The sequence below is a fragment of the Lutra lutra genome, chromosome 12 (assembly GCF_902655055.1).
Source record: "Lutra lutra chromosome 12, mLutLut1.2, whole genome shotgun sequence".
Classification (NCBI taxonomy): Eukaryota; Metazoa; Chordata; class Mammalia; order Carnivora; family Mustelidae; genus Lutra; species Lutra lutra.
The window spans coordinates 76,712,263-76,856,441 of record NC_062289.1 but is presented as its reverse complement, the minus strand read 5'-3'; the positions used below and the strand labels follow the sequence as shown (position 1 = coordinate 76,856,441).

The 144,179-nt window shown below is 46.3% G+C and overlaps 1 protein-coding gene across 3 annotated transcripts; it reads left to right on the top strand.

Annotated features, from left to right (window-relative positions):
• The first annotated feature begins 48,327 nt into the window (after window positions 1-48,327).
• SGSM1 (small G protein signaling modulator 1) lies at window positions 48,328-143,391 on the top strand. 3 transcript variants are annotated; one of them, XM_047697827.1, is made up of 26 exons: window positions 48,328-48,425; window positions 48,535-48,578; window positions 85,013-85,088; window positions 88,213-88,375; window positions 89,945-90,097; window positions 93,208-93,275; window positions 93,547-93,692; window positions 93,827-93,958; window positions 97,851-97,975; window positions 101,054-101,121; window positions 102,195-102,358; window positions 102,759-102,891; window positions 106,548-106,712; window positions 108,988-109,126; window positions 111,443-111,507; window positions 113,465-113,610; window positions 117,163-117,291; window positions 121,227-121,409; window positions 122,751-122,819; window positions 124,154-124,744; window positions 126,700-126,824; window positions 128,720-128,802; window positions 133,226-133,335; window positions 135,302-135,398; window positions 136,502-136,669; window positions 140,262-143,391. In XM_047697827.1, exons 1-26 carry the CDS (start codon window positions 48,407-48,409, stop codon window positions 140,348-140,350), a joined length of 3,450 nt encoding a protein of 1,149 aa, XP_047553783.1. In that variant the 5' UTR covers window positions 48,328-48,406; the 3' UTR covers window positions 140,351-143,391. The 3 variants fall into 3 exon arrangements, with proteins under 3 accessions (XP_047553783.1, XP_047553779.1, XP_047553782.1); XM_047697823.1 differs by lacking the exon at window positions 106,548-106,712 and having other exon boundaries at window positions 140,262-143,388; XM_047697826.1 differs by lacking the exons at window positions 106,548-106,712; window positions 135,302-135,398; window positions 136,502-136,669 and having other exon boundaries at window positions 140,262-143,390.
• The last annotated feature ends 788 nt before the right edge of the window (window positions 143,392-144,179 follow it).

The following is a 144,179-nucleotide window of genomic DNA, read 5'->3' as shown; positions in this document are numbered from 1 at the left end:
CGCTCCTGCTAAGTAGGCCCTTACAGTAATCACTGTCCAAACCTAGGCTCCTCCATCATGGTCTTCTTGGCCTAGATCCCTACAAGTGGATTTGCAGTAAAGTGAAAATTTGTAAGTATGGGGAGTCATTTTTTTAAAAATGGTATTTGTTATGTCTGTCTTTTTTTGTTGATTGTTTCCAAGTTTCTATCATTCTTTGATTTTGCTACTAAAATCATTTTTAGGGGGGCCTGGTTTGTTCCATCAGTTGAGGGACTGTCTTTGGCTCAGGTCTTAATCTTGGGGTCCTGGGATTGAGCCCCTCATCAGACTCCCTGCTCAGTGGACAGATTGCTTTTCCCTCTCCTTCTCCCTCTCCCTGTGAGGACTGCCTGCTTGTGCTCCCTCTCTCTCTGTCAAATAAATAAATAAAATATTTTTAAAATATTTTTAAAGCACTCAAGATGACGGAGAAGTAGCAGGCTGAGACTACTTCGGGTAGCAGGAGATCAGCTAAATAGCTTATCTAAAGATTGCAAACACCTACAAATCCAACAAGAGATTGAAGAGAAGAAGAACAGCAATTCTAGAAACAGAAAATCAACCACTATCTGAAAGGTAGGACTGGCGGAGAAGTGAATCCAAAGCGACGGGAAGATAGACCGCGGGGGGAGGGGCCGGCTCCCGGCGAGCGGCGGAGCAACGGAGCACAAAATCAGGACTTTTAAAAGTCTGTTCCGCTGAGGGACATCGCTCCAGAGGCTTAACTGGGGTGAAGCCCAGGCGGGGTCAGCGCGGCCTCAGGTCCCGCAGGGTCGCAGAAGGATCGGGGGTGTCTCAGTGTCGCAGAGCATACTGATATTAGAACGGGGAAGCCGGCTACAGAGACAGAGCCGAGGAGTGACTCTCAGCTCGGGGTTGCCTTGAACCGGTCACAGGCTCGGTCAGCTCGGAGCGCGGCCAGAGGCCAGGGTGACGGGAGTCATTGGGCGCTGTTCTCTGAGGGCGCACTGAGGAGTGGGGCCCCGGCCTCTCGGCTCCTCAGGGCCAGAGACCGGGAGGCCGCCATCTTCATTCCCATCCTCCGGACTCTACGGAAAGCGCTCAGGGAACAAAAGCTCCCGAAAGCAAACCCGAGCGGATGACTCAGCGCGGCCCCGGGTAAGGGCGGTGCAACTCCACCTGGGGCAAAGACGCTTGAGAATCACTACAACAGGCCCCTCCCCCAGAAGGTCAACGGTAAACCCAGCCAGGACCAAGTTCACCTACCAAGGAGTGCAGTTTCAATACCAAGGAGAGCGGCGGAATTCCAAGGAGAAGAAAGCAAAGCACGGAACTCATGGCTTTCTCCCCATGATTTTTTTTTTTTAATTTTTTTTTATTTTTTTCAGCATAACAGTATTCATTATTTTTGCACCACACCCAGTGCTCCATGCAATCCGTGCCCTCTACAATACCCACCACCTGGTGCCCCCAACCTCCCACCCCCACCCCTTCAAAATTCTCAGATCGTTTTTCAGAGTCCATAGTCTCTCATGGTTCACCTCCCCTTCCAATTTCCCTCAACTCCCTTCTCCTCTCCATCTCCCCTTGTCCTCCATGCTATTTGTTATGCTCCACAAATAAGTGAAACCATATGATAATTGACTCTCTCTGCTTGACTTATTTCACTCAGCATAATCTCTTCCAGTCCCGTCCATGTTGCTACAAAACTTGGGGATTCATCCTTTCTTTCTTTTTTTTTTTTTTTTTTTTTTACAACTTTATAAACATATATTTTTATCCCCAGGGGTACAGGTCTGCGAATCGCCAGGTTTACACATTCACAACACTCACCATAGCACATACCTTCCCCGATATCCATAACCCCACCCCCTCTCCCAACCCCCTCCCCCCATCAACCCTCAGTTTGTTTTGTGAGATTAAGAGTCACTTATGGTTTGTCTCCCTCCCAATCCCATCTTGTTTCATTTACTCTTCTCCTACCCCCTCAACCCCCCATGTTGCATCTCCTCTCCCTCATATCAGGGAGATCATATGATAGTTGTCTTTCTCCGATTGACTTATTTCGCTAAGCATGATACCCTCTAGTTCCATCCACGTCGTCGCAAATGGCAAGATTTCATTTCTTTTGATGGCTGCATAGTATTCCATTGTGTATATATACCACATCTTCTTTATCCATTCGTCTGTAGATGGACATCTAGGTTCTTTCCATAGTTTGGCTATTGTAGACATTGCTGCTATAAACATTCGGGTGCACGTGCCCCTTCGGATCACTATGTTTGTATCTTTAGGGTAAATACCCAGCAGTGCAATTGCTGGGTCATAGGGTAGTTCTATTTTCAACATTTTGAGGAACCTCCATGCTGTTTTCCAGAGTGGTTGCACCAGCTTGCATTCCCACCAACAGTGTAGGAGGGTTCCCCTTTCTCCGCATCCTCGCCAGCATCTGTCATTTCCTGACTTGTTAATTTTAGCCATTCTGACTGGTGTGAGGTGATATCTCATTGTGGTTTTGATTTGTATTTCCCTGATGCCGAGTGATATGGAGCACTTTTTCATGTGTCTGATGGCCATCTGGATGTCTTCTTTGCAGAAATGTCTGTTCATGTCCTCTGCCCACTTCTTGATTGGATTCTTTGTTCTTTGGGTGTTGAGTTTGCTAAGTTCTTTATAGATTTTGGACACTAGCCCTTTATCTGATATGTCATTTGCAAATATCTTCTCCCATTCTGTCAGTTGTCTTTTGGTTTTGTTAACTGTTTCCTTTGCTGTGCAAAAGCTTTTGATCTTGATAAAATCCCAAAAGTTCATTTTTGCCCTTGCTTCCCTTGCCTTTGGGGATGTTCCTAGGAAGATGTTGCTGCGGCTGACGTCGAAGAGGTTGCTGCCTGTGTTTTCCTCGAGGATTTTGATGGATTCCTTTCTCACATTGAGATCCTTCATCCATTTTGAGTCTATTTTCGTGTGTGGTGTAAGGAAATGATCCAATTTCATTTTTCTGCATGTGGCTGTCCAATTTTCCCAACACCATTTATTGAAGAGGCTGTCTTTGTTCCATTGGACATTCTTTCTTGCTTTGTCGAAGATGAGTTGACCATAGAGTTGAGGGTCCATTTCTGGGCTCTCTATTCTGTTCCATTGATCTATGTGTCTGTTTTTGTGCCAGTACCATGCTGTCTTGATGATGACAGCTTTGTAATAGAGCTTGAAGCCCGGAATTGTGATGCCACCAACTTTGGCTTTCTTTTTCAATATTCCTTTGGCTATTCGAGGTCTTTTCTGGTTCCATATAAATTTGAGGATTATTTGTTCCATTTCTTTGAAAAAAATGGATGGTACTTTGATAGGAATTGCATTAAATGTGTAGATTGCTTTAGGTAGCATAGACATTTTCACAATATTTATTCTTCCAATCCAGGAGCATGGAACATTTTTCCATTTCTTTGTGTCTTCCTCAATTTCTTTCATGAGTACTTTATAGTTTTCTGAGTATAGATTCTTAGTCTCTTTGGTTAGGTTTATTCCTAGGTATCTTATTGTTTTGGGTGCAATTGTAAATGGGATGGACTCCTTAATTTCTCTTTCTTCTGTCTTGTTGTTGGTGTAGAGAAATGCAACTGATTTCTGTGCATTGATTTTATATCCTGACACTTTACTGAATTCCTGTACAAGTTCTAGCAGTTTTGGAGTGGAGTCTTTTGGGTTTTCCACATAGAGTATCATATCATCTGCAAAGAGTGATAGTTTGACTTCTTCTTTGCCGATTTGGATGCCTTTAATTTCCTTTTGTTGTCTGATTGCTGAGGCTAGGACTTCTAGTACTATGTTGAATAGCAGTGGTGATAACGGACATCCCTGCCGTGTTCCTGACCTTAGTGGAAAAGCTTTCAGTTTTTCTCCATTGAGAATGATATTTGCAGTGGGTTTTTCATAGATGGCTTTGTTAATATTGAGGTATGTGCCGTCTATCCCTACACTTTGAAGAGTTTTGATCAGGAAGGGATGCTGTACTTTGTCAAATGCTTTTTCAGCATCTATGGAGAGTATCATATGGTTCTTGTTCTTTCTTTTATTAATGTGTTGTATCACATTGATTGATTTGCGGATGTTGAACCAGCCTTGCAGCCCTGGAATAAATCCCACTTGGTCGTGGTGAATAATCCTTTTAACGTACTGTTGAATCCTATTGGCTAGTATTTTGGCGAGAATTTTTGCATCTGTGTTCATCAAGGATATTGGTCTGTAGTTCTCTTTTTTGTTGGTATCCTTGTCTGGTTTTGGGATCAAGGTGATGCTGGCCTCATAAAATGAGTTTGGAAGTTTTCCTTCTATTGCTATTTTTTGGAACAGTTTCAGGAGAATAGGAATTAGTTCTTCTTTAAATGTTTGGTAGAATTCCCCCGGGAAGCTGTCTGGCCCTGGGCTTTTGTTTGTTTGGAGATTTTTGATGACTGTTTCAATCTCCTTACTGGTTATGGGTCTGTTCAGGCTTTCTATTTCTTCCTGGTTCAGTTGTGGTAGTTTATATGTCTCTAGGAATGCATCCATTTCTTCCAGATTGTCAAATTTGTTGGCGTAGAGTTGCTCATAGTATGTTCTTTTAATTGTCTGTATTTCTTTGGTGTTCGTTGTGATCTCTCCTCTTTCATTCATGATTTTATTTATTTGGGTCCTTTCTCTTTTCTTTTTGATAAGTCTGGCCAGGGGTTTATCAATCTTATTAATTCTTTCAAAGAACCAGCTCCTAGTTTCGTTCATTTGTTCTATTGTTTTTTTGGTTTCTATTTCATTGATTTCTGCTCTGATCTTTATGATTTCTCTTCTCCTGCTGGGTTTAGGGTTTCTTTCTTGTTCTTTCTCCAGCTCCTTTAGGTGTAGGGTTACGTTGTGTACCTGAGACCTTTCTTGTTTTTTGAGAAAGGCTTGTACCGCTATATATTTTCCTCTCAGGACTGCCTTTGTTGTGTCCCACAGATTCTGAACCGTTGTGTTTTCATTATCATTTGTTTCCATGAATTTTTTCAATTCTTCTTTAATTTCCTGGTTGACCCATTCATTCTTTAGAAGGATGCTGTTTAGTCTCCATGTATTTGGGTTCTTTCCAAATTTCCTCTTGTTATTGAGTTCTAGCTTCAGAGCATTGTGGTCTGAAAATATGCAGGGAATGATCCCAATCTTTTGATACCGGTTGAGACTTGATTTAGGACCAAGAATGTGATCTATTCTGGAGAATGTTCCATGTGCACTAGAGAAGAATGTGTATTCTGTTGCTTTGGGATGAAATGTTCTGAATATATCTGTGATGTCCATCTGGTCCAGTGTGTCATTTAAGGCCTTGATTTCCTTGTTGATCTTTTGCTTGGATGATCTGTCCATTTCAGTGAGGGGAGTGTTAAAATGCCCCTACTATGATTGTATTCTTGTCGATGTGTTTCTTTGATTTTGTTATTAATTGGTTTATATAGTTGGCTGCTCCCACGTTAGGGGCATAGATATTTAAAATTGTTAGATCTTCTTGTTGGACAGTTCCTTTGAGTATGATATAGTGTCCTTCCTCATCTCTTATTATAGTCTTTGGCTTAAAATCTAATTGATCTGCTATAAGGATTGCCACTCCTGCTTTCTTCTGATGTCCATTAGCATGGTAAATTCTTTTCCACCCCCTCACTTTAAACCTGGAGGTGTCTTCGGGTGTAAGATGAGTTTCTTGTAGGCAACATATAGATGGGGTTTTTTTTTTTTTATCCATTCTGATACCCTGTGTCTTTTGATTGGGGCATTTAGCCCATTAACATTCAGGGTAAGTATTGAGAGATATGAGTTTAGTGCCATTGTATTGCCTGTAAGGTGACTGTTATTGTATATTGTCTCTGTTTCTTTCTGATCTACTACTTTGAGGGTCTCTCTTTGCTTAGAGGACCCCTTTCAATATTTCCTGTAGAGCTGGTTTGGTATTTGCAAATTCTTTCAGTTTTTGTTTGTCCTGGAAGCTTTTAATCTCTCCGTCTATTTTCAATGATAGCCTAGCTGGATATAGTATTCTTGGCTGCATGTTTTTCTCATTTAGTACTCTGAATATATCATGCCAGCTCTTTCTGGCCTGCCAGGTCTCTGTGGATAAGTCTGCTGCCAATCTAATATTTTTACCATTGTACGTTACAGACTTCTTTTCCCGGGCTGCTTTCAGGATCTTTTCTTTGTCACTAAGACTTGTCAATTTTACTATTAGGTGACAGGGTGTGGACCTATTCTTATTGATTTTGAGGGGGGTTCTCTGAACCTCCTGGATTTTGATGCTTGTTCCCTTTGCCATATTGGGGAAATTCTCTCCAATAATTCTCTCCAATATACCTTCTGCTCCCCTCTCTGTTTCCTCTTCTTCTGGAATCCCAATTATTCTAATGTTGTTTCGTCTTATGGTGTCACTTATCTCTCGAATTCTCCCCTCGTGGTCCAGTAGCTGTTTGTCCCTCTTTTGCTCAGCTTCTTTATTCTCTGTCATTTGGTCTTCTATATCGCTAATTCTTTCTTCTGCCTCATTTATCCTAGCAGTGAGAGCCTCCATTTTTGATTGCACCTCATTAATAGCTTTTTTGATTTCAACTTGGTTAGATTTTAGTTCTTTTATTTCTCCAGAAAGGGCTTTTATATCTCCCAAGAGGGTTGCTTTAATATCTTCCATGCCTTTTTCAAACCCGGCTAGAACCTTGAGAATCGTCATTCTGAACTCTATATCTGACATATTACCAATGTCTGTATTGATTAGGTCCCTAGCCTTTGTACTGCCTCTTGTTCTTTTTTTTGTTGTGAATTTTTCCGCCTTGTCATTTTGTCCAGATAAGAGTTTATGAAGGAGCAAGTAAAATACTAAAAGGGTGGCAACAACCCCAGGAAAATATGCTTTAGCCAAGTCAGAAGAGATCCTGAATTGTGAAGGGGGAGAAAGGGGATAAAAAGGGGCTCAGAAAGAAAGAGAAAAAAAAAAACTATTAAAAAAAAGAAAGCCGATAAAGAAATAAATATAAAAAGAGGAAAAAATATATATATATTAGATAAACTATTTAAAAAACGTTAAAAAAAAGAAAATGGTAAAAGTTAAAAAAAATTTAGCAGAAGAAGAGAAAAAGAAAAAAAAATTGAAAAAGAAAAAAAAATTAAATTAACTGCAAGGCTAAAAAATCATGGGGAGAAAGCCATGAGTTCCGTGCTTTGCTTTCTTCTCCTTGGAATTCCGCCGCTCTCCTTGGTAGGTGAACTTGGTCCTGGCTGGGTTTCCCGTAGATCTTCTGGGGGAGGGGCCTGTTGTAGTGATTCTCAAGCGTCTTTGCCCCAGGCGGAGTTGCACCGCCCTTACCCGGGGCCGCGCTGAGTCATCCGCTCGGGTTTGCTTTCGGGAGCTTTTGTTCCCTGAGCGCTTTCCGTAGAGTCTGGAGGACGGGAATAAAGATGGCGGCCTCCCGGTCTCCGGCCCGGAGGAGCCGAGAGCCCGGGGCCCCACTCCTCAGTGCGCCCTCAGAGAACAGCGCCAAATGACTCTCGTCACCCTGGCCTCTGGCCGCGCTCCGAGCTGACCGAGCCTGCGACCGGTTCAAGGCAACCCTGAGCTGAGAGTCACTCCTCGGCTCTGTCTCTGTAGCCGGCTTCCCCGTTCTAATACCGGTAAGCTCTGCGACACTCAGACACCCCCGATCCTTCTGCGACCCTGCGGGACCTGAGGCTGCGCTGACCCTGCCCGGGCTTCACCCCAGTTAAGCCTCTGGAGCGATGTCCCTCAGCGGAACAGACTTTTAAAAGTCCTGATTTTGTGCTCCGTTGCTCTGCTGCTCGCCAGGAGCCGGCCCCTACCCCCACGGTCTATCTTCCCGTCGCTTTGGATTCACTTCTCCACCAGTCCTACCTTTTAGAAAGTGGTTGATTTTCTGTTTCTAGAATTGCTGTTCTTCTTCTCTTCAATCTCCGTTGGATTTGTAGGTGTTTGCAATCTTTAGATAAGCTATTTAGCTGATCTCCCGCTACCCGAAGTAGTCTCAGCCTGCTACTTCTCCGCCATCTTGACTCCTCTCCCCATGATTTTTTAACCTGGCAGTTAATTTAATTTTTTTTTCGTTTTCAATTTTTTTCTTTTTCTCTTCTTCTGCTAAATTTTTTTACCTTATACCGTTTTCTTTTTTAACGTTTTTTAAATAGTTTATCTAATATATATATATTTTTTTTTCCTCTTTTTATATTTTTTCTTTATCGGCTTTCTTTTTTTAAATAGTTTCTTTCTTTCTTTTTTTTTTTTCTTTTTGAACCCCTTTTTATCCCCTTTCTCCCCCCTCACAATTTGGGATCTCTTCTGATTTGGCTAAAGCATATTTTCCTGGGGTTGTTGCCACCCTTTTAGTATTTTACTTGCTCCTTCATAAACTCTTATCTGGACAAAATGACAAGGCGGAAAAATTCACAACAAAAAAAAGAACAAGAGGCAGTACCAAAGGCTAGGGACCTAATCAATACAGACATTGGTAATATGTCAGATATAGAGTTCAGAATGACGATTCTCAAGGTTCTAGCCGGGTTTGAAAAAGGCATGGAAGATATTAAAGCAACCCTCTCGGGAGATATAAAAGCCCTTTCTGGAGAAATAAAAGAACTAAAATCTAACCAAGTTGAAATCAAAAAAGCTATTAATGAGGTGCAATCAAAAATGGAGGCTCTCACTGCTAGGATAAATGAGGCAGAAGAAAGAATTAGCGATATAGAAGACCAAATGACAGAGAATAAAGAAGCTGAGCAAAAGAGGGACAAACAGCTACTGGACCACGAGGGGAGAATTCGAGAGATAAGTGACACCATAAGACGAAACAACATTAGAATAATTGGGATTCCAGAAGAAGAGGAAACAGAGAGGGGAGCAGAAGGTATATTGGAGAGAATTATTGGAGAGAATTTCCCCAATATGGCAAAGGGAACAAGCATCAAAATCCAGGAGGTTCAGAGAACCCCCCTCAAAATCAATAAGAATAGGTCCACACCCTGTCACCTAATAGTAAAATTGACAAGTCTTAGTGACAAAGAAAAGATCCTGAAAGCAGCCCGGGAAAAGAAGTCTGTAACGTACAATGGTAAAAATATTAGATTGGCAGCAGACTTATCCACAGAGACCTGGCAGGCCAGAAAGAGCTGGCATGATATATTCAGAGTACTAAATGAGAAAAACATGCAGCCAAGAATACTATATCCAGCTAGGCTATCATTGAAAATAGACGGAGAGATTAAAAGCTTCCAGGACAAACAAAAACTGAAAGAATTTGCAAATACCAAACCAGCTCTACAGGAAATATTGAAAGGGGTCCTCTAAGCAAAGAGAGACCCTCAAAGTAGTAGATCAGAAAGAAACAGAGACAATATACAATAACAGTCACCTTACAGGCAATACAATGGCACTAAACTCATATCTCTCAATACTTACCCTGAATGTTAATGGGCTAAATGCCCCAATCAAAAGACACAGGGTATCAGAATGGATAAAAAAAAAAAAACCCCATCTATATGTTGCCTACAAGAAACTCATCTTACACCCGAAGACACCTCCAGGTTTAAAGTGAGGGGGTGGAAAAGAATTTACCATGCTAATGGACATCAGAAGAAAGCAGGAGTGGCAATCCTTATAGCAGATCAATTAGATTTTAAGCCAAAGACTATAATAAGAGATGAGGAAGGACACTATATCATACTCAAAGGAACTGTCCAACAAGAAGATCTAACAATTTTAAATATCTATGCCCCTAACGTGGGAGCAGCCAACTATATAAACCAATTAATAACAAAATCAAAGAAACACATCGACAAGAATACAATCATAGTAGGGGCATTTTAACACTCCCCTCACTGAAATGGACAGATCATCCAAGCAAAAGATCAACAAGGAAATCAAGGCCTTAAATGACACACTGGACCAGATGGACATCACAGATATATTCAGAACATTTCATCCCAAAGCAACAGAATACACATTCTTCTCTAGTGCACATGGAACATTCTCCAGAATAGATCACATTCTTGGTCCTAAATCAAGTCTCAACCGGTATCAAAAGATTGGGATCATTCCCTGCATATTTTCAGACCACAATGCTCTGAAGCTAGAACTCAATAACAAGAGGAAATTTGGAAAGAACCCAAATACATGGAGACTAAACAGCATCCTTCTAAAGAATGAATGGGTCAACCAGGAAATTAAAGAAGAATTGAAAAAATTCATGGAAACAAATGATAATGAAAACACAACGGTTCAGAATCTGTGGGACACAACAAAGGCAGTCCTGAGAGGAAAATATATAGCGGTACAAGCCTTTCTCAAAAAACAAGAAAGGTCTCAGGTACACAACGTAACCCTACACCTAAAGGAGCTGGAGAAAGAACAAGAAAGAAACCCTAAACCCAGCAGGAGAAGAGAAATCATAAAGATCAGAGCAGAAATCAATGAAATAGAAACCAAAAAAACAATAGAACAAATGAACGAAACTAGGAGCTGGTTCTTTGAAAGAATTAATAAGATTGATAAACCCCTGGCCAGACTTATCAAAAAGAAAAGAGAAAGGACCCAAATAAATAAAATCATGAATGAAAGAGGAGAGATCACAACGAACACCAAAGAAATACAGACAATTAAAAGAACATACTATGAGCAACTCTACGCCAACAAATTTGACAATCTGGAAGAAATGGATGCATTCCTAGAGACATATAAACTACCACAACTGAACCAGGAAGAAATGGAAAGCCTGAACAGACCCATAACCAGTAAGGAGATTGAAACAGTCATCAAAAATCTCCAAACAAACAAAAGCCCAGGGCCAGACAGCTTCCCGGGGGAATTCTACCAAACATTTAAAGAAGAACTAATTCCTATTCTCCTGAAACTGTTCCAAAAAATAGCAATAGAAGGAAAACTTCCAAACTCATTTTATGAGGCCAGCATCACCTTGATCCCAAAACCAGACAAGGATCCCATCAAAAAAGAGAACTACAGACCAATATCCTTGATGAACACAGATGCAAAAATTCTCGCCAAAATACTAGCCAGTAGGATTCAGCAGTACGTTAAAAGGATTATTCACCACGACCAAGTGGGATTTATTCCAGGGCTGCAAGGTTGGTTCAACATCCGCAAATCAATCAATGTGATACAACACATTAATAAAAGAAAGAACAAGAACCATATGATACTCTCCATAGATGCTGAAAAAGCATTTGACAAAGTACAGCATCCCTTCCTGATCAAAACTCTTCAAAGTGTAGGGATAGAGGGCACATACCTCAATATTATCAAAGCCATCTATGAAAAACCCACCGCAAATATCATTCTCAATGGAGAAAAACTGAAAGGTTTTCCGCTAAGGTCAGGAACACGGCAGGGATGTCCATTATCACCACTGCTATTCAACATAGTACTAGAAGTCCTAGCCTCAGCAATCAGACAACAAAAGGAAATTAAAGGCATCCAAATGGGCAAAGAAGAAGTCAAACTATCACTCTTCGCAGATGATATGATTCTATATGTGGAAAACCCAAAAGACTCCACTCCAAAACTGCTAGAACTTGTACAGGAATTCAGTAAAGTGTCAGGATATAAAATCAATGCACAGAAATCAGTGGCATTTCTCTACACCAACAACAAGACAGAAGAAAGAGAAATTAAGGAGTCCATCCCATTTACAATTGCACCCAAAACTATAAGATACCTAGGAATAAACCTAACCAAAGAGACTAAGAATCTATACTCAGAAAACTATAAAGTACTCATGAAAGAAATTGAGGAAGACACAAAGAAATGGAAAAATGTTCCATGCTCCTGGATTGGAAGAATAAATATTGTGAAAATGTCTATGCTACCTAAAGCAATCTACACATTTAATGCAATTCCTATCAAAGTACCATCCATTTTTTTCAAAGAAATGGAACAAATAATCCTAAAATTCATATGGAACCAGAAAAGGCCTCGAATAGCCAAAGGAATATTGAAAAAGAAAGCCAAAGTTGGTGGCATCACAATTCCGGACTTCAAGCTCTATTACAAAGCTGTCATCATCAAGACAGCATGGTACTGGCACAAAAACAGACACATAGATCAATGGAACAGAATAGAGAGCCCAGAAATGGACCCTCAACTCTATGGTCAACTCATCTTCGACAAAGCAGGAAAGAATGTCCAATGGAAAAAAGACAGCCTCTTCAATAAATGGTGTTGGGAAAATTGGACAGCCACATGCAGAAAAATGAAATTGGATCATTTCCTTACACCACACACGAAAATAGACTCAAAATGGATGAAGGATCTCAATGTGAGAAAGGAATCCATCAAAATCCTCGAGGAGAACACAGGCAGCAACCTCTTCGACCTCAGCCGCAGCAACATCTTCCTAGGAACATCACCAAAGGCAAGGGAAGCAAGGGCAAAAATGAACTTTTGGGATTTTATCAAGATCAAAAGCTTTTGCACAGCAAAGGAAACAGTGAACAAAACCAAAAGACAACTGACAGAATGGGAGAAGATATTTGCAAATGACCTATCAGATAAAGGGCTAGTGTCCAAAATCTATAAAGAACTTAGCAAACTCAACACCCAAAGAACAAATAATCCAATCAAGAAATGGGCAGAGGACATGAACAGACATTTCTGCAAAGACGACATCCAGATGGCCAACAGACACATGAAAAAGTGCTCCATATCACTCGGCATCAGGGAAATACAAATCAAAACCACAATGAGATATCACCTCACACCAGTCAGAATGGCTAAAATTAACAAGTCAGGAAATGACAGATGCTGGCGAGGATGCGGAGAAAGGGGAACCCTCCTACACTGTTGGTGGGAATGCAAGCTGGTGCAACCACTCTGGAAAACAGCATGGAGGTTCCTCAAAATGTTGAAAATAGAACTACCCTATGACCCAGCAATTGCACTGCTGGGTATTTACCCTAAAGATACAAACGTAGTGATCCGAAGGGGTTCGTGCACCCGAATGTTTATAGCAGCAATGTCTACAATAGCCAAACTATGGAAAGAACCTAGATGTCCATCTACAGACGAATGGATAAAGAAGATGTGGTCTATATACACCATGGAATACTATGCAGCCATCAAAAGAAATGAAATCTTGCCATTTGCGACGACGTGGATGGAACTAGAGGGTATCATGCTTAGCGAAATAAGTCAATCGGAGAAAGACAACTATCATATGATCTCCCTGATATGAGGGAGAGGAGATGCAACATGGGGGGTCGAGGGGGTAGGAGAAGAGTAAATGAAACAAGATGGGATTGGGAGGGAGACAAACCATAAGTGACTCTTAATCTCACAAAACAAACTGAGGGTTGGTGGGGGGAGGGGGTTGGGAGAGGGGTGTGGGGTTATGATATTGGGGAGGGTATGTGCTATGGTGAGTGCTGTGAAGTGTGTAAACCTGGCGATTCACAGACCTGTACCCCTGGGGATAAAAATATATGTTTATAAAGCTGAAAAAAAAACAAAAAAGAAAGGATGAATCCCCAAGTTTTGTAGCAACATGGACGGGACTGGAAGAGATTATGCTGAGTGAAATAAGTCAAGCAGAGAGAGTCAATTCTCATATGGTTTCACTTATTTGTGGAGCATAACAAATAGCATGGAGGACAAGGGGAGATGGAGAGGAGAAGGGAGTTGAGGGAAATTGGAAGGGGAGGTGAACCATGAGAGACTATGGACTCTGAAAAACGATCTGAGAATTTTGAAGGGGTGGGGGTGGGAGGTTGGGGGCACCAGGTGGTGGGTATTGTAGAGGGCACGGATTGCATGGAGCACTGGGTGTGGTGCAAAAATAATGAATACTGTTATGCTGAAAAAATAAAAAAATAAAAAAATATATTTTTAAAGCACTCAAAAAGAGCAAAGGATCGCGGGGGGAAATTGTAGGAATTGGGGCAGTTAGGGACAGGGGCTTAAGGCCCCTGGACCCAGGACTGCCTCCCCTGGCGCTGAGCCAGAGAGAGTGCAGCAGAGAAACAAGGTCTTGGTCCCTGAGCTGCCAGCGTGCCCAAGAACGCATGGGGTCCGGCTCCCATGAGGGGCTAGGAGCCTCACCAGACGGCAGACCCAGACTCGCTATCAGAGCCTGAGACGCGCGCACCCGACACCGTCCCCTGAGAGAGGTGTGCACAGGCGCTAGCCTGGTGCTCTTAGACCAGAGACATACTATCAGAGCCTGAGACGCACGCGTCCCACACCCTCCCCTGAGAGAGGTGTGCGAAGGCGCCAGCCTGGTGCTCTCAACCCGGAAAGACCAGGCACTCCCAGCCCGGGCCAATGGGAAAATCTCAGTGTGTGATCATTGCTTGGAACCTCTCTGGCACTCTGGAGCTGCCCAGAGAGCCGCCGCTTGCGTGGTTTTGGGTACAAGCAGGAGATCCTGCATCCCCAGGGACCGCGACTCAGCACCTGCTCTGCCAGCGGCTGAGGGGGAACTTAATGTGCTCTGGAGACCCAGAAGGGAACAGACTGAGGCTTCTCTCTGAGAGGGAGGTCGGGGTGCAGTTTGCTTTCCTCTAAACCTCCAAAAACCATCAAAAGCGGTCAAGGCAAGAGAAAACAAATGAACAAACATAAAAACCTCCAGAGAACAAAAGCCTGAAAAACCGGTTTCCTCAGAGCCCACCCCCTTGAGGGGGGCAGGAGAACTTAACTCAGGGAACATCATTGACTGAAAACCCACATGGCAGGCCCCTCCCCCCAAAAACCAACCAGGAAAGAAAAAAAAAAAAAGATGACAAGAGAACAACCACCACTACTTCATAGATATAACTTTTACTTTTAACTCATTCCCACTATTTTGGTTCTTTTTTTTTTTGTAGATAATTTAGATAATTTAGATAATTTTTTAACCTATTTACCATCACAGTGAGATGTCCAGTACATCAAATTCCATAATAATCTTCTAACCTGAACTTTTTGATACATACACCCGTGTTTTTCTTTTGCTTTTCTATTTTTTTAATATTTCTTAAATTTTAGTTTCATTTAGTCTAGTTTATTCTTTTTTTATTTTTATTTTCTAATATTCATATAGAGTTAAAATTCAAGGTAATCCCCCTTCTGCAATCAATGCTACCCCTATAGGTAAACCAGTTTTTAATCCCCATTTATCTTAGGAAAGTTGAGTCCTTTAACAAAAATATCAAGATACATCCAGGAATAATCAAAATAACCTTCCTCGCCCACACTGAGAATTTATAACCACTCTCCCATCTTTTTCTTCTGCCAGTGTTTCTGTGTTATTTGTGTTTGTCCTGATAGTATATAACTCTTATACTTGGGATTCCTTTTGACGAGGTTCTTCCTTTTTTTGCTTTTATATATATTTTTTTTTCTTTTGTCATATACTTTTATCAGTCTTTTTGTTTGTCTGTTTTTGTTTGTATACTTCATGAATCTTACCTTGGGGCCCATTTGGGCTGAACCTTCTCTTTTATCTTACCTTTTTTTCCTGTCTCTCTCTCTTTTTCTTCTTTTTCTTTTCTTTTTTCTCTCATTTGGGTGGGGACTCTTGATTGCTCAGAAGCATTCCAGGATGCACCTTGACTGCACCATGGTTGATACATCCAGCTACATCCGTTCAGTCATCTATCACCAAAATGATTAGGAGGAGGAATGCCCAACAGAAGAAAAATACAGAGGATGGGCCTTCTACAACAGAGCTAATGGCTATTGACATAGACAATATGTCAGAAAGGGAATTCAGGCTAACAAGTATCCAGGCAATAGCTAGGTTGGAGAAAGCCATGGATGACCAAACGGAATTGATTAGGGCAGAACTGAAAGCTACCAGGGATGATGTTCACAATGCTCTCAATGAGTTCCAATCTAATCTAAATTCTCTAAAAGCTAGGGTAACTGAGACAGAAAATAGAATTAGTGATCTGGAGGACAAACGGATAGAGAGAAAGGATCAGGAGGAAGCCTGGAACAAACAGCTTAGAAGCCATGAAAACAGAATCAGGGAAATAAATGATGCCATGAAACATTCCAACATTAGAATTATTGGAATCCCTGAAGGGGAGGAGAAAGAAAGAAGTCTAGAAGATATAGTAGAACAAGTTCTCCATGAAAATTTTCCCAATCTCATGAATGGAACCAGCATTAATGTACTAGAGGCAGAACGGTCTCCCCCCAAGATTATAGATTCTTGAAAGTCCTCGAGACACCTAATAGTAAGAATGAAGAATTATAATTGTAGGCAGACCCTCTTGAAAGCAGTTAGGACAAAGAAGCTCCTTATGTACAGAGGAAAGCCCATCAGAATAACGTCAGACCTGTCCACAGAGACCTGGAAAGCCAGAAAGGGCTGGCAAGATATATTCAGGGCACTAAATGAGAAGAACATGCAGCCAAGAATACTTTATCAGCAAGACTGACATTCAAAATGGATGGAGAGATAAAGAGTTTCCAAGACTGGCAAGGCTTAAAAGACTATGCAACCACCAAGCTGACACTGCAGGAAATATTAAGGGGGGTTTCTATAAAAGAGAAAAAATCCTAAAAATATCATTGAACAGAAATATAGCGACAATCTACAGAAAGAAAACTTCAAAGGTAACATGATGTCAATAAAAACGTATCTATCAATAATCACTCTCAATGTGAATGGCCTAAATGTGCCCATAAAACGACACAGGGTTGCAGATTGGATAAAATGACAGGACCCATCCATATGTTGTCTACAAGAGACCCGTTTTGAACCTAAAGATACATCCAGACTGAAAATGAAGGGATAGAGAAGCATCTTTCATGCCAATGGGGCTCAGAAAAAGTCCGGGGTAGCAATTCTCATATCAGATAAATTAGATTTTAAACTAAAGACTGTATTCAGAGATACAGAAGGACACTACATAATTCTTAAAGGAACTATCCACCAAGATGATCTAACAATTGTAAATATCTATGCTCCCAAAATGGAAGCAAGCAATTACATAAGAAAACTATTAATCAAGATAAATAGTCATATTGATATGAATACATTAATAGTAGGAGATCTTAACAGGCCTCTCTCAGTAATAGACAGATCATCCAAGCAGAAAATCAATAAAGAAACAAGAGCATTGAATGACACATTGGACCAGATGGACCTCATAGATATATATACAGAACATTCCACCCTAAAACAACAGAATACTCATTCTTCTCAAGTGCACATGGAACCTTCTCCAGAATAGACCACATACTGGGTCACAAATCAGGACTCAACCGATACCAAAAGACTGAGATTATTCCCTGCATATTCTCAGATCACAGTGCTTTGAAACTGGAGCTCAATCACAAGGAAAAGTTCGAAAGGAACTCAAACACCTGGAACTTAAGACCACCTTGCTTAAGAATGCTTGGATCAACCAGGAGATCAAAGAAGAACTTAAACAATTCATGGAAACCAAGGAGAATGAAGACACTTCAGTCCAAAACCTATGTGATACAGCAAAGGCAGTCCTAGGGGGGAAATACATAGCCATCCAAGCCTCCCTCAAAAAAATTGAAAAATCCAGAATACACCAGCTGTCTCTACAACTTAAAGAACTGGAGAATCAACAACAAATCAAACCAACTCCACACATAAGAAGGGAAATAATCAAGATTAGAGCAGAGATCAATGAGGTAGAAACCAGAGATACAGTAGAACGTATCAATGAAACTAGAAGCTGATTTTCTGAAAGAATCAATAAGATCGATAAACCATTGGCCACACTAATCCAAAAGAAAAGAGAGAAATCTCAAATTAATAAAATTATGAATGAAAAGGGAGAGATCACAGCTAACACCAAGGAAGTAGAAACAATCATCAGAGGTTATTATCCACAGTTATATGCCAATAAGCTAAGCAACCTAGATGGAATTGATGCAATCCTGGAAAACTATAAACTCCCAAAACTGAATCAGGAAGAAATTGACAACCTGAATAGACTGATATCTAGTAACGAGATTGAAGCAGTGATCAAAAACCTCCCAAAATACAAGAGCCCAGGACCTGACAGATTCCCTGGGGAATTCTACCAAACTTTCAAAGAAGAAATTACACCAATTCTCCTGAAGCTGTTTCAAAAAATTGGAGAAGGAAAACTTCCAGACTCTTTTTATGAAGCCAGCATTACCCTGATCCCCAAACCAGGAAAAAACCCTACCAAAAAGGAGAATTTCAGATGAATATCACTGATGAATATGGATGCTAAGATTCTCAACAAGATCCTAGCAAACAGGATCCAACAGCACATTAAAAAGATTATACACCATGACCAAGTGGGATTCATCCCCAGGTTACAAGGATGGTTCAACATTCGCAAATCAATCAATGTGATAGAACAAATCAATAAGAGAAGAGAGAAGAACCATATGGTCTTCTCAATTAATGCAGAAAAAGCATTTGATAAAATCCAGCAACCGTTCCTGATTAAAACGCTTCAAAGTATAGGGATAGAGGGAACATTCCTGAACTTCACAAGATCTATCTATGAAAGACCCACAACAAATATCATCCTCAATGGGAAAAAGCTTGCAGCCTTCCCGCTGAAATCAGGAATACGACAAGGATGCCCACTCTCACCACTCTTATTCAACATAGTATTAGAAGTCCTAGCAACAGCAATCAGACAACAAAGAGAAATAAAAGGTATCCAAATTGGCAATGAAGAAGTCAAACTCTCTCTCTTCGCAGATGACATGATTCTTTATATGGAAAACCCAAAAGACTCCACCCCCAAACTACTAGAACTCATACAGCAATTCAGTAACGTGGCAGGATACAAAGTCAATGTACAGAAATCAGTGGCTTTCTTATACACTAACAATGAAAATACAGAAAGGGAAATTAGAGAATCAATTCCATTTACTATAGCACCAAGAACCATAAGATACCTGGGAATAAACCTAACCAAAGAGATAAAGGATCTCTACTCAAGGAACTACAGAACACTCATGAAAGAAATTGAAGAAGACACAAAGAGATGGAAGACCATTCCATGCTCCTGGGTCGGAAGAATAAACATTGTTAAAATGTCTATACTGCCTAGGACAATCTATACTTTTAATGCCATTCCAATCAAAATTCCACCGGTATTTTTCAAAGAGCTGGAGCAAATAATCCAAAAATTTGTATGGAATCAGAAGAGACCCCGAATCGCTAAGGAAATGTTGAAAAACAAAAATAAAACTGGTGGCATCACGTTACCTGATTTCAAGCTTTACTACAAAGCTGTGATCACCAAGGTAGCATGGTACTGGCATAAAAACAGACACATAGACCAGTGGAACAGAGTAGAGAGCCCAGATATGGACCCTCAACTCTATGGTCAAATAATCTTCGACAAAACAGGAAAAAATATACAGTGGAAAAAAGACAGTCTCTTCAATAAATGGTGCTGGGAAAACTGGACAGCTAAATGTAAAAGAATGAAACTCGACCATTCTCTTACACCATACACTAAGATCAACTCGAAATGGATAAAAGACCTCAATGTGAGACAGGAATCCATCAGAATCCTAGAGGAGAATATAGGCAGTAATCTCTTCGATATCAGCCACAGCAACTTCTTTCAAGATATGTCTCCAAAGGCAAAGGAAACAAAAGTGAAAATGAACTTTTGGGACTTCATCAAGATCAAAAGCTTATGCACAGCAAAGAAAACAGTCAACAAAACAAAGAGGCAACCCACGGAATGGGAGAAGATATTTGCAAATGACAGTACAGAAAAAAGGTTGATATCCAGGATCTATAAAGAACACCTCAAACTCAACACACACAAAACAGATAATTATATCAAAAAATGGGCAGAAGATATAAACAGACACTTCTCCAATGAAGACATATGGCTATCAGACACATGGAAAAATGTTCATCATCACTAGCCATCAGGGAGATTCAAATTAAAACCACATTGAGATACCACCTTACACCAGTTAGACTGGCCAAAATTAGAAAGGCAGGAAACAACATGTGTTGGAGAGGATGTGGAGAAAGGGGGACCCTCTTACACTGTTGGTGGGAATGCAAGTTGGTGCAGCCACTTTGGAGAACAGTGTGGAGATTCCTCAAGAAATTAAAAATAGAGCTTCTCTATGACCCTGCAATTGCACTACTGGGTATTTACCCCAAAGATACAGATGTAGTGAAAAGAAGGGCCATTGGTACCCCCAATGTTTACAGCAGCAATGGCCGCGGTCACCAAACTGTGGAAAGAACCAAGATGCTCTTCAACGGACAAATGGATAAGGAAGATGTGGTCCATATACACTATGGAGTATTATGCCTCCTTCAGAAAGGATGAATACCCAACTTTGTAGCAACATGGACGGGACTGGAAGAGATTATGCTGAGTGAAATAAGTCAAGCAGAGAGAGTCAATTATCATATGGTTTCACTTATTTGTGGAGCATAACAAATAACATGGAGGACATGGGGAGATGGAGAGGAGAAGGGAGTTGAGGGAAATTGGAAGGGGAGGTGAACCATGAGAGACTATGGACTCTGAAAAACAACCTGATGGTTTTGAAGGGGCGGGGAGTGGGAGGTTGGGGGAACCAGGGGGTGGGTATTAGGGAGGGCACGTATTGCATGGAGCACTGGGTGTGGTGCAAAAACAATGAATATCGTTATGCTGAAAAGAAACTTTAAAAAAATGTTTTTAATCAGCAGTTCTTCAATTTTTATAATTGCATTGTTTTGCCTTTAAATCCTGTATACCACACTATATACCCATTTTGTTTTTAAATTTTCCAAAGTTTAATTCCAGTTAGCATACAATTTTATATTAGTTTCCACTGGACAAGCAATTTTAATTAAAAGACTTTTTCTTGACTTTTTTTCTTGAATAATCCTAACCTTGCCCACTGCTTTGAAGTCCCACCATAATTCTGTAGAAACCTGTGTGCGCCCTTAGTTCTAATTCCATACTCAATTCTGCCTTGTCTGGTGGGCAAGTAATAAAATGCTATATCTTGAAAACATTCTAAAGAATGTTTTGCTATATCTTGATATATCTTGCTATATTTGCTATATCTTGAAAACATTCTAAAGACTAGAAAAGCCTAAATTGGCTAAACACATGAAAATCCCTGGCTGTTTTTTCAAATGAGTCATAGTCATTGCCTTAAGTTCCAGAATATAATAGATTCTATTAGCCTATTACTTTGAGGTTGAGTTGAATTTAGACATTGATTTACTTCTTCTGAGTAGCAGAGCCCTCACTAAGATTTTCCTGGAAAACCCTTGTGTTCATAAATGATTCCAAGGAAGACGTGTATAGATGTCCAGGTTACTGTGAAGATAGCACCACAGAAACCAGCCCAGGTGCTTTCTGGTTAGTGGCCATGCCTAGTGCGTGTTCCGGTTGGTTGAAGAGTCTGGGTTGTCTGGTGGAGGGCAACCCAGGTGAGAGGGTACAAGGAGAAAACAAGAGAATCAGAGGAGAAAACTCTGGAATATTGACTCAGATGAGACCCTCCCAGAGATCACATGTGGACTGGGTGTGTGCCCTGCCCTGAGTCCAGCCCAGTCCTCGGGGGGCATAAGAGACCCTTAGTAAATACTTCCTGGTCCTGTATTAAGCACACCTGAAATGCATCCTTCAGGAAGTACCTACCTCTTAACGGTACTTGGGACTCTTTCCAGTAGGTCTTCTTTCTACGCCTTTCAGAGAAGTTGTACCACTTTCTGCCCACTGGTGTTACAGGTCCTGCCACTGGGTTTCTTCCTGAAGGCCAGAGTCTGCACCCCTACTTATGATTGGTCCTTCATCAGAAGAATGTAAGGGCCTCAAGGGAAAGGACTTGGTCTGTTCTTTCCCTGCTCCTTCTCCAGTAGATATAATAGTGCCTGGTCGACACTATGTGTTCAGTTCACATGTCAGAAGAGAATGGATGGATGCATGATTCAATTTAATGATGAATCCGGTGGGAAATCTGACAGATTTATAACTCTTATGAACAACCCCAAATGCCAGAGAGTTGATCTGATTACCACTAGGTTCCTGATGACTTGCAGGAATCTGCCAGTGTGCTTTCTAGGCAAAAAAGGAGGGGAGGGGCACCTGGGTGGCTCAGTTAGTGAAGCACCCAACTCTTGGTTTCTGCTGAGGTCGTGATCTCAGGGTCATGGGACTGAGCTCCAGGTCAAGCTCTGTGCACAGCATTCAGTCTGCACAAGATTCTCTCCCTCCGCCCCCCCCCCGCACCCCCTCTCCCGGCTTGCTCACTCTCTCTCTTTATAATAAATAAATAAATCATTTTAAAAAGGAAGGGGAGGGCAGTGGGAGAGAAGGTGGTATTTAAGCTGGAAAATCGGGCATACACGGGCAAAAATCAATAGATAATTAAATGTAATTTGGAAAAATATTTTGTAAATATCTTGGATCGACACATGTATGTATGTATGTATGTATGTATGTATGTATGTATGTATTTATACCTGCATGGAGAAAACACAAATCTCACACCAAAATAAACCTAATGAAAACCAGCCAATGCAAGAGGAGGATGAATCGGGATGTGCAAAAAAAAAAAAAGTACATAGAATAAGTAAAGAGGTGGTTCATTAAGAAACCAAGGGAGCAGCCAAACCACCACTGCAGTCTAATTAAGACAAAAAGAAAGCGCTGAGAATCTTTGAAGGGAGAATGAAGAAATGATCACAGAGAGGGAGAAGGGATGATAAGAGAATAATTAGCATGCCCCTGCAAATGAATGGAGAAACCTGGGAAAAAGGAATGGTATTCCACACCACTCTGCATAAAATCACCTTGATCACTCTCCTCCTCCTGGCTTCATGTTCCCCTCCCCCAGCTTGCCCCCAGGTCTCTGCTTCCAGGAGGGTAGATCTCATACTAGAAGTTCTCTCCCAAATATATAAGTAAATAACCACAAAAGAACACAAGATCATTTCCGGATGGCTATTTTAAGGTTTTGCAGGCGAGGTAAACACAACACCAGGCGAGATAGGCACAAGGCAAGATTTATTAAAGGCACTCTCGGGTGAAGTTTCAGGGCTCGGGAAAAGGGGAGCCAGGAAAGTTGCACCCGAGAGTGCCTTTAATAAATCTTGCCTTGTGTCTACCTCGCCTGGTGTTGTGTTTTTCATTAACATCTGGTCCCTGTGGTGCCACTGCCTAACCGCCCTGGTGGTATATGATTAAGTTGTTTTTTCAGGTTTTAGCTAGTTCCTCTTATCTCAAGTTATGTACACAGTGTCATCCAGTTAGGGATGCTCAGTAAAATGGCTTCCCGGCCTTCAGATTGGCCATTCTTATGCTAACCCACTCTTACAGTACTAATGTTGGGTCGGTGGTTCCGGGAATGCAGGAGGAACAATAGAAATGACCGCTGGGGCCGCCATCTTCCAGTCCCCTCCACCCCTTCCTTAACCCTAGACTCTCCCGCCAAAAAGGTGTATGCCCAGGTCACGTCTCCATACGTAACGCATAACCCGTAACCCGATACCTATGCAGGAAACAGGAGTATCTGGAGCCCTCACCCCATACCTTCCCATCACCAAATATGGATGTGAGCCCATGCCTTACTTTGGCCTGATAAAAGAACCCCGCCAACTCCCTCCCAGTGCGACTTCCTCGACTCCCCCTTTCGGAGTCGCGGAACCTTGCTATATAAACACTTCGTTCTGAGAACTCGGGGTCCTTGTTGAAACCCTCTGCGCCGGCAGATACTTGGACCCCAGCTAGCTGGAAATAAACCTCGCTGTGTGACTTGCATTATTGAGAGTGTTCTCTGTCTAATCGAGGGGTGGTCGACTCCATACCTTAACAGTACCTCAGCTATAGTGATGGTATGTATGTGTGTATGACCACATTCAACAATGTGTATACAGTAAATGTGTGCAATTTGTTGAAGAAAAGGGAGAGAGAGAATATAAAGTCAAGGCATTTCAGGGAAGAATACATCAGGATGCTTTTGCTGTGCTTGAATTTTCCCTGCAAGTTTCAAATTATATCGAAATTAAGTTACTTAAAATGTTTAAAGGGGCCTAGAGCTGGTGATTAAAGCTTTTGAATTTCTATTTTATTGACTGAGAGGAGAGGCAGAGCGGAAATAAAAACAGAAGTATTTATTTGGGTTCTCAGGATTGCAGGTGCCAGAGCTCAGATTTGGGCAGCAACCCAAAAAATGTTGATGAAAACAAAAGGCAAGAAAGATGTAGTTTAAATTAAATCTCCTGACAGCTTCAGCCCACTGATACGGACCTGAAATAGGCAGAGTGTGACATGCCTCAAGGAGTTCATGGCCACCTTAATTCCTTCATGTTTCTATTAAAGACCAAAATTAAATCTTCAAGGTCCTGTAAGACCCCGCTTTCTGCATACAGAAATTCCTTAGAAACCTATGTTATCTCTACCATCTCTCCCTCCACAAAACTTAAAATATATAATCAGCCTCCCCTGGCACCTGTAGCAGCAGCTCTTTCTACCCATAGGTTCTGTCCCCGTACTATAATAAAATCACCCTTTTGCACCAAAAATGTACCATGCCGTTCCATCATGAACCCAAAACTTCAAATCACATCATTTACATCAGTGTTCCCCACATCCTGAGAACAAAAGTAAAATGGTCTTTTTTTTTTTTAAGATTTTATTCATTTATTTGGCAGGGAGAGAATGGATGGGGGAAGGGCAAAGGGAGAGGGAGAAGCAGACTCCCTGCTGAGCAAGGAGCCCCAGGTGACTCACCATCCCAGGACCCTGGGATCATGACCTGAGCTGAAGAGAGTCTCTTAATCAACCGGGCCACCCAGGCATCCCCAAAAGTAAAGGGTTTTTTAAAGACAAAAGGGAATGCTTGTATATGTTATTTACAGAGAATACAGATTACAAAGATCAGTGTTGGTAGCAGAAAACTAAATCTTGGCTGAACACACCTGGTTTTGAAGGCTATCACAAAGCAAAGTCTCTTACTATAGCAAGTTCTAGGTGTTTGGGCTGGGTCCCTGGAATATTTGCAGTTTGGCCCAGTTCAGACACTCATGGTTCTCCTATAGGTAAAGATAAGATGGGCATAAGGACCATCTCCTTACTGGCCTCGGGCTCTATTTTAAAACCCCTTGATGTAAGCGACGATTTCATTTCACCTTTTACAATGTAATACATCAAAGAAGATAATATTAAGAGGCCAGAAGTGAGGCTTGGGCTTAGATTAATGTTATGTTAAAAGCACCAAGGTCCCAGTAAAACTCTGAGGAGGAAAGTAAGAAGGATGGCTATGGACTGGTGCCATCATCTGTCCCTAAAAGTGTAAATAAAAGGTACATGATTGGTAAATAGAGAACTTGTTGCCACCAGCTCATAGCTGAATGTTGGCAAGCCTATTCTCTGCCCAGCTGAGATTGCCCATGATAAATGGGAGCTCTTTGGATTGTCAAGACCATCTGTTGTAGTAAATAGTAAAGAGTTCTGATTTCCAAGAGGACAGTGGAAAACCTCAGCTCTGATTCAAATGCTACTAAATTCAAATGCAACTAAAACACACCCAGGCTGGAGGTTCTGAAAGAATTCTGTGCAGCTTCGTAAGATGACAGCTGGATTTTGGATTAGAATATTTACTGATTCCACGGTTGGATGTGACTTCTTAAGCATCCATGCTATTGACACAAAGGACCTCAGATTATATGGAGGCATAAAGAAACTATTAGGTCTTGGAGTGGTATGGAAGAGTCATTCTAGAAAGACGTGTGCAGCAAAATTACTCTATAAAATGACATATGCTAAGAGTGGGGGTATTTCTGGAAGCCTGCAAACAGATCAGGTCTCTGCCTCTAGGACTGGTAGTAAAACCACCTAAGTCGTACCTCCATTGTCGAGCTGAATGTTCTGGATCTTTCCCCCACTGAATTAAAACAAGATGCTTAGCTCTCTGAGGGAGTTGTCACATGGCAGGACTTCGTATCAAAGGTAACTGCTCTTTGCTCTGTGGGTAGTGGGACTAGTTGATGAGCATAGAGTTAAGTCTTTGCAGTGGGATAGGTGAAGAATATGGTAGTACAGGAAGAGCCTGGTTCTACCCCAAAGGGTAACATTTGGGTATTGAAAGAATCCTAAGTCGTAAGTAATGACTATACAATATGGTCAAACAAGCTCATGATAAACATGCTGGTGTAGAGTGTTGAAAATTCCATTTGAAAGCCCCATGAGGCTTCTGAAACACAATGAATGTGGGCCACGTAATTGCCTACCTAAATGCAAGAGTAATCTACTTACCTAAGGCTGGGATGCTGAAGCGTGTGCCTTTGATCAGCCCCTGGAGGTGGCTATTTGGGTAAGTGGGATGAATGGGCAGAATGGGGTCCAAGTCATAAGACCTCTAAGGAGGAAGGGGTCTACCCTTGGAACCATAATTATTGGCTCAGGATGGCGAGAAATCAGAACCCTTGTGCACTGTTGATGGAGATGTGAAATGGTGCAGCAGCTATGGAAAACAGTAGGGAGGTTGCTCAAGAATTTGAAAGCAGAATTACCATAGGATCCAGCAAGCCTACTTCTGGGTATACATCCAAAAGAATTGAAACCAGGATCTCAAAGAAGAGGTATCTGCACACCCATGTTAATTGCAGCATTATTATTCCAATAGCCAAAAGGTGGAAGCAAAGTCCATGTCTATCAACAGACGAATGGATAAAACAATGTTGTATAGACATACAACATGCCCATCCTAATGGTCATGAGTTGATATTTCAATGTGGATTTGATTTGCAGTTTCCTCTGATTATTGGAGATGTTGGACATCTTTTCATATGCTATTGGCTGTTTGTATATCTTCTTTGGCTCCTCAAACAGGGCTGTGGATGGGGCTGGGTCAGAGGTTTTGACAACGAGTGAGCCAACCTAAAAGTATCTCATGGTGATTCTCACGATTCAGGGTCCATGATCCCTGGATTTTGCTCTTTGAAGTAAAAGCCTGGGGATGGGAGCACTTACCCTAAAGGGAAAGCCCCAGACACCAGTCTCAGGCTGGTGGGAATCAGGTAATTTTGATCCCGAAAGATAAGTGATATTATGCATTTCCCATGTTTGGGACTCACTCATTTGGGCATTCCCTGTACCAACAATATTCTAGATACCCAGTAACATCGGTTGATTGAATGAAAGACAGAATTATAAGTCATAATTACCTTCTCTTCTTCTAGTTCTGTGACCCTTTGTCAGCATTCTATTCTTGTCATTTGAATTCTGGCTTTCACAATGAGGCTACAGAAGTTACACCATGGCTCATGGAACAGAACCAAATTGCAACTTATTTGTCTAGGTCACCCCTCCTCATGGCATTGACTTCCCACAGCCTCAGAGTCCAATTCTGTCTCATACTGGGAGAAAACATGTCCCCTAGGGGTGTCCTTCATCTCCAATCAGCTACACTCTGCATAAATCAATCTGAGAGCCTCCTTCCCCTGAGGTCATGTGGCCACAGACCCTGGCTCTTTAGGCAACTTGGTTGGTGATGTCCAAAGACAAAATTCACAGTGAACGTTGTGTAAGTTATGGAAGTGTTGAATTACTATTTGGATACCTGAAACTAATACAACACTGTATGTTGCCTTTACTTCAATTAAAAAAAAAAATTCAATCAAGTAAATTTGAAGATCTAAGTGGCCATATTAAGTGGTGCACAGATCAGGCAGTACTTTACCAAGCAAGTAGAGAGATGCTCCAAGGAGTTGTACAAAATGGAAGGTTTTTATAAGGAAGAGGGTGGGGTAAGAAGAAAAGATTGTTGCAGCCGGGACAACTTCTTTGGGTGGGGGGAGGGAGTGGCAGGGTTTTTACCATGCACCTCACTAGCACTCATTGGGAAATCTCAGATTGACTTACAGGCTAGAAATGTGAAAATATACCCCTTACCATGGACTTGACTGTGGTCTCCGGGTAGCTGTATTGTCAGTGCTGGGTGGGCTCTTTAGGACAGTTCAGAGGAACAAATCAATTTAGATGTGGAAAGAAAATGACAGGAAGAAGCTGATTATGGTCTTAAAGGAAATAATAGTTGGTTCCCATTTGGTTTTCTTGTAGGGATTCTGTGTGCCTGGCATGGGTTTGTGTCTTTCAATGTCACTCAGTCTAGCTTATGACAAATGTGTTAGATTTACAGCTAACTGAAACTTCAAACTTTTACCTTCCCAACAGCCTGGACAAGTTGTTACTTGTGAAATACATCCCTTCATCTGTGTGTCTATTAGTCTGTCTGTCCATCCATCACCCATCCATGGATCTGAGGTGAGAGTTCCAGATGCTTCTTCCCCAGCCATGATTGTGTTAAACAATCCTTCTTGATTGATTGGGATTAAGCAATCCTACCTTCTTCCCCTATCTTATTTCTGTTTTCCCCTAATAAATCTTCTGTTCCAGGCAGGCAGATTTCTTCACTTACACCCACAAACACCAAACTGCCCACATATGCAGTACCATATTTCTACCACCTTGTGGACAGAAAAAGATCACTTTTAAAGACTTATTTCTGGGGCACCTGGGTGGCTCAGTCCGTTAAGCATCTGCCTTTCGCTCAGGTCATGATCTCAGGATCCTGGGATTGAGCCCCCATTGGGCCCTCCACTCAGCAGGGAGTCTGCTTCTCCTTCTCACTCTCTCTCTGTGCTCAGCCTCTCACTATCTCTCTCTTAAATAAAAACATTTTTAAAAAGACTTACTTCTAAAACATTTATTTCCTAACTCACTTCCTTCATGACAATTTCTCCAACAGTCACCCCCAACCTTCGTCTTTGTTTATCTACTATTTTAAATGCTATTCACTATATTTGGTACTTTGGGACATGTTGTCTTGAATTGCACAGTAACTGATTTGATTTGGTTTGGCTTGGGTTGGGTCAGGTTCTTTGACTCAAAGACAAGGTCAATGCCTTCTCCTCCTTTTGTTTTTTTATATCAGTGATTCACAGTAAGACTGGTGTATAGTTCTCCTTTCTTCTACTTAGTCTTCATTTGATTTTGGTATTAAGGTCACAGAGTTCTCATAGAATAGATTGGCAAGTAGCCTCTTCCACTATTTCATGGAAATATTTCAATCAGATTGGAATGATATCTCCACTAAAATTTTGGTATTTAGCCAATAATACCAATAGGGCCTGGTATGTGTGTATGTGTGTGTGTGAGAGAGATAGAGACAGACAGACAGACAGACAGATAGATGGACAAATGGACAAAGACAGAGAGAAGCTTTTAAACTACAATTAAATTTAGTCAATGGCTATAACACTATTTAGAGTTTACATTTCTTTGCAGATCAGTTTTGGAAAGATATGTTTTTCTAGGACTCTGTACATTTTGTATATACTTTTCAAATGCATTGGCATAAATTTGTCCATAAGATCCATTTGTTATCTTTTCTATCCCTGCTGTATCTATAGCTATGTCTTCTTTTTAATTCTTATATAATTTTTTGTGATTTCTTTTTTCTTCAATAAATCTCATTAAAGACTTACTCTGTTTTTACTTTCCTCAAAAAGGCAATTTTCAGCTTTATTTCTACTATCATCCCTATTTTCTATTTCTTTACATTCTGTTCTCATTTGTGTACCTTGCACTGTCACTATATGAGTTTATTCTGTCATTGTTTCTGTAGAGAGCAAGATGGAGTCACTCATGTCAAGCCACGACGCAAACAGGTAAGGGCCCCGTGGTAGACCAGACATCACCAAAACAAGCCTAGACCAGCATCATCAGGACAGATAACCAGCAAAGCCAAGAGAGCCTGGAAGGACCTAGAGCTGATAATCACTACTAGAACTAGAAGTGGCCAGTAGGGCCCCAGGCCTGATTAAACTCCCTTAAAAATGGGAAGACTGGGGCGCCTGGGTGGCTCAGTGGGTTAAGCCGCTGCCTTCGGCTCAGGTCATGATCTCAGGGTCCTGGGATCGAGTCCCGCATCGGGCTCTCTGCTCAGCGGGGAGCCTGCTTCCCTCCTCTCTCTCTCTGCCTGCCTCTCTGTCTACTTGTGATCTCTCTCTGTCAAATAAATAAATAAAATCTTTAAAAAAAAATGGGAAGACTTTTTTTTTAAGATTTTATTTATTTATTTGACAGAGAGAGATCACAAGTAGGCAGAGAGGCAGGCAGAGAGAGAGAGGAGGGAGCAGGCTCCCCGCTGAGCAGAGAGCCCGATGCCAGGCTCGATCCCAGGACTCTGGGATCATGACCCGAGCTGAAGGCAGAGGCCTTAACCCACTGAGCCACCCAGGCGCCCCAAAATGGGAAGACTTTTGAAGCAAACTGTCAGGCCCTCCAGATGCTGACTCTTACCGTGTCTGACTACATTTGAAAGGCAAATGCCAAAGAAAGGCTGTGTCTGACTGATCTCTGAAATAACAGAGACTCTCCTAGGCTTGAAAAGAATGAGCAGGAAACGCCTTGAGGCGACCCAGACCAGACTCAATCCTCATCACAAGTGCATGCTCATAGACTGACTTCCTTTTTGGCTCATCAACTTCTTACTCCTTGTTCTATCTTGTTTGTTGTGACTTTGTGTTCTGCTTTGCTTTGTGTGACCTGTATGAAGCCAAACAAAATATGGAGTGAAACATCATTGAGTTTGGAATCCTGAACCTGCTTTGCAATGACATTAACCTTGTTTTATAATTGAATACATTGAATTGAATTTATAATTTATAACTTATAAAATTTATAATTGAATAAATAAATTGTGGAAAGCCACAACTCGTGCATGCACATTCATAGTATGCTCTTGGTAGTTTCTAACTTAAGTTGGATTTTCTAATATAAACAATTAATGCTATAAATTGGCCTCAAAGTAATGCTTTTGGTGCATCTCACAGCATTTAATCTCTAGAATTTTCCTTAATATTTATTACCAAACTTTGTCTAACTTTAATATTATTTTTGTAGACATTTGAGTTTAGAAGTGTGTTTTAAATTTCCCAACACTGCAACAGATGGTCGTGTATGCAAATCTTTTCATATTTTTGCCAGTATGTCTTTGGGATACATTTTGAGAAGATTCTTGAATCAAAGGATTAATGCCTGTGCAGTTTTACTAGGTATTGTCAAATTCCCCTCCATCTGGGGCTGAATGATGCTTTCTGAACAATAATGTGTGGGATACCCTATTTCAGCACAGCCACACTAACATAGTATATTATGAAACTTTTCAATTTTTGATGGAAGAGACGTAGTATCTCAGTGTAATTTGCATTTGAATTTGTCTTTTTTGAACAAGGTTAAGAGTCATTTGTCTTCTTTTCCTCTGAGCTGTTTATTCATGTTTCTATCATGTTCTGCTGGAACTGTTGACAGTCTTTTCTTCCTTATATTTAGGAAATATTTATAACTTAGAACTTTGTGATTTAAGATACAGATTTTTCCCATTTTGTGATTTATCTTTTTTACTTTGTTTATTGAATGTTATGCCATACAAAATTTTTCCATTTTTATATAATCAAATGCATCTGTATGTTCTCAGGGGTTCTTCCAACACTTACAAGTGGTTATAGTCACTCTTCATAGTGATCTTTCTTGCATCGGCAAGGATCAGCCAGCTATCAGTTGAAATAAGAATTCTATTTCCCATGTTCTAGGATAATTTATTTATTTTCCTTTGTTTTGCATGAGCCTAAGGAACTTGGATTGTCTTGAGAGGCTTATGACTTATTCTTAGTTTGCAAAAGAAAGGCCCTGTGCTAAGCAAAAGGGTAATGGGGGAGCAGCCCAAGAGGGAGCTGATGGACTAATTTGAGAAGTACTTGTGTGGGACCACAGTGAACATCAAGGCCATCTTCCTCCTGTCAGTGCCTGCCTTCAACCATGTCTGTTCGGCCTAAACTCTTATCTGAGATTCTGAGAATATTTATTAAATGAAACATAATTTTATAGATTTTTGCTTTCATAGTTTCTTTTGTTGTTTTGGGTTTGGGGGCTTTGTTGTTGTTGTTTGTTTTTATTGTTGTTGTTGTTGTTTTGGTTTGGTTTGGTTTGGTTTAGTTTTACTATTGCAACAGGGAGATGAGCACCTGGCATTTTGTCTAATGAGGTGACCATAGACTAGAATTTTTGCCTTTGTTTCTCTTTGTCAGTAAAGAAAGAGGGTACAATTTAGAAAGTCAGTGGAATGGAGTCAAGTCAGTGTGCAAAGAACTTTGGTCTAAATTCTTTGCTTGATTCCCAGTTCTCCATGAAGGTTACCCTGCTTTGCACTTGTTTTCTGCAGTTTCCAGAGATTTCCATTTGGAAAGAATTGTTTCTCTCCGCTCTGCCTCACCTAGCAACCACCTCATCTATAAAACAGTGATCTTCTTTTATTTCAAATCTTTGGAAAATAAAAATATTTCTATTAGGTGAGGATGTGCACACTAGAAATCCCAGTTATAAATGAATATATATTTACATACGCAACCTGGTTTTATGTGTTGTCTCGTGGCCAGACTTTACACAAAACATATGGATCATTTTTATAAATAGTTGTACCACTAATCTATGGGATGGTTTACCATACTTTATCCACAGAGGAACGGTCACATTGTTATAGATTATTTGCTCTTATCAATAATATTGAACGGGGCACACCTGTATATTCATCAGTTGTTACAGGAGCTAATTTTTTTCTTTAATGATTGGTCTTAGAAATAGAATACTAAGGAAATAGTATGGATATTTAATATTTGGTAAAAATGAAAGATTCATGTGCCAAAAAAGAAGTCACTGATTTATATCCTCACTATCAGCATACGAGAGTTCCTATTTATCCACATCCTTAATTACAGAGAATATTATCCATCAGAATTAGTCAAATAGGTGATTGAGAAATAATTTTTCTTTTTAACTCCTTTTTCTCCTTTAATTTCTCTTTTTAACTCTCATTTTTCTCAAATGATTAGTGAAATTATGTATATTTACATAGATCTATTTGCCATTTGTTTTATTCTTCTGTCCCTTCCTTGATCTTCTACCATTTTCCATTTATTGTTTATTAGAGAGGTGGGAGGGGCAGAGGAAGAGGGAGAGAGAATCCCAAGCCAACTCCCCACTGATCACAGAGCCCAACGTGGGGCCCAACACAGGACTGGATCTCATGACCCTGAGATCATGAACTAAGCCAAAAATCAAGAGTCAGATGTTTAAAGAATGGAGTCACTTCTGTCATTTCTATTTATAGAAAAATATGCTTTATATAGTCTGTATGCTTATGTGCCTATGAATTGCAAATGTTTTTTCTTAAAGTCTGGGTCTTGACTTTTAGCTTTGTGTTGTCTGTTGTGGTACTGACACTTTAATTTTTTTTAATTGTGCTAAAATATATATAACATAAAATTTACTGTCTTAATTCTTTTTAATGGGACAGTTACATTGTTGTGTGTCCAAACTCCAAAACTCCCTTCATCTTGCAAAACTTTCTCTGGCAACCATCATCCTATTTTCTCTCCCTGTGAATTTGGCTACCGTAGGGACCTCATATAAGTGGGCTCTTACAATATTTGTCCTTTTATGACAGGCTTATTTTCACTTACATAATGTCCACAAGGTTTATCCAGGTTGTAACCTGTGACGGGATGTCTTCCCATTTTAAGGCTGCATATTATTCCATTGTTTTGTATAGTCCACATTTTCTTTATCCACTATTCATCTCTTGATGGACATTTAGACGGCTTTCATATATTGGTTTACAATGAATAATAGTGCTATGAATATTGGTGTACACATGTCTCTTCAAGACCTTCCTTTTGATTCTTTTGGGTATATACCCTGAAGCAGAGTTCCCGGATTATACGGTAATTCTATTTTTCATTCTAGGAACCACACTGCCGTTATCCATAGAGGCTGCAGGACTTCACACTCCCAGCAACAGTGCACAAAGGTCCTGCTTCCTCCACATTCTCACCAACATTTGTGTTTTGTTTCTTTGATGGTAACCATCCAAATGCCTGTGAAGTGGCATTCACTGTGGTTTTTTTTTTTTTAAAGATTTTATTTATTCATTTGACAGAGAGAGATCACAAGTAAGCAGAGAGGCAGGCAGAGAGAGAGGAAGAAGCAGGCTTCTGAGCAGAGAGCCCGATGCGGGGCTCGATCCCAGGACCCTGAGATCATGACCTGAGCCGAAGGCAGCGGCTTAACCCGCTGAGCCACCCAGGCGCCCCATCCACTGTGGTTTTGATTCACATTTCTCTAATGATTAATAATGTTGAGCATCGAGTGAAATAAGTCAAGCAGAGAGAGTCAATTATCATATGGTTTCACTTATTTGTGGAGCATAACAAATAGCATGGAGGACAAGGGGAGATGGAGAGGAGAAGGGAGTTGAGGGAAATTGGAAGGGGAGGTGAACCATGAGAGACTATGGACTCTGAAAAACGATCTGAGAATTTTGAAGGGGTGGGGGGTGGGAGGTTGGGGGCACCAGGTGGTGGGTATTGTAGAGGGCACGGATTGCATGGAGCACTGGGTGTGGTGCAAAAATAATGAATACTGTTATGCTGAAAAAATAAAAAAATTTAAAAAAATAATAATAATGTTGAGCATCTTTGGGGCCCCTGGGTGGCTCAGTTGGTTACGGGGTTAAGGGTCTGCCTTCAGCTCAGGTCATGATCCCAGGATTCTGGGATGGAGTACTGCATGGGGCTCCGTGTTCTGCAGGGAACCTGCTTCTCTCTCTCCCCCCACCAGCCACTGCTGCTCTCTCTTGCACTCTCTCAAATAAATAAAGTCTTTTTTAAAAATGTATGACTTTAAAAAATAATAAAATAATGCTGAGCATCTTCTCATGTGTCTGTTGGCCATCTATATATCTTTCTTAGAGAAACGTCTATTCAAGTCTCTTGCTCATTTTTTAATTTTGCCATTTATGTTTTGTTCTTGAGTCGTAAGAGTTATTTATATATCTTGGATATTAAACACTTATCAATGATTTGCAAATATTTTCTCCTGATGCATACATAGGCCGCCTTTTTCACTCTGTTGATTGTGTCCTATGATGAACATAAATTTTAAATGTTGATGGAGTCCGTTTATCTGTTTTTATTCTGTTGCCTGTGCTTTTGTTGTCATAACCAAGAAATCATTGCCAAATCCAGTATCATGAAACTTTTGCCCTGTTTTCTTCTAAGAGTTTTATGGGGTTTGCTTTATGTTTTGATATTTGACCAATTTTGAATTAACTTTTGCATACAGTGTCAGGTGAGGGTCCAAGTTCGTGCATAATGCCTTGAATATTTATGGCTTTTCTCCCTGCTTCTGCCTCAGCCTCAGCTGCCCCAGGCACAAAGTACCCACCCACAGCCAGCCCTCTGAGCCCCATTATTGCTGCGCGGAGGCGGCTTGTTTGCAGCCGGGATGAAGAGCCACTGGGTGGCGCGGTTGCCTTGCGAATAACGACGAGGATCGCGTTCCCAGGCGCTGGAGCTCCTGGAGCAGGCTGAGTGAGGGCTTTCCGTGGGGTTAGATGGCTCAATCCTCCCAACCACCCATGGAAGGAGGCAGGGAGGTACAGAGAGGCCAGGTTGCTTCCTCGAGGTCACACAGCTTGGAGCTAATGGACACAAGACTCAAATCCATAAACCAGTGGCAGAAGTTATCAACTGTCCCTGTTTGGGAAGGGCTATGATTATTTTTTTTTCTGAAGTAACATCCTTCCTCCTCTTTATGAGTTAAGATGATCTTCCTTTTCAGAAGTGATGGGAATAAATGGATGTGTAGTGCTTTTGTATGTGGGTGCAGGTGTTCTTAATCACCAGAAGGAAACATTTCCTGCCTGATACCTTTTCCCCCCAATTTTCAGTGCCAAACATGAAAAACTGAGGACCAGTTCCTGTAATGAACAAGCTAGAGTGCTCAGTTAGGACTTTCAGGTTCATGTGGTGCCAAGAGAATTTTGCTGGTAATCCATTCCTACTGGAATACGCTCAGTGAGGCAACATGTATAGTTACAAATGAACCAAATAATGAGAATTATAACAAAAGGTTTTTGTATCATATCAAAAGCAATCATTCATGAAGAGGAAGAGATAAATTACAAATAGAATCAAAGATCAGGTTCTCAGATTATTTGATAACCTAGTTAAGAAAGAGGAGTAAATCTGAACATCCTGAAGAATAGAAACATTTTCTGACTGGTTTGACGAGAAACCAGTAGAAAACTCTTTGTGAATTTACATTGGTGACAAATTAGCTAATGAGTATCCCTACTTCGAAGAGCATTAAAATTCAATCAGTTCACCAAAAAAAAACAACCAAAAAAACCTCAAAAAGCCCAGATTATGGACATTATCACACGCTGATAGAAGCTCAGTAAAGTCTTTCCCACATCTGACAACAATCTCAAAAATTTAGATGGTGTCACAACTGAGGACACATCATTTTCTAAGCTATCACTAAGGAAGAACAGATTTCTATCTTCCACGCCAGAGAAAACACTGAAATTTATTTTACTTGTTCTACAAAACATACTAGAAAAAGCACTCTCCGGGGGCACCTGGGAGGTGGCGTAGGTTAAGTGTTCAACTCTTGATTTTGGCTCTGGTCATGATCTCAGGGTCGTGAGATCCAGCTCCTCCCAACCCCCATTGGGCTCCCCATTCAGCAGGAGTTTCTTCCTCCCCCCTTCCCCTCCCCCTGCAGGTTCTCTCTCTCTCAAATAAATAAATAAAATATTTTTTAAAAAAGAAAGAAAAAGAAAAAGCATTGTCCTCAGGAGAAGCGATCCAAGACCATGCAAGCAAAATAAATAAATAAACAAACAAGGAGCGGGTAGAATATGGATGGCAGGCAATATACGAAACATTGTTTTCTGGAGTTTGTGATGGCATGAATATTATGAGGTTTTCTTAACTCTGCAGGTTGTCACTTTTAAACCAAAATTTGTTTTTGCAGTTTTTATTTTTTCCTTAAAGTGATCCACAAAATTGGGGAAGTTTCAGACCCTGTGAAACGTGGATTGGCACTGGCAGGCATCAGCTCATTCTGACCCCGTCCCCATGCCTTGGCCAAGGATGCCATCTTGCTCACCCCACATTCCCAGGTGTCCCCAAAGTGCTCAGTATATATGTGCCTGAGGAATGGTTAATATTTTGTTATTATTGGCTGTCATCATTATTATTAGCAACAAAAAGGAGAGGAAGAGGTTTCTGACATTTTGTTGAGGATGTTTGGGCAAGGGGGGCTTTGAACTTGTAACACAAAGAGCAGCTGAGTTTGCACACCTGTGGCATTATATTCTGGAGCAGAAGCACTAAAAAACACGGCCACCCATCAGAGAAGATTCAGAATCATCCATGCTTATCTTGGATAAGCCTGTTCTAGAGCACCCTAATGAGAGGGGCCAAGAGGGAGAAAATTCCAGGCACCCCAGAGAGGTCAGAATTTATAGAAGCCACCGGAGCCCACTCTGCAGGTGTGTCGAAGCTCAGCGGCTGCTGACTGGACTCCGGCTTCCCACGAGCTGCTTCCTGATCCATCTGAATGCTGCAGCTGTCCCCCATCGTCCCCAGGACCCAGCATGATGCATAACACATGTTGGGAATTTGTAAGAATTTGCTGTTTAAATAGTGGTGCCATTTGAGATGTGATTCTGTTGGTTTGGGATGTCTGTGGTTTTTAAGAATCCTCTGCAACAGAGACTCTTAACTTAGGGTCTAGGAAGCTCCTGAAACTGGATGGAAAATAGAAGGTTTAAGTGTGTTTTTCAGGGAAAGCATCTAGGAACTCCCCATATCCTCTACAGTGCCTAAGTCTTCAAAGAAACCAAGGAGCATGGAGAAAATGAAGAAGAATGGGCCCCTGGAAAAGCCTTCCTAAACCACTGTCTTACAGACAGTGGCACTCCAGGACTGGAAGGGACCTTTGGGATGGCACAGTGTGGTTGAGCCAACCAACCCAAAGATGACGACCCAGATGGATGCCTAGATGGGACAAACCTGAGGTCACAGGACATCCTCTGTCCTCCACATTCCCTGGGATGGACCACAGAAAGTCTTCTGACATAAGTGCTTCTATAACCAACAGCAGTTCATTTGTTCCATACTAACTGAGGCTGTACTCTGTGCCAAGCTCTGGGCTAGATGCTGGGGACACATGGGGATGAGATTCCCAGGAGGGTGGACACAGGGCCAACTATCCATAGAGTGAGTCTATCTTATTCATCTCTGTATTCTCCAAGCATTGGCTGCTGTCCAGCACGTAGTAGACATTCAACAATTAGCAACTGCCTTAAGCAATGGGACAGGATCGTGGTTGAGTCTTTGGCATTTGGAATCTGGGAACATCAATTGGAATCACGGCTTGTCCACTCAGGTGCTGTGTGACTCTGGGCAGGTCACATCATCTCTCTGAGACTCGATTTTCTGATATGTAGTAGAGAAGTCACTTCAAGGGGTCTGGGGGCGGTGAAGAAGCTAATTGGTGAAGGGGCGCCTGGGTGGCCCAGTTGGTTGAGTGTCAGACTCTTGGTTTCAGCTCAGGTCATGATCTCAGGATCGTGACATTGAGTCCCGTATCAGTTCCATGCTCAGTGAGGACTCTGCTGGAAATTCTTTCCCCCTCCCTCTCCCTCCCCGCTGCTCCTACCCACCTCCCCAGCTTGCATGTGTGTGCTCTCTCTCTCTCTCTCAAGTGAATAAATAATCTTAAAAAAAAAAGAAGAAGGAGAAGAAGAAGAAGAAGCAGAAGCAGCAGCTAATGGGTGAAAAGAGCCTGACACACACTGAGTGCTCGTCAAGCCACAGCTATTGGAGTCAATACTGTCACGATAATATCAAAGAGCCCAGGTAAAGCCTTGTATCTCCACGCATCTTCTGGAGAATGGGGAGGACTCAGCAGATGGCCTCTCTGCCTCGTCCACACAGGGACCTCAGAATCAGAAATGTGGGCTGGTTTTGGTGACCATAGAGCAGCATCTAGTGGAAGGGAAGGAAAAGTGACAGTATCATAGGATGTCGGGAAGAGAGAGTTTTAAAGGCAGGGACAAAGCTTGACAGAGAAGCCAGGAAAGTGACTGGCCTGTGCTGGTGTCTTCAGCAAGGGGAGGTCAGACAAGGTCTCCTGATCAGGACCAGGGACTCTGCCTGCCTGAGCCAAGGGGGCGATGGAGGAGAGGACCTCCACCTCTCTCCCCACTCCCTCCCTTCCTCCCTCCCTCCATGAGTGTCAGGTTCCCATCTGCACAGCACTGTGTCACCTCCACTGCCCCCAAGTCTCCAGCACCCAGGATGTCAGGGCGGAGGACTCTGTGCAGGACACAGCCAGGCCATCTCCATGGCTCTGGGCCACTTGTCAGCAGCAGGGTCTATGTCCCTCTGATACCAGGTCCTTGGGTTTCTGGCTCTGCTGGCCTGTACAGGGATGCTCACCACACTGTCCCTTCCCCTTGCCCCATCCTCTTGCCTCCCTTCACCCCCCTGCCCACAGCCCTCCCTCCTCTTCTTCCTGCCCAAAGAATCCAGAGCAAGCCAGCCTTCTCCCCTGGCCTTGTCTGCCACCAAGAGCAGGGATCTAGCAGACTACCTCCCCAGGTTGTGAGAAGTGATTGGGAGAAGTTGTAGAAAGCAGGAAGCACGTATACAGGCACACATGGAATATTTCAGAAGTAGAAGCAAGTACAGCATCTTCAGGAACATCATCAGTGAAGAAGCAAAGAGCCCCCCTTTCTCCAGGAAGAGCTTCCACGTATTCATGGAAATTCCTGTGTGACAGTTACCACTTCCAGTCCATTTTAAGGATGTCCATGGATATAAATAGTAATATTTTTAAGATATGTTAATCATATGTTGAAGTTTGCAAGCCAGAAGCTCTGATTTTCTGAGCACTTTCTAAGTGTCAGGAATAGCACAGAGCACTTGCTGTCCACCTCATAATGCAACAAGCTTAGATTGATAATTATTGCCCCATTTTTTGGATGAGTAAACTGAAGTTCAGGAAGGTCAAGGGTTATGATGAAGGTTACATAGCTAGTAAGTAGCAGGGTGGAAGTTCAGTTATGCATATGTCTGACCAGAGACTGTGGTCTTAACCTTTATTATGTGGTGCTGCCTTTCTTAGTGGACCCCACCTCTCCTTAAGGCACCTCAATATTCAATAGGCAGTTCCCCAAATGCTTCATGCTAGTTCTCACCTCTGAGCACCTCATTATTCTTCCTCTTGTTTCATGTCCTCCCTGGATCTGCCACTTCAGAGCGCTTACTCCTTGGGTGTATCTCTCCATGTCAGGGACCTCAGTTTCCTTGTGTGCCAAATGGGAAAGACAGAGATTATAACACTTACCTCACAAGGTCCTCGTGAGGCTCAAGTGATGACTGTGAAAGCAGTTTATAAACTTTCAAGCCCTGTGCCGCCTCAGTGAATGCAGCCGCAACAGTGGAGGCCTGGGGGCTCAGACAGGAAGGGAACTTGAAAGAGCTGCTGTGTCGAACTGGCAGACACAGAATTGATCTATAGTCTAGCTGCAGAAATAAGCTTTGTAAAAGTGCAAATAAATATAGCAAAATCGGGATAAAGGCTATAAAAGAAGCAAGGTGGGAAGCAAAGGCCAGCATGGGGCTGACCCTTTGAACTCCAGAGAGAGGGAAAAATCGACACGTGCAAGAATGGATCAAATGAGTTTCAGGATGGGGAGAAAAGGGGAAAGTCACCTTAGAGGTGGTTGGAGTGGTCCAAGCAAGTGGTGATATTACAGGCAGAAGAGTTCAAGGAATAGGAACAGGGGGTCGAGAAGTGGACAGATTCAAGACCCCCAAGACTTGCAGAATCATACTCAGGGGTGTAGGATTGGAAGCTCTCCCTCAAGATCAAGAACGAGACAAGGATGCCCACTTTCACCAGTTCTATTTAGCACCGCACTGGAAGTTTTAGCCACCCCGTTAGGCAATATTTATCTCTATTTGTGAAGACACGACCTTACGTAGAGAAAATCCCAAAGAATATACATACACAAGCTATTACAGCTAACTAATAAATATATTTAGCAAAGCTTCAGGATATAAGATCAATACACAAAATCAGTAGTATTTGTGGGGTGCCAGGCTGACTTAGTTGGTAAAGCGTGTGACTCTTGATCTCTGGGTTATGAGTTCGAGTCCCACATTGGGTGTAGAGATTGTTAAAAAAAAAAAAAAGAGTTGACAAAAATTAGTCTAGTCATATTTCCATACACTAACAACAAGCAATTTGAAAAGGAAATTAAAACAATTTCATTTACAATAGCATCAACAAGAATAAAGTAACTTGGAATAAACTTAACCAAGCAGGTATAAGACTTATCTGCTGAAAACTACAAAATGTCATCAAAAGAAATTTAAAAAGATACAAATAAATGGAAAGATATCCTGTGTTCATGGATTGGGAGATGTAACATTATTAGGATGACAATACTATCCCAAACTACCTATAAATTCCATGCAATCCCTACAAAAATCTCAAAAGCTATTTTTGTAGAAATGGAAAAACTGATCCTAAAATTCATAGGGAAGATCGAGATTCCCCAAATGGCCAAAACCATCTTGAAAAAGAAGAATGAAATTAGAAGGTTCATGCTTCCTTACAGTAATCAAAATCGTGGTACTGCACTAAGAACAGCTATTAGATCAACTGAGTAAAACAGGAATCTGGAAATAAAACCATACATCTACGATCAATTGGTTTTGTTTATTTATTTATTTATTTGAGAGCAAGAAGAGAAGAGAAGAGAAGAGAAAAGCATGAGTCAGAGGGAGGGGCAGAGGGAGAAGTAAACTCCCCACAGAGCAGGAAACCTAATGCAAAGCTTCATCCCAGGACCCCAGGATCATGACAGATGCTTAATGACTGAGCCACCCAGATGCCCAGATCAACTGGTTTTCAAGAGGCTGCCAAGACCATTCAATCAGGAAAAAGTAGTCTCTTCGGGGCGCCTGGGTGGCTCAGTGGATTAAAGCCTCTGCCTTCTGCTCAGGTCATGATCTCAGGGTCCTGGGATCGAGCCCTGCGTCGGGCTCTCTGCTCCACAGGGAGCCTGCTTCCTCCTCTCTCTCTCTCTCTGCCTCTCTGCCTACTGGTAATCTCTGCCTGTCAAATAAATAAATAAAATCTTAAAAAAAAAAAGTAGTCTCTTCAACAAATGTGCTGGCACAACTGGATATCCACATAAAATTAAGTTGGATCCCTACCTCATACCATATACAAAAATCAACTTAAAATGATTAGAGACTTAAATATAAAATCTGTAACTATAAAAAATCTTAGAACAACACCTAGGAGCAAACAGTCATGATCTTGCATTTGGACATGGTTTCTTGGGTATGACACCAAAACCACAAGTAACAAGAGAAAAAAGATAAATAGGGCATTATAAAATTCTAAAACTTTTGTGCACCATCTGAATAGGTCACTATCAAGAAAGAGAAAAGGCAACCCATGGAGTAAGAGAAAATATTTGCAAATCATATATGTAATGAGAGTCTAGTAACCAGAATATGTTCAGAATTTGTACAACTCACCACAAAAAAAAGACAATCAAACTTAAAAAATGAGCAAAGCACTTGAACAGAATTTCTCCAAAGAAGTTCTACAAATGGCTCACAAGCATATGAAAAGATGTTCAACCTCATTAGTCATTAAGGAAATGCAAATCAAAACCACAGTGAGATACCACTTCACACCCACTTGGATGACTCTAATTAAAAAAAAAAAAAGTAAAGTAAGTTTAGGCAAGGATGTGGAGAAATTGAAGTCCTTATGCATTGCTGGTAGGAATGCAACATGGTGCAGTCACTACGGAAAATAATTCAAAGGCTCCCCAAAATGTTAAATGTAGAATTACCCTATGAGCTGTGACTTAATCCATTCAGGCAGCTATCACAAAGTACTATCAGCTGGGTGGCTTATAAATAACAGAAATTTATTTCTCACCATTCTGGAGGCTGGAAAGTCCAAGATCAAGGTATTGGCATATTTGGGGTCTGGTGAGAGCCTACGACCTGATTTATAGACGGCTATCTTCTCATTGCATCCTTGCATGGTGGAAGGGGCAAGAGAGCTCCCTGGGGTCTCTTTCATAAGGGCACCAATCCCATTCACTAGGGCACCACCCTCCTGACTTAATAACCTCCAATAAGACAATAAGACACCACCTCCAATACATCTCTAAGTATACTGGGGATTAGGTATCAATATATGAATCTGAGGGGACATAAACATCCAGTCTTTATCACTCAGCAATTACACTCCTAGTATATATCCAAGTTAAATAAAGTTATATGTGCCCACACAAAAATTTACACACAAATGTTCATAGCAGCCCTGTTCACAATAGCCAAAAGGTGTAAACAATCTAATATCCATCAACTGATGATGAACAGAGAAACAAAATGTGTTCTGTCCACACAATGGTATATTGTAAAAACCCATAAAAAGGAATGAAGTACAGACCTTTGTTATGACATGAATTAGTCTCAAAAATATAGCGATATCTGAAAGAACCTAGACACAAAGGCCACATGTGGTATTTTCCATTTACATGAAATGTGCAGAATAGGCAAAGCCATAGAGACAGAAATCAGATTAGTGGTTGCCAAGGGCTGCAGGGACAGGAGAATGGGGAGTGACTGCTTAAGGAACACAGGATTTCCTTTTTTTTTTTTTTTAAGATTTTATTTATTTATTTGACAGAGAGAGACCCAGTGAGAGAGGGAACACAAGCAGGGGGAGTGGGAGAGGGAGAAGAAGGCTTCCCGCCAAGCAGGGAGCCCGATGCGAGGCTCTATCCCAGGACCCTGAGATCATGACCTGAGCCAAAGGCAGATGCTTAATGACTGAGCCACCCAGGAGCCCCAACAGGGTTTCCATTTGAGGTGGAAGAAATGTTCTGGAACTAGATAAAGGTGATTGTTTCACAACATTGTAAAGGTACTAAATATCACTGAATTGTCCACTTTAAATGGTTAAAATGGTGGGGGTGCCTGGGTGGCTCAGTCGGTTAAGCACCCAAGGCTTGGTTTTGGCTCAGGTTATGATTCCAGGTTTCTGGGATCAAGCCCCGCGCCCTGTCTGGGACCAAGCCCGGTGTCCTTTTAGGCTCCATGCTCAGGGGGAGTCTGCTTCCTCTCTCTCTCCCAATTCTCCTCCCACTGCTTGTTCTCTCTCTCTCTCTCAAATAAATAAATCTTTTAAAACATAAAATAAATCTTAAAAAAAAACAATAAAATAAAATAAAATGGTTAAAATAAAATGAAATAAAATGGTAGGGTGGGGTGACTGGGTGGCTCAGTCAGTTGAGCATCTGGCTCTTGGTTTTGGGTCAGGTCATGATCTTGGGGTCCTGGGACCAAGGCCCATGGCGGGACTCTGTGCTCAGCAGGAAGCCTGCTTGAGATTCTCTCTCCCTCTGCCCTCCCCCTGCCCTCTTTCTCTCATAAATAAGTAAATCTTTTAAAAAATAAATAAAATGGTTAAAGTGGTGACTGTAATCACCATTAAAAAAAAAAGAAAGAAAGAAAAAAGCTTGCTGATGGACAGAAGGTGGGATGAAAGTGCCAGAAGGAAATCAAGAGTCTCCTGGTTCCTCTGGGGAGTTATGCATTGGAGGAGCCCTGAGTCCTCACTGGGTTTCAGGCTCCACTGCATCCTTTCTCTTCTTTGTCTAGGCACAGTCAATCCCACCCCAGGCCCTTTGCACCTGCTTTTCCACACACCTGGAATGATTTTCCTCCAACTCGTGGCTGGCTACTGCCATCTCTGAGACTCATGTCTCAGCTGTGTGGTCATTCCTTAAACACCCTTCCACAATTTGGACTGATTCCTCCTTATTTCCCCAACCCCAAAATCCCCAGTGTCACGCCATCCAGTTCACATGTTCTTCAGCATTGATCACAATCTGTTATTTTATGGATTTGATTACTTGCTTATTGTCTGTCTCCCCCCAGCTCAACTGTGAGTTCCATGAGAAAAATATATTCCTATTGTCACCAGCTAGACCCCAAGACCGAACGTTACTCACCTGCTTCTACTAACTGACCTTTGTCCTACAGTTTTCCTTATGTTCTTCTTTCCAGTTTATCTCTTAATCTAGACAAAAGACCCTAGGGTCATAGCATCCCGTGATGGAGAACCATCTAGAGAAACAGAACCAACTGGATTTACTTATCTGTTTTTACAAGGAATTGGCTTATTCAGTTATGGAGGCTGAAATATCCCAAGACGGGCAAACAGCTGACCCACGAGAGCCAATGGTGTATTCCACAGCAAGTCTGAAGGCCCAGAACCCAACAAGAGCTGAGATTTCTCTTTGAATCTGAAGCTCCCAAAAGACAGATGCTTCAGCTCACACAGTCAGGCTGGAAGCATTCTCTCTAACTCAGACTTCTTTGTTCTATTCAGGTCATCAGTTGGTTAGCTGAGGCCTCTCCACACTAGAGAGGACCATCTGCTTTACTCAAATGTGAATCTCATCTAGCAACACCCTCAAAGACACACCCAGAGTAAAATTGAACCAAATATCTGGCCATCCCGTGACGTTATCAAGTGGACACATACAATTAACCATCACAGCAATGAAGAGTAAATGCTACATGGGGCACAAAAGACAATGCGAACTAGAATTACTCTCTACAGTAAGTAGGTTAAGAACACCTTGGCTTGAATCCAGTCTCTCTATGTTCTAGCTACATGCCTTTGGCTAAGCTGTTTAACTTCTCTGGGAGCTTCAGGATAAAATACAGATGATGAGAAAAACCTACATCATGGGGTTTTTTGGTGCATTAAATGAGCTAATATGTGAAAAGTTCACAGCCCAGTGCCAGACACATTTAAGTGCTCTAAATTACAGTTATTATCATTGTTATTATATCATGAATTGTGAGGTCATGCCTTCTGCCAGTTATCAGTGTACTGCCTCTCAGCTCCAAATTGCTCCTCTGATGATTGTTCCTCGGTAATAGGCAGGACTTCCTGAGCATTTCTAATTTGTACTGAGCACCCTGCTGAGCTTTCTCAATAGAGGGCACAGAAGGGACAAGGCAGGAGAAAAAGGCTTTCCACCTGGTTCTGGCTGCAGCACCACTGGGCAGTGACACGGGATGAGGCATAGCCTGGGAAGCATGAGGAAAACTGGCACCCAGCAAAGTTTTTCTGCTCTGGCCAGAGGGAGAGTCCCATCACTTCCCAAGATGATGCTAAGTGATGGCGCCCCTAGTGGTGAGCGGTCCAACTGCAGCGGGACCTGTTGAGAAACCCCAGGGAGCCGGGCCTGATCCCATCCTTGCCCAACTTCCTGCTGCTGTCAAACCAAAAACTACCAATTCTTATATCTTGGAAGAAAACCTCCAGGTTTTCAAGGAAGGACCAGCGCAGCGCCGGTCAACTTCCCAGACTTAGTGTTTGGTTTGGGAAGGGAGAAACGTGGGTTCTGGAAAATGGCTCCCTACAGTGATGCCTAGTCACCCTACTTTTCTAAAGTACCCTAGTTAACATAGGGGTGCAGTCAAGGGTAAGAACCACTGAATCAGTCTCTTGGATCCTGAGGTTGTAATTCTGGCTGTGGCTCCCTTGCTGTATGAAGTTGGACAAAGGTCTCTCTAGGCTTGGCTTTCTTTTATAATACAAAAAAAAAAAAAAATGAGTTTTGAGGGGTAGGGAGACAAGAAGATCAGGCAGACACACCTAAAGCCCTTAACACAGTAGCTGGCACATAGTAGGTCCTCAATACATGGTTCTAATATATGGTGGGAGGGTATTTGGCTTCCAAGCAACCATTTCACATTCTCTGGGCCCACGGCGGACTTGCCACATTCTCATTGGAGATAGTGGGTGGGTGGGATTGTGACTCAGAGTCCCCTTCCTTAGCAAGGAGCAGGTGTGTGTCTCAGTCAATGCTCCTTCTTCAGAACAGGAACCTCCAATAGCTATAGCTCCTTTCACCTGAGTGGTGGCACCCTGACGACACTGTCCTCATCACCAGGTGACTATTCCCAAAGATTTCTCTTTCTGGAACTGCCTTGCTTTCAACCCATTTCCCCAAGTGCTTGCCTCCCCTTAGTGAGACCCACCCATCTTCTAATAATGGTATTCCCATTATCCTTCCAGTTTTTCCCCTTTTCACTAAGTTAGCCAAAATCACCTTCTCTGGCTTATGGCCAAAGACTTCCGACACTGACAAATGGAAAAGAGGGGATTCTGAAACCGGGGCGGGGTGGGGGGGCTCTTGAAAGCAGGACGCAAGTCTTTAAAGTGGACTTCAAGGCCATAACAGGACCTTGGTCTTCCACCATCCTCCTTGTTCACGCCACTCCAGCCCCACTGGCCTCTGAGATGTTTGTCACACCCAGTGGCACACTCCCACCTCAAAGCCTCTGCACTTTTTGTTCCCTTTGCCTGGAATGCTTTTCCTCCAGAAATCCCCACAGTCTATTCCTTCTCTTCTTTACTCAGATGTCACCTCCTCAGTGAGGCCTCCCTCAAACACCCTACTTCAAAATACAAATCGCACCTGTGTGGGCCCTCCTTGTCTCCTTTGCCTATGTAATTTTTCTCCAGAAACTTCCAATATGCCGCATGATCTGCTTATTTATTTTGTTTTCTGCCTTCTAAGCCCTTTGAGGGCAGGCTTTTGTCTGAGTTGCTCACTTTGGTATCCTCAGCACAATAACCTGACACATGGTAGGTGCTCAATAAACGTTTGTAGACCCGAGTTGCAGTCTGGGTGGCTGCGGTCAGGAACTTGGTGGAACAAGTGCTGGTCCCAAAGAGGTCATTGCCTGCCTGGCCCTGGAGGTCCTGGCTCACAGGTGCCCTATTAGGGTCCTGGGACAATCTTTCCCAATAATCTGCAAGTGGGGGAGGGAGCCACTTAAGGCCTGGCCATATCTTGCAAGACTCCTAATAATAATAACAACAATAACAACAACAACAACAACAACAGCTATCTTTTACGGTTGCTGGCCTTTTTTCCTAGGTCTCCATTAAGTGCTTTATCTTTACTCTCATTTACGTCTCATATCATTCCTATGTTATCAAATTATATCCATTTCAAAGGCGAAACCCCTGAGGCTCAGAGCGTCAGTAGCAGTCCCGCCATCTCCTACCGCTTCCTGGAGCCTGGCACAGAGCAGACCTCCAATAAAGGATGCCTCCCTGCCCTGCCCAATAGAGGTTGTGAGGGACTTGGGGCGCCAGGCGCAGGGGGGGGGGGGGGGGGGGCGCGAGGCGGGGGGCGGAGCTTCCGCGGAGGGCGGGGCGCTGGCCCTGGGACCTGAGCCTGCGTCTGGCCCCAGAGGAACCTCCCGCCAGGAACCCGGACGCTCAGCTGCTGCTCACTGGAGGGGCGGGGCAGCGGCGCGGCGGGTCCTGACGTCACCCGGCGCTGGGCCCCGCCCCGCCGCGGCTGCAGCAGCAGAGCCAGAGAGCAGCCTCCGCCGCTGGCCTGACTGGGAACGCAGCGCGCGCGGCCATGGCCTCGGGCCCCCCGGGTAAGCGGCCGTGGGGCGCAGGGGTGGCGGGGGGAGACGGCGAGAGGACAGCCCCGGGCCTCCGCCTTCAGCTCTGGGCTGACCGGCCGTCCCCCATCTCGTCCCACAGAAGCGGACACGCGACAGAGGCTGCTGCGCACTGTCAAGAAGGAGGTAGGTGCCAGGGCGCGGGCGGGGGTCGCTGCCTTGAGGGAGGGGTCTGCTGCAACCCCGCACCCCTACGCCGGGGAAGGTCTCTAAAGGAGTGGTGGGTCCTGGCAACCGGGCGGCACCTCCGGTGTGGGGCTCACCTGGGTAGGTATTTACCTCCTGCGGGACTGGAGGCCAGAGTTTGGGGGTGGGAGCCTCCGGTATTGGGGGGGGTCTGAATGCAGCGGGAGGGCCCCCCAGGTGTGGGGTACACCTGGATGTGCCTGGGTAGGACCCCTTCTTGTGGAAGAGCAGATGGGTGGGTCTCACTAAGGGGAGGCAAGCACCTGGGGGGGCCTGACTGGACGTATTGGAAGGTGCGGGGCCTGGATGGGGCTGCAGAAGGAGGACCAGACTTCGGAAAAGGGGAAAGGTTCACTTTGGGAAAATAACAATCCCCCATTCCCCTTCCCCACCATTCTCAGTCCTTGGAGCCACCCCCAGGAGCCAGGGGACTCCCTCCCTGGGAGTCCCTAGTCAGTGGCTTACTCCGTTTGTGGGCATGTGCCAAGGCCTCATGGCAGGTGGGTTCCCCTCACCCACCCCTCCCACCCCTCACCCCCCACCCCCCACATGCAGAATCAGTCCCGGCTCAGCTGCCCTTCTGCCCCTTCTCTCTCCTTGGGGCCAGCTGGGAGCCAGGTCTAGCCTTTAGCTAATAGCACTTGACTTCCCGCAAGGGGTGAATCTATAAGCATGGGTTCCTGGGAAGCATTTAGATGCTTGGACTGTGTGTGTGTGTGTGTGTGTGTGTGTAGAGCACACTCACGCCTGTGTGGGCGAGGATATGTGGCTGTGAGTGTGTGTATCTGAGAATGTCTGTGCATCGTCTGGAGATATCCAAGTGCATCTCCGTATTGTGTGTACATGTGTCTGTTTATCCATTTTTGTGAGTATGATGTGTATCTGTGTGATGCATGAGTCTCTGTATGTGTGTGAGACTGTGACCATGTATGTGTAACTATGTGTGTGTGTATCTTGCCTTTCTTATGTCACCTCACATCCCTCACCCTGGGACCCCATCACTGCTGAGCTGATCACCTATCTTGGGTCTTTAGCCTGAGACCAGGAATGGCTGCAGACCTCGGGGGCTAGCCTGATTCCTTTGCCTGTGTGTGTGTGTGTGTGTGTGTGTGTGTGTTGAGGGTATCAGCCTTTGGTGTCAGCACCAAGCACCAAGAAGGCCCTCCCCACATGGTGGTAGACAGCCATCAAAGACAACCTTGATGCTGGGACCTGTTGCTGTCCCTCCCTCCTTGGAAAGCATGGGCGTATGTCTGTGTATAGGTCTCTGTGTGTGGCATGTCCCACGTTGTTTAAAGAATTAGCTCCTGGGCTGGTTGTACACTCCATGATTTCTGAGTAAGGATGCATAATAGGATATGTGAATTCCTTAGAAAGGCCCAGAACTTTTCAGTTTAGCCCTCTTAGAGGCACTGTGGGGACCTGAAGAAAGCTCTGTCTGGATAGACCATCCTTCCAACAAAACCCACAGACCTAGAATAGTCTGATGTCTGTGTCAGGGGAGGGTGTCTGTAGAACCTGTTTGTTCATTGTTTAACTAAACCTAGTTAGTTTAGGTCAATTTGTGCTTCCCAGATATTTTCACCTGTATGGCAATGGGGAGGACGGTGCCTCTGGGCAGTGCTCAGCTGGGGCCCTGGTCCCAGCTCAGCCAGCAGCTCCCTCAGTGCCCTGACCAAGTCCCTTTGCCCTCTCAAGGACTCAGTTTCCACATCTGGAGAAAGAGGCATTGTTCCACTGTTCTTAGAGATCCCACCCATGTTAGTCTACTTTGGGATAGTAGCAGGCTGTGGGGGATACTTTGCCCCTGGTGACCAGAGTTGTGAGCTTGCATCCTCTCTCCTGGGATCCGCCAAGTTTGGGGCTTGGAATGAACTCTCTGCCTGGCATAAGGCCGAAGCCATCACCTGATCAGAGGGATCCCTTGGCACCCTGCTTGGTGCCTGAAGGGGTCAGGGATAGAACCTTGCAAGTTTGGGTAAAATGCCTCAAGCAGTCCATGACCTGCAGCCAGAAGGCAAGGGTTATGGTCACAAGTTGGTGACTGATTCTGAATTCTGCTTTTCTTGGGTTTTTCTATAATCAGAGTTTCCATATAGTGGGGGCTACTCTGCTATACCCGATGTACATAGTAACTTTATGAGGTGACTGAGATTGTTCACATTTTATGGACCAAGGAAACCAAACCTGGAGAGGAGGTATGAGCTGCTCAAGGGAACACAACCAAGAAGGTCCAAAGCCAGGGACTTAAACCACCAGGTCTGACTGACATCAGAGCCAGTCTCTTACCTCCCATATCCCAAATGTGCCCTTCCATGTCTACATGGCTCCAGAGTCTCAGCATGTGGGTGGCATGATTTCCATCGTACAGAGCTGAAATGGCTCAGACAGAGTAAGTGATGTCTCAAAGGTACAGAACCAGTAAAGAGAAGACAAGTTCAGGTCTTCTATGAGGTCTTTGTTCAGCATGGGTGCCCCCAAGGGCATAGCAACAAGTCCATGCCCCACCAAAGCAGACCTCCTGTCTCCTTTCCTTCCTCTAACAACGTCTTTGGGGGAGCTTCTCTCCCCAGTATCAGAGAGCCGGTCTCCAGTGGAATGGTGGAGGGAAGCTCTTTGCCTAGAAATCTGGAAGTCAAGTCTGCTCTTCCTTTTTCCCCCCATCTTTCTGGGTTCAGAGGAGCCACATGCCTGCCAGAGGCAACTCCCATCATTCTTTCTGGAAGGTGGCTTAACAATCAGTTTCCTTAGATAAGGTGTGCAAGTTTGGGCTGAGCCACAGAAACCACAAAGGCCAGTAGAGTCCTTGGGGCTGGGAGCTCTGTCCAGTGCTGACTCTGGGAGCCAGTATGACCCAGTAACCATGAAGCAGGTTAGAAAGGGGCTTTGGGCTCACCCAGAGCTGGGTTTAAATTCTGGTGTGTTTGGGGCAGCGTCTGTGTGCCAGACATCAGGCTGGGCTCTGTGGCTACAGCAGCAAGCAAGATAAGTCTTGCCCTCTTGGGGCTGACATCCCAGTATGGTAGACAGACCCCAGTAGACATTCTGACTGTAATTCAAGGGATCATGACAGGCTTTGCACCAAAGCGTGAAGTAGAGACGCTTGGCACCACAAGAACACAAAACGGGGTGATTAACCTCATGCAGGTGGCCCAGGAAGGCTTTCTGGAGGAAGGGATGTTTAAGAAGATACATGAGGGATGAATAAACCTTCTAGGTGGAGGTGGGAGGTGGGAAGACACAGAGGAAAACCCTTCCTGGCAGAGGGAACGGCATATACAAAGACTTTGTGGCTGGAGGGAGCACCATGAACTTGAGGGACGAACAGACTGGGGAAGTGGCTGGAGTACAGAGGGAAAGGAGCCTGGTGCCAAATGCAGAGGGGCAGGGCCTGTGGTCCTATCCTAAAAGCAGAAGGAGAGGAGTGGGGAGGACATGAGCTATATGGAGGTAGAGGGTGGAGCTAAACTTGATGGCTTGTAGGTTGTACAGTCTTAGACAAACATCTGTCTTTACCTTCACAAGGGTCCTGAGTTTCAGTTTATTCATTATGAGGATGAAGATTACTCACCTGTCAGGATAAGCCACGTGGAAACACCCACTACGTTAGGCTGTGCTGCTTCTGGGCAGGCATCTTAATTTTTCTCTGTCTCCCCAATGTTGCCAAGGGAAAACTGGAGACAGGGTGGCCTCGGCACGGGCACAATTTCCTCCAGTTAAACCCAACCAGCTCCATCCTGGCTCCTTCCTTGCTGGTTTCACCCTCCCCTCCTTTCCTCTCCCGCCTCCACCCCTTAATTTTGTTTTGGTTCCCAGAGCTGTGGGGACTGGCTTCTCGTTGCCATGACAACTGCCGGTAAAGGAGCCAGCCACGTGACTGAGGAGTTGATAAGGGAAGCAAAGTGACTAACTGCCTTGTTTTCTTGCCTGGTGCTGGGCCTGGGAGGCCTCTTAATTGGAAGGGAGAAGGCTGCTGCTGGAGGACAGGAGGAGAGACCCTGGGAGGAGACAGGGGTTACGAGTCTGTACACGGAGCTGGAGAGGAGGCTCCGTGTACCTCTGCCAACTGGGTCTGGTGTGAGAGCTGCCATGGGGAGCCCTTGTCACAGTGGCTGAGTTTGGGGAGCTGTGCCTCCCAGCCCTCCTCTGGGGGGTAATGGGATGGGGGAGGAGGGCATCACATCCTAAAAGATTGGAGGAAAGTGAGAGAATCAACCCATGTTTCTACTAAGACCCCCGTGGTGCTTCCATTTTAATCCAGGGGTGCTCAATGAAAGAGGCGTGACAACTTGCCCTCCTCCCCCGGGTAGGGTTGTCAGATAACATATGGGTCATACAGTTAAATTTGAATTCCCCATACACAGTAAATATTTTTTTTTTTTTTTTTTTTTTTTTAGTGTAAGTATGTATTGCTGAATCCGGCAGTCCTACCCCAGGGGACATTTGCTAATGTCTGGAGCCATTTCTGGTTGTCAAAACTGGGGGTCCTGCTGGCATCTAGTGGGGAGAGTCCAGGAATGCTGCTCAGCTTCCCGCAGTGCCCAGGATAGCCTCCCCACCACGAAGATGTGTCCAGCCCAGAATGGCACTGTGGTTGTGATTGAGAAACTTCTGTGCAGACCATGTGCTGAGTGCATCCCCAAACGTTCCCTCCTTCATGCTCCACGACAGCCCTGAGAGGGAGAATAATTATCTGCTTGATAAAGGAAGAGCTGGAGGCACAGAGAGGTTAAGCAGCCCCCTTTAAGGTTGCACAGCCAGCCCGTGGAGAAGCCAGGATTCAAAACCTTCTTTGTCTGGCTCTGAAGGGTGGCCTCACAGAGGTTCATCGAGTCCCGGGAAACATGGCTTAGGGTCAGATGAGTGTAGGGGAAGAGATGAGGCAGGACAGGTCCATTTGCCGCAGCTTGTTTGGGGCTGTGAATTGCCAGGCTGCAGCATTTGCTCCATCAGATAGTGTGGTGGTAGAGAAGACTTAGGAGCAGGGAGGGTCTTGGTTGGACTTGGACTTCAGAAAGTGTCAGCTGATAACAGGGGCCAGGAGGGAGCCTTTTGCCACTTCTTGGGAGAAAACTTTCTCCTTCCTTCCTCTTTCTTTCTCTCCCCACCTCTTCTCCCCCCCTCCCCTTCTTCCATCCCTTCCTTCTTTACTTCTTCCTTTCTTCCACAAATATTTATTGAGCATCAACTATATACCAGGTACTGCTCTAGGAACTGTAGAGAAGGAGCAAAGCAGCATCCTTGCTCACATGCTGTCATGAAGCATATGGTTCAGTTGGGGGACAGATAGATAAACAATAAAAATATGCAGGCACACCTTGGAGATGTTTTGGATTCTATTCCAGGCCACCAGGAGAAAGCAAATATTGTGATCAATCGAGTCAAAGGAGTTTTTTGGTTTTTCAGTGCATATAAAAGTTAAGTTTATACTATGCTGTAGTCAATTAAGGGTACAAAAGAATTATGTCTCAAAAAAACCAATGTATATATCTTAACTTAGAAATACTGTTATGTTATTATAGAAATTATATTTTTATCTTATTATGTACATTGTATACACTTTAAATATATTGTATACTTTTTTATTTTTTTTTAATATATTTTTTTTACAAACCCTTGTGTCGAGGGCTGACTTTCAAGAGATCACAGCGAGGGAGCTGCTCTGCTATGTATGAAACCCCGATATACATTTTTAAAAAGATTGTATCTATTTATTTGAGAGAGAGAGGGGAGGAGAGTGGGGTGAGGGGCAGAGAGAGAAGCAGACTCCCCACCGAGCAGGGAGCCCCATGTGGGACTCGATCCTGGGACTCCGGGATCACAACCTGAGCAGAAGGCAGATGCTTACCTGACTGAGCCACCCAGGCACCCCATATTGTATACATTTTAAGTAGGAGATACAGGCTTCCCCCCACAAAAAAACATTTTACTGCTAAAAAATTGCTAACCATGATCTGAGTTTTCAGTGAGTCATCATCACTGATCACAGATCACTGTGATAAATATAATAATAAAGAGAAGTTTGGAAATATTGTTAGAATTACCAGAGTGTGACACGGAGACAGGAAGTGAGCAAATGTTGTTGGGAAAATGGAGCTGATATAGACTTGTTTGATGCAGGATTGCTACAAACCTTCAATTTGTTAAAAAAAAAAAAAAAAGGAAAAAGAAAAAGAAAAAAGTAGTGTCTGCAAAGCACAATAAAGCAAAGTATGCCTGTATTAGAAGCCACAAGTACTGTGAGGAAAATAAAGCTGGAAAGGGAGTGGAGAGGAGGGGGAAGGGCTCTCCAGAGGAGGTGGTCAGGGATGGCCTCTCTGATATAATGACATTTGAGCAAGGACCTCAAGGGAAGGAGAGAACCCTACTGACATCTGCAGGAAGGGTGTTCTTGACAGAGGGAACAGCATATGCAAAGGCACAGAGGCAGGAGAAATGAATGGTGAGGAGGCCAAGGAGCCTGGAGTGGAGTGAACAGAGTGGAGGAGGAGATGAGGTCAAGGAGAGAACAGGAGGCTGCTCCTGCAGGGTCTTGTGGCCCTCAGACATGAGATAGCAGCCATGGGAGGATCTTGAATGAGGGGTGGGGGGAATAGGAATTCACCCATGTAGTAGACTGCTCAGGCTATAGGCTAGTGATAAATGCGGGGGACGAGTGGGGGCACAAGGTCATTAAGCAAGAGAGGAAACATCTTGTTCTTTTCTGAGCTTTCAATACTCAGGCTAGAAACTAGAGCCCCCCAACTCTGCCCAGCTCCCCCGCCAGCCAAAAAGGGGTTCCAGAAATGCTTGCCAGTCGCATAGATGCAGGAAAACTGGGTGCAGATATTTTTGGGCTCTCTGATGCTTATAGGGTTGACTCAGATCAGTTTGCATGTATCGTGTTTCCAGGCTTAAGATGGCAGGGTTTCTCCTCATGAATCATGCAGCCACAGCCATGCCGTGCATTGGATGCTTTTCTCAGGGCTCTGGCAGTGTGGCTTCCGGGAGCTCCTGCTGGTGCAGGGCCTGGGTTTCAGCACCATGGTTGGATGTGACGAGGGTGACAGAGGGCTTACGGCTTGGTTATGTCTCCTGCACGGTCTGGCTGGGTCTCCCCTGCAGTGACCTCATGAGGGGCTCCAGGAGAGGCTGGTCACCTCTGTTGCTGGTTGGCAGGTAGGAAAGGGCATTTTTGTCACCCTGATGGGCCTGCAGACCCCAGGATGGGAAGGGAGAACACCGGAGCCCTGTCCCAACTCTGCCCCTAAGCATCTGTGGCCTTTGAACGGGTCCCTTCTCCCTGTGTCATTCTGCTTTCTAAGTGGACAAGGTTGGACAGCCCCAGGATTCTAAGAACCTTGAGCCATCAAATTTGGCCAGCATGTCTTTCCAAGAGCCAAGTCTCCCTGCATTTTGTCAACTCCGAAGTTGCCAAGCCTATACTTAAGACCTATTAAAAACTCAGTAGCTGATGAAACTATTCAGGAGCCTTCATTCCACTCAGGGAAAACAAGGGTCAATGAAAGGCATTCTAATGGGATAAAGATTTTTTTTATTTGTTTCTTAAGCAGCATTTACTGGGCATTTTATATAGATGACCTCGTTCCGTTGTCCTGATGCCACCACATGAAGTGGAAAAAAGGCTGTCCCTTAAAGATAAGGATATTGACACACAGAGATGGCAAGTAAGTTGCCAAAGGTCACAGACATTGTCGGTAGTACAGCATGGGGTTCTGGCCCTAGAACCCTGCTCTGCATTACTCCAGAGCTGAAACCGATGACCTACTTAGGGTTAGGAGATACCCTGAGTATGTGGAACTGGGGAAAGGTCCAAGCTTTGGAACTGGACCACCTTGAGTTAAAGTTCTGGCCCTGTCATTTAGCGGACGCATGAACCTCTCTGGCTCCAGCGTCCTCGGGCATCAGATGGCAAGCGTACCCTGTACCACACACCACTGCTATTATGCCATCATTCCCGGGCATTCATCAGTATTCATGATGGGCCCTGGCATATGGCTTCGCTCACCCATTTAAGAGTAAGACAGAACTCAGTCGCAGAAGGACATTATGCTGCCCTTTCTGGTCAGGCACTTCTGAACTTGCAGATGTTCTCGGCGTAGGATCTGGCTCTCCGTGGGTAAGCCCTGGGCTGGGGGGTGCAGCAGCCACAGGCTGGGGAGGGGTTATTTCATGGGAGTCCGGAGGAATGAGCCCTTGAAAGGGGGCCAGGAAGGCTGAGTCTTGCCTGGCTTCCTCGCCATCCTGAGGCAGGCAGTGGGATCTTACCTCTGGGTCTGGTGGCTCCTTGGCCTCATGGAGGTGATCCCTCAGCCAAGGAAGGTCCGACCCCCTCATCAGCCTGCTGACCCCACCACTTGGCTGCTCTGAGCCCACTCTTAGCTCTGAGCAGCTAAGAGTGCTGAACTCCAATGGGAGGCAGCGTATTTTTCTTTCAGCCGTACAGAAAGACAAGACATGAATAGATTCTTGTGCTTTGTCTTTGGCGTACCTTGAAGGAACTCAGGTTTATAAAGGGCAGTAACAGTTCCTTTAGCCGTGAGTCCCCATTTAAAAATCAAATAACAGAAGCCCCAAGAGTGAAGAGACGTGGTGATACCTGGGACGTTGAATGGATTCTCCTTTAATTTTTATTAGTTAATAACATTTAATTAGTAAGCTAGAATTACAGCAACTATCATGCATTTTTTGCCCCCCCCTTTTTTAGACATAAAGATATCTTTACAACCACCATTTATTAAATGCTGTTCTAAATTGCTTTGTTTGATCTCATTTAATGCATCAAGCAAGCTTCCTTTAGACTAGGTACAAATAGCAGCTCTACTGATGAGGGAAATTGAAGCCGAGAGAGGTTAACAAACTGGACTGAGGTGGGGCGCCTGGGTGGCTCAGTCAGTTATGTGTCTACCTACGGCTCAGGTCATGATCTCAGGATTCCAGGATTGAGCCCCGTGTCGGGCTCCTTGCTCCGCAGAAAGTCTGTTTCTCTCATCTCCTTTCTGGTCTTACCCTTTATTTGTTGCTCTCCCTCTTTTTCTCTCAAATAAATAAATAAGTAAATAGTCTAAAAAAAATAAAACTGGACCAAGGTCACACAACTGAGAAGCAGCATAGCAGGGAATTTTTAGCTAGCTGTACCCGTTTCAATTTGAGTAATAACTTGCTAACAAAACCAGCTAGAACAATAAATACATATATAAACATAAAACCAAAAGGGAAAGAGAGGCTAAAAAAAAAAAAAATCAATTCATTGGTTCAGACGTTTGGGAATTTGGAGTCCATCCAGCTTCAGGTACAACTCTATCCAGGGGTTCTGATGATGTCATCAGGACCCTGTCTGTTTTCATGTCTCTATGCTGGCTTTCTGCCTTGCCTGTCTGCGTGGGGAGGGAAAGTGTTGCCCCAGCAGCTCTCAGGATACAACCTGCCAGCTTGGCATCAGCAGGCAGAGAGCTTCCTCTTCCCTGTGGTTCTCCGGGAAGTTTTAGGATTAGGTCTCATCGGACCAGCTGGGTCACATGTACCTTTTGCATCAATCGCTGTTGGGTGCATTGCTCTGCTGGGTTGGGCCTAGAGGGACAGTGTGGTGTGGCTTCAGCCCAGGGAGAGCGAGAGAGGAGATCCCGGGGAGTGTCAGGGTAAAGTGACCAGACAGGGACATGGGAACCAGGCAGAAAAGCCACAGATGTCCACCTGGACAGGATGAGGGTGCTGGGATCTGGAGCCCAGCCCTGAAGTGTGGAGGTTGCCCCAGTCCTACTGGAAGTGCTGCTTAAGGGCCTACTGGGTGCTGGGTGTCTGTGGAATCAGATTCTACTCCAGCATCGTGCACAGCCCTGAAGTTGTACTTGCTGTAGGAAGTGTATCCTCAGTACCTCTAAGGAGTCCACAGCCCCCCAAATCCCAAATGGTTTAGAACCGCCTGGCAAGATGCTGGGATGTGAAGAGGAATACAGTTTACCCGACCTCGGCTCACTCACTCAGAAATGAAATCCTCCCTAATCTCTCAGTGAGCCCTCCAATCACAACCACCCCTACTAATAATCATAATTAGCATTTATTGGGCATCTGCTGTGTTCCAGACCTGTACTGTCCAATGAGAGCCACTAGTCCCATATGCCTCCTTACATTTAAGTAAAACTCAATTAAATAAAAAATCCTGTCGCTCAGTTGCATTAGCCGAGTTTCAAGTGCACAACAGCCCCACATGGCTAGAGATCCCGCTTCAGACAACACAGGCTTAGAGCATTTTCAGAAAGTTCCGTTGTGCCCTAGACATTGTGCTAAGTGCTTTACATCCATTAACACAGTTAATCCTTAAAACATCTCAGGAGGGTAGGTCCAGTTTATTATCTCCCTTTACAGGTGGGTACATGGAAGCATGGAGGAAGTGAAATGAACTACCCAAGGTCACACAGCTGGTGAAGGGGCAGAGCCAACGTCCTAACCCAGCCCTTGGATGTGATCCTGGACTGCTTTCCATCCTAAGCTAGGCTAGAGGCAGTTTGTGTGTTTCCTGGTGCGCCCTGTGCATGTTTGAAGCAACCTTCTGAGAATTCCAGCTCTTCTTTCCTGCAGCTGCTCAGAGCCCCAAAGAGAATCGAGGCTGCTCCAGACTCTGTGTGAGCCTTCCTCATCCACGTGGCCCATGGGTCTGTGGAAGCGAGGCGCGTTGTCAGGGGAGCCGCCTCCTGCAGCAGGCAGAGCCCCCAGGAGAATGCTGGCTGGTCTCCAGGGGGTGAGCTGGGAATGTGAGACACGCAGGGCAGGCCGTTTCCTCTGGGAGTGGAGGGGCGGTGGGGGATTGACTCTGCACAGCTCCATCATCTCCCTGAGTGGCCTGTGTGGGAGTGGGGCTGGAAGGAACTTTTTGCCAAGATGCCTCCAGATAGATGCCCCAGAACCAGGCATGGCAGCCCGGGCGGGGGGACCTCCTTGTCAGGGGGTGTCTGAACACCCGTGCAGGGCTGTGAGGGGAGGCCTGTGTGTGGGAAACCCATCCTCAGTGTCCAGAACGCCAGGCTTCCAGGTCAGAGCAGGTTGGCGCATCCCTATACCATGAGGGAAGGATGCGTGGTGCCTATTTATAGCATCCTAGTAAACCATTAACTGGGACCAGCCTAGCAGCTGCCCAGTGAAAGAGAAAGGCTTTTGCTTTTTGCTTGCAAGGCCCACAGCCACATTTAGGGCAGGTCAACAAGGAGGTGCAGGAGGGAGGACTTTTCTAGCCCTCCGAAATCCACGTGCCGTGGCGACATCACTTATGGGAAACCCCTCCCTGGTCCCCTGCTCTCTCCCACCACACAGATGGGGCTGCAGAAGGACCGTCCTGTGTCTTGGCTTTCATCTTCCACCTGCGTGGATGTGGAGGGCAGGGGTGGAAGGATGTGGGTGGGAGGGTGGGGCAGGTCTGTTCTGGAAGTCCAGGAGAGGAAGCTCTGATCCATCCATCCACCAGCGGCTGCTGCACTCCTGCTGAGTGCCAGACCCCTGCAGACCCCTTGTCTGAGAAGACCCCAGCCCAGCCCAGTGCAGGCCACGATGGTCTGAGGGCATGGAGGACCCCATCTGGGAGGAGGCAGTTCGCCCATGTGCCACAGCACGGCACACGTGCTAACATCCCGTACTAGCCCCAGAGCACAGGAAGGATATTTCCTTTTTCCTTTCTTCTTCTTCTTGTTTTTTTTTTTTTTAATAGACTTTATTTATTTATTTATTTATTTAGAGCTAGTGGGGTTTTTTTGTTTATTTTTTATTTTTTATAAATATATAATATATTTTTATCCCCAGGGGTACAGGTCTGCGAATCGCCAGGTTTACACACTTCACAGCACTAACCAGAGCACATATCCTCCCCAATGTCCATAACCCCACCCCCCTTCTCCCAACCCCCCTCCCCCCAGCAACCCTCAGTAGACTTTATTTTTTAACAGCAGATTAGGTTCACAGTGGAAATTGAACAGAGAGTACAGAGATTTCCTATACATCTCTTTATCTGCCCTAAAAATCCTCTGTGCTCTGCCTATTCATCCGTCCCTCCCTCCAACCCCTGGCAACCACTGATCTTTTTACCGTCTCCATAGTGTTGCTCTTTCCAGAATGTCCGGCAGCTAGAATTGTACAGCAGGTAGCCTTTTTCAGATTGGCTTCTTTCATTCAGTAATAAGCATTCCAGGTTGGACGTTTTCCCTTTGTGATCATGATTCTCCTTTGGAAGCTGATGTGCAGCAGGGAGAGGGAGCCGTGAGGTGCTGGGCATACCTGGGGGAGGTCAGGGATGAAAGGTCATGGCAGGACAGAGGTAGAGCCGGCTGGTGCCCTAGGACTGGGACGTGGATAACAGTTGGCCATGACTATGACACTTGGCTGTACAGGGCCGAGGGAGCAGGTGCACTGGCCACCTGGAACTTTGGAGCAGGAGACCTTGATTCAAATCCCAACCTCTTCTTAGGCCAGATGGTCTCTGTCTCTCCTAGGTCACCTGCCTCATTGGGAAAATAGAATAACAATAGTGATACCCACATTGCATGCTTGTTGTGAATCTTTGGGTTCATGGATGTGAAACACCCACCTGGCTTGTGGGATGCACCCATCAGTGTTGAATGAATAAATGAACCTACTGTGTGCTAGGCTCAGTGTGAGGACAGTTAGTCTTAGGTTCGAGTCCCCACTCTGCCATTCAAAAGCCACGTGCTCTTGGACAAGTATTTAACTTCACCAAGACTCAGTTTCCTTATCTGTGAAATGGAGTCCTCATACCCATCTCACCTAATTGCCCTGAGGAGTAAATGAAATAATGTCCCCAAGCATGGTGCCAGGCTCAGTGAATATCTGATCAGTATCTGAAGCACTTACTCTGGGGCTGCCACCCTGTTAAATGCTTTGGATGTATTATCTTATGCCTGTGAGGCAAATAGCTGAGACCTATTTTACTGGTGGGAATGCTGAGGTTCAGAGAAGGGACACAATTCGCCCAAGATCATGTGTGCAAGAGCTGGGGTGTGAATTCTGGAAGTTTGCCTGGAGAACCCAGTGCTCCTAGCTGACCATAAGAGCTTAGAAGAGGGAGGAATCACATCAATTTTGGGGGGGTCTCAGGGGGGTCCCCATCCTCCAGAACTCATTGAGGAGAAGGGCACCTCAGTGAGTTCTGGAGGATGGGGTGGCTTCTCCAGAGCTGGAGATGGAGATAGGAGTGGGTGGGGATATCAGGTAGAGGGGCTGCACAAAGCAAAGGTGGGGCCTGGGAATGGTGAGTCACAAAGAAGGAACGGCACCTGTGACTGGTGGAGCTGGGTGCAGGAAGAGGAAAGGACAGGATTTGGCAGGAAAGGAAGGTAGGGCCACACGGTGGAAAGAGTCACAGCTTGCAGCCCTGTTCCAGCCTCTCCCAGCTCACCTCCTGGGCGCCCCACCTATAACAAATTAAAAAATAAAAAGCCGCCAGCTATTTCTGTGTAGTGCTTTTCCCCGCCACACTGTCCTTACATCTGTTCCTTCCTTTGAGCTCCATGGTGGCTCTGTGGGGGTGGTTGCAGGGGAAAGCTTTTTTTCCCCTTTGCTTTAGAGTTGGAGAAACCACAGACCAGAGAGTTCAGTTCTGTTTATACTTTAGATCTTTAGTTTATACTTTATACCTCCTCCAGGAAGCCTTCCTTGACTTCTTGACCTACCTCACCAGGTCAGGTTTCTTTGTTATTTGTTCTCATGGAACCACATTCTTTGGCTGCAGAGAACTGGCCTCACTTTTTGTTGTAATGTCCCCATTTGTTGGATTTGGTTAATGTCTATCTTGATGGACTGTCACCTCCAAGAGGACAGGGCTTCTATCTGCTTGTCACCTTGTACCAAACTCATAGGAGGTGCTCCATAAATGATGAGTGAATCAGGGACAGCTTTGTCTCATGTGATAGGTGCTGGGAAGGCAGGTGTTAGCAGAACGTGGGAGAGGTACATTTATCCCTGCTTGGGTATGGAGAGTCCAGGAAGGCTCCCAAGAGGAGGAGGTGATATCTGGGCTGAAGCCTGAGTTGCACTTAGTGAGTTGGAGCATGAAGGGAAAGACACCTGGCAGAAGGCATCTGGGAGCAAAGGCACAGAAAATCCCACGGCACTGCCTTGGGGGAGCTGCGTCTTAGGGTCAGCAGTCCAGGGCAGGGCTGGAGACGCTGGCCTACTAGGGGACCTGCATCTTGTCCTCAGCATCCAGAGTGCCTGCATGGGAGGCAGAGCCAGCCTCTGCTCACTGCCCTCCCCTCCTCACCTGGCCCAAAGGCTGAGAGCTATTTTTAATGCCACCCTAAAGGCCCTCCAGACATCCTAAATTAATTGGCCTTTCCGCTGTGAGTTTCTCACAGACGTGAGACTCAGGGGGCCTCCATCTCATTAGCTGCTGGGGGCTCAGCATTACTCACCCACCTGCACTGCCAGCCGCCAACCCTCTGAGACCCCAGCCGGGTATGTTGTGCTCTGAGTCAGGACCGAGGCAGCAGGCCTTGGAGAGGAGCAGGTGGCAGCTCGGCTGGTTTGTATTTTGGCCTCAGGTGCACTACAGGCACAGTGCTGGGTGCTTTATACCAGGGGTCTCCATGAGCCAAATCCAGCCCGGGTGTGCACCGCCCTTAAGCTAAGAACAGTTTTGACATCCTAAAAAGGGTTGTGAAAACAGGAGGCGATGGGGCATAGGCTGTATGTGGCCTGCAAATTGGTTTAATGGATTTAGCAAATAAAAATCCAGTTGGCCTGATTAGATGTGAATTTCAGAAAAACAACAAATAATCTTTTAGTATGGATAGGGTCCATGCAATATTTGGTACATCCTTAACACTAGAAGAAATTCCTTACATATTGGAAGTTTAGATGTCACTGGGCAGCCTGTATTTTTCTGGCAGTCCTGCTGTCAAACCTGATGTGTTTGCCCGAAAAGGTTTGCCCGCCCTGGCCTTGAACACACAGCAAATGAGATCAGGTGTTAGAGGGACTTAAAGACACTGCCTGGAACCAAACTTGATGAGCATTAGCTGCTGGAGTCAGCATTGTTAGAATCATCAGAGTGGTCATCAATATATATGGAGTACCTGCTGTTTGCCCGGCACTGTCCTAGAGGTATACACTACTAAATAAGCGCCCAGATATATAATGAGAGTCAGGCTGTCATAGATTCTAAGCAAATGTATACAGCGGCAGAAGAGGTAGCAAGTGCCATGTGTGAAGCTCTCTTTTCCATAGGGTGGTGGTTCTGAGCCCCTGCCCCCATTCTGAGCGCTGTGCATGGTTCCTTCATGAAATCCACACCTAGCAGCCCTGACAGGTGGTGTGAGCATCATCTCCATTTTACAGATGAAGAAACTGAGGCCTGGGATCACCCAGCCAATGGCAGAATTGGAATTTGACCTGGACCTGTTGACATGTGAGCTGACTTTTACTGACTTCACTCGGATGCCTCCCTTTCTATTGTGCCAGCTGTGTGCCCAGTCCTATTTGGGGCCCTCTGCTAACATGTTTCATAATCCTTAGGACAGCCCTGCTGACTGGGCTGGACTTTTCCTCTCCAGGCATAGGAGGGGTGAGCACAGCACTACGTGGAGAGGCAGGGGGCAGTAGTGAGTTGATCTGAACCTGGCAGTGTTCCAGGTAGGCAGCGTGAGCGTACCTGGGTAGGGGTGGACAGGTGGCAGGGAGGAGGCCGGGGTGGTGGGGAGACAAAGCAGGCCTGGGAGCCCTAGGAGCCCCTCTTCCGGCATTGGGGGTTGGCCCCATTTCCCTGCCTGACTCCCTCTGGAGAGTACTCCTCCTCTGTGCTATTTAAATATTTGCAGGTGGAAGGTGGGAGGGCGTGGCTGGTTTCTGAATGGTTGCAGGGTGGGCTGGAGGTGGGCAGTGGCTGATGCTCAGAGGTCCCACGTGGAGGGGTGGGGCCAGGCCACTGCCCCAGAGGCCAGTGAAGTCCTGAAGAGCCACATGGATGGGAAGCTGGTGGGAAGCTGGGGTAAGGGCATAGAGCTGAAGGGCCCCTTAGCAACTGTACGTTCTCTGAACTCACACTCACAAATACCCACTGGGCGCCTGGACCATGACCTGGGCTGTCCCTGTTATCTAAGACTGGCTCCTCTTCGTAGAATCCCTGCTGTGTGCCAGGTGCTGTCTCTACAGGCTCATTCAAGGCTCCCATTACCCAATGAGCTGGGCTCCAGCATCACGAGTGGTCAAGGTTTCGATGCCAGGTCAGTGTCTCCACATTCTGGCTCTTAGCCTCTCAACTGCCTCCTAACATCCTGTCATTAGAGCTAATAAACTGGTTCCAAAAGAAGTGAGCTCCCCATCATTGGAGAAATGCGAGCAAATGTTAGAGGTCTCCTTGAATGGATGCTGGACAGGGATGAAAGCTTCCTGACCACTTTGACCTTTGAGGTCCTCTTGCCCCGGAAAGGCCCCCATGGGACGTGGTTGGCAGTGTCCTGACTCCCAGTTCAGTGCTTTTTTGGTCCCCACTTTGGGTGAGACTGAGGAGCCACTTTTCATAGGTTTCTCAGCACCTTGGGGTTTCAGAGGGCCTGACCCATTTCTGGGTAGGGCTGGAGGCATTGCTGACCTGAGTTCAAGTCCTGACTGCTCCCTTTCCTGGTTTTGTAACCTTAGGGCAAATTGCATAAACTCTGAGCCTCAATTTATCTGTCTGTAAAGTGAGGCTAATGATGTTCCTGTGAAGAATAAATAAAGTATTCTATACAAAGTACTCCACACATGGTGGATGCCCAGTAAACATATGGTCTCACTCTAAGCTGGACAATAACAGAAGTATTTTGTTCAAAATGACCTCCAGCTTCTGTGATGAGACAAAGTATTTGTTAGAATAAAGGTCCTGGGTCTGATCCTGGCTCCTCTGCATGACCTTGGGTGGGTTATCTAATAGCTCTCTGCCTCAGTTTCCCCATCTGTGAAATGGGAATAATTCAGTAACCTACTTCATTCGGTGGTCGTGCTAGAAACAGTCCCAGGAACATAGTGAGTGCTCAAAGGAAAAAAAAATGAGCAGCAAGCTTCAGCATCATAAAATTCTTACTGTGTGCTAGCCAGCCTTTTGTAAATAACAGCCCATTTAATCCTCACCCCTGGACACAAGGGACTGAGCTGGAACACAGACGCTGGTCTTTGTGACCCCAGAGTCCCACTAGCCTCAGCCACTGTGCCGCGTGAATCAGGCATGATTCCAGGGCCGGAGCTTAGAGAAATCACAGAGACTGCTGCAGGGAGCCAGGGGGCCACGCTGCCACTGCCGCCATCCCTAGACCACCCCAAGGTCCCTCACATCTGTCGGCCTCCACAGCAGACCAAGGCCAAGCCCACACCTGGGAGCCCAAGAGATGGAAGGAGGTGGAGCTAAATTTCGGAGGCCTTCTGTGGCCATCCACCCCGTGCCCGCAGATCAGATCAGGCTCCCATGATGGCCCCCCACCTCACAGGCCTGGACACAGCCTCTTCCTCCCCTGTAAGGCTCTCACCAATCTTCCGGTAGAGGCCTCCACCCCACCGCCTTTTTAATTTCCTCTTCTGGCCTCAGGCTGTCAGCCTGTTATTAACTTCTGGGGGCCGGTTCTAGCCCACAGCTGGGAGCCCATGAGGGTGGGGAGGCACCTCACTTCTCTGAGCCCCTCCCTAGGCCGAGTACTACCCACGGGTGCTGCCTTCCCCCCTCCACCGCCCACCCCACCCCCAGATCCATCCCCAGAACGAGAGGCCTGGAGCCAGCCTTCCTTGGGCATGACCCTGGCTGAGTTTCAGGGTCCACAGTGATAAGCAGACAACCTCCTCCCCTCAGCAGTTTGGACTCGAGACAATGTGCATGTACAGTCTGGGTAACACTAGGAAACAGATGCTTCCCCCAAACTGAGTACAGTAAGGTGCATTTAATACAGGCGCTCTTGACCAAGGCAGGGTGGGGGCAGGGTTAGCGGAAGGATGCAGCACCCTGTGGTTGTAATAGTGGGAAACCGGGAACTATTAGCTTCCCTAGTGTGACCTGGGGGAAGGGAGAGGTGCCAGAGAGGACTAGCTGTGTGGGGAAGGTCCCAGAAGGGGCAGGAGCCATGACTGCTCAGTATGTTCCTGAGGATTTTGGGACAGCTCCTTGTTTTCTATCCTCACCTCAAATCCCCTGCTGTAATCTGAGCATGCACAAGAATCCCTTGGAGCCCTTGATGAATCTCCCGAAGCTGCTGACTGCATGGGTCCGAGGCTGAGCATCTGTATCTGCAGCCTGCTCCCAGCCAGGGCCAAGGCTGCTGGGCCCTCTGTCAGCATCTCTGCTTGGCCACGTTGCACCTACCCGTGCCTGTCTTAGCTGGTTCCACCTTTACCTCACTGGAGTGAGCGGTCTTCCAGGGCGGGACTGCCTGGTTCCATCCCCGCCACTCTGTGTGCTCAGGGTAGGGGGGCTTCTTGCCTCTGGCTGAACTGAGCTCCCCGGCGTTGGGAAGTGTGTACAGCTTGTCCCTGTTGGTGGTTGTCCTGAGGCCAAGTTGCCCCTGAGCAAAGGCCATTGTCGAGATGGAGGTCAGCATGCAGGCTTGTTTGGGGGTGTCTTTAGGATGAACACCCGGGGAAGCAAAGTGAGGCAAGCAGGAGGGACCCAAGGGAGAAGATGAGCCATGAGGCTTCCATGGAAGCCCTGCAGGGCATTCCCAGGGGGCCGGGATGGCCCTTCAAAGCTGTCCCAAGCTGGGGCAAGGAGGCCAGATCTTACAGCCCACATGTTCCAGCCACGGGGTGGGGGCCACCCCAGGAAGCAGTGAGGCCTTGGGGGAGCTCTCTGCCTTTGGCCGAAGGGATTCCCTGTCCCCTAAGGGACTAGTAGCTGAGGGTTCTCCCGCAGATCTCCAGCAGCCTCCAATCCTGGAGGGGTCTGTGGGGCACACTGTGACACATGCCACACCATTTGGACTTGTCCGAGGTGCCAGGGAGGGACCAGAGGCCTCCCTTCCCTATCCCTGAGTCCTGTGGCCCCTGTGCCCCAAACCGAAAACGTTCTCGCTATCCCTCAAGCACACAGAAGCCCCTGACTGTGGGTTTGCCAACAGCTGCCTTCTGAATCTTCGTTTTGCTGGGCCAGGCCATCCTGGGACACAGAGAGGCAAAAGCCCTCCAGACTCCACCCTGGCTTGTGCTGAGATGCGGAATAAATGCATCAGTATTGTTACCCACCATATGCAGTGGTTAGGAGTCCCCTGGGCCTTCTGGAGACAGGGAGAGGGATAGGAAGGGATTGTGTCTTCTCTCATGTAACTGAGGCCAGCAACCCCAGTGAGAGCATCTGACCCCTATTTCTGGGGCAGAGTGTGGTGGGTAGAGGCTCCCCTTGGAGTCAGAGTGACCAGCATATGAACCTCAGCAGGGTGACCTTCTGATGACCTTGGCTAGGTAGTCACCAATACCTCTAATTTCACCATTTCCTTGTCTGTTAAGTGGGTAGGAACTGTGCTGTGGGGATTACATGGGGCTTGTCATGCATCTCAGGTCTGGCTGCTGCAGCGGAAGACCACAGATGGAGTGGTCTAAGCAGACATTTATTTCTTGCAATTTAGAGGCTGAGAAGTCCTGACAGGATCAGGGTGCTCGCTGATTTGATTCCAGGTGAGGGCTCTCTTCCTGGCTTGTAGACCACTACCTTTTCACTGCTCTGATTTCTTCCTCTTCTTTTTTTTTTTTTTTAAAGATTTTATTTATTTATTTGACAGACAGAGATCACAAGTAGGCACAGAGGCAGGCAGAGAGAGAGGGAGAAGCAGGCTCCCCGCTGAGCAGAGAGCCCGATGCAGGGCTCGATCCCAGGACCCTGGGATCATGACCTGGGCCGAAGGCAGAGGCTTTAACCCACTGAGCCACCCAGGTGCCCGCCCCCTTTTTAAAAAGATTTTATTTATTTATTTGTCAGAGGGAGAGAGCGAGAGAGTGCCGCACGCGAGCACAGGCAGACAGAGTAGCAGGCAGAGGGAGAAGCAGGCTCCCTGCCGAGCAAGGAGCCCGATGTGGGACTTGATCCCAGGACACTGGGATCATGACCTGAGCCGAAGACAGCGGCTTAACCAACTGAGCCACCCAGGTGTCCCTCTTCCTCTTCTTTTAAGGACACCAGTCCCATGCTGAGGCATCACCTTCATGACCTCATGTCACCCTAATTGCACCCCAGAGGCACCTCCTCCAAATACCATCACACAGGACTGAGGGGTAGGGCTCCCTCATGTGACTTGTGTGGACACAACCATCTAGTCCATAACAGCATGTCTGCTTAGCATAATGCTGTGCACATAGTAAGTGAGAATAGTATTAATTACTATTTTCAGAGACAGGCCATTGGCTGAAGCTTCTAGAGCGGCATCAAGAGCCCGGGTTTAGATTCTGCTTCTGCCTCCTATTCACTGTGTGACCTTGGGCCAATTGCTTAGCCTCTCTGATCTTCATTCTCATAAAAATAGAACCAAGCCTCCAGGGCTTTGCAGAGGGTACAGTGAGTTGATAATATGGTAAGCCTAGAATTAATTCCCTCGTTCAATCCTTCATTCTCTGGCAGAGAAGTGCTCAGAGGGATGAGGGTGAGGAATGTGATGGCGAGGATGCTGCTGGCAGCTTTGGCATTCTCTCCTGGCTGCTGTCACAAGGTACCACATCCTGGGGGTGGGCGGGGCTTAGACAACAGAAATTTGATTTCTCACAGTTCTGGAGGCTGGAAGTCTAAGATCATAGTATCAAGCGGGTTTCGCTCCTTCCAAGGTCCTCAAGGGAGGACACTGGGGGAGTCTTCATGTGGTCTTCCCTCTGGAGTGGGCTGTGTTCACATTTCCTCTTACAAGGTCACCAGTGGTACCGATAATGACCCACCTTAATGACCTCATTTTAACATAATTACCTCTGTAAAGATCTTGTCCTCAAATAGGTCAATCACATGCTAAGATACTAGGGTTTACGATTTCAGCATATGAGCAGAGGGCAGGGACACAGTTCAGCCCATAGCAGTGGAGGAGGTGACAGCCTACAGGATCTGAAACGTGGGTAGAAGAGGCGTGACACAGAAGTGGTGCAAGTCTTTGAGCCCAGAGGGTAAAGTGAGGCCCCGAGGGACAGTGCCAGCCTGAGGACGCCTCCTAGTTGGTATCCCCGCCAGAACATAAAGCTGAGGTATTTTCCATCCTGGCTTCCTTGTGTGGATGGAGCAGATGGTGCCTGGCAGTCTCTGTGTTTGCCATGAGGGGAGGACACAGATAGGTGCAGGGCCCCTGCGTCAGAGTGGTTCCAGCAGGTGACAGGCAGCTGGCCACCACCAAGGAGCAGGGGGACCTTGGTAGGAGGACTGCAAGCTGCCTAAGAGAGGGCTGGACCCTGGAAAGAGCTGAGGCTGGCCCCATGCATGGTATGGTCAGCCATGTTAGTGCTCACCCCAGAACTGTCCCCACTGTGTCCCCACTTAGGTCCCCAAGGCAGGCAGCCTGGGCCAGCCTGGTGCCCCCAGGCATTCTCATGTGGGATCTGTGATTTGGGAAGACACACTCCCATGCATTCCTCCTTTATCTCACACTCTTCCTGCATGACCCTGCGGACCCTAGAGGGCTGTGGGTTTCCTACATGTTGGGCAGGTCTCTGGCCCCAGCTGTGTGGCCGGCCACTGAACTGAATTCTGATTCTAGCGACCTGGAGTCAGTGTCAGATCCCACAGGTTTGGGGCCCAGTCCTGCAAGCCTGCCCCCCACTTCAGATACAAGTCCTAGATTGTCTCCAAACCACACACTTTCGGAATTTTTATGGAGGCTTCATGACATAGACATGATCAATAGTTAATTCAGTCTCCATCCCTTCCCCTCCCCCCCATTCCTGGAGAATGAGGGATGGGGCTGAAGGTTCCAAGCTTCTCACCATGGCTTGGTCCTTTTGGTGACCAGTCCCCATCGTGACATGATCCAGGAGCCCATCAGGCATCACCTCATTAGAATAAAAGACATTCCTATCACGGAGGAAATTCCAAGGGATTTAGGACTTCAGTGTCGGGAACTGGGGTCAAGGGTCAAATGTCAGACCAGAAGATGCTCCTGGTGCTATTATCACTTAGGAAATTACCAGGGCTTTATAAGCTCTGTGCCAGAAACTGGAGACCAAGACCAATAGATAACATATTTTTTATTATTTCACTGTCAGCAAACTCTTGCCCAAAGGACAGAACTGGCCCTCCACTTGTTTTTGTAAAAAAGTTTTATTGGAACACAGCCATACTCATTCATTTACATGTGGCTGCTCTCATGGCACAAGGATGAAGTTGAATCATTGAGACAGAGACCAGATGACCAGCAAGGCCACAAATGCTTACACTGTAAATCTCTACAGAAGAAGTTTGTAGACCCCAGCCCTTGGGCCTTGAGGTCCGTAGTTCTGGGTGCCGTGTCTGCCCCCAAAACTTCCCTGTTGTGCCAACTTGAGGAAGTGTCTTAGTCCATTTGGCCTGCTATAACAAAAATACCATATAGTGGGTGGCTTAAACAACGAACACTTATTTCTCATGGTTCTGGACATGGGGAAATCCAAGATCAAAGTGCCGGTAGTTCAGTGTCTGCTGAGAACCTGCTTCCCGGTTCATAGACGGCTGTCTTTTCTGTGTCCTCACATGGCAGAAGAGGGAAGGGGGCTCTCTGGGGACTCTTTCATATGGGTACTACTCCTGTTCATGACCTTATCACCTCCCACAGCCCCTCCGCCCCATACCATCACACTGGGGATTAGAGTTTCAACATAGGAATTCTGGGGGGAATATAAACGTTTAGTCTATGGCAAGGAGCGTCCTCCTCCCCAGAGTCTCTGTTTCTTCCTCTGTAAATGGGGAGACATTCACCCTGAATTGTCAGGATGATCCAATGAGGGAAGGCAGGCAGGAGAGCACTTCACAAACCGGGACACTTTTGGAACTTACTAGCTCTCCTTCTCTGCATTCCACTTGCTTATAATGTCCCCGACTTCCTCCCAAGGCAAAGACCCTTCTTTACACACTGCCTGCAGCCCCGCAGGCTGCCTTTGGTGCCTTTGGTGCCTTTCCTCTACAAGATTGATTTTCTTTTTATTCTTTTTTTTTTTAATTTTATTTTTTATAGACATATATTTTTATCCCCAGGGGTACAGGTCAGTGAATCGCCAGGTTTACACACTTCACAGCACTCACCATAGCACATACCCTCCCCAATATCCATAACCCCACCCCCTCTCTCCCAAACCCCCTCCCCCCATCAACCCTCAGTTTGTTTTCTGAGATTAAGAGTCACTTATGGTTTGTCTCCCTCCCAATCCCATCTTGTTACATTTATTCTTCTCCTACCCCCTTAACCCCCCATGTTGCATCTCCTCTCCCTCATATCAGGGAGATCATATGATAGTTGTCTTTCTCCGATTGACTTATTTCGCTAAGCATGATACCCTCTAGTTCCATCCACGTCGTCGCAAATGGCAAGATTTCATTTCTTTTGATGGCTGCATAGTATTCCATTGTGTATATATACCACATCTTCTTTATCCATTCGTCTGTTGATGGATATCTAGGTTCTTTCCATAGTTTGGCTATTGTAGACATTGCTGCTATAAACATTCGGGTGCACGTGCCCCTTCAGATCACTACGTTTGTATATTTAGGGTAAATACCCAGCAGTGCAATTGCTGGGTCATAGGGTAGTTCTATTTTCAACATTTTGAGGAACCTCCATGCTGTTTTCCAGAGTGGTTGCACCAGCTTGCATTCCCACCAACAGTGTAGGAGGGTTCCCCTTTCTCCGCATCCTCGCCAGCATCTGTCATTTCCTGACTTGTTAATTTTAGCCATTCTGACTGGTGTGAGGTGATATCTCATTGTGGTTTTGATTTGTATTTCCCTGATGCCGAGTGATATGGAGCACTTTTTCATGTGTCTGTTGGCCATCTGGATGTCGTCTTTGCAGAAATGTCTGTTCATGTCCTCTGCCCATTTCTTGATTGGATTATTTGTTCTTTGGGTGTTGAGTTTGCTAAGTTCTTTATAGATTTTGGACACTAGCCCTTTATCTGATAGGTCATTTGCAAATATCTTCTCCCATTCTGTCAGTTGTCTTTTGGTTTTGTTAACTGTTTCCTTTGCTGTGCAAAAGCTTTTGATCTTGATAAAATCCCAAAAGTTCATTTTTGCCCTTGCTTCCCTTGCCTTTGGCGATGTTCCTAGGAAGATGTTGCTGCGGCTGACGTCGAAGAGGTTGCTGCCTGTGTTCTCCTCGAGGATTTTGATGGATTCCTTTCTCACATTGAGATCCTTCATCCATTTTGAGTCTATTTTCGTGTGTGGTGTAAGGAAATGATCCAATTTCATTTTTCTGCATGTGGCTGTCCAATTTTCCCAACACCATTTATTGAAGAGGCTGTCTTTTTTCCATTGGACATTCTTTCCTGCTTTGTCGAAGATGAGTTGACCATAGAGTTGAGGGTCCATTTCTGGGCTCTCTATTCTGTTCCATTGATCTATGTGTCTGTTTTTGTGCCAGTACCAGGCTGTCTTGATGATGACAGCTATGTAATAGAGCTTGAACTCCGGAATTGTGATGCCACCAACTTTGGCTTTCTTTTTCAATATTCCTTTGGCTATTCGAGGTCTTTTCTGGTTCCATATGAATTTTAGGATTATTTGTTCCATTTCTTTGAAAAAAATGGATGGTACTTTGATAGGAATTGCATTAAATGTGTAGATTGCTTTAGGTAGCATAGACATTTTCACAATATTTATTCTTCCAATCCAGGAGCATGGAACATTTTTCCATTTCTTTGTGTCTTCCTCAATTTCTTTCATGAGTACTTTATAGTTTTCTGTGTATAGATTCTTAGTCTCTTTGGTTAAGTTTATTCCTAGGTATCTTATAGTTTTGGGTGCAATTGTAAATGGGATGGACTCCTTAATTTCTCTTTCTTCTGTCTTGTTGTTGGTGTAGAGAAATGCAACTGATTTCTGTGCATTGATTTTATATCCTGACACTTGACTGAATTCCGTACAAGTTCTAGCAGTTTTGGAGTGGAGTCTTTTGGGTTTTCCACATATAGTATCATATCATCTGCGAAGAGTGATAGTTTGACTTCTTCTTTGCCCATTTGGATGCCTTTAATTTCCTTTTGTTGTCTGATTGCTGAGGCTAGGACTTCTAGTACTATGTTGAATAGCAGTGGTGATAACGGACATCCCTGCCGTGTTCCTGACCTTAGCGGAAAAGCTTTCAGTTTTTCTCCATTGAGAATGATATTTGCGGTGGGTTTTTCATAGATGGCTTTGATAATATTGAGGTATGTGCCGTCTATCCCTACACTTTGAAGAGTTTTGATCAGGAAGGGATGCTGTACTTTGTCAAATGCTTTTTCAGCATCTATGGAAAGTATCATATGCTTCTTGTTCTTTCTTTTATTAATGTGTTGTATCACATTGATTGATTTGCGGATGTTGAACCAACCTTGCAGCCCTGGAATAAATCCCACTTGGTCGTGGTGAATAATCCTTTTAATGTACTGTTGAATCCTATTGGCTAGTATTTTGGCGAGAATTTTTGCATCTGTGTTCATCAAGGATATTGGTCTGTAGTTCTCTTTTTTGATGGGATCCTTGTCTGGTTTTGGGATCAAGGTGATGCTGGCCTCATAAAATGAGTTTGGAAGTTTTCCTTCTATTTCTATTTTTTGGAACAGTTTCAGGAGAATAGGAATTAGTTCTTCTTTAAATGTTTGGTAGAATTCCCCTGGGAAGCCATCTGGCCCTGGGCTTTTGTTTGTTTGGAGATTTTTGATGACTGTTTCAATCTCCTTACTGGTTATGGGTCTGTTCAGGCTTTCTATTTCTTCCTGGTTCAGTTGTGGTAGTTTATATGTCTCTAGGAATGCATCCATTTCTTCCAGATTGTCAAATTTGTTGGCGTAGAGTTGCTCATAGTATGTTCTTTTAATTGTCTGTATTTCTTTGGTGTTCGTTGTGATCTCTCCTCTTTCATTCATGATTTTATTTATTTGGGTCCTTTCTCTTTTCTTTTTGATAAGTCTGGCCAGGGGTTTATCAATCTTATTAATTCTTTCAAAGAACCAGCTCCTAGTTTCGTTCATTTGTTCTATTGTTTTTTTGGTTTCTATTTCATTGATTTCTGCTCTGATCTTTATGATTTCTCTTCTCCTGCTGGGTTTAGGGTTTCTTTCTTGTTCTTTCTCCAGCTCCTTTAGGTGTAGGGTTACGTTGTGTACCTGAGACCTTTCTTGTTTTTTGAGAAAGGCTTGTACCGCTATATATTTTCCTCTCAGGACTGCCTTTGTTGTGTCCCACAGATTCTGAACCGTTGTGTTTTCATTATCATTTGTTTCCATGAATTTTTTCAATTCTTCTTTAATTTCCTGGTTGACCCATTCATTCTTTAGAAGGATGCTGTTTAGTCTCCATGTATTTGGGTTCTTTCCAAATTTCCTCTTGTTATTGAGTTCTAGCTTCAGAGCATTGTGGTCTGAAAATATGCAGGGAATGATCCCAATCTTTTGATACCGGTTGAGACTTGATTTAGGACCAAGAATGTGATCTATTCTGGAGAATGTTCCATGTGCACTAGAGAAGAATGTGTATTCTGTTGCTTTGGGATGAAATGTTCTGAATATATCTGTGATGTCCATCTGGTCCAGTGTGTCATTTAAGGCCTTGATTTCCTTGTTGATCTTTTGCTTGGATGATCTGTCCATTTCAGTGAGGGGAGTGTTAAAATGCCCCTACTATGATTGTATTCTTGTCGATGTGTTTCTTTGATTTTGTTATTAATTGGTTTATATAGTTGGCTGCTCCCACGTTAGGGGCATAGATATTTAAAATTGTTAGATCTTCTTGTTGGACAGTTCCTTTGAGTATGATATAGTGTCCTTCCTCATCTCTTATTATAGTCTTTGGCTTAAAATCTAATTGATCTGCTATAAGGATTGCCACTCCTGCTTTCTTCTGATGTCCATTAGCATGGTAAATTCTTTTCCACCCCCTCACTTTAAACCTGGAGGTGTCTTCGGGTGTAAGATGAGTTTCTTGTAGGCAACATATAGATGGGTTTTTTTTTTTTATCCATTCTGATACCCTGTGTCTTTTGATTGGGGCATTTAGCCCATTAACATTCAGGGTAAGTATTGAGAGATATGAGTTTAGTGCCATTGTATTGCCTGTAAGGTGACTGTTATTGTATATTGTCTCTGTTTCTTTCTGATCTACTACTTTGAGGGTCTCTTTTTGCTTAGAGGACCCCTTTCAATATTTCCTGTAGAGCTGGTTTGGTATTTGCAAATTCTTTCAGTTTTTGTTTGTCCTGGAAGCTTTTAATCTCTCCGTCTATTTTCAATGATAGCCTAGCTGGATATAGTATTCTTGGCTGCATGTTTTTCTCATTTAGTACTCTGAATATATCATGCCAGCTCTTTCTGGCCTGCCAGGTCTCTGTGGATAAGTCTGCTGCCAATCTAATATTTTTACCATTGTACGTTACAGACTTCTTTTCCCGGGCTGCTTTCAGGATCTTTTCTTTGTCACTAAGACTTGTAAATTTTACTGTTAGGTGACGGGGTGTGGACCTATTCTTATTGATTTTGAGGGGGGTTCTCTGAACCTCCTGGATTTTGATGCTTGTTCCCTTTGCCATATTGGGGAAATTCTCTCCAATAATTCTCTCCAATATACCTTCTGCTCCCCTCTCCGTTTCCTCTTCTTCTGGAATCCCAATTATTCTAATGTTGTTTCGTCTTATGGTGTCACTTATCTCTCGAATTCTCCCCTCGTGGTCCAGTAGCTGTTTGTCCCTCTTTTGCTCAGCTTCTTTATTCTCTGTCATTTGGTCTTCTATATCGCTAATTCTTTCTTCTGCCTTAATTTCCTAGCAGTGAGAGCCTCCATTTTTGATTGCACCTCATTAATAGCTTTTTTGATTTCAACTTGGTTAGATTTTAGTTCTTTTATTTCTCCAGAAAGGGCTTTTATATCTCCCGAGAGGGTTGCTTTAATATCTTCCATGCCTTTTTCAAGCCCGGCTAGAACCTTGAGAATCGTCATTCTGAACTCTATATCTGACATATTACCAATGTCTGTATTGATTAGGTCCCTAGCCTTTGGTACTGCTTCTTGTTCTTTTTTTTGTTGTGAATTTTTCCGCCTTGTCATTTTGTCCAGATAAGAGTATATGAAGGAGCAAGTAAAATACTAAAAGGGTGGCAACAACCCCAGGAAAATATGCTTTAGCCAAATCAGAAGAGATCCCAAATCGTGAGGGGGGAGAAAGGGGATAAAAAGGGGTTCAGAAGAAAAAAAAAAAGAAAAAAAAAGAAACTATTAAAAAAAGAAAGCCGATAAAAAATATAAAAAGGAAAAATATATATATATATATATATATTAGATAAACTATTTAAAAAACGTTAAAAAAAGAAAACGGTAAAAATTAAAAAAATTTAGCAGAAGAGAAAAAAAAATTGAAAAAGAGAAAAAAAAATTAAATTAAGTGCAAGGCTAAAGAATCATGGGGAGAAAGCCATGAGTTCCATGCTTTGCTTTCTTCTCCTCTGGAATTCCGCCGCTCTCCTTGGTATTGAAACTGCACTCCTTGGTAGGTGAACTTGGTCCTGGCTGGGTTTCTCGTTGATCTTCTGGGGGAGGGGCCTGTTGTAGTGATTCTCAAGCGTCTTTGCCCCAGGCAGAGTTGCACCGCCCTTACCCTGGGGCCAGGCTGAGTAATCCGCTCGGGTTTGCTGGGTTTGCTTTCGGGAGCTTTTGTTCCCTGAGCACTTTCCATAGAGTTCCGGAGGACGGGAGTGAAGATGGCGGCCTCCCAGTCTCCGCCCTGAGGAGCCGAGAGGCCGGGGCCCCACTCCTCAGTGCGCCCTCAGAGAACAGCGCCCAATGACTCCCGTCACCCTGGCCTCCGGCCACGCTCCGAACTGACCGAGCCTGCGACCGGTTCAAGGTAACCCCGAGTTTAGAGCTCACTCCTCGGCTCTGTCTCTGTAGCCGGCTTCCCTCTTCTAATACCGGTAAGCTCTGCAACACTTAGACACCCCCGATCCTTCTGTGACCCTGTGGGACCTGAGGCCGCGCTGACCCCTCCTGGGCTTCACCCCAGTTAAGCTTCTGGAGCGATGTCCCTCAGCGGAACAGACTTTTAAAAGTCCTGATTTTGTGCTCCGTTGCTCAGCCGCTCGCCGCGAGCCAGCCCCTACCCCCGCGGTCTATCTTCCCGTCGCTTTGGATTCACTTCTCCGCCAGTCCTACCTTGCAGAAAGTGGTTGATTTTCTGTTTCTGGAATTGCTGTTCTTCTTCTCTTCAATCTCCCGTTGGATTTATAGGTGTTTGCAATCTTTAGATAAGCTATTTAGCTGATCTCCCGCTACCTGAAGTAGTCTCAGCCTGCTACTTCTCCGCCATCTTGACTCCTCCTCCTGATTTTCTTTTTTTTTAACCTGGTTTTACCTGCATTCATGTGTTGGATGAGCAGAGGAGTAGGGTGCAAGGACCAGAAGTGACTTGTTCAAGCAACAGGCTGTCTGCATGATCGTTATTAAATCACCGCTGTTTATGGAGCATGTACCCTCTATCAGGCACTACGCTGAGTGCTCTTTCTCACCTCATGTAAACATCACTGTGGGAGGTCCACATTCCTCCCACAGATACTGCATGCCTACTATGTGCCAGGCATTCTCCAGGTCTCGAGAATAGGGCAGTGATTGACATATGTGGAATTCCCGACCTTGTAGATGGTAGAAGCCCATGAGATTGGAGATGCCCAGGACAAAATAAGCACCATGTGTAGCGGGTTAGAGGCGAGAAGCGCTCTGGAGAGAAATGAGCAGAAAACGAGTACGTTGAGTGTTGGGTGCAGGGAGGCAGGCAGTTGTAAGTAGCACAATCAGGGGAGGTGGCATTTAAGCACAGAGTTGAACTGTGTTGATCTCTGGGGAGAGAGCGTTCCAGCAAAGCAGACAGCATGTGCAGAGGGCCACGAGATGGGCCTGCGCCCACAGAGCTGAGCAAACCACAAGGAGAAGCGGTATGTGGACTGAGTGATGGGGACAACTGAGGGAGGAGGTCAGAAGGTTGGTGGTGGGTTGAGGTTGTGCAGATCCTTGTGGCCCATGGTGAGGACTGGGGCTGTCATTCTCAGTGAGATGAGAGCCCTGAAGGGTTCAAAATACTTATTTACACCATGTTAACACATAATATCCACACTTCTAAAAATTGCGGTAAAATACACAGAACATAAAATTTTCCTTCATCCTTTTTAAGTTCGGTAGTGTTAAGTAATTCACATTGTCGGGTAGTCAGTCTCTCTCCATCTTAAAAAACTTCAACTCTGTACCCATTGAACAGTAATTGCATTAAGCCAGAATTCCCCGTGCCCTCCTCCTCCCAACCCCTGGCAAGTGCCATACTTCTTCCTGTCTCCATGCACTTGACCACTCCAGGGGCTTCCCATGAGACCACGTCTCTTTGTGGCTGGCTTGTTTCTCTTGGCATGATGTGTTCAAGTTCATCCATGCTGGAGCAGGTGTCTGAATGCCCTTCCTTTGTAAGGCTGAATTTCATTCCCTTGAACGTGTCTGCTCCATCTTGTTTATCCATTGGTCCAGCGATGGCCACTCGGGTTGCTTCTACCTTTGGCCCTTGTAGTTAATGCTGCCATGAACATGGGTGTGCAAATCTCTCTCCCATACTCTGCTTCCCGTTCCTTGGGGTGTATACCCAGAAGTAGAATTTCTGGATCCTACAGTGATGTTCTGTTTAGTTTTTTCAGCAACTGCCTTACTATTTTCCTTAGGAAATACCTGATTTTACATCCTGGTAGCAATGCACAAGGGTCCCCATTTCTCCACATAACCACCCATGGTTATTCTCTGTTTTTGGATAGTAGCCCTCCTCACAGGTGTGAGGTGGTATCCCATGGTGGTTTTGATCTGCACCTCCCTGATGATGAGTGAAGTTGGGCACCTTTTTGTGCACTGGTTGGCCATCTGTAGGTCTTCTCTGGAAGACATGTCTGTTAAGGTCCTTTGCCCAAAACAATCAGGTTGTTTTTTGTTGTTGGGCTGTTTGGAATTCATCATCAATCTAGACATTGGCTCCTTATCAAATACACGATTTGCAAATATTTTCTCCCACTGCATGGCTTGCCTTTTTCACTCTATAGTGTCCTTTGATGTACAGATGTTTTTTGCTTCAATGTAATTCAGTTTTTTTCACGTTACTTCTGCTGCCTTTCCTTTTGGTGTCACAGCCAAGAAATCATTGCTAAACCCAGTGTCATCAGTTTCTCCGCTATGTTCCTTTGAGGAGCCCCATGGTTTTCACGCTTCTGTTTAGGTCTTTAACCCATTTTGAGTTGATTCTTGTGTGTGAAATAGGTGAGGGTCTCACTTCATTCTTCTGCATGTAGAGATCCAGTTTTCCCAAGAGCATTTTGTGGGAAGGACTGTCCTTTCCTCCCATTGAATGGTCTGGGCACCCATGCAAAATCATTTCACATATACTGATAGACATGAGGGTTTGTTTCTGGGTTCCCTATTCTTTTCCACTTGTTTTTATGCCCATATCTCACTGTTTTGATTACCATAATTTTCTAAAGGTTTGAAGTCAGGAAGTGTGAGACCTCTAACTTGGTTCTTCCTTTTCAAGATGCTTTGCCTATTCACGGTCCCTTGAGATTCCATACACATTTTAAGGATAGATTTTCCTTTTTTTCTGCAAAAAAAAAAAAAATGCCCAGAAACAACAATAAGGGCAACAAAATGCCATCGGGATTTTGATGGGGATTACATGACACCTGCAGATGGCTTTGGGTTTTATTGACAATGATATTCAGTCTTTTGATCTCTGAACAGGTGGGATGCCTTTCCATTCTTTGCCTCCTAACAAAGTTCTCTCAGCAGATCTATTAGAGCTTTCAACACCCAGGCCTTTCCGTTCCTTGGTTAAGTTTATTCTTAAGTATTTTATTCTTTTTGGAGTGCCTGGGTGGCTCAGTGGGTTAAGCCTCTGCCTTCGGCTCAGGTCATGATCTCAGGGTCCTGGGATCCAGCAGGGAGCCTGCTTCCCCCTCTCTCTCTGCCTGCCTCTCTGCCTACTTGTGATTTCTGTCAAGTAAATAAATAAAATCTTTTTTAAAAAGTATTTTATTCTTTTTGATGCTCTTGTAAATGGAATGTTGATATTCTTCTTTGGATTGTTCCTTGTCAATGTTTAGAACTACAGCTCATTTTCACATGTTGATTTAGTATCCCACAACTTTGCTAAATGTATTTATGATGGCCAACCATTTCCTTTTGGAATCTTCGGGGTTTTCTGTGCATAAGATTGTGCCATCCATCAACTGAGATCATTTTACTTCTTTCTCTTGGATTTGCATACCTTTGATTTCTTTTTCTTGCCTTAATTCATCTGGCTGGAACTTCCACTGCTGTGTGAAATAAAAGAGACAGGAATAGGCAACTTTTTCTTTCTTGTTCTTGACTTTGCAGAGAAGCTTTTGGCCTCCCACCATTGCAGTGAATGGTAGCTCTATTAAGTTGAGGCAGTTTCTTGCTATTCTTAGGTTAGTGAGTGTTTTCTGAAGAAAGGGTGTTGGATCGTGTCAGATTCTTTTTCTGCATCAACCGAGTTGCTGGTATTTTTTTTTTTCTCCTTCATTTTGTTAATGTGGTATATTACCTTGGTTGGAATAGCTTGGAACCATCCCTGCATTTTAGCAGTTAATCCTAACTTGGTCGCTGTGTGCTATTCTTTCTAGATATTGCCAAATTCTGTTTGCTAGTGTTTTGATGTAGATTTTGACATCAACATTCATGGCTGATGTTGGTTTGTAGTTTACGGGTAGTATCTTGCCTGGCTTTGGTTTCATACAGCAAAGTATCCCCTCTTCTTCAGTGTTTTTTGTTTGTGTGTTTGTTTGTTGTTTATGGAAGAATTTGAGGAGGATTGGTGTTAATTCTGATTTTAGTTATTTGAGTCTTCTTTTTTTCTTAGTCAGTCTGGCTTAAAGTTTTGTTAATACAGCTGATCTTTTTGAAGAACCCACTCTTGATTTTGTTAAAATTTCCCATCATATTTGTTTTCTATTTTGTTATCTCTGCTTCTTCTAGCCTTGGGTTTAGTTTGTTCTTTTTTATAGTTCCTCATGGTATAACAATAGATTCTTGATTCCTTTCCCGGTCTTTTAACATAAGCACTTCCGGCTATAAATTTACCTCCTATTACTGCTTTCTTTACATTTCATGGATTTGGTTATGTTGCATGTTCATTTCCATTTGTCTCAAGGTACTTGTGAATTTCTCCTGTGAATTCTTTGAACCATTGGTTGTTTAAGAGTGTGTGGCTTAATTTCCACTCCCAGGGCTGGTCTCTAGTTTCATGCCATTGTGATCAGAAAAGATACCTGGTATGATTTCAGTCTTTGAGGATTTGTTAAGACTTGTTTTGTGCCCTAGTCTGTGACATGCTCTATCCTGTATGAGCACTTGAGAAAAATGTGTTTTCTGTTCTTGTTTGGTGGAGGGTAATGTATGTCTCTTAGGTCCAGTTCGTCTATAAAGTTGTTCAGGTTCTCCATTTCCTTATTGATCTTCTGTCTTGTTGTTCTGTTGACTTGCCTTTTGACAAGATCCTTCTGGTCATGTTAAGATGAGTCTCTCAGGAGGTGGAAGCAGGGAGACAAGCGAGAGGGTGCAGTGTCAATCCAGGAGAGACGTGACTTGGAGCAAGGCCACTTGGATCAGAGAGGTCCTGGTGGAGAGGATGAGAAATGGTCAGGCTCTGGGTTGGCAGAGCCAACAGATTTTATTGACTCTGGGAGTTGGTCCTAGGTAAAGGAATTTGCCTAAGGTCCTATAGCTAGTAAGCGTTTGGGCTGGAATTTGAACTCAGGCCTGTCTGGCCCCGAGTTCTTAGCTTTTAAAGAAACACTGTGTTTTCCGAAAGCACTCCTGTCCCAGCTGCCTGGAGCCCCCATTCTACTCCCAAGGGACGTCCAGGTCTGGGTGCTTGGCAAACCCCACCTGGCAGGTTCCACAACCTACTGGGTGGTAGGCCAGCATCACTGTACCCTGCTTCAGGGGAGCAAAGGAACAAAGGAGGCAGGTAGTGGGGGGCAGGGGGGTGGCTAAATTCTCTGAGATTGTGTGGGCTTAATGACCTGTTGGAAAGGAACTCAGCCCCTAGAATCAAACAACCTGGGTCTAACTAACCCTTGACTCTCCTCCTCACCAGCTTTGTGACCCCAGGCAGATGACACCACCCCTCTGTGCCTCTCTGTGCTCCCTTGACAAACAGGGATGTTGATGCTGCTGCTCTCTATTTACCCACAAATATGGTGACAGGAAAGCATTTTTTCCAACTAAAATATTCTCCCAACGCAAAAGCCAGTCATGATCTTTCAAGCCATTTGATCCTCAAACTGAATTTTATTGAGCACCTAAGATGTCCCCGAGCCATAGCTATCCAGCAGTGTGCTCTCCCCTCATGAGGTCCACAGTCGGGCGGGGAGGAAGAAATCAATATAAATTTGATGGGGGTTAGCAAAGCAGCCACTGTGGGGACCTTGAAAGCTGGGGAATTTATTCTCCTCAGCAGGCACTATTTTATCAGGGACCAGAATAACTAAAAAGAGGGTTCAGAGAGGGGAGGCGCATGCACAGCTCTAACATTTACCACAGGCCCCTCTGTGCTGGGTTCGGTGCTCAGCACACGGTGAGCATGACCTTGTTCTGTCTTCCCCACAGCCCCTGGAGGCAGGTGCTATTCCTCTACGCCCTTTACCCGATGGGAATACTAAGGTTCAGAGAGGTGATGTGACTGGCCTGAGGAAGCACAGCTAGAAGCTAAAGGGGACAAGCTATAGCTGCTGGTGCTAAGATCGAAGAAACCAGTATAAGTCAAAAGTCCAGTTGTTGCTTCCCAGCCATGTAGCCTTAAGTCAGCCTGTTTGCCTCCCTGAGCCTCAGTTTCCACACCTGTGAATAGGACCAGTTCCACGGGTTTGGCTGGACAGTTTTCAGACTTAGGAATGCAGCTGGCAAACTTCAGCTTGGGGGCCCTGAGCTCCAAGGTCAGCAGCTGTTCACAGGGAGGGTGCTGACTTGGACGCGTGGGGCAGGGACCCACAGAGTGGGACCTGGGATGTTCTGTGTTCTGCCTTCCCCTCCAGGAGAGAAGGACATGTAGGGCCTGAGATTGCTCTCTGACGGGGGTATGGCTGAGCAAGCCCGGCTGAGGCCGAGGCAGAGTGGGCCACAGGCCAGCCAGGAAGCCCACAGAAGGGGTCGGATTCAGAACTGTTCCCGTCACCTCTGCATCACAGCGTGGTGATGTGGAGCTGGGACCGGCATTGGAGGTCATCTCTCCCAATCTCCTCAACCTCAAGGTGGGGAAACTGAGGCCCAAGAGAGAAGAAATGTTTTGCTAAAGTCCCATAGTGGTTCTGGGCAGAGTGGAACCCAGGATCCAGCAAAGCAGAAGGGTGTTCAAGTCACCAGAGTGTCCCCTCTGTGAGCAGAGGCATAGTTGCCCTTTCAGCACTGGGTCCCCCGTACCTAGTATATCAGTGGTTCTCAGAAAATATTTGTTGAGCATGTGAGGATGGTAGGAAGAGCACAGATCTGGGGATTCAGACTCAGCCTGGAATTCTATCTCCACTCTGGGCCAGCTCTACTTCTCTAGGCAGATCACTTCCCCTCGATGAGCCTCGGTTTCCCAAAATGAGATCACAAACCCAGCTGATAGGTGCCTGAACAGGGATTTAAACCCAGGTTTGCCAGATTCCAGGCCTGAGTTGTCACTCTGCCTGATTCTTTTACATACTTTTTTCTTCCTTCCAAAAATATTTATTGAGCACCTGCTATACACCAGGCACTATTCTAGTCTCCGTGGATATAACAGGCAGATGAGGCCCTGCCCCCAGGGAATTCATGTCCTAGAGCAGGGAGATAGTAAGTAAATAACATGGGACAGGAATAGGATAAGTACCCGGAAGGAGCTATAATAAGGTGTAGATGGAGTCTTGGAGGGGGAGGAGGGCGGTCTCAGATAATGGGGCCCAAGAAGGAGATGACATTTCTTGTGACACCTGAAAAGAACCCCCCCTGTCATGCAGAGCACCCGAAAAAAATAATTACATAAATTGTGAATTGTGACACTGTGACAGGCCTCAGGCTTTCAGAAGACTCGGTGAGGAGGGCATGGAAGGAAGGCAGTCAGCCAGCCGCCCCAGCTGGCCTGAGAAGGCCCAGAGAGGCAACACAGCTCTCTGGGGTGACCACACCCTGGGGCGCATTTGGGTCTCCCCTTTCAGCTGCCTCTGCCTTCCAGGTGAAGCAGATCATGGAGGAGGCTGTCACACGGAAGTTTGTCCACGAGGACAGCAGCCACATCGTCTCCTTCTGTGGTGAGTTCATGGCCCGTGGCCTTGAAAATGGCTTCTTTCTCCGTGGGCTGCCTCTGGGGGAGTGGCATCCCCCCCGCGAGCGAGCGTTCTGACACTGCTTCTTTTGCTCTGTGACTCCAGAGTTATTTGTAGGTTCCCAAGGGGCTCCATTAGGGAATTTGGAAACATGGAAAAGTCTAGAGAAGAAATGAAGCATGGCCTCTGCACCCCACGGGGAGTTAATCACTGTTGACGCTGGAGGGACTGACTGCCTTCCCCTCCTGTGGGCTCAGAGCATGGCGACTCACACCCGTAGTGACACTGGTCTCGCATCTGACGAACGCCCTTTCCTCACCCTGCCTATGGCTGTTGCCAAATAAAGGGAGAGGATGGATGGGCTTTAAAAATATAGGGAATTAGGAGCCATCAACCCCCCTCCCCACCGAGGGATCACATCCAGCTGACTCAGCAAAGGAGGCAGGCCCGGGGGCTCGGAGCCTGACTCAGACTTCTCTCCTCGAACCAGCTGGGCTCACAAAGTTTCCAGAAATAACCATGCTGCCAGGTTCTTACTGTATTTCCTCCGCAGCTATAAACGTAGGTTTTGCGTGTCTCCCAAATCAGGATTCAGCTTCTAATCTGTGTGTACATGTAAGTAGGGGTGTTTCTCCCTGAAAAACCTTTTTAATTCGTGACTGGAGTGTCTTGGGAGAAAGGACATGCTGTAATTCCCCTCTCTCGGTCTTGGCCTCCTGCAGAGGCCCCAGCGAGGAGACCGGACTGGTCCTTCAGCTTCATCCCCACGGCTGGGCACACCACCCATAGGAGCTCACGCCGAGACCTGGGAGCCTGCTGATGTCTGTTCGGTCCCTTTGCAGCCAGGCAGACCTGGGTTCAAATGCCTTCTCTGCCACTTGTTTTTTGGGTGACTTTGGCAAATTTTATTTTATTTTTTTAATGATTTTAATTTTATTTTTTAATGTGTTTGTTTAAATTACAGAGATAGGTATATTTGTGTACTTGCATTTGTATGTGTATACGTAGGGGTATATATATACACATTTATATGTCTTTGTATACATGTATATATATATACACACACACACAAAAATGTGAATTTGGGGATATTCTCACCTATTTTTTTTCTTTTGAACATCTCTCTTTGCAAAGAAAATAACAGGCATGCCCATTTCAGAATGTGTGGCCATATCTACCTGTTAAAGATTTAGAGGAATAGAAAGTGCTAAAAATCATGATAATCGTCTAGCTTCAACCGCTGTTTTGGGATGAGAGAAGAAATGTAATGGCACTGAATAAGGCCTGCAGGGTCTCCCTGAGATGTCTCTGATTCATTGTTCCTTATGGGCCATTGTTGGAAAGAATCAACCAAGACTCCAATGCCTAGATGATTAAGTTGTTGCAGTAGAGACAAATGAAAAGTGTTGTGCGTATAAGCAAAAATGAAGCTGTGTAGAAGATGCTTACCCAGAATATTTTAAGCCCATAGGCAAATTAGACAATAGAGTGGAATCCATTTAAAGTCATAATTGCCGGGGCACCTGGCTGGCTCAGTCAGTAGGCACACGTCTCTTGATCTTGGGGTTGTGAGTTCAAGCCTCATGTTAGGCATGGAGCCTACTTAAAAAAAATAATTTTTTAAAAAGCCAAGTAATTGCTAATAACAACAACAACAAAATACCCCAAGACAAGTAGTTGAAACAAAACTTCTCAGGATTTTTCCTGGTGCACAGCCTGACCTTGGCCAGGCTCTTCACCCTCAGACTGCTGGTATTTTCCTTATATGAAGTGACAGCAACTAGAACACTCACTTCACAGGGTTTTTCCACCAGGAGTAGGGAAGGTAAACTTCAACACTGGTTGACACCCAGCAGATACCCACTAAGAAGTAGCTCTTACAATAGACTCCCTTTTCTCATCAACACTGACTATGCTCCTGTTACCTAGCAGAGTGAGCTCCCAGTCTGCTGTGTAAGACAGAGGCAGGAAAATACTTATTAGAGGCCTGCTGAAAGTACCAAAAAGAAGACTGGGGCCATCTGAATGGCCTACACAGGGACTGTTTTCCAGGAGGAAACACTAAGGCCCAGAGAGGGAAAACGATTTGCCTGAGGTCACACAGCAAGTAGTGGTAGAGCACAGGTGACCACCCAGGGGAAACACAGACACTGGAAACAATGACTGCATCCTCTCTTCAAATTTTTCATGGAAGCATAAGTGTTGTGAGCACACCTTGAGTTCAGGCCTGGGTTTGAATCCCAGCTCCATCACTCATTTGCTAGGTTTGGGCACTTCAGCTTACCGCTTAGAGCCTCAGTTTTCACATCTGAAAAATGGGGATTTTTTTCCCCTTTCTTGGCTGTGACAGAGGTAGAATGAGATGCATACTGTTCGCTCTTACTGGAATCACAGTAATGACGTTGGTGTGATTCTTTAACCCAGAGAAAGCTTGACAGTCCTGTGGTTCAGTCCCTCTTCCCTCACTGGCAGGAGTAATAACTCATGTTTCTAAAGCACTTTCTGTGTGCCAGATTTTACATGAAATGCTTTCCATGCATTTTTTTCCCACCTCATTCTCTTTTTTAAAAGATTTTACTTATTTATTTGAGAGAGGGAGAGAAAGAACAGAGAAAGAGGAAGAAGCAGACTCCTCCTGAGCAGAGAGCCCTATATGGGGCTCAATCCCAGAACCCCGAGATCACCACCGGACTTGAAGGCAGATGCTTAACCAACTGAGCTGCCCAGGCATCCCTTTCCACCTCATTCTAAAAGCAACCTTTTAAGACACTTGTTCGTACTATCCCCATTTCACAGATGAAGAAACTGAGACACAGGGAGGGTAAGTAGTTGCCCAGGGTCACACAACTGGTTAGTATCTGGGAGAGGACATCAACACAGACAATCTGACCTTGGGCAGTGAGCATAGGTTAACTGCTAAGCTCTTGTTCCCTTTTGAGGAGTGGGAGGTAGGGAGGCATATGTGCCTTTCCTTAAGAGCCTTTCACGAATTTTGTGATTCTGGGGCCCGCAGCTCTCCAAGGTGCCTCTTTGTGACTGGAGTTCTGAGCTGGGTGCAGGGGAGTGTGGGCAGGGCAGGGCCTGCTGACTGACCGTTGTGTCCCTACAGCGGCTGTGGAGGCCTGCGTCCTTCATGGGCTGCGGCGCCGGGCGGCTGGTTTTCTGCGCAGCAACAAGATTGCAGCTCTCTTCATGAAAGTGGGCAAGAACTTCCCACCAGCCGAGGAGCTCAGCCGCAAGGTGCAGGACCTGGAGCAGCTGATCGAGAGCACGTGAGTGTGGAACATGGGCTATGGTCAGGGCGGGCCTGCAGAGGACAGTCCATGCTCCTCCCTGAGCTCTGTGAGCACCCCTACCTCCTCGCACTCTCTCTAGTCTCCTTTCTGCTCCCCAAACCTGACAGACTCTTTCCTACCCCAGGGCCTTTGCACATGCCATACCCACCACCCAGTTCACACATCCCATCTTCCATGGCTAGTTCCTTGTCATTCAGGCCTTCCCCCAGTTAAGGGTAAATTCCAGCCCTCACCCCATTTCTCTTTTAGATCATCCCCGTTTATATACTTCCCTGTGGTTATCACCACCTCTAATTATTCATTTATTTTTTTGCTTGATACTTGTCTATCTCCCCCACTGGACTCTGAACTCCATGAGAACAGGCAACTAAAATCTGTTATTCCCCATTATGTACCCAGTGCCTGGACAGTGCCCAGCACCCCAAATGCTCTAGAAATGATTGTTGAATGAGTAAGTGCCTCTTGGGACCCAGACCCCATTCTGAACGCAGGGAGACCAAAATTTAATGAAACTAATATGGTCACTGTCTGCATGGACCGCGTGTGACACGAGGCAACCATTGAAGGGGAGCAGTGACTTCACTCATGCATCTCAAGGCTGATTGTGTTCGTTGCGGGGAGACTCATGACCTGAGTGTGTATATGAGCGCCTTCCACCAGAGTCACCCCCAAAGTCCCAACTGTGCAGCCACAGCCTCCATCTGGGGCCTGGTCAGGGATGGCAGATAAGTTTCACCTCCAGTTCGTGTTAGAGGCCACCGGAAAGACCTTGTTTTGAAAGATTCTGGAGCTGCTATTGGGTTTCATGGGAAAGAATGCGTGGATCAATTAGCCATGTCTGTTCCGGGCAAGAGAAGGGAGAGAGAGGCACATATGCCATGTTCGCCTTCTCTGCTGTAGGTGATCACTCCACATCACTGGATGGGAAATGGCCCTTGCCTTGCCTTCCAGGCCATGCCAGCCCAGTGCTTCTGGATAGAACTGCATGATGGGCCAGCATGTGGCTTTGGCGTTGCCAACTCCTGTTTTGGAATCTGACTCCTCAGCCACATAGTCTTCAGGTGCCTTCCAATCCATCTGCTAAATTCCCAGGTGTTTGCTGATAACTTTAAAAGGATGGATTTCCATGGGCCTTCCTTAATATTGGGAGAGACTGTCTAATGGAGGAATTAGAGATACCCATGCCAGGTGGTAAGCGAGAGCCATTCATTCATTCATGCAGTCACTCATCCATGGCAGATAGAGGGGGAAGAGAAAGAGAGAGAAAGAGAGGAGAGGGGAAGAGAAGAGAAACATCACTGTAAGAATCTGGCTTGTCCATCAGCAGTTTATGAAAGTGTCTGTTCCACTGCAACTTTACGCTCACTGGGTATTGTGACTTTTTTCAACTCTTTACCCACTTGCCAGGAGCAATAAGGGCTCCTGTTCTTTTAGTTGCCATTCCTTCATTTCCTAGAGAGGTAGAACATTTTACCAGTTGCATATTGGTCCTGTGGGATTTCCTCTTTTGTGAATATTCATCCTCCTTCTTTACTGGCCTTGAAGGCGAAACCAGATCCAGGGCCTCCAGGAGAATGTGCGGAAGCTTCCGAAGCTGCCCAACCTGTCCCCACTCGCCATCAAGCACCTGTGGATTCGCACTGCCTTGTTTGAGAAGGTGCTGGACAAAATTGTGCATTACCTGGTGGAAAACAGCAGGTGAGCCGGAAAGACTAGACTCCTGGGTGTGCTCTGCCGCCACTTGCTGGGAATTGCAACCTATTACACAAAGCTTTATTTTCTTTCCCTTGATATGTACTTGATTTGAAAGAGATTAAATAAAGGCTTTCTGGATGTTTGCCTCCAGATTAGCCTAGTATAGAACCTTGGGAAAATTCAGGTGCTTACTGCCAATGCAAGGTCTTCAGATTTGGAGTGGGATGTAGTATCTTGCTATCTGAGGCATATTTTTTCTCCCATGAATTAAGCTACTGTCTTCTTGCTAACTATGGCCCTAGAGGAGTCATCTAGCTCCTCTGTCTCTGCTCTCATTTGGTAAATGGGACAGGGATTGCTGCCATTCTGGAGAAGGAGAAAGAATGAAAGTTAGTGAGTACACAGCATTTTATAAATAATACCTTTTTACATTTTCTTTTCTAGCTCAGATCAACCTGGTGTAAAGATTTTATAGCATGAGCCCTCTTGGCAAGCATTTGCCCATCCATCCATCCATCTATTCATTCATCTAGTAAATACTTAATGACTGCCTACTATGTGCCAGGCGCTAACCTAGATGCTGGGGATACATTCATCTCAACTGTCATGTTCAAAGCTTAAATGTTATGCTAAGGGCATGGGGCAGCCAGATGAATGAGGAGACTCTTCATGGCCAGTACTCCCTTCCAGCCAGAGAGAGGGGGTGGAGAGAAGGAGGGAAGGAGAATATGAGGGGAGTATCTGAGAATCTCTGTATCTCTTGGTGTATGAAAGTGCTTGTTTAACCACATCTTCACATGCAATAGGTATTATGATCATCTTTTATTCTTAGCCTGTTTGCTAGGAAAATGTGCATGAAAGTGTAGAGCGAAGTGCTTCTTCTCATGAACCTCGTATTGTAGCAGGGAAAACAGGTAAGTGCTAATTGGGATAAGATATGATGAGTATTCCAAGTCAGGTGGGTGGTGTTTTATCTCCACTGGGTGGCCTAGGAAAGTGTCCTGGAAGACATGGCAGTTAAGCTTCCGTTTGAAGGACATGTAGGCTTTAGCCAGATAAAGGGGGTATGGGGGAAGAGTGATCCCAGCAGAGGGAACAGGTGCAAAAGCTGGGAGGCAGGAGAGGAACTGGAAGAAATCCAGGCCTTGGAGTCCAATTAATCTCTTCATCTTCTTGTGAGACATCTCTGCCCTGTGTGGAGACATGGGTTTAGAACCTAAATTCTGCTAAATTCCCAGGGCCTCTGTAGGTATTGCCTTTGGCATATGACCTTGTGTTTTCTCAGTAAGTCAGTCAAAAGGAATTAGCGATTTATTTCAGCAATAATGCCAACCTCTTTCTTCATTAAACTTATTTTTTCAGATTCACATAGAAGCTGTAACATTAGAGTCTCTTCTACCCTAGGTGATAACATCCTCCATAACATAGTACAAGGACCAAAATAGGGGATTGCCATTGGTAAAATACTGTTAACTGAACAACAAACTTTATTTGGATTTTGCTAGTTTTTACATACCCTCATTTTCCCCCCTGTATTGTTCTATGGAATTTTAATACATGCATAGTCTTGTATAGCTGACACCACAGTCAGGAACAAAACTGTTCCAGTGAAACCTATCACTGCAGAGGAGCTCCCTTGGGCCACCCTTGATGGTCACATCTTGCTCCCAGTCCTACCTGCTATTTTTCAAGGCAGTATTCCCAAGGTTCATGATCAGGTAACTGTGCTGATTTTTGGAATGGAAACTGAGCGGCAGAGTGGAAAGTGTCTTGACACCTTATCTTCAGCCAAAATGTATAAGCTTGCTGCTGAGCATGTACAGGACAGGTCAGTTCTGCTTCAGCCAATATTCTGGTGGACAGAAGATTCCTCTGGGGTAAAATAACCATGATGTTGCCACCATTTCGTGAGAACTTCCTGGAGATAGGGTCTTTGCTGTTGCTGTTCAAGCAGGCCTACATTTAATCCTCCCAACAACCTGGCTAGGAGAGTTTCATTGTTCTTCCCATTTTACAGCTACGGACACTGAAGCTCAGAGAAGGTAGTCACCTGCCCAGGTGGGTAGGTGACTTGCGCCACAGCAAGGGTGGAAATGGCCGAGCCTGGCGCCCCATCAGTCTGTCTCCTGTCTCCCTCCTGATCCTGTGGTCTTCACCCCCTGCTGTAGGATGGGAAGAGCCAGGCTGGCTGGGTGTAGCCTACAGCCACCTGCTGTGTGGCCTCCAACAGGTCACTTTTCCTCCCTGAGCCTGAGACCTCTCAGGAGGGTAGAACAAGGTCTTTTCCAACCTCTAAAATTCTGTTTCTAGATGGTATGAGTTAGCAAAGAATTAGAAGCCACTCCACAACAACTCAAACAAAGAAATGAAAAGCAAAACAGCAGGAACATTGTATTGCCTGCATCACAAGTTATTGGGCAGAGCCAGGAACCAGCAGGCGCTCATGAGCACATCAGGCAGGCATCACCTACATGGGCTGTCTGGGCAGGAAGTCTCCTGTTAATACAGCTTTTCAGTGCACACAACAGCTAAAAGGCATCTTGCTGCCTCATTTGAAGGGCAGACAACATCCAAGCCCCTAAGCGATTTGCCGCCTGAAATGGAAGATGCAGTAGAAGTCGATAGAACCAGCCAGGAGCCACTTTGGTTTTTGTTCTTGTTGTTGTTGTTTGTTTGTTTTTTATTTTTTTTTAAAGATTTTATTTATTTATTTGACAGAGAGAGAGGGAACACAAGCAGGGGGAGTAGGAGACAGAGAAGCAGGCTTCCTGCTGCAAAGGGAGCGTGATGTGGGGCTCCGACCCAGGACCGTGAGATCCTGACCTGAGCTAAAGGCAGATGCTTAATGACTGAGCTACCCAGGCCCCCGCAGGAACCACTTTGTAATCGTTATTCCTGTTACTCTCATTCTAGCTATTCCATGCAAAGCACAGTGCTAAGTGCCTCACATCTGTTGTCTCTCTCAAAAGGCTTTCCAACAGCCCTAGGACATCTATTTTTATTATACCCATTTTACAGATGGGGTATCTGAGGCTTTTAACCAGTAGGTCAGAGTTGATTGTGCACTCTCTGCCGGTCGCCATCCAAACCTGCCTGTCCTTTTCTCTTGCTAGTAAGTACTACGAGAAGGAGGCCCTTCTGATGGACCCCGTGGATGGCCCCATCCTTGCATCTTTGTTGGGTAAGTGGTCCAGTGCTCTGAATTTTTTCTGGGTCTCTGGGTTCTGCTCACTGTTGGATCCAGAGGGCCTCTCTCATTGCCCTCCAGCCTCCTCCACCAAAACATACCTGTTCCCTGGCTCTGGCTCCCACAGTTTAGTACTGGCCTCTCCTTAGGAAGACCCTGGGGGTACTCACTGGCTAGAGGGGAGAAGTGGTAAAATTGGGGGCCCATGGCGGGGGAAGGTGGACCATCTGGGACTCTAAAGTCCCAGCCCCCATATGCTCCACAGTGGGGCCCTGTGCCCTAGAGTACACCAAGATGAAGACTGCGGATCACTTCTGGACTGACCCCTCAGCGGATGAGCTTGTGCAGAGACACCGCATCCACAGCTCGCACCTACGGCAGGACTCACCCACCAAGCGGCCGGCCCTCTGTGTGAGTAAGGGTGGGCTGTGGAGACCTGGGAAGGAGTTGGGCTGGGTTCCAGACTAGGTGGGGAGGTGGGAGAACGGAGTGGGACCCTGAGGGTCACCCTAAGCGTCACCCTCCACCTCCTCTCACACTGCCAGATCCAGAAGAGGCATTCGAGTGGCAGCATGGACGACCGACCATCCCTTTCTGCCCGTGACTATGTGGAGTCCCTGCATCAGAACTCCAGGGCCACACTGCTCTATGGCAAGAACAACGTTCTGGTTCAGCCGGTGAGAGAGTTGTTGGGGCCCAGGTCTTCTGGGGTGGGGAGTGTCCTTCTTTCAAGTTACAGAGCAGAAGTTCCCTCTGGCTCCAGGTTGCTCACCTATTCATTCATCCACCTACCCACACACCTGTGTCTTCATTCATCTGCCAGTACTCCATTTCTCCATCCATTCATCCCTGTGACAACATTTCCTTCTATCCATCCATCCATGCATCCATCCATCCATGCATCCATTCATCCAACTGTTCATTCATCCATCTTTATATCTATCCATTCAGTCATTCATCCATCCACCTACCCACATACCTGTCTCTTCATTCATCTACTAGTAGTCCATCTCTGTGTCCATTCATCCATATGACATTTCCTTCTATCCATCCATCCGCGCATCCATCCATCCATCTTTATATCCATCCATCTATCCCTCTTTTTTTTTTAAAAGATTATTTATTTATTTGACACAGAGAGAGAAAGATCACAAGTAGGCAGAGACACAGGCAGAGAGAGAGGAAGGGAAGCAGGCTCCCTGCTGAGCAGAGAGCCCGATGCGGGGCTCGATCCGAGGACCCTGGGATCATGACCGGAGCTGAAGGCAGAGGCTTTAACCCACTGAGCCACCCAGGCACCCCTATCGACCCGTCTTTACAGCCATCCGTCAACCCATCTTTACATCTATCTGTCCATCCATCCTTATATCCACCCATTCATATATCCATCCGTCAACTGTTCATCCATCCATCCATCTTTACATCTATCCATTCAGTCATTCATCCGTGCATTCATCCATCCACCTTCCCACATATCTGTCTCTTCATACATCTGCCAGTACTCCAACTCTCCATCCATTCAACCATATGACAACATTTCCTTCTGTCTATCCATCTATCCACATAGCTATTTACCCATCTTTATATCCATCCATCAACCCATCTTTGCATCTGTCTGTTCATCCATCCATCTTTATATCCATCCATCCATCCTTCTGTCCATCCATCCGTCCGTCCATCCATCCATCTGTCCATCCATCCTTGTATCCATCCATTTAGTCATCCATCTATCCATTTACCCATCCATTCATCCCTCTATCCATTTACCAGTCTTTACATGTCTCTCCATCTATCCACCTACCCATCTTTATGTGCATCCACCCATTCATCCATCCATCTATCCAGCTCTTTGTCCTTTTATCTTCCAGTCCATCTTTCCACCCACCTGTCCACCCAACTGCCTATCGATCCATTCTCTCTTGTTATCACTCACTCATTCAGCAGATATTTATCCTGAACCTTCTATGAATTAGATGCTTAGGATATCAAGATAAACATCTTCATGGTTAATACTTATGGAGCACTTCCTATATGTCAGGCACCATGCTAAGTTCTTTTAACTGTACTGACTCATTTAAAGCTCACAACAACCATTTGAGGCAAGGAGTCTTATTGAAGGTGAGAACACTGAGGGTGCACAGTGGGGAGGAAGGGATAAAGTTATGCTTTGAATTTAGGCTGTCTGCTGTGAGAGTCTGTATCATTTATCATTCACCTTCTATGCCCAGGACTGGTCCAGGTCCCAGAGATGGGTGGTGAGCAAGACCCATGAGGCCCCTGCCCTCAAGCAATAGATATCCCCTTTGCTGTTCCCTTCCTGAGACCACCTGGATCAGTGTGGTGTTTGGGCTCAGTTTGGAGGAACAGGAGAGAGAGCTGTTGGCTACTCCACCTCTGAGGTCACAGTTGTGACCACCGGGTGACCCTGAGCAAGTCACTTCTCCTCTGAGCCTTAGTATCGACATCCCAGTGGGTACAAGATCCTATCTCCTCAGATCTAAGAAGCTGTGAGCTTAAGACATCCCATTTTTAAACACAACCATCAGGAAGGAAAGTGCTATTAAGTTCTATAAAATGTTTTCTCACTACTTGGAAATTTCATTTTACACTTTTTGAAAGAGTCCTTTGAGACTTATTTGGATATACTTTTTTAAAAATCATATATTATACTTGTAACTACACACAAGGAAACATATAATTTTTTTAAAGATTTATTTATTTGACAGAGAGAGGGGCAGAAATAGTGACAAACAGAGAGAGAGTTCAAGCAGGTGGAGCAGCAGGCAGAGGGAGAAGGAGAAGCAGGCTCCCCACTGAACAGAGAGCCCAATGTGAAGCTCGGTCCCAGGATCCTGGGATCATGAGCTGAGCCAAAGGCAGAGGCTTAACCCACTGAGTCACCCAGGCATCCCCTAATCTTCATGTCACTTTTTGACTGAGAGACATCACTGTCTATATTTTTCCACCAAATATTGTCTTCTGTTCCATCAAAAGAAGGGGTCAACAAACTATATAGCCATGGGCTGAATGCAGTGCTCTGCCTGTTTTTGCCAATAAAGCTTTATTGTAACCCAGCCATGCCCATGACATATTGTGTAGGGCTGCTCTCAGGCTATAAGGGAGAGTGGACTGGTTACCGCAGAGCCTATATGAGTCCCAGAGCCCCAGTTTTTCCCTGTCTGAGCCTTTGTAGAAAGTTTGCAGACCTCTGATCGAGAGCGTCAGAGGTTTGCAAATATGTGCACTTGGTTGTTGCTTTATGAGAGAATCTGGAACTGTGGGCATCTGTGCAGCCATGACTAGTGTGTCTGCTTTGCCAATATCACATCAGTGCCCTTTTGCTCTGTTGCCAGTCTTTCTGCACAATCACTTTTTGATTCAAAGATGAATCAGTCTAGTCTTTATAAAAACATTTAAAATAACACCTGTACTCCACACATGATGTAACAACCATGCTCAGAATTGAATGGAGGGGTGCCCAAGTGGCTCCGTCAGTGAGGTATCTGCCTTCTGCTCAGGTCATGATCCCTGGAATAGAGCCCCGTGTCAGGCTTCCTGCTCAGCGGGAAGCCTGCTTCTCCCTCTCCTTCTGTAGCTGCTCCTGCTTGTGCTCACTCACTCTCCCTCTCTGTCTTTGTCAAATAAATAAATAAATAAAGTCTTAAAAAAAAAATACCTGAATTAAAGTAACAACATCTGAACAGCTAGGCCCGAATTTGCGTGAGATCAGGCCGTGACCTCAGTGATTATGAGATGCCACTCTGTCAGGTGCATCCCCATTTCAGGTGCATTACTATGTGAAAACCAGTCATGAAATTGTGCTCCATCATGGGGCTGCAGGCTTGTGTGGTTAAATGGGGACCGTGTCCCTGCAGCCAAGCCAGGTTTGGTGCACACACTAGGTGCTCAGTAAATGCCAGCGTCTATCTCCCCATGGTGTACAGGCTAATTTGGTGGAGAAATCACCTCCTCTATGAGTGAGGCTTGGAGATAGCCCCCTCCCTCACACCCCACTTGGGGTAAAGCAGAAGGAGCAGGTGAGAAGCTCTGAAGGCTAACTGGGAAGACAGAAGATTAGGCTGCTGGGGCAGAGAGTACAGTGTGGGTATTTGGGGATTCTGGAAAATGTCTGTGGATGGGACATAGAGCTCAGCTGCCCTCTTTTTCCCCCTTAAGACTGGCCAAAATGATGCCAGATAAATGTCTTCTGTTAAGGAGAGGATGGGGGTGAAGAGAGGTAGAGCTCCTTCCTAATTGTAGAGAGCCACCAACCCTGCCTTTACAGTAGAGCTCCTGGACCTTGGTTGAGGGGAGGAGGTGTGAGTATGAAAGTCGGGGAGGAGGCAGACAGTTTTCCTAGCTGGATCTACAAAACCCATCCTGAGGGATTGGTTACAAACTGCTTTTCTTGGCATGGCCACCTAGAAGGAGGTTCAGGATCTTCCAAATGGCCATGGTCTTGGAGGGCATGACGTAGCCTCTTGGTTCTAGTTATGCATCTTAAGTCAGATGGGCCAGGACCCACAATCACTGTGACACTTTAACCAAGCCTGTGCCCTCTCTCTGCAGAGGGATGATATGGAGGCTGTGCCAGGGTACCTGTCCCTGCACCAGACAGCTGATGTCATGACCTTGAAGTGGACGCCGAACCAGCTAATGAATGGGTCGATGGGGGACCTGGACTATGAAAAGAGGTAAGATGCCGGGTCCCTCTCCTACCCTTCACACAGGGAAGTTTGTGCTCTGTCCATCATGCCCTGCCCCGGCCGCTTGGCCCAGCCTGCCTGCAGTGGTGGCCTTACAGGTAGCTCATTGGGAGGATCTAGAAACCAGCAAGAAGAATGTTAGGGCATGGGAGTTAGGCAAACCCTGGTCAAAGCACCATGCAGTGGCAGAAATCTTAACAGAGATCTTGGAAGCCTGCCAATGGCAAATATTCCCCCATCTGCCGCCTCCCTTCCCATCACTTGGTCAAGAAGGAAAGCGGGAGGCCATGGTTGGTGGGTATCTGGTCCGGGGCTGCATCTCCCTCTGATACCCTGGGATCTATAAGGCTCAGCAAAGGCTTTGGGGTCATGCTCTGAAGAAACTCAGAAACCAGGGATTCCCTGCTGCAATTCCCTGTCCCAGCACAATAGGGAAGGGCCCTAGAAGGAACACAGACAGAAGACAGGCACTGTGCAGAGTGTGTCCAGCCTGATTATTTCAGCTCAAGGAGTCCTGGCAGCTGCGTTTATAAAATAAGGGCTCTTTACACGGAACATAAACAGAACACCCTTATTGTGTTCTGTTTTGTGTTAGGCTTCAGTGTGAGGAACCCCAGGCCTTGGTGTGATTGATGCTGTTCTCTAAGCTGGCCACTTCCTGTGCCGAGGGGGCCATCTGTCTTCAGAGACAGTCAATGGGAGGTACAGACTGTTTTGGGCTGGGCCACATAACTCAGCTCCAGCCCGATTCCAGGGTTCTGAAACCCTCCCCGAGGAACAGTGCAGGGCCAATGAGATGCCCCTGGCCCAGGACCTTGTTTCATCCTATTCATCTTAAACCCCAGGCCTTCCCTGACTTGCCAGATGAATTTGGATTACATGGAGCCCGGAATCTCCTTCATAGCATTTATAAAATCGTGCTCACGTAATAAATCTGTGTCCACCCATATACCAGCTGTTATGTTCTAGACCTCATTTCCATGAAGGCAAGGACTCTTTGATGCTCACGTCTTCTCTCCAGCATCTGCCACCTGTCAATGCCTGGATGATCTCTGTGAAATGAAGCAGGGAAGTCAGGGGACCTGGATTCATTCATCAGATATTGACAGAGCAGCTGTGATGTGCTAGGCCCTGGGCTAAATGAGAGAGAGCAGATGAAGAAAAGGAGAGGAAAACCTTTACCTTTTCAGAGTTTATCTTGTATTTACATTATACTGGAGGGAACACGAATATGTGGGTAAATGCATAAATGTACTTTACAAAACCACGTGTTTGCTCGGTCCTCATCCCCCTGGGTGACTTGAGGTATGTTTCTCTTTATTTCTGGGCCTCAGTTTCCCCCCTTCTATCAAATGAGGGGGCTGAGTAAGTGATCTCCCCGAACTCTCAGAGGGTTCCCAAAGGGTTTACAGGGGCTCCCCATACACTGAAGTCTCTTCTGTCAAACATCACAGCCCTAGGGCCCTGTTCGTTGGTTGGACTTAAGCCCAGGGTAATGTGGGCAGACAACTTTTAATGCTGTTTCAGAGAAACACTGAACCAAAGGATTGCCAAGCAACCCCCACCCCTCCTCCAGCTCAGATCACTGGGGCCTCCATCTTTCTGCCTCACCTTTTCCTCTGTGAACAGGCACATCATAGACACATCGATATTTGGTTCCAGTGGAGTCTGCACTTTAAAGGTCATTACTGATGGGGCTGGAGACTTCCCCTGCCTGGGCTCTGAAACCCCCCATTGATCCTTGTTACTCCTGCCTGGAACCTGGAACTCAGTGAAGGAGAAAAAGCCAGTGGGCAGAAACATCAGGGTTAGCGTGTAGGAAATGGGAGCACCCAGGGATTCCAGCGTCTCTTTGGGGACCAAGAGACGATGAAAAGAAGGCGGCGTGGTCCTCATCTGAGGAGCTTCAGGACCTCTTCTCTTGTCCCGCCCAGTACCCTCTCTTATACAATGAGGGTCAGAGGTCCCCAGCTGGCTTTCCTAGTGTACACAAGGAAATATCACCCAAGAGTGCTATTTGGGTGATATTTGGGTGGCTATTCGGGCTCTGGAGTCAGTGTGCACTTGGCTCAGATCTCAGCCCTGCCATGTGGAGAAGCAGCTGGAATTCCCCCCACAGCCACTTCACAGACCAGTTTGGGAGTTTCTCTCAGACCTACCCTTACTACGTGACCCAGCAGTTCTACTTTAGGAAGCTGTTAAAACATGTAAAATGAAAACAGAAGCTCAGTTCTTGCTCATTCCCAGTTGAGTGATCTTGGACAGTCAGCTTCCCCTTCCGAGCCTCAGTTTGTTCATCTGCTGTAAAATGGGGATGTGATAATGGAAGCTTGGAATAGGCATACAGGAAAGAGTCAGTGAGAAAATGCAGGTAGAGCCCTTAGCCAGGAGGCTGGAACCTGGAGGCTGTTTGTGTCAAGTTACACAGCTCCAAAGGGACTGTGGCCACAGCTCCTCCTTGCTGGTGTCTGGTGGTAGTTGGAGAGTTGCTCTGTTTACTGGGCACCCTAGGGCAGCCATTAGCTCTGAATATTATTCTCTGAGCATCTTGTAGAAGTGAGCAAAACCCAGTTATTGTCCAGATCAGCACCTCTCAGGGAGACAGGAGAAAACAAACCATTGCAACCCTAGGACATGGGCACGATGCAGGAGTCTGGGGAAGGACCTCCTGGCTAAGACTCACATGCAAGGGGCTCTGTAGAGGCTGCTACTCTGAAAACCCCTGTGTGCTTGGCTGCCCTCTGAGAATGTTCGCTCCATGGGCCCTGGGAAGGCTGACTCTGCTACAGACCAGAGCAGGAAGGTCCCGTAGAGAGCTTCTCTTCCAACTTCCTCATGTTGCAGCTAGGGAAACTGAGGCCCAGAGAGGAGAAGGGACTGATTCAGTATAGTTGGTGGAAGTTGGATTTGAAGTCTGACAAACAGATGTTGGGGACTGGTGGGTCTAGTGACCCACCAGTGAGAAGGGTGCAGAAGCCCATGAGTGTGGTCTTCTGGCCTTCTGGTCCCTTTGCCACGACGAGGTGAGCAGGCACCCTGTGGACCTAACCATCCCTCCACTTCTAGCGTCTACTGGGACTATGCCATGACCATCCGCCTAGAGGAGATTGTGTATCTGCACTGCCACCAGCAAGGTAGGGACCGTGGGGGGGCACGAAGCCAGGGTGTTCCTCCTGCCTCCCCTGCCTGGCCCCATATCCTTACTACCGGTATAGCCTCAAACAAGTGAATTCTCCTCACTGAGCCTCAGTTTCCCCATCTATGAAATGGAAGCACAGCAGCACCTTCTCTTGGCCTTGTTGTGAACATCCTATGATGAATGATAAGGGCTCAGCATCCCACCCATAGTGTTAGTGGCTAACACCTACTGAGCTCTTGTGATGTGCCAAGCAAGGCTCTAAACAGCTTAGCACAAAGTCACACAGCCTGGAAGCTCCAGAGTTTGGACTCGAAATCAGGTCTTTGTCATTCCAAAGCCGGAGCTCTGAAGATCCAGGATTAATCACTAGAGTTCTCCTTTAAAGTTCAGAGAAGGTACATTCAGAACAAGCAGGCCATCCTGCTGTAGGAAGCTAGGGATCTGTGTCCCACCAAGACAAGAAACATTAAGCTTCTTGAGTGAGACAGACCTGGGTTCAGATCCAGGCCCTACTGTGCAGCCCTGGGCAAGGTACATAGACTCTCTGAGTCTTGGTTCCATCATTTGTAAAATAGACCATAATAGATAGACCTCATAGGTCTATTTTGAGTATTCAAAATACTCAGAAGACACTGCCTTTAATGTGCTGTGCTTACATACGATAAGTGCTCAATATGTGCTAGCAAGTGAAATACTGCCTTGAGAAGGGGAAGATCTGAAAGGTCCCATACAAAAATAGGTCAGGTTGATTCATAGAGGGTGCTTGAGGAGCGTCGGATGTTTGGGGCACCATTTCCCTTCAGTGGGTGACTTCACAGAGGCCAGCCATACTGTTCTGGACCGTGTCCTATATCACCCGGTCAGTGACCCTAGCAGGTAGGATTTAAGAGGCCCGGTGGAGGTTAAAAACTGCTCTCGACCTTCTGCCTAGGCCTTTCCCAGAGCCTTGGAGCAGGTCCCTGGGACTGGCTTGGCATGCCTGGGGGGATGTGTGTGCTGGGAGTGCCCCATCCCCATGCCTCATAGTGACTTCCCATCGGGTCTCCTCCGGCTGGGTCATGGTGGCAGTGGACAGCGGCGGGACAGTGGTGCTGGTCAGCCAGGACGGGATCCAGAGGCCGCCCTTCCGCTTCCCCAAGGGAGGACACCTCCTACAGTTCCTCTCGTGCCTGGAAAACGGGCTGCTCCCTCATGGGCAGCTGGACCCTCCACTCTGGTCTCAGCGGGGAAAGGTGAGTGATCGCAGGGGCCCCGGGGAGGCTGGAGTGGGGGTCAGCTGTGGGGAGTGATCATCTTTTTGAGGGAGAGAGGGAGAGGGAGGGGAGCATGAGCTTGTGCACAAGCAGGGTGGGAAAGGGGTGGGTGAGCAGGAGAATCCCAAGCAGGTTCATGCCCGGCGTGGAGCCTGAAAATTGGGGCTCAGTCTCACAGCTCTGAGATCATGACCTGAGCCGAAATCAAGAGTCGGATGCTTAACTGACTGAGCCACTCAGGTGCCTGGGGCAGTGGTCATTTTTGCCCGTGGATCCTTACATGGCTTTGTGGGCACATATCCCACTGAAACCCTCAGGCTGTACAGATTGTGGGAACAGGCGTATCCCAAGGACTGTGTAATGGGACACATTCTTTCAGGGCAAAGTATTTCCCAAGCTGCGCAAGCGAAGCCCTCAGGGTTCCGCCGAGTCCACGTCTTCAGACAAGGAAGATGACGAGGCCACAGATTACGTGTTCAGGATCATCTACCCCGGCATGCAGTCTGAATTTGGTAAGCTGACCCGTCTCTGGGCTCCCTGGATCCACCAGTTAGCTGATCATGCGAAGGATTCCAGGTGTTTGGGATTAGAAGACCAGTCTGGACTGGTCTGGACTCTGGAGTCAGCAGGGGTGGGGGGGGGTGGACCTGAAACCAGGGAGTTAGTATCTCGGTTTCTCCCCAAATGAGAACCACAGGTGACTTAGCTTAATAATAAAGACGCACCTGCCCAGGAGGTGGCCTGGGGTAGTGGCCGTGGGCTCTGGAATCCATCATCACCACGGGGTTATCATGAGGGTTACATGAGCTAATAGTTGAGAAGTTCTTCAAAAGAGGCCTGGCATTTATGAAGCATCCTATGGATGTCTGTTCAATAACTCGATATTAAGCTGTAGGTTCCTTTTGTCCACCTCATTTTATTTAACCTTTGGTGGCCCTGTTGTTCCGTCTGAGAGATAATGGCTCTGAGCCTCCCCTTGCATTACTGACTGCAGCTGGGCCATGAGAGGCTCTCTGGAAAGCAGATGTCCTCCTGGCAAGGGTAGGCTAACCATGCCAGGCCTCATGTTTCTGCATCACCAAGAGCCCAAGAGTATCCTGAAGTATTCACCACTACATCTCTTCCTACCCAGGAGCAGGGTCTGGAACCCTCCCAGCCTGTTGGGAGGACATGAGTTTTACCGCCCCACCAGAGAGCTGATTGATCAGAGGAGCCCGATGCCTTGGGCCTGCCTTCCCAGGAAACTCTCTGCACAGGGGCTCATCCAACAAACAATGTGTAGGCACCTGCTGGGAGCCAGGCTGGGTGCTGGGTGTCTTTCTTACTTGGGGGCGGTCCATGTTAGTGTGTTGTGGTTCTGCATGTGTCAGCAGAAGAGACACTGGCTGTGCCTACCCACACCCCTCTGTGCCTGCCACTCTGCAGCCAGCCCCCATCCTAGAGTGCCTTCTGCCCATGGCGGGGGCGGGGGGTAGAAGTGTCAGGGAGTCAGAGCCTCACTGGAGCAGCCCTCAGCCAAGGACGGGCAGGATTCAGTGTCTCAATGCCCGGGCTCCCTCGCGCCCCACCCCCCAGCAAGAAAGCCCTGGCCTATGTGTTCTACACATCTCCCAGACACCCCTCTCCCCTCTGCTGGGAGATCAAGCAGCAGTTTCCCATGGTGGTGACCCACGTGGTAACCCTTGGCAGAACCTTCTCCTGTCGCTTCACCTCTCCTACCCATGTTTCTTAGAAACATCTCCCAGATATGCTCCTGGGACTTGAATTCTTTTCTGCCCCTGGAGAAACCCCAGTGGACTCAGTTTAACTAGAACAAAGCTTCTCAATGGTAGTACCACTGACATTTTAGATGGAATAATTATTGGTGGTTCTTGGTAAGGGGCACTATGGGCCTTGTAGGATATCAGGCAGCATCCCTGCCATCCCCCTGGCCCCTGACTAACTGCCATCTGCCCACACCCCACCACCAAGTGGGGACAACCAGAAATGTCTCCAGGCACTGCTGGGTTCCCACTGGGAGCAGAATCGCCCTCTGTTGAGAAAAGCACACATCCCTGCACTCACCTGTGCCCCTTCAGTGTGGCCAAGTGACTTGCCCTCTGTGGGCCTCATTCTTTGTCTGTAGAATGGGGAGGACAGCCCCATTCTGTTCCCATACAGGATCCTATTCTGAGGAGTTATTGTCAGACACCTAACTTGAAATGCTTGACAGACGCTCCATCAGTAATACTGGGTACTGTGTGCCAAGCCTGCCTTTGTCCCTCCAATGTTGTAACTAATTTAATCCTCACCACAGTCTTCCTAGGCAGGTACCAGTGTCCTCAGCAACCTCTGTTTTTCAGAAGAGGAAACGGAGGCACAGAAAGGTTGAGAAACTGGTCCAGAGAGGCACAGCTAATCCTTGGCACGTTTGGAATTTAAGCCCAGGTGCCCTGGCTCCAGAGCTTGCAGATTGTTTTGACAGATTGTGGTCTCACCCATTTCCTCCCCACGTTCAGATTCAGCCCACATGGTAATGGCGCCCCATCCTTGGTTGATTTTCTCCAGGGGCCTGAGCCTCACAGAGCTAACACAAACAATCATGCATGGTTTTCATCTTTGAGAGCAAGAAAGTCCTTCCTGAAGAAGTGCCCAAGTCAGAAATGGGCAAACTCCCTCCTGTGGTCCAAATTCGGCCCACTGCCTGTTTTTGTAAATAAAGTTTTATTGGAACACAGCCACGCCCACTCCTAGCCATATTGTGTGTGACTGCTTTCACACCCCAGCAGTGGAGTGCGATTGTTGTGACAGAGACCATATGGCCCACAAAGCCAAAAATATTTACTATCTATCTGGCCCTTTATAGAAAAAGTTTGTGGAGAGGAGTTTGGGCCTGTGGGAGGGATGATGTGGCCATAAATGGTTCTAAACTCCCTCTCAGTATCTTTGTGCCTCTGTCTCCAACACCTGGTCCTTGGGCACAGAGGAGGCAGAGACAAGTTCTGAAACGTGGAGTCAGGTTCAGAGTCAGAGGAGGGCATTTCCAGACTCCCATGTTGCTGGGACTGTCTGTACCATCTGGCATGGTAGGCGTGAGCCGCATGCAGCTCCCAAGCACTTGAAATGCAGCGAATTCGAATGGAGATGTGCCCTAAGTGCAAAAGACACTCACATTCTGAAGACTTTGGAGGAAAACCAGAAAAGAATGCAAAATATCTTACCAGTCATTTTATATTGACTCTCAGTTAAAATGGTCACATTAGGGATATACTGGGTTAAACAGAATATATTGCTGAAATTGATTTCATCTGTTTCTTTTCCTCCTTTTAGTGTGGCTACAGGAAACTTCTAAATTAAGCATGTGGCTCAGGGTGGATTCCTATTGAACAGAGATGGTCTAGGGCAGGGCTGACATACTGGACTGAATAATGATGTGTGATGTATTTGGTGGGGGTGGGGTGTCTTGTGTCTGGCTTCTACCCACTGGATAGATGCCAGTAGCATCTACCAAATTCTCAGGTTGTGACAATAAAAAATGTCTCCAGACATTGCCAAAAGCCCTTGAGGGGACAGAATTGCCCCCATTGAGAACTGCTGGTCTGGATAGTGCATGGATAATATCGGGGGTGGGGGGGATATCAGTCAGAAGACTGTGAATAGGGTCTTGGGGTCTGATGCCCTGGGTCAGAGTCCTAGCTCCACTCTTTGTTCCCTGGGTGGTCTTAGGCATGATGCTTACATCTGTGCCTCAGTTCCCAAGTCTGGAAAACAGGATAATAATACTTGCTCTCAGTAGGTGATAGCTGTCATTAGTGGAAAGAGAAGCAGGACCTCAGTGAGAAAAGGCTCTTAATGCCAGTTACCACCTGCTAGGGCTGTGGGTGGTTAAGCACTGTTGTCCTTCTGAGCCTCAGTTTCCACTTCTGCAGAATGGGAGAAGAGATGGATCCCCAGTGGGGTCACTAAGGATGAGAAAGCAAGCCTGTGCCTGCACAGCAGGCAGCACATAGTAGAGCATTTTACAAACATCAGCATTCTTTCTTCCTTGATGCCAACACAGTACATGGGAGCTGTGCAGAGCCAGGCAGGGGAGAGGTAAAGCCCCGAAGGGTGGGTTCTTTGGCTGTTTCTGTGTTCTGCCCACCTCAGACATTTCGTTTCACTGGTGTTTTTTGTTTTGTGTCTTAAGTTGCTCCTGACCCCCTGGGCAGCACTGCCCCCAATTCCATAAGACCCACCTGGATGGTGGTTCCTGCTGGCTGGTCCGTGCTGGTGGTGGCCAGGGGCGGTCAGTGGGCACGAACCGGATGGAACGCCGCCTTCCCCAGGCCGGGCCTGAAGCAGCAGCCCCCCAGTAATGTCGGGGTACTTCCCACACCTGGGGCTGGGTGCTGGCCACCTCTGCCATGTTGTCATTTGAATCTTGGTCCCCAGGGCGAGGGAAGCAGGAGCCAAACAGATGCTCTCATGCTGTCCAGCCTCCACGTGGCAGAATGCTGCGAAGAGTGTTGTGGGACCTGTAGGGAAGTCATCCACTGGTGATGCCGGCAGAGTATGAGGGGCCGGGGCCGGGGCCGAGGCATATGGGCCACACCTTGCTGAAACTGATCCGTGCTTCCCTGAGATTGGTGGAGACCTGGGGATGCTTTTCTAGAACATTTTACAGGGGCTCACTGGTCTTTCATGGTCAGCTCATCAGTGAGTCAGCTTGGGGAAGATATTTCTGCACTATCCTGGGTAGGGCTGGGCCCTGAGCTCAGGTAACAGGTGGCCCTGGATCCACAACTCCCCCCTTGCAGCCCAAGAGAAGAAGCCAAGATTACCTGTTATCCTTGGAAGGCATGGCCTGTGGGACAGATGGACACCCTTCTCAGTCTCCTAGGTCAGAGCTTGGCAAACTAGGGCCCATGGGCCAGAGCCAGCCTCATTTGGTGCGACCCATGAGCTAAGAATGGTTTTTACATTTTTTTTAATGATTGAAAAAAAATCAAAAGAATCGTAATATTTGTGACCTGTGAAAAATGATACGAAAGTCAGATTTCAGTGTCCATAAGTAAAGTTTTTTTTTTTTTTAAATATTTTGTATATTCGATAGAGACACAGCAAGAGAGGGAACACAAGCAGGGGGAGTGGGAGAGGGAGAAGCAGGCTTCCCACTGAGCTGGGAGCCTGATGCAGGGCTCGATCCCAGGACCCTGGGATCATGACCCGAGCCAAAGGAAGATGCTTAACGACTGAGCCACCCAGGCGCCCCCATAAATAAAGGTTTTTTTTAAAGATTTTATTTATTTATTTGACAGACAGAGAGGCTCACAAGAGAGGCAGGCAGAGAAAGAGGGGGATCAGGCTCCCCACTGAGCAGAGAGCCCTATGCGGGGCTCGATCCTAGGACCCCGAGGTCATGACCTGAGCTGAAGGCAGAGCTCAACCCACTGAGCCACCCAGGTGCCCCCCATAAATAAAGTTTTATTGGAACCTAGCCATGCTCACATGTTTTCATCTTGTGGATGGCTGTTTTGCACAATGACGGCAAAGTTGAGTGGTTGTGATTGTGGCCAAAGGGTTCACAAACCCTAAAATGTTTACTGTCTGGCCCTTGATGGAAAATTGCCTACTGAGCCCTGTCCTAGAAAAAGTATAGTCTTTGCACCTGTCTGGAACTGCCAAGAGGCCAGGAAGTTAATGATAGAAATTATAATGTATGAGTCACCATTGCGTTTGCCATGCAGCTGTGGAGACATGGTGATTTCCATGGAGCTGGAAGAGAAGGCAGGGAGGGAAACTCTGAGTGCTGTATCCTGGGAGCCCAAGATCAGGAACACCAATATCCATGTTAGGAGATCAGTCATGCCCTCTTGGTTCTCGAACGTGGCTGCTGTTATCAAAATTGTCTTTTGATATACAGACTTAAAGTCTCTATCTCCAGGAGGTTTAAGTTCAGTAGGTCAGGGGTGGGATACAGGCATATGGCTTTTTAATAAGTCCCCCATGATTCTGGGTGGGGATCACCCACTCGTTTGAGACCTATTGATGGAACAGCTATATGGCTCAGGATGATGGACAGTGCAGGTGGGCTCATCAGCAGGAACTCCCCTGGGTCCCTTGCCCTTGGGAGCCCTGCCTCATCTGTTGAGTTAGGCTCCCTTCTGTCTCTCTACTAGAGACTCTCATTCCCAGAGAGTCTATCTCTGGGGACTCAGGATCATCATCCTTCCTCAGAAGACCCCATCAGGCTCCTCTCCCTTCTTGTTAGCCTTCTGTGAGGACACTTGAATGACAACATGGTGAGGCTTGGCTTCCTGTTCTGGTACTGGGTCTGTTTTCTTGGGTCTTGTCTCCCTTTCTCTCTATCTCTCCCCCCACACCCCACTTCTTCCTCTCTCTTCAGCTGTCTTCAGCTCTGCCTGTCTGCTGAGGGCCCTGGGTCTTGGTGGTAGCTTTCACTGAATCAGGTGGACTCATAGGTCTGGGTCAGATAATGATTGGGGTTGCTGTCTCTGACTGTCAAATTCAGGGTCTTTCCCTGTCCCTGTGCTGGCCTAGAGGTGAGCTGCTTGCTTTGGGATGAGGTTTCTGTGACCCACATAGGCCTAACCGGATCTCTTGCTCCATGCTCCTGTCCACCATAGTCCCCCAGGACCTAATGGATGTCTCCGTGAGCAACCTACCACCCCTATGGCAACCCAGCCCCCGGAAATCCTCCTGCTCGTCCTGCTCACAGAGTGGCTTGGTCGACGGCGGCTCATCCAATGGCTGCAACCATGAAAGGTATGAGGGCCTTAATCTGTGGGCCATAATCCTTATGGAGGGATTTACCAAAGATTTATAGATGCCATTCCTTGCCTAGCACTGAATTCAGAGGAGGAACATAAGTTATGGAATCGTCAAGGAACATAAGTTATGGAACATAAGTTATGGAATAGCCTTGTGAAGTCCTAGCTGTCTTTGCTTCCTTCCATGTATCAGTCAGGATAACCAAGGTTATGTTGCAGTAACAAACAGTCCTGAAATCTCAGTCGCTCAATAGGACAAAGGGTGATTTATCATGCATACCATGTGTCTCTCGTGGGTTAGCTGGGGGCTCTGCTTGCGGCACACTAAAGGGCCTGGCTAATGGAGCCAAACCGTCTAGAATATTCCCAGTCCCAGTGACAGAGCAAAAGGTAGCTCTGGGGCACCTGGACAACAATGAGAGGTTCCACCTTGGATGCAAGATATACTCTCTCTGCTCATGCCTCATTGACCCCATCCACAGCAGGCCAGGAAGCACAGTCCTGTCATGCTCCTGGAAGGCAGAAACTAGAAATACTACTCACTGCCAACCACACGTGCCTCAGTTTGCTCCTCCACCGAATGGGGATACAAATGTTTGCTTTGTATAGCTATTGTAAGGACAAATCAGATACCGGTCTAACATGGCCAGCATGTGGTACCCAGTGCCTGGCAATGTTCAGTAAGTAACGCTTCTTATTTTATTGGATAAAGTTTGATCCCCAGATCATCTCTGTCCTGGCCCATAGATCTCATGTGTCTTCAGGGCTGCCCAGTACAATAATGAGACTGGTCTTGACTCCCAGCTGACCCCGCCTGGCCTGCCTGGGAAGGATGGAATCCTTTTTTCCATGCTGGGCCTCTGGCCCAGTGGGTGGTCCAGTCTTCAGCCAGAGGAGCTCAAGGTGTGGGAGCTGGCATCACATTTTTGCAGTCATCTAAGGCCTGGCTTTAAGCACATGGTCCAAAAGCAGAATCTGCATTTAACTTGATCCTAAGCTCGTGTGCGCATTGTCAGTTTGAGAAGCACCCCTGTAACCAGAGTCTCTCCTGTTTGTGTGCTTCAGAACCACCAGGGGAAGGTGACACTGCTTCTGAGACAATTCCATAGGGGTCCTGATCCAGTAGGTGTGTGTGGGGCCCAGGAATACACATGTTGGAGAAATGCCAAGTGATTCTTGGGCTGTGGTCCAGGGGGCATTGAAAAACGCCATTCTAACCTAGTGTCCCCGTTTGTGGCATCTGCTTACATACCTAGAGTGATGGGAAGCTCACCCTCTTTCATATAGCCAAGTCTGTTGTGGGACGGCTGTGTGTGTGATGCTGTTCTTAGGTAAACTGACCAACCCTGAGCCCCACCAACATGAGGGCACGATGAGGGTTTTCATTTTCATGTTTTTTCCATTTTCATGTTTAATGGTTCCATGTGTGTAACTGGAGCACTTTAGCCACGCCTCCTTCCTGTCTTTTTCAGTTTTCCTGGGTATCCCCAGGATGTCCTGAGAAAAAATATGCGGAAATTCCTCCATTCTGTTCTCTGCGAGGATGCACAACACTCCCATCAGCAGTCCTTGATTTCCCCAGTAGTGCTGGGGCCTTACTCCTCTCTTCTCTTTCAGCCAGCTGCACCCCACCCCCCCCAAATTCCCATGCAAGGAGAAGCCCTGAGGCATCACTTACTCTGCAGTCAACCAGACTCTGAGTCCTGGTCTGGCTCAGTTTGGTTTAGCTGGGTCACTTCAGAGGTCAGAGTTCTTTGGGCAAATGACAGAAACCCACTTCAGACTGGTTCACATACAAAAGAAAATCTTGACAGAACTAAGGAGTCTAGAAGTGCAGTGACTCAGGCATGGTTGGCTCCAGATGTTCCTATGATGCTCTCATTCTCAGGCAGGCCCTCCTTATGCAGGGGCAGAAATGGATCTCAGCAGCCACTGCCCTACATCCTTCTGGCTTAGGGACTCGAGCAGAGCATAGTGTCAATTTCTCTGTAGTTCTGACAAAATGAGTTTGGGGCTCATTGTCTTTGGCTCAGATTGGATCACATGACCACCTCTTACCCAATGCCTGTGACTCCAGCCTGAGTCCTGTACTAGGTCGAATCAGCTCCATCCAAACCCCAGAGAGTTGGAGAGAGAGACCCCAAAGCCAACAGGAGGAGTGGCGGTATGGGGAGAAACCACAGTCCTCCCAGAGTCCCTTTGCCTGGCTGGTTTTAATCTGCCCCTTGCAGGTAATGAACTGTGCTCCTCCAGGAAACATGGGCTCTGTGTGGTCTTTTCTACCTCTGTGTCCTCTCTTCCTCCACCGCAGGGCCCCGCTGAAGCTCCTCTGTGACAACATGAAGTACCAGATCCTTTCCAGAGCCTTCTATGGATGTGCGTATCGGCCTTATTTGCCATTGTGGTCTATGGGCACATTTCTCAAATGCCTGTTGTATGGCATCAGCATCAAGGGAAGGAGCCTGGCTCTGGCACCTGAACCCCAGCTCCCCAGTTCCTAGATGTGTCTAGATTAGTGAAGCTATGCAGACGTCTTAGAGCCTGAACCTCCTCAAGCAAAGCCTGGGCATAAATTTTATCTCTGGGCTCTAAGAGAGGGCAGCCAACCATGGGGCTCCTCAGGGGAGGGGTTTGGTTAGTCACCATGGCATCCCAGTGCCTACCTTAGAGAGTTTGTTCTCAGAATGAAATGAGAAACATGAATAAAGCCCCTAGCAACTGGCATTACCTGTCATAGGTGCTCAGAGTCAGTTCCCCTCACCTGTGGGCAGAAGCAGAAGAGTAAAGAAAAGTTAAAAATTAAAACTTAAACACAGGTATTCTGGTTATTTCCATTTAACACATGAGGAAACGAAGGCACAAGGAGGCAAAGTGACTTGTCCAAGGTCGCACAGCTAATACAGGACAGAGCTGGGACTCAAACCCAGGCCTGCCTGACCACAAAGCTGGTTTGTTTTTGTTTTGTTTTGTTTTTTTACTCTGCTGTGTTCATTCTTAGCACATTTTATTTTCCCAGCCTCCCGGCCTAAATGGGGGAGAGTAAACCTGTGTGTTGTCAGGGATTCTAGAAAAGTGTTGCTATATCCTGCATGGGCCTGGAGAACAGCAGTGCCAGCCATGTGCCCAAGCCCCTGGAGGGGCAGCAAGAGTGTGAGCTCCCAAAATCAAGGTTTTTGCCCATTCTGTTTTCATCCATCCCCGGTGCCTAATGCAGGTCCTGGCATGGAGCAGGTCCTGGACAAGTATTTATGGGACCCAGATAGAAGGGCTTCATGGAGGAAGGTCCAGATGCATGGGAGTCCAGATGCATCTCAAACAGTGTTACGTATTCAATGGCTCGTCCCTGATGGGGGTTGAGAGCCCAGGTTCTGGCGCTATGCAGCTTGGGTTCCAATCCCAACTCTGCACTTCCTAGCATATGATCCAGCCAAGAGACAGAAAAAGTCTGTGCCTCGGTTTCCCCATGTATAAGATGGAGAATGTAGGAGTACCTGTTCCATATGTCATGAGAATTTAGTGAGTTAAGGATGTGAGCTCTGGGCAGTTCCCTGGCATGTAGTATGTGCTTATATAAGTGTTAGCCATTTCCTCCTCTTCCCCCTTTCTCTCTTCTCCCTCCTTCCGCTCCTTCTCCTCTTCTCTCTCCTAACTCCTCATTGCTGGTAGGGGCCAGTCCTCAGGCTCCAGATGGCCCAGGGTCCTCTCTGGGAGTTAATAAGAGAGAGCCAGAGGGAGGGGGCATAGACCAAACACAGGCTGGCATTTGCTGAGTGCCTCCTGTGTACCAGGCACTGTGCCTTCCAGGTGCCCAGGGCAGAGCAGGTGAAGGGCAGCAGGTTGGTGGCCTGTAAGAGTGCAGAACCATCTTTGAGAGCAAACTAGGTGCATCTCTCAGGGCCTTCTTTGTCTGGCTACACTTTGAAAAAGAGTCGTCCACCTCTGCCATTCTCGTTCTCTCCTGGGATGGATTGGAAGCACCCAGAGGCACTGTGAGCCTGTGGGATCACTTCCTGCCTCCTTCCTGCTGCCCCTTCCCTGCCTCCTGCCTGTGGCTTAAATGCCTTGGCTTCCAGGTAAAGAGGTAATATCACCCTGGCCCAGGCTGAGGAAGATGATCAGATGTCCCCAGGCTCATACAACTGTTAAACAGTCAAGCCAGCAAGGGGTTTTGCCCCTCAGAGCTCCTTGCTTGTCTGGAAGAGAAGGATGATGGGACTTTCTAGGTCACAAGGGTCCACAAGGTTTGTGGGCGAGGCAGTGCTTTGAGACCCATGAGGTAAGGCAAGGTGGGTTGGATGGTGGACAATGGCACTCTCCCTCCCTCCCTCGTTAGGGCTTGCCTACTGCAGACACCTGTCCACTGTGAGGACCCACCTGTCAGCCCTGGTCAATCACATGATTGTGTCTCCGGATTTGCCCTGCGATGCTGGGTGCGGGCTGACAGCCAGGATCTGGGAGCAGTACCTTCAGGACAGCACGGTAAGGCTTGGCCTGGCTTGGCCAGCTGTGGGGCAGAGCCAGTGGGGGGACCATTTGGTCATCTGAGCAGGAGACCCACCTGGTTATGGGGACTGAAGGCTGTTAGGATACCTTTGGGTTCTTGGGGTGCCTGGATGGCTCGGTGGGTTAAAGCCTCTGCCTTCAGCTCAGTTCATGATCTCGGGGTCCTGGGATCAAGCCCTGCATCGGGCTCTCTGCTCAGCAGGGGGCCTGTTTCCTCCTCTCTCTCTGCCTGCCTCTCTGCCTACTTGTGATCTCTGTCAAATAAATAAATAAAATCTTTAAAAAAAAAAAAAAAGGATACCTTTGGGTTCTGCTTACCCAGACTAAAGGTCCCTCCCTTCTTGAGAGTTCTAAGACCCACAGCCCCCTTCTGCCCAGATGGGTGAGAATCAAGGAGGATAGAAAGTATGCATGCTTGTCTAGGAGTAAGAATGAATTCTTCTCAAGCATTTATTAAGCACCAGCTGTATGCTCAGTGCTGCAGGAGGGGCTGTGAGTTCTCAGCCGGAAGGGACCTACAGTACATTTGAATTACTTAGAATGACAATGGTAGCTAAGTCAGAGGAGGGAGGTGGGCCCAGGAAAGCCCACCACCTTGCAGAACTCTTCATCTCTGCCTCAGGGCCTGACAATCCTCCCATTAGATACTCCACCTGGAGACAGATTTCTAAGACTTACTAGAAAGCAAATGTCCCCACAAGGAAGGTGTTTACATTTGAAAAAAGTGTCAGGGTCAAAGTGTTTGGGAAACAAGATGAGTCAACTTTTCTGTATCCTACCGCACTTCCTAGAACCTTGGGTAGGCGAATACGCTTATCTTGTCCCTCTCAAGAAACGGGGTGGCTGGGGGTAGGCGAGCATAAGGAACAAGTCCCTGGAATGTTTAGGGCCCCAGGGACCTTTGCTGGAAGAGTGCCTCCCATGGCCAGTGTGGAAGGCAGAATCCATTTTGACCCATGCTAAGGGAACTGCCCTCAGGAGCGGGCATTCAGAAGAGATGGCTGATACCTCTGCAGGATGAACACGATGGCTTACTCCACTGGGTGTTTCTCTCCCGGGGCCCTGGGGAAGGCCAGGCCCGTGAGCACCTGGGTCAGCCAGCTTCCCCACGCCGGGGTAAAGCGCTATTCTGTGCATTACCTTGGGAACACTGGGGGACTCTGGGGAAAACAAACTGGTTCCCAAACCTGGATAAGCAGGAGGGTTGGTTGACTTGAATGCCTACTTACGGTAACAACTCAAATAATGAAGAATGCAGGTGTAGAGGACAAAAATTGTTTATGTACCTTCTTCCTTCCGCAGTGCCCTGATTCTAATCCCCCAAGTTAATGAATAGTGTCAGTTACGTCGAGACCCTGCCATATTTTTCCTGTGCTTATACATTCGTAGATAAATCTACATAATCTACATAGATATATCTGTAATTCTTATTTTTGCAAAATGAAGTGACATTATATCTGTATTTTAAGCAGCAATTTTATTTTATATCAAACACGTCTTTCCGATCTCTAGGTGAAGTACTGAATGTTAACACTTTAGCCCCTCACAGATGAGTGGCCCATAATTAATTCAAATCTTCCCCTAATGAGAGACATCTGCGCTCTTTCTCTTTTTAACAAATTATTCCAAACAATGCTTCCGTTGACATCTTTATAAGCACATATCACTCTGACCAGTGCTTTTATTTCAGGGGTAGATTCCTAGAAATTAAATTGATTGATGTGCATTTAAAATTTAAAAAGATATGCCAAGTTACTTTCTCAAAAAAGTCACTCTCCCCGGCAGCCAGGGAGAGTGCACATTTCCTGAGGAATTCAAAAGATTTATAGACTTCTGGGCTCTACTCCAGCACTACTGATTTAGCATCTCTGGGACTTGAGCCCAAGGATTTATATTTTTTGAAAGTTCCCCAAGCATTTCCAGTGATCTCCCCAGTTTGGGAGGTAGTAGTCTAAGGACAAGTTGGTTGAAAAAATCAGTCAGTCAAAAATGAATATTTTTTGGTCTAACAGTTTCACAACCCTCTCACAAACTGGCCATATTTTTACCCTTCTCGGTTGCATTGTTGTATTAGGGTGGACTGAGCTGCAGTAACAAGTGGTCCACACTTTGTCAGTTGCTTGACATCATGGGGTGTATTTCTTGCTCATGGAGGAGTCCTAGGTGGGCATTCCTGGCCAGTGGGCCTCTGTCTTCCCTCCAGAGGTTCTGGGGTCTCTCAGTCTCATGGCGCCACCATCCTCCAGGGCCTCATGGTCATCTGCCTCCAGGCAGCAGAGGGGAAATGCAGAATCTGAAGGGAGTACACCTGCCTCTTCAAAGCTCTGGCCTGGAAATGGCTTATATGACATCCTGTCACATCCCACTGGCCAGCATCTAGTCACGTGGCCACCCCTGCCTGCAAGGGAGGCTGGGAAATGGAGTCCAGCTGTGGGTTCCAGGACCCACACAGGTGGATTTTTGATGAAGAGTTTTCAGCCTCAGCCACGAATAGTTCTCTGATTTTTAACTAGCATTGACAAGGCTTTCTGCAGAATACAAATTAAAATTTCCAACAAAGCAAAAGAATGGCTGGTTTTGCCATTATGGTTGGGTACATCTAAGATGATCATTAAGATGGGAAATCAGTGGGACACCTGGCTGGCTCAGTAGAGCAGGTGACTCTTGATCTCAGGGTTGTGAGTTCAAGCCCCACGTTCAGCACTGAGCTTACTTTAAAAAATGTGAAATATGCTTATAATTTTGGGATGTGAAGACGTAGGAGGAGATAACCCTACTACCCTTCAGAGTAGCTTTCTAATAGTCATTGGTATTTTCCATACACAGACACACACACACACACACACACACATACACACAAACATGAACAAATAGGACCTGCTGGTCCCCCAACCTGACTAATTATAACTGCAAAGCCTTTGCCTGAAAATGAGTTCTTAAAAAGAGGGCAAATCTATTGGACAATACAGCAGACAGTTGTTAAAGTCATCCTAGTGTGCACAGAAATTATTAGTGCATGAAGAACCAGCTGGAAATGTTCATTTTGGATCGATTTACTTTTAAACAATTTTCTTTGTGCTGAGTCAAGATTAAAAACTTTGAGATAATGTTGCCATATCAACACAATGCACAAAATTGACTAAAAATTAAGTAGAAATGCTAATTCATTCTATACTGGCCTTTTGGGGTTTTTTGCAAAAAAATGGGTTCACGCTAGATACGTTCTGCATCTTGGTGGTTTTTTTTTTCCAGTTGACAATATACTTTGAACATCTTTTTGTGTCAGTTCTCATGGATGCACCTCCATCCCTACCTATCCTCAGGTAGGGATACGTTGTTTCCCTATCAGCGGGCAGTTGGGGCTTTTCTCATATGATGCCAGGGTGGATATCCTGGTACACACGGCTTTGCTTATTCATACACCATGATCTCTAAAGGCCAGGTCTGAGAAGTGGGACTGCCAGCTCACAGAGCCCTCCTTCTGGTTTTCTGTTGACCAAACCCTTTCCTTCTTCCCACCGACCACAGAGTTACGAGGAACAGGAGCTGCTACGCCTTATCTACTATGGAGGTATCCAGCCAGAGATCCGCAAGGCCGTGTGGCCCTTCCTCCTGGGCCACTACCAGTTTGGGATGACAGAAACAGAACGGAAGGAGGTTGGTGACCCCTGATGGGCAGCAGGGTCTTTGGCAACTAAAGGAGCCAGGGGCCATGGGGCTGGGGGTACTCTAATTTCATACTGGACCAAGATGGGGCAGGGGAGCATGGGGGAGCCAGGAAGCTCCAGGGCATGGCTGTTCCCTAGAAAAGCGATGCAGGCTACAGATACCATTGTTTAAAATTTTATTTTGGGAGATAATTATAGATTCAGATAGTTACAAGAAATAATGCAGAAGGATTTCGTGTATCCTTTATCCAATTTCTCCCAATGGTGGCATCTTACAAAACTGTAATACAATATCACAGTCAGGGCATTGACGTGTGTGTGTGTTATCACCACCACAGTCAGCACACTGAACATTTCTGGTGCCAACAGGGTCCTCATGTTCCCCTGTTTTAAGCCACACCTCCCAGCCTAACACCTGGCAACCACCGCTCAGTTCTTTCTTCCTGCAATTTTGTCATTTCGACAATGTTGTATAAATGGGATCACGTAGTATATAAGTTTTTGGGATTGACGTTTTCACTCAGCATAATCCTCTGGCAGTCTATCCTTTCTGTGGCCAAGAGTTCTATGGTATTCATGGCCTGGGTGCATCACAGTGTGACTACCCACCTGTTGGTGGATAGGTGAGTTATTTCCCAGTTTGGGCTATTGCCGAGAAAGCTGCAGTGAACATTTGTATTTTTGTGGGAGCATTAGTCATCATCAAATGCTCAAGTGTACAATTGCTGGAACACACGGTACACATGCTTCATTTTAGAAGAAACTGTCAAGCTTTTGTAGCTGCTGAACCATTTTCTAGTCCCACCAGCAATATCCGAGTGAGCCACACCTGCATCCCGCCTGGAGTTTTGGTCTTGTTGCTATTTTTTTATGTTAGCCGCCTAGACAGGTGTAAATGATGTTTCCTTGTGGTTTTAATTTGCATTTCTCAAATGGCCAGTGATGTTGAACATGTTTGCACACACTTCCTTGCCACCTGTGTATCTTCGGTGAAGTGTCTGCTCTCATTGTTTGTCCGTTTTCTAGCTGAATTGTTTGGGTTTCTACTGTTGCATTTGGAAGTTCTTTATATGCTCTAGATATTCTTTCTTTGTTGGATAGATGGTTTGCAGATATTTTCCCCCAGTCTGTGTCTTGTCTTTTCACCCTCTTCATGGGATCTTGTGCAGAACAAATTTCTAAATTTTTTATGAGGTTCAGCTTATCAATTTTTCCTCATATACACTGTGCTTTTGGTGTCAAGTCTAAGAACGTTTTGCTTAGTTTGCCCTAAATCCCGAAGATTTTCTCCTATGTTTCTTTTCTCAAAGTTTTGTAGTTGCACGTGTTACATTTAGGCCTGAGATCCATTTTGAGCTCATTTTTTTATATAGTGGGTGGTTTTGGTCAAGGTTCATTTTTTGGCCTGTGATGTCCAGTGGCTCCAGCACCATTTGACAGAAAGGCCATCCTTCCTTCATTGAATTGCTTTTGCACCCCTGTCATCCATCAGTTGGGCACATTAATGTGGCTTCCCCATTCTGTTCCATTGATCTAATATCCCCCCGCAGTGAGCCATCTTCAGCTGATACCACCTGGGGCACCTGTGTTCATCTTAATTGTTCAGTGAATGTGTTAGTAGTAGTTCCGTTTTGAAAAGTAGAAAGAAACAGATGCCCATAAATATTTTTTAAAATGATAAGTTCACGAGGAATTGCAAAAACTGTAACAAAGAGGTCCTGCCATACCCCTCACTTAGCTTGCCCCAATGGGAGCATCATGTAGAACAGTAGCCCGTTCCCAAAGCCAGGGCATTAGCATTGGTACAATAGGACTCACTTGACTGCAGACCTCACTAGGATTTCACCAGCTTCTGCATTAGTTTGTGTGTTCACGTGTGTGCACATGCATGTGTGTGTGCATGTGTGTATATGTGTATATATGTGTGCATGTGCTTATGTGCACACATGTGCACATATGTGGGGGGGGTAGGTCTCATCATTTCATCAAGGTTATATTAATTTTAATACTAAATTTTTATTTAACCCAACATACCCAGTAAATTACCATTTCAGCATGTAATCAATATTAAAATTATTGAGAGATTCTCCCTTCTTTTATTCAGACTAAGTTCTTAAAATCTGGTGGTATTTGACATTCCATACCCATGTACTCACTCTGCTATTGTGTATTTGTCAGTAAATTGACTCACTGTGTGTATAGCTTATTGAAAAAGATATTTGATATCCCTGCCATCAATGGAAAACTGACATGACTTGACATAATAGAAGGAAACCAAAAAAATAAATAGGATATGATGAAAGGGCATAAATCAGTCCCATGTAGATGCCATAGCTTGCCTAAGGCCTGCTCTCTCATTGTCAGAAATGGGGATTATGAAGTGTTAAAGGAGGTGTTCAAGACACTGTGGCACCAGACTGACCTTCCCCATAATCCAAAGACTTAAAGGGGAGCTGGAAATAGAAACTACACTGTGATTCCGTATGATAAGACCCCATGCCAGTGAATTGTCTAAAATTGTCTCAGGAACAGCAGGAGGTCCCCACCATGCTTCACCCCCTGCCTGCTGGGCTCCTGGCAAACAGGAACAGCATTCTCGGGTGCCAGGCCCTGTGCTTGGGACCAGAGACCCAGCGGTGCGTTAGATGAGGTCCTTGCCAGTTTAGTGAATGTGCAAAGTCAGATGGAGGCAAACCCAGGGGTTGTTAAGAGTCCATGGGAGACAGTGTCAGGCAGAAGGCTCCCTGCTCACTTTCCAGGCAAGGGGTGTGAGGAAGGCCCTCTATGAAGAGGGGCCAGCATGAGCAAACCCTGAGGGCAGACTCGTGCATGGTGCGGTGTGGGAGGGGCGGGAAGTGTGTGGTGGGCATGGTGGCTGGAACATAAAGGACAGGAAGGTGGGGATGACAGAGGTGGGTCTGGGAGGGAAACAAAGAGGAAGGCTGGGACAAGCCTTGACCAGGCTGGGACAAGCAGGTGCATGGTCATGGAAACCTAGTCTAGGAAGGTAGTGGGAATGGGGAGATGTGCTAGGACAAATCTTCTGGAGGTCAGTGGGCAGGAGGACAGGCCTTTGGGCAGGGTGGACCCCAAGCCTCTCTCTGGAAGCCCTGAATAGATAAAGGATTCCCCACTTTTCCCAGCCCAGCATGGGGCAGTCTCCCTGCCCTTTCTTCGTGCCCCTCCACACCCTTACTTAGATCAGCCTGTCTGCCCCCACTTTTGCTGGAGGCCTGGCAGATTCAGGACCTCAGTTCCCTGGGCCATGTATCAGGAACAATACAAGCTGCTCTCCCGCCACACAGAAAATGAAAATGCTTGAAATCTGTAGCCCTTCTGTAAGGCCATTGCAGGAGTAAAGGGAGAGGCTGATTTTGTTCATCTTTGTATCCTCTGCTCCTGGCCCCGCACTGGGTACAGGGGAGGCTCTCATAAATGTGTGGAGGGAGTAGATGGATGGATGGAGGGGGCACCCTGCTCATCTTGTTTCTCCTATGCCTAGTGTGGTACCTAGCCCATTGTAGGTGATTCCAGACATATGGGCAAACAAGTGAATGAGGAAGGAGAAAAGCTAATAAGAAAGGGAAAGAAACAGTCCTCTCACTTCAGTACCCCCTTGGCTTAGTATGCTGCCTGGCAGAGTAGAGTTTCCACAGATATTTGAATGTGTGAATGAATGAATGAATGAATGGAGAAAAGAAGGGAGGAAGGAAATATTGAAAGAAAGAAGTGGCCTCGTGTACGTTTGTGTACCCCCGGGGCCTACCCAGTGTCCTGCACATAGTAGGTGTTTCGTTAACATCTATGGCTGTTCATGAATGATGGCTGCCTGTCTCTAGGGCTCAGGGTCCCAGGTCAGGGCTAGCATCCTCTTCTGGCTTGGGTTGGCTCTCCCCAGGGGTGACCTTGCCTCTGCCCTGGCAGGTGGATGAGCAGATTCACGCGTGCTATGCACAGACCATGGCCGAATGGCTGGGCTGCGAGGCGATCGTGAGGCAGAGGGAGCGGGAGTCCCACGCAGCTGCCTTGGCTAAGTGCTCATCGGGGGCCAGCCTGGACAGCCACCTGCACCAGATGATGCACCGGGACTCCACCATCAGCAATGAGGTGATGGGCGGCACCCATCTGGGAGCACAGGGTCAGGGGGGCAGTAAAGGCCGGGATCTGCTCCGTTTAGCTATTGTAGGAATGGTGACAGCTGGGTGTCTGGAACCGTCACCCCTAGCGTTTGGGTGGGAGGTGACCGTGGAGTTGGACAGACCCATGTTTGAATCCAGCCTCACCATTTCCTGCCTTGGGGGGCAGGGGAGACCTCAAGCAACCACCTTCACTTCTGGGCCTCAGTTTCCACATCTATAGAATGGGAACAAGCATTTATTTACATAGGGGAGGTTTGTGTGCAGCTCACCTGAGATAGTGCCTGCAAAGCTCCTAGCACTTGCATGTAATTAGCACGTGCTAGACTTTCATGTATTTAGAAAATGCTCATTGAGTACCTACCGTATGCCAGAGACAGTTGGGAATGTCCTGAAATGTCAGGAATGCTCCAGCAGCCAAGTCAGAACTCTCCGCTCTTATAGAACCTCCAGTTCAGTGGCCCAAAGAAGGCACTGAGAAGAAAGTTAATTCTCTTCCCTGGTGATGTACACTCATCAGTTGCCAGCAATCATGTTCCCAAGCATAGCAAGCAACCACCCAAAGCCAGTGACTTCTAGCAGTAGACACTGAATGTGTACTCATGGGTGTGGCCCAGGCAAGCACTTCTGAGCAGGGCTGGCTGGGCTCACGCTTGCACCTGCTGTCAGTGCCTGGTCAGCCGAAAGGTTTGTTGATCTTTGCTGGGCTCTCTCCCATGTCTGGGGTGCCCCGGCTGTGATCCACATGTCCCATCCTCCAGCAGGCTGAGCTGGGCACATTCTCATCGTGAACACAGATTGTAAAGAGACAAAGTGAAAACGCACAAGGGCTGGTGAAACCTCTGCCCTGTCGAGATTGCTAACATCCCACTGGCCAAAGTAGGTCACAGGGCCAAGCCCTTTATCCAGGTAGGCAGGAACTAGAAGTCATAGGGCAAAAGCTTATCGATGGAGAGAGGAATTACAAAAAATCAAGTCATTCGTGCCAACCAGTCACTTGGAGTTGAACTTAAATATTAGCCAGAAGTGTCAAGTACAAGGCAGTATAAGGTAAGGTTTTCCAGTTGCAGAAGTGAGAGGTGGGGGTCCTGTGCCTTCTGTGTGGCCCCAAAGGCTCCAGGGAGCAGAGGGAGACCTCCCCCACTTCTCAGTGTGCAAATAGGAGGCTAGGCCCTGAGGGGACTTGCCCAAGTCAGGAATAGAAATGAGACCACACTTGGGGAATCCCTACCTGAGCTGAGAGCAGGGCCCTCAGGGCCCCAGAGCCGGGATACAGCCTCACCCCTGTTCTCTTGGCCCCTTTTTCTATCAGTCTTCCCAGAGCTGCAGTTCCGGCCGCCAGCATGTCCGCCTGCAGAGTGACTCCAGCACCAGCACACAGGTGACCTTCTGGAGACCCAGCCCCTTCCCCATCCTCCCCTTCCCATCACCCACCCACTCCCTCCAATGTGGAGTAAAGGGATTGGGTGTCCATCACCTACAGGTCACTTAAAATTTTTTGCTTTTTATACTAGCATTAAAAATGGAGTTTTTAGTTAACACAAGTAATATATGAATCTCTTCTCCCTGTAAAAAATTAAAATATTTCAGAGAAAGCTAAATTTGGCTTTGACTATTCCTAATCCCCACTCGCCCTCCCTAGAAATAGCATCATTTTCTGTGTGTCCTGTCAGCCCCCACTGCTTGCCTGTACATACGCAGAAATACATATATAGTACATAAAGCATATATTGCAATGTTTGGTAATTTTTGAAAATTTCTACATAAATGCCGTCGTATGTGTTGGTCCACAGCTTTCCATTTTATTCAGTGAAATGTTAACTCATCTCACTGGATATTAAATAAAAAAGCAAAGCCCTGCAAATATGCTTACTATGTCACCTTTTTCATAACAAGAGGAAATATTAATATTAATATACCAATTTTCAAGAACAATGGATGAATAAGCCAAAAATGAATCAGAATCATTACCTACAGGAATCAGAGGAGGGCACAAGAAAAGAAACTACATTTCCCTGAATATCCTTTGTTTCCTAGTTCCACCTTTGGAGTTAGGTACATTTTTTTTTTTTTACATAATTTAAAACAATTGAATCAAATTTTTAAAAACCAAAAACGTGATTTTAACAGCAAATCAGGTTGGTGACCTAAACACAGTGAAGAAATAGTTCATGTTCCTTTGGGATGTGGTCTTATATCCTTGATAGGATATGACCTCAGGACACAAACAACCACAAATAAATCCTCGAGATGGATCCTGGAGGCTTTTCCATAGTGGTTCTCACATCTCTAACTACTTCTGGAAACGGATCCATAATAGCCAATCACGTGAATATACTATGCTGTTTTTAGCCTGTTCCTTATGTTTTTAACTATTTTTTCACATAAAAAACTATATACCTATAATTTTGTGTGATGAAAAGTACACTCCTTGCCACTTGAATGCCTGGTGCTCCCTCCTCAGGCAGTTTCAATGCTGCCTTATTTCTGGATTATTCCATGCGTTTCCATGCAATCGGCCACTTTTTAATTTTTCACAACGGGAGCCCATATTATGCCTGGTTCCCTCCCCTACCCTTTTTTCTGGCTGTATAGTATTCCACATGCATGTTCTGTATTTGAATGAGTCCCCTGCTGACAGAGATCTAGGTCGTTGCAGAAGCAATATCCCAGTGGACATCCTCATCTCTCCGTTCTTGTGCTCCTCGTCTTCAGGTGTTTGAGTCTGTAGATGAAGTGGAACAGGTAGAGGCAGAAGGCAGGTTGGAGGAGAAACAGCCCAAGATCCCCAATGGGAGCCTGGCGAATGGCACCTGTTCCCCGGACTCTGGCCATCCCTCTTCCCACAACTTCTCCTCGGGCCTCTCGGAGCACTCGGAGCCCAGCCTGAGCACAGAAGACAGCGTCATGGACGCCCAGCGGAACACCCCCCTGGCGCGTCGACCCAGGGACAGCAGTGTGGATGATGGGCAGAGCAGCGAGGCCACCACCTCCCGAGATGAGGCCCCCCGCGAGGAGCTGGCTGTGCAGGACAGTCTGGAGAGCGACCTCCTCGCCAACGAGAGCATGGACGAGTTCATGTCCCTCACCGGCAGCATGGATGTGGCCCTGCCCGAGAAGGAGGGGGCCGCCATGGAGCGCTGGGGGGGTGGCGAGGTGGAGAAGCACAGCCAGGTGGACAGCGAAGACAACCTCTCAGAAGAGCCCGAGATGGAAAGCCTCTTTCCCGCCCTGGCTTCTCTGGCCGTGGCCACGTCCGCCAACAATGAGGCGTCGCCTGTGTCTTCCAGTGGCGTCACTTACTCTGTAAGTCTCCAGGATTCTCCCGCACTCGGGTTTCTTACCTAACAGCTACAGGAGAGTGGGCGTGTCCCAAAAGCCTCAGTTTCCCAGCACGATCTCTGGTTTGTTACAGTTTTCCCCAGCACGGAGGCTGCACTGGAGAAGCCCCTTTGGGAGGGAAGACAAGAGCACAGGCTATGCTGTTCCAACTGTCCCAGGGTCAATCCCAACTGACACATGTCACTTTATCTCTCTGAGCCTCAGTTTCCCCATCAGTTGGGTATTTTCCCTCTTGGGCTGTTCTCAGAATTAGTGAGTCCAGTCCTCCGTGCCCGAAGTGCAGTGAGCCCTCAGTCCGTAGCAGCCTCGAGGATGAGCCGCTTGGCGTACACTCAAGTCAGCATCTTAAATACTCAAGTTTGCTTTCTTGCCAGAAAATCTAAGCCAAAGGTTGTCAACTGAACAGGAGGTTTCCTGAGCCAGGCACGGTGTTTCCATTTCCCTTTAAAGACCTTGTTATTTCTATCTAAGATATGCATGCCCATAGTTGACAGAGTCAAACAGACAAGGCCAAATAAGGAAACCAGAAGTGCTCCCCACCCGCCCCCGTGGAGCTCTCCCCAGAGGCCATCACAATGACTTACTCTGCCCAAATTATCTGGCCTTTACCCCCACGTCTGCCAATAACATCCTTGTACTGCTACTTCTTGATCTTTTTTTTTTCCTTTTTCTTCAATTCCAGACAGTCCACACCCGCACCCCCACCCCACCAGGGGTACCTTCCCAGCTCCGTCCATCCACTGCAGTTATAATAATTTTAGTTAAATGACTGTTTATGGTTCACACTAGAAAACATAATAATGTATACACCATGTAGGAAGCTATATTTATTTTTTTCTTTCCCACAAAAAGAATTTTTGTTTCCCCCAGATGTGTTTTCATTTCCTTGTCTCTGTTTTCCTTTCCTACATTTGCCACATATAAATCATGGTTCACCCCCACCAACCCCCAACCCCAGCCTCCAAACTCTGCCAGTGGTCTAAATCTCTCTTGGAACATTCAGACACGTGACGTTTTCTGTTCATGTTTATCTCTCGAGAAGTCTCTCCAGTGGCCTTCCCTGGTCCACGGCTTCTGATGCACAGCTGTCATCTGGAATTTTTTTCTCCATCTTCACAGGGAGCTTACTTTCGCTTTCGGGTTACACACCTGAGTGCATTATAAACCTGATCTGAAACTCTTAATTATCCAGGGGGATATACTTTACATTTCACTTGAGCCCTCTATTCAAGACAGGCCGCTGTCCTTGAGACCCCAAATGTTAGTTTTTCTTCCAGGCTTCCCTTACCAGGGATTCAGGTCCTTGGGGGTCCCACCTTAAATGCAGGAGAGTCTCTTATTTGATTCCTTACCTTAGGGTACAAGGACCCCAAAACCATTCAACCCAAGCTTCTGTTTTGCCCATTTGGAAGCTTCCTTCAAGGCAAGAGCCAGATTTCGTATTTACTTGCCTTTGTGGGTTAAATTTTGGCCTTGAAATGTTCCCATATTTTTCTTGCCATATCATTGCACCTTGTTTTCAGGAAGGGTCAAGGGCAGCAAGTCCAGCGTATGGCTGGAACTGGACTCCTGCTCGCTTCCTCCATTCTTCCTCTCGGGTATTGGGTGTGGGGGGGGTGCACCTCCAGCTAGTTACGACCCTCATCCACTCAATGGGTAGTTAGTCTGTGCACCTTCCAGAGTTGTCTTGTTTCATTGAAGGGGGAAAAGCCAAAGAACTCTCATCATAAGGGTAAAAAGAGGCTTTCAGAGGCAACAACAGAAACAAAATGAAACACCCACCTGGTCCCGGGAGAGGAGATGCTTTTCCGGGGCAGCAGGAGAGGGTGAGGAGGGCAGAGGGAGAGCCTCTGGCATCAGACCTCTGGGAGGAGTGGGGGTGTAATCATCCTTTCCTTCCCCTCCCCCGGGGCCTGCAGCCGGAGCTCCTGGACCTGTACACGGTGAACTTGCACCGCATCGAGAAGGACGTGCAGAGGTGTGACCGCAACTACTGGTACTTCACGCCCGCCAATCTGGAGAAACTGCGGAACATCATGTGCAGGTGGCTGAGGGGAGGAGGTCTGTGGGCGCGGCCAGGGGTGGCAGACGCAGGGGGCCCAGGGAACCCAGCCGGATGGCAGCCTCTGCCGCTGTCTCTTTGCCCACCTGTTTATACCAGGCCACATTGACAGTAAGGTAACAACCAGAGCAATGATAACAACAGAGCATTTATTAAGCACTTACTGTATACCAGGCACTCCCCTGAGCCCCATACTAAGGCTGTTACGCCTCGCCCACACAGCAAGGCTGTAGGGTCAACGTTACCCCATCTGCAGGGAAGGAAACAAAAGTGGAGGGCTACCACACTGCTCGAGTCCCCCAGTGGGGGCAGTTGGCTGAACAGGAGCTCATACCCCTGTCTCTCAGGTTCTAGAATCTTGTCCTTTATTTCCTTAAGCCAAGACCTGGAGCTTCTTATTACTTTTCACTACATACTGAGTATCTTATTTCTTAAAATATGGAAGTAACTCAGGCTTATTAAAAACCTCTATCAATCAGCAAATCCAGAAGTTCATAAGATTTAAAGAGAAACTGCTTCTCTCTCCAGTCATAATGCCCCCTCTGCTAGAAGAAACTCTGCTAACAATTGAATAAACATCCTCCCAAGCCATCTGTGTATTATATGTGTAAAATAACACAATAGATCACATATATAATATCACACGCATGTGTATGTGTTTTAACTTTTTTATATTTTACCCATATGGGATTAATACTGGGTTTTCTACAACTTGCTTTATACACATGAGGATGCATCCTGGCCATCTCTCCCTGCTACTCTAACTCAGGAGCTCACAAACTAGTAGTATAGCCCACAGGCCAAATCCAGCCCACCCCCATTTTGTAAATAAATTAGAACTCAGCCATGCCCATTTGTTCATGTAGTATCTGTGACTGCTTCTGCAGAATTGAGTAGTTCAGACAGAACACATACGGCATGCAAAGCAGAAAATAATTATTATCTGGATCTCTCAGGAAAGGGTTGCCGACCCTTGCTCTAATGCATTTTTATTAATAAGTACTATCTCTTAACTATTCAATTTTGCACTCTCCTAAGCAATCATTCTCTCTCAAAACTGAGTTGAGGAGATACAAATATAAGGAACTTTAATACAGTAAAATGAAGAGGTACTGGGGAAGAAAGGATAGATCAGCTTTTTCTGGGGTATGGCCTTGGGAGAAAACATGGAAGGCCTCACAGGAGGTGACATTCAAGATGGCCTTTGGCAAAATTAGGAGAGACTCAAGAAATCACTTGGCTTTGAGGTGAGGCTACCTGGGTTCAAATCCTGCCTCTGCCATTTATTAGCAGGTGTATGACTCTATGCATGTTACTGATGTCTCTGGGCTTCAGTCTCCTCATCTGTAAAATGGAATGTGATAATACCTTTCTCATACGATTATTTTGAGAACTTCATGGTGCAACACATGTTCAGTGGCTGAGTATACAGTAAATGCTCAGTAAATATTAGTTCTTATTATTAAGGGGCAGATGGGAACCCCAGGTATGGAACAGCTATGGCAAAGCACAGGGGCATGAATGTGTGCCAGAGAGGAGGAAGTACCAGGAGGTCGTGGCAGGGACATGAAGATGGATTGGGGGATGACGCTGAATGCCTTGTACCCCCAGTGATGGAGTTTGTTTATCGTCTTGTTGCAGCAGGGAACCTGCGAGCATGTGGGGTTTTGAGTTGAGATTTAGGAAGGCCATTGTGGTGGCTGAGTATAGGATGTTTGAAGAGTGTCAGACGGGGGCAGGGGAGGCAGGTAGGACCTCAAGGAGTGAGTGGTCCAGGTAAGAGATGGGGGACCATGCCAGGGAGGAGGGAGAGGACTAGTGGGTTGGAGAGACGGGTCACGAATGCCATCCTTGGGCCCCTGGTCTCTCTCTTGTAGCTACATCTGGCAACACATTGAGACCGGCTATGTCCAGGGCATGTGTGACCTCCTGGCTCCACTGCTGGTCATCCTGGATGACGGTGAGTATGTCCTCCCCGCTCCATGTCCAGGGGCACAAATTTTCTTCGTACTGCAGAGGAAGGGAGGTTAACCTCATTTTGTGACTCCACGGAATGGGTCAGTGCAGGTGCTCACAGGACCTGTTGGTGAACACACCAAGGTCCCAGTGAAATAGAAAGTCTTCTTGTTCCATATTAGCCACACTTACTGCCAGGTGCCCAATACCCAGCCAGGCCTTTCCTAGCCACTGATTGTACAAATGTGAATGCCGACAAAGACAAACCCAGGCCCAGGTGTCTTCATGGTGAATCTACCGAACACTTAAAAGAAGAAATAATAGCAATCTTTCACAAACTATTCCAAAAGGTAGAATAGGAGGGAATGCTTTCCAACTCATTCTGTAAGACCATTCCTTATATGAGGACCCATCAGTACCTTGATACCAATACCAGACAAAGACATCACAAGAAAAGAAAACTACAGACTGATGTCCTTTATGACTATAAAGATAAAAATCCTCTGCAAAACACTTGCAAACTGAATTCAGAAAGATACAACAGGACTATACATACCGTGACCAAGAGGCACAGAACTCTCATCATATGCAGACTGGTTTAATGAATGAAAATCAATCAGTGTAATTCACTGTATTAATAGAATAAAGGACAAAAATGACACAGTTTTCTTTGTTGACGACAAAGTGGCATTTGGCCAAATCTCACACTATCTCATGTTAAAAATACTCAACAAACTAAGAATAGAAGGAAACTTCCTAAATGTGATAAAAGGCATGTAAGAAAAACTACAGCTAATTCATACTCAATGGTGAAAGACTGAATGCTTTCCTCCTACAATCAGGAAAAAGACAAGGATGTCCACTTCTGCTACAAAAGGTTCTAGACAGGACAATTAGGGAAGCAAAAGAAATAAAAGGTAGCTGTACTGGAAAGGAAGTAAAGCTATCTACTTGCAGATGTGATTTTTGCATATAGTAATCCCAAGGAATAAGAAAAAAGTATTGGCAGGGCGCCTGGGTGGCTCAATCTGTTAGCATCTGACTCGATTTTGATTCAGGTCATGATCTCAGCATTATAAGATCGAGCCCCATGTCAGGCTCTATGCTGGATCCTCTCTCTCCCTCTCCCACTGTCCTCCCCCAACAAAAAAGTATTGGAGCTAATTTTAAAAGTTCAGCAAGGTTGTAACATACAAGATATATATACAAAAGTCAGTTGCACTTCTGTACACTTGCATTCAACAATCGAAAAGCAAAATGAGGAAGACCGTTCCAATTGTAATAGCATCTAAAAGAAGATATTTATGAATAAATTTAACAGAAGAAGTGAAAGATTTACAAGTTCAATTCCAGATCACTATGATACAGCAAATATTGCATTAAAGTGAGTCAAATGAATTTTTTCTTTTCCCAACGCACATGCAAGTTGTGTTTGCGCTACACTGTAGTCTGTTCAGTGTGTAATAGCATTATGTCTAGAAAAATAATGTATATACCTTAATTTAAAAATACCTTTATTAAAAAAATATTTTATTTATTGGGGCGCCTGGATGGCTCAGTGGATTAAGCCTCTGCCTTCAGCTCAGGTCATGATCTCAGGGTCCTGGGATCGAGCCCCACATTGGGCTCTCTGCTCAGCAGGGAGCCTGCTTCCCGCCCCCCGATCCCCCGCTGCCTGCCTCTGCCTACTTGTGATCTCTGTCAAATAAGTAAATAAAATCTTTTTTTTTTTTTTTTTTTTTATTTACTTGACAGAGAGAGAGAGATCACAAGTAGGCAGAGAGGCAGGCAGAGAGAGAAGGGGAAGCGGCTCCCTGCTAAGCAGAGCCCAGTGCGGGTCTCGATCTCAAGATCTTGAGACCATGACTTGAGCTGAAGGCAGAGGCCCGACATACTGAGCCACCCAGGCACCCCTAAAAACACCTTTTTGATAAAATATTACTAACCATTATCTGAGCTATTGTCAAGTCATAATCACTGATTACAGATCACCATAACAAATATAATAATAATGAAAATGACTGAAACATTGCAAGAATTACCAAAATGTGATGAAGAGACACGAAGGGAGCAAATTCTGTTGGAAAAATGGTGCTGATAGATAGACTTCCTTGATGCAGGGTTGCCACAGACCTTCAATTTGTTAAAAAAAAAAAAAAAGCAATATCAGAAAAGTACAATAAAACAAAGTATGGGGCGCCTGGGTGGCTCAGTGGGTTAAGCCGCTGCCTTCGGCTCAGGTCATGATCCCAGGGTTCTGGGATCGAGTCCCGCATCGGGCTCTCTACAGCAGGGAGCCTGCTTCCCTTCCTCTCTCTCTGCCTGCCTCTCTGCCTACTTGTGATCTCTCTGTCAAATAAATAAATAAAATCTTTTAAAAAAAAAAAAGTATGCCTATATACCAAAACTGTACAATGTTGTTAACAAAATTTAAGAGCTAGGGGTGCCTGGGTGGCTCAGTTGGTTAAGTGTCTGCCTTTGGCTCAGGTGGTGATGATCCCAGGGTCGTGGGGTTGAGCCCGGTGGTCTCCCTGCTCAGTGGGAAGCCTGCTTCTCCCTCTCCTCCTACCCCTCCCCTACACATTCGTGTACTCTGTCTCAAATAAATAAATTTCTTTAAAAAGTTAGAGATCTAAATAAATGGAAAGACACCTCATGTTTATGAATCAGAAGGCTTGGCAGTATTAAGTTGGCCATTCTCTCTAAACTGATCAAAATTTACTATCATCCCTACCAACACCCCAGCTGCATTTTTTGTACAGATGGGCAGGCTGACCCAAAAATTCAAAATGCAAAGGACCAAGAATAGCAAAATCAGTTTGGAGAAAGAAGATGTTAGAGGGTGCACAGTTCCCAATTTCAAAGCCTACTACAGTAGAGTAATCAAGAGAGTGTGGTACTTCCCCAAGGATAGACACATAGATCAGTACAATAAAATTGGAAGTTTGGAAATAAGTGTTTCTCACACATTTACATCAGGTGATTTTGACAAGGGTGCTGAGACATTTCAGCTCAGTGAGGAAAGAAGAGTCTTTCCGACATATGATGCTAAAACAACCAAGCATCTGCACACACAAGCTTGAAGTCAGACTCATGCTTCATACTATATGCAAAACTGCTAACCCAAAATGGACCATAGACCCAAATAGAAGAGTTGAAACAATAAAATTATTAGAGGAAAACAAAGGCATACGTCTTTGTGACCTTGGTTTAATGGCTTTGGGTGTTAAGCAGTGGTTTCTTAGATATGGCACCAAAAGAATAAAGTGAGAAAATTAAAAACAAATTAGACTTGCCCCAAATTAAAAACTATTGTGCTTCAAAGGACACCTTCAAGAAAATGAAGAGAGCCCAAAGAATTGAAGAAAATGCTTGCAAATCACATGTATAATATAAGGGACTTATATCCAAGATATGTAAAGAGCTTTTACAATTCAACAATAGGGGCGCCTGGGTGGCTCAGTGGGTTAAGCCACTGCCTTCGGCTCAGGTCATGATCCCAGATCCTGGGTTCGAGCCCCACATCGGGCTTTCTGCTCAGCAGGGAGCCTGCTTCCTCCTCTCTCTCTGCCTGCCTCTCTGCCTACTTGTGATTTCTCTTTAAAAAAAAAAAAAAAAAAAGAAAAAAAAATACAATTCAACAATAAAAAGGGAAATGACCCAATGAAAAATGGACAAAGGTTTGGATAGACATTTCTCAACAGAATAGACATACAGTTGGCCAGTAAGCCTATTAAAAGATGCTCATTATCTTTCATCACTAGGGACATGCAAATGAAAACCACAGTGAGGGGGCACCTGGGTGGCTCAGTGGGTTAGGCCACTGCCTTCGGCTCAGGTCATGATCTCAGGGTCCTGGGATCGAGCCCCGCATCGGGCTCTCTGCTCAGCAGGGAGCCTGCTTCCTCCTCTCTCTCTGCCTGCCTCTGCCTGCTTGTGATCTCTCTCTGTCAAATAAATAAATAAAATCTTTAAAAATAAATAAAATAAAATAAAATGGCCTGTTACCCATGTGGCCCTTCTCCCAATAACCCCAAATCCCAGTCTCATTGTGAGAAAAACATCAGACAAATTCCAATAGAGAAGCCTCCCATAGAATACGTGGCAGCTGCCCTTGCAACTTCCAAGGTCATGAGAAACAGGGGAAGCCTGAGAAACAGTCCTGGCCAAAAAGAGCCCTGAGAGAGAGGAGACCTGTATGTGCTAAAAGAAAGGCTATTCAACCCCTCAAGGGTAGAAAGCATGTGGTTAAGACTAAAGAACATTCCCTCAAGTGGGGTACACTGGCTCTCCCTCGTCTGTGTGTTTCTCCTCTGGCTGTGGACCTCATGAACCAGCTTGGGGCCTTCGACCTTGGGATCACCTTGGGAGCTCGGGTTCCTTGGGCAGTGGCAGAGGTGACCATTTCTCCTGTGCTCTTTCCCCAGAGGCCCTTGCCTTCAGCTGCTTCACGGAGCTGATGAAGCGGATGAACCAGAACTTCCCCCACGGAGGTGCCATGGACACGCACTTTGCCAACATGAGGTCGCTGATCCAGGTATGACCGTTCCTATTCAGTCATATAGCTTCTTCCCCTCAGCCCAGAGCTCCCTACATCAACAGACCAGCCACGCGTAGTCTAACTCAGTTCAGTTCATTCTGACTCCGTTAGCTAAAATCAACGCCACTTCATTCTGTCTCACTGAGCCAGGCCCCATGGCTACGTAAATGAACAAGATGCGGCTCTGGCCCTTAAAAAGATGTTTACTTGTCAGGGAAATACAGATCAAAACCACACTGAGATACCACCTTACACTGGTCAGAATGGCCAAAATTAACCAGTCGGGAAACAACAGGTGTTGGCAAGGATGTGGAGAAAGGGGAGCCCTCCTACACTGTTGTTGGGAATGTAAGCTGGTGCAACCACTCTGGAAAACAGCATGGAGGGTCCAAGAAGTTAAAAATAGAGCTACCCTATGACCCACCAATTGCACTACAGGGTATTTACCCCAAAGATACAAATGTAGTGATCCAAAGGGGCACATACATCCACATGTTTATAGCAGCAATGTCCACAATAGCCAAACTATGGAAAGAAACTACATGTCCATCAAAAGATGAATGGATAAAGATGTGGTATATATATAAAATGGAATATTATGCAACCATCAAAAAACCGAAATCTTGCCATTTGCAATGACATGGATGGAACTAGAGGGTAGTATGCTAAGCAAAATAAGTCAATCAGAGAAATACAATTATCATACAATCTCACTCTTATGGAATTTAAGACACAAAACAGAGAATCATAGGAGAAGGCCCGAAATATTAAAACAAGATGAAATCAGAGAGGGAAACAAACCGTAAGAGACTCTTATTAATCATAGGAAACAAACTGAGGGTTGCTGTAGGGGAGGGGGTGGAGGGATGGGGTAACTGGGTGATGGAAATTAAGAGGGCACGTGATGTAATGAGCACTGGGTTTTATATAAGACTGATGAATCACTGACCTTTGCCTCTGAAAATAATAATGCACTATATATTAATTAATTGAATTTAACCAAAAAAATAGATGTTTGCTTGTATTGGTCCTTTTCCTCAAAGTAACATCTGGGTATATTTCTCACACATACACACAGCTTTATTGAGATATAATTCACATACCATGCCGTTTACCCTTTCTAAATATACAAATCCTGTGGTTTCTAGCATAATTACAATGGTGAAACCATCACAAATTTCAGAACATCTTCAGCACCCCAAAAGGAACCACGGTAACATCTGTTCCTCTCCCCAGCTCCCAGCAACCGCTAGTCGACTCTCTGTCTCCGTATGGCCGATTCCGGTCATTTCATAGAAATACAGTAAGAGAACACGTGGCCTCCTGTGTCTGGCTGCTTTCACTCAGTGGCGAGTTTTTGGGGTCCATCCGTGGGGTAGCAGGTTTTGGGAAGCTGTGCCCTTTTTATTGCCAAACGATGCCCCACGGGATGGCTTTGCCACATTTTGTGTATGCAGACATTCACTGATGGACCCTTGGGTTGTTTCTCCTCTTGGGCTCTTGGGAATTGTGCTGCTATGAACATTCGTGTCCAGGTTTCACGTGGCCATCCATCTGCATGTCTCTTGGTGACATCCATGGCAGTGACCTCACAGCCACCAACAGGGCCTCCGGTTTCTCCCCACCCCTACAAACGCTTTGTTGTCTGTCCCTTTGATTCTCCATTCTTGTCCTAGAGGGTGTGAAGGGGTATCTCCTTAGAGTTTTGATTTGCATTTTCCTGACAAATTCGCTGAACCTTTCTCATGGGTTTTATGGTTTATTTGCATCTCTTCTTTGGAGAAACAACTGAGTTGACCTGAGCTGGGTCGGTTTTCATTTCAAATCTTTTTCCCATTGTTTAACTCCGCCTGGTCATAGGGGCTGTGTGGTGTCCGGTGAGGGGGTTATCCTCTATTCAGGGGATCGCTGTCGGCCAGCCTCTTCCCAGGAGGCTGATGCCAGCCTTCTCTCCTGTGGGCAGATTCTGGACTCAGAGCTCTTTGAGCTGATGCATCAGAATGGGGACTACACCCACTTCTACTTCTGCTACCGCTGGTTCCTGCTGGATTTCAAGCGAGGTACTAACTTCAAACAGGGGCGTTGTTCCCAGGCTCTTTGCAGCAGAACCTCAGGGAAGAAAGGGACCATGGAGGAGAGGCTGGGGGTGTCAGAACACAGCCAGACGAAGAGAGGAACACCCGCTTATCGAGTTCTGACTATTGGATCACCTGCCCTGGTTTGCAATGACACTACTCTGTAGATGTGGTTACAGATGAGGAAACTGAGGCTAAGAATCTAATTCCAATGTAGGACCAGTGGAGGCAGGAGTTTAGGCCCCCTCTGTCCACCTCCTAAGCCCAGTTAGTTCCCTTCCATTCTGTTACGCTGCTTATCAGAGGCAAGGCACCCCTTGCCCCATGTGGCATGTGTCCTGTGTGACTTAGAAATGGGGTATAGCCCAGCTCCCTGGTACTTTGCAAAGTGGGGGTGACACTTCCCTGCAGGGAAGTGTTAGTAAACATGTGATAACATGTTCGTTACATGTAATCAACATGTAACAACATGCCAGGCAGTGTGCTGAGCCATTTCTATGTATTTTCTCCTCAAGCCTCACCCACTTACGGAGGAGGAGAGGGAGAGGCTGGTGGAGGGGAAGTGACTAGCCCAAGGTCACCTTGCCAGTAAGTGGTGGGGCTGGATTCAGACTGAGTTGACTGGACACCGGAACCCTTGCTCTCCACCATTGCTCTCTCTTATTTCTTGACCAGTGCCAGCACCAGAGCCAGCAGCCAGCTCTGCCTGTGTGCAGAAGCAAGGGGATACCTCATGGGTGCCAAAGGAGATGTAAGGTGCAGGCAGAAAGGGGAATGCCAGTCAAGGGGTAGAGCAGGGACAAGTCAGTGTAAATCAAACCTGACTATGCTCAGTTCCTTCCCTCACAGAAGCTGGAAACTTACAACCCCCCAGTCCACACAGCCTTCTCTACAGATAGGGAAACTGAGTCTTCTCATGGTCAAGGGGCGGAGTGCAGGTCTCCTACCTCCTGACCTGAGCTCTGTCTGCTGCACGAGGACAGACGCACAGGGCGCAGGTGGCCTGGGATTTTCCCAGAGGGAGGGTGGCACCGGGAGCTCAGTGGCTGACCCTCTCCCCACGCATGTGCGTGCTGGTGTGTTGGTAGAACTCGTCTATGATGACGTCTTCTCTGTCTGGGAGACCATTTGGGCAGCCAAACACGTCTCATCTGCCCACTATGTCCTCTTCATCGCGCTGGCTCTGGTGGAGGTCTACCGGGACATCATCTTGGAGAACAATATGGACTTCACGGACATCATCAAATTCTTTAACGGTACCCACATGACCAGGATGTCATCTGAGGCTTATGGGCTTCTGACGGGCCCCTTCCTGGGGCCTCAGAGGGTGGGAGATGCATTGATATTGACACGTGGTGGAGGGGATAAGGTGGGGCTGAGGGTTTCCATCGGCTTCTTCTGTCTATTTCCAGATGGACGAGTTGACATCTTGTAACATGGAGAATGCGTTTTTCTCAGGAATCTAGCAGAAGGAGCAGGGATGTTGAAATCAGGCTCAGGGCGAACCCTGGCTCTGCCACTAACCAGCTGTGCCCATGGATAAGTCACTTCCCCTCTTTCTAAGCGTCTCTTCCTCATCTGTAAAATGGGGTCAAAGTGTCTGCTTTGGAGGGTTGATGGGCCCAAAAGCAGCTCCAGGAAGGCATTTGAAGTGATGTGAGACAGGCACAGTCTTTGAAATCAAACAACTATGGATTCTGATCCCAGCCACCTGGGAGCTATGTGACCTTGGGCAAGTGACTTGCTGTCTCTGGGCTCCAGATTCCTTGGCGGGGGAGAATGGTACTTACCCTTCCCTCACAGAGATGTTGGGACAGTTAATGAGACAACATGGACAAACTCAATCACGCTGATACACAGCTCATCTGAGGGGCCCAGAGCTGGAAGCTCTTGCTCCTATTATCACTATTTAAACATTTTTTAGGGGCGCCTGGGTGGCTCAGTGGGTTAAGCCGCTGCCTTCGGCTCAGGTCATGATCCCAGGTCCTGGGTTCGAGCCCCACATCGGGCTTTCTGCTCAGCAGGGAGCCTGCTTCCTCCTCTCTCTCTGCCTGCCTCTCTGCTTACTTGTGATTTCTCTCTGTCAAATAAATAAATAAAATCTTTAAAAAAAAAAACATTTTTTAAAACCTAGAGGTGATTTTGAAAAAAAAGCAAAAGAAGAAGAAGAAAAAAGCCCCCTTTGACCTTACCCCAGAAACATTATTTTTTTTAAGAATTTCTTTTTCTTTTCTTTTTTTTTTTAAGATTTACTTATTTATTCATTTGACAGACAGAGATCACAAGTAGGCAGAGAGGCAGGCAGAGAGCGAGGGAGAGCAGGTTCCCTGCTGAGCAGAGAGCCCGATGCGGGGCTCGATCCCAGGATACTGGGATCATGACCTGAGCCGAAAGCAGAGGCTTTAACCCACTGAGCCACCCAGACGCCCCTTAAGATTTTCTTTTTAAGTAATCTCTACACCCAGCGTGGGGCTGGAACTCACATTCCCAAGATCAAGAGTCACACACTCTGGGGCACCTGGGTGGCTCAGTTGGTGAAGTGTCTACCTTTGGTTTGGGTCATGATCTCAGGGTCCTGGAATCAAGCCCCACATCAGGCTCCCTGCTCAGCGGGGAGCCTGCCTCTCCCTCTCCCTCTGCCCCTCCCCACTCTTATGCTCTTTCTTGTGCTTGCTTGTTCTCTCTCTCTCAGATAAATAAATATTTTTAAAAAATGAAATAAAACAAAAAAAAATAAAAATAAATAAAAAGAATTACATGCTCTCATGACTGAGCCAGCCAGGCATCCCAGAGACATTATTTTATTTTTATTTTTAAAACAAACATTTTATTTTGGAATAATTAGATTTAAGGAAAGCTGAAAAGATAGTACAGAGGGTTCTTGATACCCTCCACCCAGGCATCCCTAATGTCTCTACATAAACCTGATCCTAGAACATTTGTCACAACTAAGAAGTTAACATCAGCACATTATTTTTAAACTGTAAATTTTATTTGATTTTGTCTATTTTTGTTTAAGATTTTTAGTATTTGAGAGAGAGGGAGAGAGGACGAGGAGGGGAAGCTGCAGAGGGAGACGCAGACTCTCTGCGGAGCAGAGAGCCCAACACAGAGCTTGATCCCAGGACCCTGAGATCATGACCTGAGCTGAAGGCAGACGCTTAACCCACTGAGCCACCCAGGTGCCCCTGGCTTGGTTTTTAGGTGATGCCTTTTTTCTGCTCCAGCATCCAACCCAAGAAACCACGTGGCATTTAATGGGTTCATTAATAAATCTCTCTTCCCCATCCCATCTTTTCCCCAGTCAAAAGAAAATATTTTTATTTCACTCTTAAATAACTATAACAATTAATGAGATGTGTGCCCCTGTTGGGCTTGTGTAGCTTCTCAAACCTTAGAACTAGATTGGCACCAGTACCTTCATTTATTTCTTATTCCACAGTGATTTTCACATTCTTTTGCTTTTTCTCAAACTTGCTTTCTTCAACTGCTTGCAGAGAACCTAGTGTTGCAAAGATATAAAGTCATTGATAGGAATGTAGTCCAGTTTGTGACCTCCCTTGTACTACTGGTTTGTGAGGTATTGAGCAGATGTGGAATATCATTCTGTCTCCCTCACAGTTTCATGAGTTCACCAATGACACCCTGGGGTACCTTGGTAGCCAGTTTGGGAACCATGGTCTTGGTGTCTTTTTCTTCCAGTAAATGATTTCTTTATGATAAACATCTAGGTTTAGGATTAGTCTGCTCTAAAGATCCAATCATTTTATGTAGCTCTTTTTTTTTTTTTTTTAAAGATTTTATTTATTTATTTGTCATAGAGAGAGAAGCGAGAGTGAGCACAGGCAGACAGAGTGGCAGGCAGAGGCAGAGGGAGAAGCAGGCTCCCTGCCGAGCAAGGAGCCCGATGTGGGACTCGATCCCAGGACGCTGGGATCATGACCTGAGCCGAAGGCAGCTGCTCAACCAACTGAGCCACCCAGGCGTCCCCATTTTATGTAGCTCTTAATAAAATTATTATTTTTAGTTTCTCCTCTCCCTTCCCATTTCCTGTTGCTTCATCCTTTTGTACCTTTTAACATTGACTCTGTGCTCAGCATCGCTTTCTTTCTTTCTTTTTTTTTTTTTAAAGATTTTATTTATTTATTTGACAGAGAGATCATAAGCACGCAGAGAGGCAGGCAGAGAGAGGAGGAAGCAGGCTCCCTTCTGAGCAGAGAGCCTGATGCGGGGCTCGATCCCAGGACCCTGAGATCATGACCTGAACCGAAGGCAGCGGCTTAACCCACTGAGCCACCCAGGCACCCCTCTTTTTTTTTTTCCCAAAGATTTTATTTATTTATTTATCTGATTGAGAGTGAGAGAAAGAGCGCAAGCCAGGGGAGGGGCAGAGGGAGAGGGAGAAGCAGGTTTCCCACCAAGCGGAGAGCCCGATGTGGGACTCGATCCCAGGACCCTGGGCTCATGACCTGAGCTAAGGCAGATGCTTAATGACTGAGCCACCCAGGCACCCCCAGCTTTGCTTTCTTGAAAGGTCCCTAGTCGTGGTATTTATATAAGGTGGGTGGGAAGACCTAACTTTTTTCAAGCACGTGCTGTGAACCCACAATCACTGGTTTGATCTCACAGTAGCCTCGTGAGGCAGAAACTGTTGTAACCCCTATTTTACAGATGAGGAAACCAGGGTCTAAAGGGGCAGGCCTTACCCCAAGGTCTCTGCTTGGAAATGATGCCAGATGGTTATGATGGGGCTGCCCCAGAGACCCCCCTCCCGCCCAGAAGCCTTGAGGGGGGCCCCAGGATGGACATAGAAGGAGGCTCATGAGCTCTTGCCTTCTGCTCTTTCAGAAATGGCCGAACGGCACAACACCAAACACGTCCTGAAGCTGGCCCGGGACCTCGTGTACAAGGTGCAGACTCTGATCGAGAACAAGTGAGGGCCTGCTCCCCTGGGCCAAGTCCGCCAAGCTGCCATCCACCTGACCAGCCCACTTTTCACTCCCGGCTTCCCCGGGAGCGAGGTCCCGGTGTCTGTTCATGAGCGTGGACTTCTGTGCAAAGAGAAACTACCCCAACTTTGGCCATCCAGGCAGGTGGGGTCGAGGGGTTGTCCCTTCAGCTCAGCCTTACGTTTTCCCGTTTGACCAAAGATTGTCCGAGTCTGGGATTCCTCCCTTGTGGGAGTCGGGGTGTGTCAGTGGTCGGAGGGAGCCTTTTTGTGGCTGGCCTCCAGAAGGGTCGCCTCTCTTATTCTGTCCCAATGCCTCCAAGTTGTTCTGTCAGATAAGACTTGGGGAGGGAATTTTGGGGGGAATTGGTGTAGGAGAGGTCCATGGGACTACCTCTGTGCTCTGAAAGGGGCCTTTGGAGAACAGAACATGGCTGGAAGGTTAGCTTAGAGCAGTTTTTGTACCTTGGCACTATTGACATTGGAGCTGGATAACTCTTTTCTGTGGGGGCTGTGTATTATAGGGTGTTGAGTAGGATCCTGGCCTCTACCTGCTAGATGCCAGTAGGGCCCCCTCCCCAACCCAGTTGTGACAACCAAAACGTTTCCAGATATTGCCACATGTCCCCATTGGAGAACAACTGATGTCCCCGAGGGCTTCCCAGCATATCTCCCTCCCTGCCTTTTCTTGACACTACGTGTGTCCTGAAGTCCCTTCCCATTCAGTAGAGGCCCGCAGGAGTCCACATCCATCTCGGGAGCCTGGATGCCGTTTGCTGTATTCTCTCATTTTTTTTCTCCTCCACCTGACCCCAGGAGAGACTTCTTTTCTTTCTTTTTAAGAAAGGCCTCTCCCTGGAAGGGTGATGGAGTGTGAGACACACCTGAGGAGTGGAACAGCCTGAGGCTCCTCGGGGTCCTGCCCAGAGCCCCCCACCCGCTCCCAGACAGGGCAGAGACCTCATCCCTTCCTTCACCTCGTGGGGAAGACCTCCCCTCCCCTTCAGCACGTGGGGTCTGGTGCTCCAGAAGCTTGGAAGGTGTGTGTTGATGAAAACCCCTTCTAGAGAAGTCGGAGAGGCTGTCTTTTCCCTAGGTGCCTGGCTCGCTCAGGACAAAGGGGAATAAGGAAGGCAGAGGTCAGCCAGGGTTGACTGGGACATGTGTTTTCCTTGGCAAACATGCTGATGACCTGGGACCAGAATCACGGCTCAGTCTGGGAACAGTCCCCTCCGTGTCATCATGGAGAGGGCTGCCAATTGTGGACAGCCACTGAGCTGGCTGGTTCACCCTGCCCACCAGTCCTTCTGTAGGAGCGTTCCTGCCAACCTTTTCTGAGAACGCTTGGGAATCTGGAGAAGTAATCTCGGGTTGGAAGTCTCCTCCCCAGAATGGGGAGGATTTGAGAGAGGGGAAGAGACTCAAAGCCCGTTGAAGCCCTTACAGAGAGGATACGTTGGTCCTCTGTCCTGAGTAAACCAGGATGGGAATGAACCCCTGCCCCGAGTGATTGTGAAGGTTAATCCCTCGGTCCCAGTGCCTTCCACTGTATCCAACCCCCTTCATCCCTGCCGTGGGAGCCTCTTGAGCAGTATGGGCAAGATCTAAATGATGCTTGCCTCCAAAGAGTGTGCTCCATGACAATCGTGTCTCCTTGCTCTGGGCCCCTGCCTTCCCAAGATGGGGAAGATATGTGCAAAAGCCCCCTTTGGTTCAAAGTTTATCTAGCCACTCAGCTGTTCATTACGGAGGACATTATTTCAGCAAGACCCAGGTCCTAGACCTTCCAACTCATATTTATTTTCTTGACAGACCCGTCACAAAGCACAGCACACAGTCCCTTCTCTGCCTTCTCTCTCGCGGTGTTCCAGAGAAGTGTCCGTGGTTGTGATTTGGAACATCGCCTATTTATTCAGCTTACTGTGCTTTTTTCGGTCTCTGTACATCGTGCGTGTCCTTGTGTCCTGGAAATCGAGTGTGTAGGAAGTCGTCCTGTCTATGGGGTGCCCGCCTCCTTTTTTCAGTGTTGCCAACATATCTCGTAACTGTTTACTGAAGAGTTGTGTCTATATATAGAGAAAATATATATAAACAGAGAAATGTGTGAATATGGGTTCTTTTTTGTTTCTGCGCTTAGGGAATTTTTTTAATACAAAGGAGAGGAGAACTGTTCGCCGTGGAAGACTGTGTCCTGCCAACCCCACCCCAGTGACCAAAACCCAGAAGGGGACTGAGTCTCACGGTAGCTGCCTGGTCTTTCCCCAGGAGGTCCAAGGCAGGCGAAACATTTCTCACTCCCTTGTGTCAGTTAGCTGTCAGCGTGACTAATGCCACATAACAAAGCACCCCAAAGCTCAGTGGCCTCACACTGCCGTTCATTTAGCTTGCAATTCTGTGGGGTTGACTGCATGGGCTGAGAGGGTCTTCTGGTCTGAGATGGACTTCTTCATGAATCTGTGGTCAGCTGATAGCCAACGAGGCAAGTGGGCTTCTGACGGTTGGCTGGCTGGTGGCCAGGAAAGTGGGGGACACTGGGCCACAGGTCTCTCAGCCCATGGCAGGACAACTCAGCCTTGTGTGTATGGCCATGGTGACAGTTTTCAAGAGTGCCAGCAGAAGCGTGCGAGGCCTTTTGAGACCTCAGCTGGGAATCAGCATGAGGTCCTTTGTGCTACATTTTGGTTGCTCAGAGTAAGTCACATGGCTGAGTGCAGATTCAAAGGTTGGGGGAGTCCCCCAAGTTCCAGTGCACAAGAGGAGTCCCCAGATGGTCAGCCGTTTGACTCGGGGTCATATCTCTAAGTTGACACCTGCTACAGGAGCTCATCTCTCATCCCTGATATTCCCACAGACCAGCAGCTTGACCCCCTTGACAGCCACAGCCCCCGCTCACGGCTACTACCATTCCCAACCTTAGCCATCAAGCAATGGGGACCTCTCATGGACGCCCCATCCCTTGTAGCCTCTAGACATGGGCTGAGGGAAACAACTAGCTTTCAGCTGCAGAAGCAGAACTTGATCCAATCTGATGAACACGCATCGAAACTGCAGGTTTTATATAGAAAAAGAGAGTTCTCAGGTGGCTTGGCAGCCTGCGGGAGCCCAGTCCCTACGTTCTCAGAAGACTGCCAGCAGAGGTAAGTCTGAAGCCCCACAGCAGTGGGCAGGTGGAGACTTGCCCTTTGGCAACCCAGACGGGGGCTTTCTTAGCAGGAAGTCCTGCTCCTTCCAGGGGGATGTTGCTGAGCACTAAGACCGGTCCTGATGTTCTGCGTTCCATGTGGGCTTTAGAGCCCCCCACCCCGTTTCCCCAGCTCCAGCCATCACTTGGTACATGTAGCAGTCCTCCTGAAGCACCCTGCTATTGTAGCAGCCGCCCGGCATCCCCAGACCTAGGCAGCGCCCCACACGGGTTATGTGTACACAGATGCCTGGCTGTGGGCACCACTGACTTCCGGTCATTAATGACATATGTTACAGGAAAAGACATCTTAAGACAGCATTTTTGTTGACAAGACTTCCCAAATGCATGCGGTTGAGCTTTGCATAGATGTGAACAGATGAGTCTTGCATCACTGGGCCTATTTTAATGACTCGGTGGCAGCATGGGGAAGTGCTCTCCGTTTCTGTGTTTATGGGTGCAGAGTTGTGGCCGGACTCCTGCCATCCTTTTCCTCTTCCTGGCCCTCCTTGCTTCTTTCTCTTCTCTTCCCCTTCTCCTTGCTACGTTCCCCTCTCTCCTGTCTCATTGTATTGTGGCCGAGAGCATTTGGACAGCATCTTGCCCACGGTGTCCAGGCCCTTCTGGCTGTTCTGCT

Excerpts from the sequence above, each read along its gene's own strand:
- SGSM1 (XM_047697827.1), top strand. Across the intron at positions 93,959-97,850 it reads ACAACGTTCTGGTTCAGCCG|AGGGATGATATGGAGGCTGT; the intron begins GTGAGAGAGTTG and ends CTCTCTCTGCAG. Across the intron at positions 122,820-124,153 it reads ACTCCAGCACCAGCACACAG|GTGTTTGAGTCTGTAGATGA; the intron begins GTGACCTTCTGG and ends CCTCGTCTTCAG.